Raw genomic sequence first — 144,179 nt, forward strand, 5'->3', positions numbered from 1 at the left:
GATTCATTGTGAATACGGTAACTGAATGAGTTCCGCGGGGCTTTTGTGGTTGCTGGGAACAATGATATGTTACCACGAAGACTAGTTTATTATTATTACCATTTGATAAATAATGTTTATAGGAATAATATTACAAACTTAAACTATTGTCTGAGGCAAGGACCAAAACAAAGACTATTGTAATTCAATATTGATTCTAATACCATATATTCCTTATACATTTTCAATTCTTTTAACAATTACAAAGAGCCCAATAAATATATTAAAATCATAACCTACTGCTATAAATGATTTTATTCGTTCTTCGTGTCCTGTTTTCACCTTTTGCACATTTTCAAGCAGCTATTGATTACCTAATTACACATCACATACTACATTGAGATATAAGGAAGCTTTACACTTTACGTTAACAAAGCTACTAATAATGACAAATCAATTTTCTACCACGACGGACTTTTTTTAAAATGAGTCTTTTATCTTTAGTTTATTCTTTTATGTTCTTTCTTTTCAGTTTTCTTTTCTTAATGCTGGCTTTTCTCTTTTTCTGTTGTTATTCCTTTCTCTTTTCCTTTTCTTCGATTCGTTCAGCCCAATTTATGTTACTTTATAATTTGATCTCGTTCATTAATTGATTTGGCAAGCAATTCCACAGTCTTTTTCCTATTGCAATACAGAAAGGTTAAAAGTTTTGAAGATCTTACAAATATTTTTGTCAAATTGAAGGTTTACCTGAAAACCTTCAGCTATTTGCAGAGCACCATTTCATTCCTGTTTCTCTTCAATGCTTCTTGCATTCTCAACTTCAGCTTGGCCTATCAAGATTTTCACTTTTGGTGTAAGCTTTATTTTCTTCATTTGAATCGTTGCCACTTCTGGATCTAAAGTGGTCTTTTTCAGAATGGGTGAAGAATTAGATAGTTATCCAAAATCAAATTTGCTGAATACTAGGCATTCTTCACTGTTGAAAATTGGTGTTAGCGGTGTACTTGTTGGTCTTGGTTCAGGAATACCTGTTTTGACAAACTCTGTGGGATCAGAGGTTGATGACACTGATGCTGCCTCGGTGGCTTGTGCAAGTTTGGCAATTCAGGACCACTTCTTGTTATTTTTCTTTTTTAATTTCTTCTTCTTCAATTTTTCTAACTCCTTTTAAGTTTGATTTTCATTGTCCTATCAGACAAATCCAGCCTTTTCCCTGAAAATAGATGGAATAAGCTGGCCCGTCTTCCTTAAACCTAAATGTTAGCACATACCTGTTAAGTGTGAGGTGTTAGCTGCTAGACATTCTTCCAGTTCAACACCAACCTAATTGCTATTGAGATCGCCAACTGTAGATACATTTTCAGTTGGAATGTTGGTCAATAAGCTAGAAATGAAAAAGTCTTGTTGCTGCTTTTTTTAGTTGCTTTTTAAGAGCGACGATGTCAATGGACCCTCGCGTTTAATAAGGCTCTTGATTTTTTGGGTCCTCATTTCCTAAAAATTTTTTTAGACGTCACTTTCAAGTTCTTGTTTTCTCTTTTTCCATTTACAAAAACTGCCTCTCTTATTATAACCTTTAAACTTTATTATTATTTACCTTGATCTCTCAACACTATCACTGATCACTCCATAGATCAAACTATACGAAACAAGTCTATTGTTATTTTCTTTAGGGAACGGCATTTTCGAGCCAAATCTAGCGTCAAGACGCCACAAACAATGGCGGACAGTGGAAAGCTGTTAGTAAAGCCCAAGTAGTGACCAAAACTTCCACTTGAGGGCAGTATCAGCAGAGTAAGTATCCCAAAAATCGTATGAATAGTAGTACAAAAAACAAACGTAGTAAAATAAACTGTTAAGATTTTCTATTGAAATTTTTAAAAAATTTTAATTCTTAAATAACAAATTCAACAAAATTTAGTTCCTTTGTTATTGTTTATGGTTTCCATCTATCGGTGTAGTATGCGAATTCCATTGATAGCTATCTGTTATTGTCTGCTAGCATCGTCATCATGGCTTTCCATAATTGCATCAATAAATGGGGAAATTATTGAAGTCTTACAATTTATTTTGCTTTCAATATGATTGAGAAGAAGATTTTTTCATGGGAATTCCCTAGGAAGCGTTAATCATAAGGTATGTGTCTCCTCACATCTATTCATATCAATACTGAAAAGAATTTATTTTGTTGAGTATCCTTTTTCGTATGGGCCTTTTTCGTCTGGGCCTTTTTCGCGGGCCTTTTTCGTCTGGGCCTTTTTCGTCTGGGCCTTTTTCTCCGACCTCCGGCATGAGGACAGTGCTACTCTCCGTCACAAGTACCTAGAGGTTTCGACAGACGTGCCTCAAAAAACGTTAAACCTACCCTAACATACGTAACCCTGCAGAAAATGGAAAAACATCTCCCGTCAAAGCTAGCACGGCATATGTACCCAATAAAAAATTAACCCCCCCCCCGTCACATCTACCCTATTAAAAATATACTACAATTACAACCGCCGTATGAACCCTTTTGTTTTGTTAAGAACAGACATACCTACCCGTTGGTTTAAAACTGATCGACACACCTACCTCTTCGATTAACACAGTGTAACATACCTACCTCTCCGGTGGAAATTGAACAACACACCAATCCCTTCAATTAATACAGACCGACATACCTACCGATCAGCTTGCAACCGAACACTTTGTTGCAAGCTGATCGACACACCTACCCCTTCGTTTAGTTGAGCCCGACAAACCTACCCCTTCGTTTTAAAAAATCTTACTTACCTACGTTGATGTCCAGGTTACCGTCTCCATACTATTATTCGTTACCTTGAAATTACGAACGAAACTACTGATGCCTTTTGGTTCTTTTGGGAATTGTGGGCAGGAGAAATGATAGCCGACTTATGGGAGAAATCCTGGATATGTTTTTCTGTCGCAGAACGATAATAATTGTGTTGCCGCGGCTACCCTACAAGGGAAACTACAAATAATAACTCAATTCTAACTTGTATAACCCTAAAAAAAACGAGTCGAAAGACCAGCCCTTTTTCTACAACTATAACTTTCTACCAACAATTCCGCTGTATTGTCTTTTGTTGTTTACTAGTTTGCATTTGTAACGAAGCCGGACATATTACTTTTACATATTAATTTTAACGACAAACCTTATGCCTACCGTAACGAAACCTGGTTACCAATTGAAGCAAACATTGTGTTACCGGAACAGACGCTTGTGCATTCTTTTCGGTATGAAAATGTCGAATTCTTCGACTACGAACATCGAAGCAACCCGGCATATACCGACAATATGCTAAATCATATGAACATTATGGCCGATGTAGCCGCCGCGATTAATGAACATCCTCCACCTGAATTTGCCTTACGCCACAAATACAGTGCATCGAATGTCTTACTGACATCGGCTAGTGTCGGAACTTATACATCTTGGTGGGACACCATCACAAATTACTTCTTCATCGGCATATTATGTCTCTTAGTGCTTCTCTTCTTACGCATATGTTACGCCTGCGGTCTTTTTACACTCATCTGGGCTGTATGCTGTCGCCCTTCCGATCATCCAAGACCTGTGGCTCCCGAATCGATTCCGATGCATCAACTCTGATTACGGGACGTAATCTCACGCCGCCGGGAGTGATGTAACGAAGCCGAACATATTACTTTAACTTTTTCTCGCTTTTGCTTCAGTAGTAAACGTAAGTCTGGACATGGCAATTGCAACACTATATACGCAGTGCAGCTGACCCAAATAAACACCTGCAGCTGACTCACGCAGACGATACGCCCTCAACATCACGCCACATCAAACGGCATCGTTTAATTGGCTGCCGCGTGAATGCACTCCGCACAATCACGCCACTTTTGCAGTATGCAAAGTTTCGTGATAAACCCAATCACAGCCGCCACTTCGTTTAAGCAATCTTCCCCGCCTTATTGAGTACTATTGTGCCTTGCTTAATGTTTCGTGATAATCGATTCGAATCTGAACATTATGGTGGCAGCGGTTTCTCGAACTCTACCACAATGACGGATGATGTTATTTATGGCGGACCTAAGATACCTCGCACGCCTGTAAGCACCCCCCTTGTTCCCCTAACGCCAGTGGTACAAATCTCCGACGAAACGGTTGCTAAGTTAATTGATTTTGAGAAACTATCCGATCGCCCTTCGTCCACGTTAGACAAAGTTCAGGGCTGTAAAGCGTCAGAAACAGAAACTGAAGCCGGTAAGAAGTCTGCTTCTCCCGTTTCGAAACCTAAATTGCAGATAGATAATACTCAGTTAAGTAAACTACGGTCGAATCCTGCTTATGAGGAAGTGGCTCCGTTCGTTAAACCCACCACTAAAACAACTGGTGCACGTGCTAAATCTACTGCTGCAGCCACTCAACGTCCACGATCGGTTGATGCTAAGTTCTTTTCTCGTCTTTCTCCTCCAAAATCACCTACGAAAAGCGAATCAAAGGCTAGTCTCCTCTCGAGTACTCTTTGAAGCTTCTTCCAAAAGAAAAGCCCAGTGAATGGACGATTACCTCAACTTGAGCCTCCATCACCTATACCACGAGATCCAGAGCAATCCATCCAAAGTATTTCCGACGCCGTCGAGTCCGATTCCGTCCCTGATATTAGCACTCAAGTGCCTGAAGGAGAGGGTGTTGGACTTCCAGTCACACGACCCGAAAATTTGGGACCAGCTGAACCGGCTACTGAACGATTTCGGGCTGAGAGACCGCCCCCTGGGCAAACCGCAGTTGCTGACGAACGTGGAGACGCCAACAATATTCCTGAAATACTTAGCTGCGATTCAAGAAGTGGGGGCCAGCGGGCAGATAAAGCGGACGACGTGGAAGGCGGATCAACAGGCGTCCGAGTTGACGACGTCCTTTACGACGTATGCGAGGCAGTTTACGACGTTCCTGTTAGGACAAACGTACAGCATAGAGGAATTGCAGACGCTCGTACCAGCGAAGGACACGACCCTCTTCGGCTTTGTGCCGAGAGCGACGACGCAAATCAGCGAGGAGGAGAGGCAATACGAGTTTCTGATCCTGGAAACGTTCGAATTCTCGATCCACCTGGAGAAAACCTTGTTGGAATTCCAGCTGACTCTTCTCACGGCCATACTAAACCTACTCTCGTTCATAAGAAAACTACAATCAATCACCAGCTTGGAATCACTGTTACTCGAACTGATACTCCTCGGGAACAGATTGTCCCACTTCCGGAGAGGGACAAGACCGTGCCACAAGCAGCTATCGGCCATCGTCAAAGACGTCCTCGCCCAGACTGCCAAACAATTGAAACAGTTGCTATCGTCCATTCGGGAAACCCAGGAAGAGCTGGAGATCACCCCAACTTGTCCGACATCATCACAGCAGATAGACAAACGCAAGACAGAACGACTACGATTCCGAAACCGTCGATACCACTGACCGACAACAATATTGGCGAATCCCGGCCAGTTTCGAACCGCATTCCAGGCGCCGCGCAATCTCACCATCACAGGGCTCCAAACTCTCCTATAACTTTTTTTACCAACAATATGGTTTACTCTTATTCCCCTACCAGGGCAGCTACAGTAAACGATTTAAATGATTTACAAAACAACCAGCATACCTTTCCACGATTACAATTACTTCCTCCCTTTTCCGGTAGTCCAATTACTCGCTTTGACTCTTGGCTAGAATCTTTTGAGAGTATAGTTGATGGGGCAGGATGGTCTGAAGGGAAAATTATTCAGATGATGCGAGCAAAATTAACAGATAAAGCTTTTTCACTCATACAAACCTTAATTAAAAAACATCCATACGACTATGGTTCCATTAAAACGGCTTTGCTCGATCACTTTCACGGGGATGAAAATGTTGATGTATACATTACGAAATTCAATAAAGCTAAACGTAAACCTGGGGAAAAAATTGTAGATTATGCTCATCGTCTACAAGAAATTTTTAAAAAGGCATATCCTGATGGTTATATGGAAAAATCTTTCGCAGTTATTCTCATGCAGAAATTTATCGAAGGATGGGATTCAAAATTGCAAGCTAAGGTCAGATATAAGGAATTCAAAGATTTCCACGAGCTCGTAGCAGCAACTCGCGTTTACGCCGTTCGGCTGGAAGCCTTGGAAACAGACAATGAGAAGCATGAATTTGTTAGGGCAATTGACGAGTCATTTAGCACAAAAAATTCGGAATTAAAAGAACTTAAGCAAATGTTAAGTGACCAGAAAGAAATTGTAAGCAGTGCCGTTGCCAATATTCGCCATAGCCATAAGCAAGGGGATAATCCAAAGTCGGATAAAGATGAGATTAAGGATGTTCTTCACGAACTCATACAGGCTGTTAAACGACTCCAGCATGATACGAAAGATTATTCTCCGGCTACACCAGGCCCTTCTTATAGGAAACAAGTTTCATTCCAATCGAATAACGCTAATCAAGACGGAAACTGGAGGCCTCCCCAGCATCGTCTCAGTAATAATTATAATAATAATTATTATAATCCCAGCCCTTACCAACACCAACCTTCTCGATTTCCAAACAGACCGACGCCAGTTGCGTCCTCTTTCTCGAGGCCACCTAGCAATAATAATAATAACAGGTCAGATCAGCAGATCATAACTTGTAATTTTTGTGGTTACTGCGGTCACACTCAGTCCAATTGTCGTCAATTTCAGCGTCACACTCTGGAACAAGCCCAGCCTCCAATCTGCTATTCCTGTCGAGAAATTGGGCATACGTCTAATAATTGTCCAAAATATAGGAATTCGCAAAGACCTAAAATTCCAGGGCCCCCTCGACACCAGGGAAACCAGTAGCTATCAACTGTAGCTTCAGGTTAGTTGATAACGAGCCTCATATTAAACCCCGACAAGTCGCAAAATTAACCACTATTACGAATGAATCGACCCCTAGAATTCCATTGAAAATTTTTCAGATCCCGTTACAAGCATTATTTGATACAGGCGCGGCTAAAAGTATTATCCATGAGAGATTACTTAATAAGTTACCCCCTAGAGTTCAGGTGATCTGCAGTCAGCTTGACTTCGATTTATGTGATGTAGGGGAGAAGAAATTACATACGCTGGGAAGAGTTATTTTACCCGTACGATACGGAGAAACAGTTTTTGAGCAAGAATTTATTGTTACTAATGGTGTTTCTGAGGACTGTATCCTTGGATGGGATGCAATCCAGAAGCACGGATTTCGGCTTGACGGAGAAGCCAGGAGCATTTACCTAGCGAGGGATGAGCAGGGATCAGCCATCTCTAAGGTACCCGACATGGCAGTTGCTACGGTCAAAAAGACGACGCTATTTCGTCAGACGTCGATAGTAGTTGCAGCGCAAATGAAAGATTCATTTCCGTATATCCCACAAAATACAGCGTTTATATTTACCCCAGCAAAAGATCTGCCAGCAGGCATTTATATCGAAGAATTTATCGGCAATGTATCGGGAGATGGAACTTATAAAGTTTTGGTCGAGAATCATTCACTACATCAAATCAAAATTCCTAGAAACACTAAATTAGGCGTAATTGAAATAGTTGGGAATATTATCGGAAAAATTTCTTTAGCGAAATTAGAAGATAATCCTAAACCAGTAACTGAGCCAGTTTTAATCACAGAAGTAGATTCCGAATTTCAAGAGCCGCTTTCAAAATTATTACATGACTTTCACGAATTGTTCGCGTCCAAAGATTCAGAATTAGGAAACACCAGCCTTATAAAACATACGATTGATACACAAGGACGAGGCCCCATTCGACAACGCCCATACAGAGTAACAAATAACCAAAGGAAATTATTAGATGATAAAATTCAAGAAATGCTTGATGCAGATGTAATCCAATATTCGCATTCTCCATGGGCTCCACCCGTGGTTTTAGTAGAAAAGAAGTGTGGAGAAGTAAGATTTTGTGTAGATTATAGAAAATTAAATAGTATTACGAAAAAAGATTTATTCCCTATGCCTAGAATAGACGAAACATTAGACAAATTATATGGGAAGAAATTTTTCACAACTCTTGATTTAGCTTCAGGCTTTTGGCAAATTCAGATTGATGATCCAGCTATTGAGTAAACAGCGTTTGTGGTAGAAAACAACCTCTACGAATTTAAACGTATGGCATTTGGATTGTGCAATGCACCTGCCACATTCCAACGGCTAATGAATTACGTACTGAAAGACGTTTTGGGAAGTAAAGCATTAGTTTATTTGGATGATGTTATAATCTTTTCCGACACTTTCGAAGATCATTTACGTGATATTCGAGAAATTTTTGAATTATTACGGGATGCCAATCTGAAATTGAAACTCAAGAAATGCCAGTTTATTAAACTCTCAGTAAATTATCTAGGTCACGTAATATCGACCGATGTTATTAAGCCTGATCCGAGCAAAATTGATAAAATAGTCAATTATAAAACACCGACTTCAGTCCTGAAGTCAGATCATTTCTCGGATTAGCTGGATACTACAGAAGATTTATTAAGGATTTTGGATCGATTGCCAAACCGTTAACTCGTTTGACTCATAAAGATCTTAGCAGGAAGCCTTTTAGTTGGGGACCCGAGGAACAAGTTGTTTTCGAGAAATTGCGCAATTCTTTAGTAACGCCACCAGTTCTTGCTTACCCCAATTTCAATGAAAAATTTATCCTTTTCACCGATGCCTGCGATTACGGCATTGGAGCAGTGCTATCCCAAATTCAAAATGGCCAGGAACACCCCATAGCCTACTCCAGTAGACAGTTAACAAAAGCAGAATCGAATTATAGTACGATAGAGAAGGAAGCCTTAGCAGTCGTAAATGCCATCAAGCATTTTAGGCATTATCTATTGGATAAACCTTTTGAAATTATCAGTGACCACCGTCCTTTGCAATGGCTTAAAGAACAAAAAGATAATAATGGTAGATTAGGAAGATGGGCTATACTATTGGCCGCAACGAATTATGAATTAAAATATAGGCCGGGACGTGTTCATCAAAACGCAGATTGCCTGTCACGCTTAAAAGTAGCTAGTATACAAGCAAGTAGGAATATTACCTTAATTTGTGAGAAACAATTGGAAGACAACCTTTGCATAGCCATTCGTAATTATTTGGATAACGGAGAACTTGAGGAATCTATTCTTCAATCTAAACCAGATTGGGTTAAAGAAATTGATTATTTTGAAGTTATTGATGGTACACTTTACTGGCATGTGCTGCCATCTGCCGGTAGCAAAAGAAACGAAACCAACCATCAGTTAGTCTTGCCTGCATCGTTACGCCATCTAGTGCTCAAAGAAATACATGACGCACCGATGGGCGGACATTTAGCTTTTTATAAAACCTATTTGAAAATAAAGAATCATTATTGGCCAAATATGAGAAAGGAAATTAAAGAATACTGCCAGGCTTGTGAGGTGTGCACCGCCAACACTTCTTCAACATATAGGGCGTTGTTGCATCCTCATGAAATAGCAAAAGCTCCTTTCCAAGTCATTGGGATGGACTTTTTGGGCCCAATTACGCCAATTTCACCTAATGGAAATAGTTATATTTTAGTCATTACCGATTATTTTAGCCGGTGGGTAGAAGCTGTTGCGTTAAGGGATCAAACAGAACAGACGACAGCAAAATGTGTATATAAGACAATTATAGTTAGACGTGGTATGCCTAAAGCTATTCCTTCTGATCGTGGAACCAATTTCACGTCGAAGCTATTCCGTTATTTCTGTAAAAAATTACAAATTGATCAAAAATTAACAACTGCTTACAATCCAGCTAGCAACGGAGAGACTGAAAGATTTAATCGAACATTAACAACAATGTTGAGAAAGGAATTAAAAGATGGTGAACATGAGAACTGGGAAGATATGCTGGATGATGTTTTATTTGCTTACCGTAGTTCTGTCCATTCTTCGACATGTGAAACCCCGTATTATTTACTGCACGGTAGAACTCCCAATATACCTATTAATGAATTCCTTAACGCTTCCCCAAAAACATTTACCTCCGCATCGGATTACGTAGGTAATTTGACTGAAGGCTTGCGTTACAGTTTCCAGCGCGTCCGTGAGGAGAGCAAAAAAGCAAGGAAACGTCAGAGGGAACAATATAATAAAAGAGCAAATGTAAAACAGTATATGGTAGGTGATAGAGTATTATTAGATATTAGGGTAGTTAAAGAGGGCGATAGTAGGAAATTTACCTCTAAATATAAAGGTCCTTATAGAGTTGTAAAAGTTTATTCCAATAATACAGTTGATATTGCTGATAATTCATACATCTGTCAACGAACTCACGTTAACCGTCTAGAACCCCTGTACGAAACAATGTTATGGAAAGACGAACATTGTCCCCCTATCGAGACGCCTCCGAAGTTCGAGAATCGATTTCGTAAGTCGATTTCCACCCAAACAATGGAAACTGTGGAAAATATGGAGCTAACAACAAGCGAATCGGAAAACGTGGATGTGGAAGTAAGTCCACTAGAAATTGTGGATGCGGAAAATGCGGAATTGGAATCCGCAGAATTGGAAATGGCAGAAGAGAAAATGGACGCCAACGCTAACAGTAAACAACCATTATGCCTCAACGACAAAATTCAAGATATACATGATTCGGTTGACGATAACTCAATCGAAGCTGACATATTGTTGAACCGTCATAATCCAACACCGATTCCCGAAAACAATGTAGTTACCATCAATTTGGAATCTGAGGGCCGACAGGTGGCGCCAGCCATCGATCAGCCGGAAGAATTGCCACCCCAAAATGCTACCGGACGCCCGCAAAGAAATCGAAGACTACCAATGCGTTATAGAAATTAGAAGCGTTTTTCCGAAACAAAGTCAACGATCACATAACGAACGACGTGTATTTAACAGCAAGAAATTTCAAAGGGACTTCACAACGTTTTTGACACTTGTTGAGTCGAGTTCACCAAAATCGCGCTCCAAATTTAAACTTCCGTGAAGATGGACCCGTGCGCCAACTCAACCAATCAGCAAACCCAGGCAGCTTCCGAGTGGCTAAGTGCCGAAGAGCAAGCCGGAAAAGCGATGGCACCATCCCAATCTACGACGATTGGACTCCCGTTCCGGAAAAACCTACCAACATCGTTAGCCAGACGCCTCAGTCCCCGGAGCTCGACGACATGGAGTCATGGGACATGGAACGTCAACGCTACGAGCGCCGCATCGAGGAACGTACGGCCGCGCTCACCCGTCAATTAAATGCCGATCTTTACGCCGAAGATTGGGGAGGAGCAGTCACCACCCTCAAGCAAATTCTGGACTTGGATCCAGGAAAGCGCCACCCCCCTCTTTTCAACTGGTCGCCGGACCAGTGGGGCACTGGTCGTAAAAGGCAGAGGTGCGACCCTATCACCATCCAAAACTAAGACAACGGAAAACGAAAAGATCAGGACCACCAACAAGACATTTTTTTTCTCTTTCCCCTTATTTACTCTCACCCCAGTAGAAACATGTGTTTATTCCCCATAGAATAGGACTCTCACAAATTTTGTTTCCCTCTTCTCATTATATTCTCTACTCAAACATAAATAGAATAAACACAATAGGATGCATAGAAACTCCGCCGACCTTTCATTATATTACTATTTAAGACGAAATTTGAGATATAGGGACGCTATGAAACAGGCGAATGAAAAAAAGGGGAAATATAAGATAGACACCTGCTGAACAATCAAGTGGCACCTCGAGGGACTTAGTGTTGAACTCGAATTTTTAACAAAAAACAAAAGAAAGGAAGCTGGAAACTACAAGTGGAAGGCTTGATTATATAAGTCAATACGTCTCGAACGTCGGGACCACACTCGCAACTCGTCAACGCTACAGACCAGGAGCTAAAGAGTGAAGCCGACCCACAATCGATCTAAAATGGCTGCGAACAACTTCCGTCGGCCACAGATACCCCAGATCGAACGCGTTCGCCGCAATCCTAAAACCGGGGACAACATAGTAGTACAAGAAGCTAACAGCACCACTTCGACAAAAGAAGACGTCGACCGGGCCGTAAGCGCAGCCTGCGGAAGAAACTCCATCGACAATCAACGACCGTTCCGAAGGCGGCTGATGGATATGGAACACCATCTCCAGAACCGCTGGAGAGTAGCCCGGCTCACAAAATCTCGGACGGAGAAACTCGTCCAGCTAATCGAACAACAGGTCTGGCAGAGGGCCACAGAAGTCTTCGAAGCAATTCTCGATTTGGACCCTGCAAATCGCCGCCCATCATCGCAAGAAGAAAATTGAGAAAAAAAAAGGAAACCTTTGCATTTATACTCGATTCATTCTCTCATGCCTGTTTGTATCCGTTCTTGCCCTCAATAAATAAATCAGACAAAAAAACTAGTTACTTGCCCATGTTCATATATATCTCTATATATGAACTAACCCACTAGCTAGAGTCAGGCAAAAGAAAGAGAAGGGATAAGAGTAACAGAAAGAGAGAAAACTCTTATAAGCCGATACAAAAAAAACAAACATATACTTAAACTTAGAATAGAAAAATAACAAAGTAACTTCCCGCGTTAGCGCTATGCCCTACTTTTCAGTAAATTGTCTAAGTCCAAGTTGTTTGTCCTTTCCCTTTTTGCCGCAATATTCCCTTCCTGACGTAGGTTTTCTTGAAATTCTTTAACACAGTCTTTTCCCTATTTTCCTTCTCTCTTGGGTCCCTCTAATATATATATACAAGAAAAACATTAGTCCATATACCCCATAAGCCTACGAATATTTCACTAAGAAATTTACGCCTATTTTACCCCAACCTCTTGTGTCTGCGACAAATGTCCCTTGTCTCGCACAAGCCGCTTTTTCTTTCTTCCCCAGATGTTCGTTCCCCTTTTTAGCGTTATTTTGTTTCTTTCCCCATACCATTTCTCATGTGTTGGACTTAGAAGATAAAAACCTAAATTTCACGTCGTTTATTTTTGATAATAGATAACGAATGTAACATTTTGCGTAATTTAGCACCCTTCTTGATGGGTGAGTTATCTAGTTCTACTGAGAATTCGAACCTCAGACCCCAAGCATCACAGATGAGCACTCTGTCATTGAGCTATTAGCACCTGTGTTACGCCTTGCGTTGAGCTTAGGAAAAATGCACCCTTCAAGCCCACCAAGCGCGCCCTTTCCCTTCACCTTGCTCGTGTTTCACTAGCCTTTTACCCTATCTGTATACGTCCTTTGTTTAACTAATTGAACGTGGTCCCTATGTGCCTTTCCGTCTTTAAATTGTAAACTGCATCTTTTATCCTCCTGTTTAAACGATTCATTATTTTCGAGAATTTTCTTCGGCATCATTGAGATTGTCTTTTCCTCTTCCTAATGACACCAGTTATGACATAAACATATTCCCCTGTATACCCGATAAAACGCGTTTTTCTATGCCTTATATGCGCATTTTTACTCGCTCGCGACCATCGGCAACTGTTTAAAGGCCGACGGGAGAGCGTTGACCTTTTTCGATTGCCGTCATATATACTTTCCGCTTTTGCTTTTTATTTTACCTTCTCTTTTATATTACTCCCCTAGTTTTAAGAAACCCACGTGATGATGTGTGATGCTTTTATCTATACCTTCCTCTGTTTGATATTGACTGTAATGTTTACTATATGTTGCCCTCTATAGAAAATGTCGCTGATTCCATTCATACTGTTGCTATGCCTTTACGGGTTACACCCACAGGCATTTCAAACAACCGTATACGACTGTTCCGAACCATTAAAGACGGGAATACTCCAATTCTCCGATGATAATTGTCAAGCAATTGCGCCCGATAATAAGGCCGTGAAGGTGAAATATGCGATTTATAGCGAAGAACGTGCCGCGGCTAAATTTCCCGGATATATTTGCGCAAGATGGAAGAATATACGGCGCATCACCATGAACTTTTTCGGTCAACTAGTGGTAGTGCCGGATAAAATTTCGATTGACACCCGCCGAGTGTAACGAAATGATTAACCATAAACGTTGTGACGAAAATCGGATGACTTTTTCTTACGATAAATTTGTATTTGATCGCGAACCTGACATTTTCGGATATTGGTTACAAACAATTGATTCTGAAATTATAAACTGCGTTCTGGAGAAAGTGCTACTTTTTCAGCAACACGAAGACGCCGATTTTACAACTCCGATCGGAACAGCTTCCGCCACGACTGGAAATTTATCACACAATCACTTAACACCGATTTGGGATAAAACCTATACACAGAAGACTAAACCGAAAACCCGACTAGTGGAAGATGGAATGGGTACACTGGTCCGTCTACCGGGTGACGAAATAATTTTCAGGCTCCAAGATGACGCCCAACAACTTGATTTTCATTTGACGCCTATACAACGCTGTGCCTCCCTAGAAAACGAATGCACCAATAAAACTTCGTCGTTTGAGATCATCGGCCAATCAAAACTCACCGTTTCGACGGCGGCCATCATGGAAAATTTAACAGCCACTTTGGAGACCCCAGCGCCATCTACCGACGAAAATCTAAACGTACCCGCGAATATACAATATATTCGAGACCAACTTACCGATCATTAAAATGAATTGGCAAGACAAATTCGACTAATGCAATGTGAGGCTCACCACGCTAAACACGAAAGGGCTGTTACAACTGCTCAATATAACGGATGGTTAGCAGCTTCGCAGTTAAATTTACCACAGTGCACAAAATTACAAGCCTTTGGAAAAACGGTTGTGCTGATTCAATGTAAGGCTTTAAATGTTACATTTGAGACTATACTGACATCTTGCGGACCGCAACCGAAATTTCAAAATTACACTATTAATCTTGACGGATGGGAACTTGTGAAATATTCCCCTTGTTACTGGACTAATGGTTTTGTTAATTTTAACGACAAACCTTATGCCTACCGTAACGAAACCTGGTTACCAATTGAAGCAAACATTGTGTTACCGAAACAGACGCTTGCGCATTCTTTTCGGTATGAAAATGTCGAATTCTTCGACTACGAACATCGAAGCAACCCGGCATATACCGACAATATGCTAAATCATATGAACATTATGGCCGATATAGCCGCCGCGATTAATGAACATCCTCCACCTGAATTTGCCTTACGCCACAAATACAGTGCATCGAATGTCTTACTGACATCGGCTAGTGTCGGAACTTATACATCTTGGTGGGACACCATCACAAATTACTTCTTCATCGGCATATTATGTCTCTTAGTGCTTCTCTTCTTACGCATATGTTACGCCTGCGGTCTTTTTACACTCATCTGGGCTGTATGCTGTCGCCCTTCCGATCATCCAAGACCTGTGGCTCGCGAATCGATTCCGATTCATCAACTCTGATTACGGGACGTAATCTCACGCCGCCGGGAGTGATGTAACGAAGCCGAACATATTACTTTAACTTTTTCTCGCTTTTGCTTCAGTAATAAACGCAAGTCTGGACATAGCAATTGCAACACTATATACGCAGTGCAGCTGACCCAAATGAACACCTGCAGCTGACTCACGCAGACGATACGCCCTCAACATCACGCCACATCAAACGGCATCGTTTAATTGGCTGCCGCGTGAATGCACAAGCTCCGCCCAATCACGCCACTTTTGCAGTATGCAAAGTTTCGTGATAAACCTAGCAGTTGACGGAAATCAGACAAGTAGTTGCAGCCGTGCCAAATAGTCGTCTTAAGTCAATCTTCCCCGCCTTATTGAGTAGTATTGTGCCTTGCTTAATGTTTCCTTGCCTAAACTTTGAGTTAGAATTCGTTCTTGTCCCGAGCTATCCCGGACATTGATTGTCAGATTCTTACGAATCTGAACTCTTGTTGTGTATCGCTCGTGTGGAAGCTGAAATCCAAGTCCGCCTTGTGTCGTTTTCTTACATTCTTTCACTCGTGAGTTCACGGTAAGACCCCCTGTCTATTTGTTCTTTCTTTTAACTGTTTTCCCGAATGTTTCTTATCTTTTGTTCTCTTACCTTTTTAATTCTTATGTCTTAGCTTACAATAAACACATACGTCATTGTGGGTAAAACGCCTCGAGTTCAATTTACATTTATTGTCTTAATCCGTAAAGTCCATCTTCCCATATGGGAAGATGCTATACACATTACATCTGAAACTTTTTACTCATAATTATCATTCCTTCACTTATTATCATATTATCTATGATGCTTATTACAACTCTAACATTTTTTCTTATGAAATATTGATACATTTTGGCTGTAAAATATTATTTTACTGGCGTTGATATTTACTTATTCATCTAACATATTCTTTCTGAAAATTATTTTATTCGTATGAGTCATTAATGAACATTTTTACTTATGAAACGTTGTTCTTATTTTAATATTCAGCACCAAGCACAAGTTGTTATCGTATCACCGTAAGAATTCATTGAACACAAATCCTTAAATTTTTTTGAATGGGCGCCCGGCAAAAGCAGCAAAAAGGGCCGACACGGTTGCGCATGTTGCACAGAGGGTGTGTCCACACGAAATAAAAGCAGTATCTATGGTGTTGATTAGGCACACACCACAAAGATTATGTGCAGCAGTGTAAGCAGCAGTGTCTGCGGGAGCATCAGCGTCAGCAAAAGCAGCATCGTCACCGGAAGCAGCAGCGTCAGCGAGAGCAGCGTCAGCGGGATCAACCACCTCTACGGGGACAGCAAATTCTATCGGAGCAGCAGGTACCATGATGATGTTTTGAGATTCCCCGTGGCGTCGTCTTTGACGTATAGGAAACGCTGGAGCGTCCTCACCAGGCCTAAGATGGCGTGGCATTTGGTGATTTCGGATATGTCTTGGCAAAAATGCAGATTGGTTATGCACGATGACAACTGGATCGTGAACGATAACTTGAAACCCATCGAAGATTCTTTCTTGTGACAACAAAGCTAGAGCGATCAGCATCTTAACTAGTCGATGGATAATCCCCCTAGCAACATAAGCAACAGCAAGTCCTTCTTGGCAGGCTCTTCGGTAGATGGCTTGAGCGAGAGAGACAGAAAAATTATTTCACAATTAATATTCAATCATAAAGTATGCAACATTAGGCACCATTATTCCGTCATGCAATTTAATAATGACTGTGCTACTTAGACAAGAATAGTAGAACCAACATCCATGACTTTTTCCTGTTGGAAGTGCACTTTCCATGGCTACGAGAATAGCCTCTTCGTAGTCGGAAGTCACCACTTTAACTGCAAATCCGCCTGCGGGAAACTCCGTCTCAACCACCTCTAAAACCCTCCGCATTATGCAATTGTAGAGCTGTACGGTGTTCTCTGTCATCAGAACATACGCAATCGGGAACGACTGTAAGATGGCAAATTTTCAAGTATTCGTAAATTTATATGTAATTGTTGAATACAATGTTTACTTTTTCTTTAAACATGATATGGGCCGTAAATAGAAATATCGCTGATAGAACAAGGGAGGCATGGAACATACATACGCTGAAGTCCATTACGTTGTTCACTAGCGAGATTGATACACTCGTTCGCGACTGCTATTCTTCTGATTTCGTCCGTTTCGTTTTCGTGGTTGTGCTCGCTTAGGGTAATGATAGCTTTTGAAGGGCAGGACAAGCAAGTCTTCTGTGGAATGTAGGCGGCCGATGACTAACAAAATCCGTTAAGCGCCAAGCGGCAGACGGAAACAAGGTGATTCCGTTTACTTGTAAGCGGCAAAGTTCATATCAGAATTTTAGTGACAGAGGTAGCAGCGTCTTGGTCTATAACACTGATTATGTTCAACATAGTTTTGCTGATCGGGCTCAAATTTTCATGGCACTTAAGACACAAGGATACCGAATCATTTCAGAAGTACGCTGATGTCTCTTTTAGCAAGCGCGGCGGTGATATTCCGCCGATGCGTTACGGTAAGGTCAGTTACGGTTTAGCCAAACAACAGGGTAATAGAAAAGATTTACCACTTTGTTAGATGAATGCACAATTATAAGACATGTACTCTTTTGGGCGAGTTACATAAAGGACTCCAGGGTTTCCGACTTTTGGTTGCAGGTTTCCGACACTTGGGCATCTGGAGCCCGACGTTTGAACTACTGGTCCCCGACGTTTGGGCTCACCAATAAATTGTTGCTGAACCCAATGAGCGCTACATTTTCCGACAAGAGGACTCCCGTGCCATCGACATTAGGACCTTTTTTTTACTTGATGGTTGGGACTGTAAACGTCAAACGGACTCGCATGTAAACCTCAAACGAATTCCCGATCTACCGACAATGGACTCTCGATACAGGTAAACATTTATTTCTTTTATTTCTTACACCTATAGTATTGTCAAGTAGGTAGGTATTTAATTAATGTAATTACTATAGTGATGTTTTTCTATGATATATCGTTTTATGAATTGTAATATTTGTATTATAGCAAAAAAGTATTAACATCGGGGGTGAAAACAATGACGATCTTGGTGTGGCCGGCAACGGTGGTCGGAACCAAACAGCCGTAACAGCGTCGCTGGGCAAAGAGGAGCTCCAATCGATCCTGATTTGTGAGGAGCATAAAGTCCTCACATTCGGAAATCTTTGTTTTGCATGGGGTTGCTCCCGAGACGTGCGACTTCAGGAAGCACATGATGTTTGCGGTGTCCAGCGGCACGATAAACGTGGGACGATCTGGGGTGGCAATCGACGTGGGTACCTGAGTGTCGGCCGCCTTTTCTCGATCCTTACGAAGTAGAGACCCGATGTACCCACTCATCAGGGTCTCTCGTTCGGTCTTGAAGTGGAAGTGCACGTTTACAAGGTCTTGCTACATTCTTTGTCGAGACGGAGGATTGCCCGTTGATACATGTATCTTGCCACCTTGTCGGTGGCTTCCTTTTTAGCTCGCACAATGTCCCCGATCATTTCCTTGATGCTGGCCGCACATTGCTCCTCACGCTCCCGACTCACTTTTAACTTTTCTTTACGGATGCTTGATGATTTCATGAGCGGATTTTCTGCCGTAGCCATAATACATAGTTTAGGCACAGGACGAATACATGGTCTTGGATGGTTACTGAGCTTCACTTTTACTACTCGAACAACATTGTCAGTAGGGCTGGGAATAACTTCAAGCGCATTGCCAAACGGCCACTGCCCACGCAAGGTATTTGGTTCAATTACAAGCACCAGATCTCGCACGGTGATGTTAGGCCCATTTTCTTGCCATTTTCTTCTTTCTGTTAAGTGGGGAATGTATTCACGTAGCCATCTATTCCAAAAATGTTGGAGGATGGCTTGGCTTTGCAGAACCTGCTTGGTAGTAACGTTCATATTTTCCACTTCGGCCAGCTGGAGAGGCAAGTACGGCTGAGCTCCACCGTATAGGAAGTGATTGGGCGTTAAGGAATCCGGGTCTTCTAGATCAATACTTGCGGTATATATATCAATAGGTGCGTTAACGGCCGGACATTTAACAGAGCAGCCACTTCGACAACGAAGGTTCGTAATGGTAGCCGGTGAAATAGGACTGAAACGAAATAGGACTGGAGAAATATGACTGAAAATTTCCAGTCCTATTTCTACCGGAGAAATAGGACTGGGAGAAATAGGACTGACTTTTAAAAACTTTTAGGACAGTCCTATTTCTCCATGGCATCAGTCCTATTTCTCCTCGGCATCAGTCCTATTTCTCCTTAGAAATAGTTCTATTTCATCTACCTTGTTCCAAGAGGAACGATGAGCCTCCAATCCGGTGGGCAATGTATTACGTAAGAGCGGCGGCTTATATCCGTTTCCCTTTTTAAAAAACCGATGGTGTTAACTCATTAGATAAATGGTTCACAAAACTTTTTTTTCTTATCCTATTTTAATTTAAATTACAGGGGAACATGAACTATATTGTATTTAATAGAGTTCATTTAACAAACTACTATTAGACATACTACAGAAATATTTATTACTTATATCGCACATTATGTGGTCATAACCAACTTTTCCAATTGAACTAATGTTTTACTATTTCATACATCTTTCGTTATATACAGCTCTTACATATTCTGATTTTGCTCTAATAATATTTTATTAAATGAACTCCATTAGATTCAAAATAATTCATGTTCCCTGTTGGAGGCTCATCGTTCCCCTTGGAACAAGGTAAATGAAATAGATTTATTTCTTAGGAGAAATAGGACTGATGCCGAGGAGAAATAGGACTGTCCTAAAAGTTTTTAAAAGTCAGTCCTATTTCTCCCAGTCCCATTTCTCCGGTATAAATAGGACTGGAAATTTTCAGTCCTATTTTTCCAGTCCTATTTCGTTTCAGTCCTATTTCACCGCCAATCTTCGTAATACTTGGTCCTTGACTAGGCAATTACCTAAGCTGGTTTTCATTGCCCGCTTGCAAAACTGTACGATTCTTTCCCAAACACCACCAAAGTAAGGTCCATGGGGTTGAGAAAACTGCCACGCCATTTGTTGGGAAGCCATTACCGTTTGAAGTTCTTCGTATTTAATGACAAGTTCTTCTAGGGCTTGTGGAAGCTTCTGCTCTGTGGCAACAAAGTTTGTTCCGTTGTCACTATAAACCACTTTCGGCTTCCCTAGCAGGCTGGTAAAGCGGGAGAAACAGAGCAGAAACTCCTCCAACTAAGTCCGTCGGCTACTTCCAGGTAAGCTAAGTCCAGGTAGCTAAGTCCGTTGTGCTGGTAGTTAAGCCATCAACGGAGGGCTAGTCTTCGCCGACTTGCGAATGCAAGGCGAGCAGTTGTGGATTACAGATTTTACCACCTTGCGACCAGAAAAGTATCCAATAACGTGAACGTAGGTCAGTCAACAATCTCTCGGTCTTGACGTGCAGATTTCTAATGTGATGATCCCAAATGATCCTTCGTGTTAAAAGTTGAGTAGCTGGCAGGAGTATGGGGTGTTTAGTTGCGTAATCTATTGGCGCGTAAAGTATACGTCCACCTACTCGCAAGTGCCCAACTTCATTCAGGAAGGGCTTGAAGATGCGAAGTTTGCATCTGAGTGGCAATTCCAGATTCTTGCGAAGGGCGAAGAGTTTTTCAGCAAAGGCCAATTCCTGTGCACGTTTGATGCATATTACCAGAGACGTCACCATTTCTTCTGCCTTTAGCTCTCCGACCATTAGCTTATCGCAACGTAATTTCGCCCGAGCGTTTGTAGTAAACCTTTTACTCCAAGCTAGAACTCGTTGGAGTTTCAACAGACTGGAATAACGGGTGACACATCGATCGATGACGTGGTTTTCATCTTCCGTTTTTACTGCCAAGATACGAATCAGGTTTACATACCGTTCTTCTGGCTCCGTAATTTCTTCCCGAGTGTACCATTACGAGGGGTCCAGATTCAGAAACGGAGGTCCTTTGTGAAAGTTAATCAACTCTTTGACATCCTTTCGGTCGATGCCCCAACTGCAGAAGCCCGCTGGGTTTGAGTCTCCAGTAACATGACGCCATTGTCGACGGCCCGTGTTCCGGTGTATCTTGCCGATACGATTGTTGACGAAGACTTCAAATCGGCAGGTTTTCGAATGGATACACCGCAGCACCGTTTGTGAGTCCGTGTAGAAGGTTACTTGACGCAAGTCAATTCCCAGTTCACGACAAATCGTGGCGATGTTGAAACCTTCTACTGCAGCTTGTAGCTCTAAACGTGGAATAGTGAGACTTTTTACCAGTGTAACGTGTGATTTTGACATAACAAACGACACGTTAATCGACTGATACGGTGCGGAATACGGTACGGAAGTAAGCTACTGCTCCGTTACCTTTGGAGCTTGCATCTGTAAAGACGTGGAGGTGCTGATGGGTCCAAATCCGCGTTGGAATGGGAAACATCTCGGAATCGAAAGAGATTCCAAGATGGTCGTACCAGTAATAAAAACGTTGACCCAATGCAACTGGTAACGCGTCGTCCCAACCAATCCGTTTCTCGTCTGTCCAGATGTCTTGGAGAAAACACTTCATGAGGAAGATAACAGGTGCTACGAGTCCGAGAGGGTCGTAGACACTAGAGATGATGCTTAGGAAGGCTCTCTTGATGAGGGTCTCGTCGTTCGATGGCTTTCGTATCTTAAAAGTCACCATATCTCTCTCGCTATCCCACATTACCCCGAGCGTTCTTTCAACGGTGAATATTTCCAAGTCTAGTTCCAAAGTTGGTGAAGCGATGCCGAATTCTTGTAGCGCTGCTATCACCGTCCTCGATGACGACGTTCATTTTGTTAAGTTGAACCCGCCTAACTGAAGAAGGGATTTCATTTGGCGGAACCGTTTGGCTGCTTCACCTTCAGAGTCGAGGTAATTGTCGACGTAGAAATTCAGTCGAACACTATCAGTTACTTCTGGAAACTGGTCGCGATGGTCGTCGGAGATGATATTGCACCAAATACAGTCATCTGGTACATTAACGGGGCTGAAATACTGCCAGGCGTTCGGTATATAAATCGGAAAACTGCCTGGTCTTCTTCGGGAAGTTTCACTTGATGAAAGATTTTTTTGGATATCCGCTGCGACTGGTACACGGTTGCAGTGAAAGCGGATGAGAACACCGAGCAAGCTAACAAGAAGGTTGGGTCCCCAAAGCAAGTTCTGGTTTATCGATGTGCCACCAAACTCAACAGCCCCATCGAAAATATCTCGAACTTTAGTTGATGAGCTGGATGTCACGACCCCGTGGTGCGGTAGGTTCCACGTCTTGTTCGTCCCCTTCGTGCTTCTTGAGTCGTGAGGAGTCAGGCATGTTTCAAACCGATGTACTCCTTGACCACTGCATCCTACTTTCGAGCAAACTCCGCGTCTCGATGAAAACGTCTTTCGAGAGCGTAGAGCCTCTTCAATGCAGACGACCGATTGTTCTTGGGCGATGGACCCAGTTGTTACAGCCGGTGGCTTAATGGAAGCTACATGATCATGGGCCTCTGCGACGTCGATTCCTATCAGCACGGTCACGTCCTCCTGTTGAACTATCGGGGCGTCAATACCACGTAGGTGTATTCATGACCCCAACTGTCGAGGGGTCGATCGGGGAATTAGGCGTCACGTCAAATTTCGACCAAGCATTCAAATTTTCGACGGCGTAAGCGTACTTGACTTCAAACTGGCTTTTACCATCACGAGTTGTTAGAGGTAAGTTTACTACGGAAACCGCAACACTAGACGTGGCTACTTCATACGAGACAACGTTGATGCGTTTAGATTTCCCAAAGAGTCCCAACTTCTTTACTACGTCGGTCCAATCAGCGTTATGTCGCTCCCGGTATCCAGGAAACCGAGTGTCGACCAACTGGTACGATCTTAAAACGTACACGTCGTTTTATGGTTTCCAAATGGGTCAAGGTCTCAAGGAATGCTGTCGATGTTGTCGCTAATGGAGCAGGTTGATCCGCTAGCTTCCTCAATGGGATGAATTCCCAGCAATAATACAGCTGATATCCCTGGGACATTTCTTGCGTTCGTGTTTTCCCGTAAGACATAACAAACATCTTCCGGACTTGAATACTTTCTCAACTCTTTTCGTGGGCGTGAGCGACCTGAAAACGGTACTGGTTGAAAGATTGTGGACCTGCCGTTACATACAAGGCATTTCCACCGCTCCGTCTTCTCGGCTTGTATCTTCCCCGATGTCGTTCGGCTCCTTGGAGCATGGTTGCTGAAGATGGCGACGCCCATAATCTGGAACCTTCCATCGTTGATACGTGTACAATGGTCGACGTGTGTGGGACGCTGGGGCTCTTAACATGCTTCCTTTCGTCGAACTTGACACCTTTGGACGTCGACGTGAGTAAAGACTCGAATACATTTTTCCCATGCTGTTTGCTTATGGATTTCAACGTTAACCAGTCGTCTACGTCTAGAACATTCAATTCTATGCCTGCTTCTTTTCGTTTTTCGTTCCACTTATCCTTGAGGTGAGGCGTCAATTTTGCTTCAGGGGCTATCAACGTGGTGCGGCTGTAAAGCTCGTTGGTGTATTTCGATTTGTATTTCATTTACTGCTCCGCGAAGACGGTTTGCACAAGTCTTGAGGCTGGCAGCATCTAGACTAGTATCTCTTGTTAGAATTCAAGAGTATTCAGTTAGCTAGAGGCTTCTGTGTTATCACAGGCTTCTGTGTTGTCACAGGCTTCTGCATTGACTACAGGTAATTCTATCGTTAAATAATAACTGTGCAAACATTTAATTATAATATATATATAGATATATGTTAATACCTTGAAAAGAAAAGGTTGTAGGGGATATCAATCAACATGGTTTATTTCAGCAGACGACAGAATAGAGAGAGAACAATATAGCAAAAGAAAGCCTGCCACCATGGAGTAGCAGATAGCACCCTCTAACGCGATTCTTGTATAAGTGTTCTAACACTAACATAGGAGTGTTAATCAACGCCATCTATTTGTCAATTATTTATGTTTGGTGAAACTCCAACATCTCTGCCAATTGTATGATTCTGTTCGAGCAGCCTATCCAACTTGGGATTTATAATTTAGCAACTCGTTCGAAAGTCCAAAGAGAAAGTTTGAAAGTTTTTCGTATATTATTATTAGCAGGAGTGTATTGTACAATATGCTAGTTCTGGTATAAATTATGTAAGAAGGTTGAAAAGAATGTTGAACCTCTCCTCGAGCGATTCGCCGCTCAACAACCAAAAGTGATAAAAACCCCCCATTATCTGCCTTGTGAATTTCGCTTTGTTTTAATATAAATGCCGTTTATGATGTTAAAATCTGTAGCTGATATTGTTTTAGTTTTCTGAGAGCTGCTTCGACTGTACCTTTACTGTAATACACGGATTACAAGGAACTTTACAATTCATGGTTCCATCAAGACTAACATTTGTTACAAACAGACAGTTTATTATTCACGTCTTACTTTAGTTTAAATTCTCTACATTCTCAGAACGAATCTTCAAAACCACTGACATGGCAACACCAACGAAGTAAGTGAATGTCGTTTGCTCTTCCTGTAAAGGAAACAACTCTAAAAAAGAATACCTTATATCCAAGTATTGTTGACGAACAAGTATTACCCTTACATCACGCAGTACAAGAACCTGACGCAACCAACTCAGACCCTAACCTAAATTGTCTCCGACAAAATTTTTTCGACCACTCGAAAACTCTTGTGGGACTTTAAATGTAAATGAGCCAAGACAGAAAGAAAATAAAACAATACCGAACGGCTTCAACAACAGCAGATATCCAAGATTTGTTAGTCCAGAAACGAGTAAGTAAACGGAAAATGCATTAGGCCTTCACTTGAAGCACTTGACATAAGATTAATAAGAATATCTATACTAGAACTAACGGTTCAACTAACAAATGGCATAAGATCAAAAACTGCTGTAAATACCACAGGGATACTCAAAGATAATGGGGAAGCTCTTGCTGGGGACATTAAAAATCTCAAAAACCCAATCCAACAAGTAAAACATACTGCATGGAAAAGAAAAGAATGTTCATTCGGCCCCATAAATATATTGCTAAAAGAAACAGTACTTGCATAGATTGAACGGGAAAACAGTCATCTAAGTTAAATTTTGAGAAACGAAACTTACGAAAGCAACTAGACAACAAAAAAACTATTCCAAATATTCACTAGCTAGCTCATAGGAACCACTTCAAGAAACTAACAAATTTCTCAAGAAATTTTCACGAAAAAGCCAACATTCTAAGCAGCAACGGAAAACCCGATCCAGAACCTCCTAAGTAGAGAGGACAAAAAACAATGAACAAACTTGAAATTGAAAGAAGGGAGCTCATCTACACAACAATAAGAGAAAATGATGAACTCACAGATGAGCTCACTTTCTACATTTTAAAATATTGAGCCAACCTGTCATTGAATTATCTTATTCCTCGTATGCTTACCTATCTTCATCGTATGTAACTCTTTCCCAAGGATTATACAAAATTTTTCCAAACGGCGAAGTTCCAGGAGGCACACAGACAACATGGAACATGATCAGGAATTAACTTCAATAATCAGAGGACAAGCATATAGCCCAGAAGTAGCTACTGAACAACAATTTACGAAAACCATCGCCCCGCACCATAACAGAAAGGCATGGCCAGATAGGCCGAGTGCACAATGAGAATCAAGCATAACCCTACTGTGGAAGGCAGTTGGGAATGAGGAAAACCAAACAATTGCACCGGAAAATACACGACGTGCACTTTGTTGTTGGATACGACATGGTATAGAAAGATTTATGCACATGGGATTCAGACTAAACGAAACAAGCAATAAAAAGCCCAAAACAATGTAAAAAAACGGCAGTCACGTCACTCCAAACCTTAATGCTGAAGAAACGAAACAACGGTCAAGGGCTTCAACAAAACAAAAATGCTGTGCACCTGTAATTTATATGGGAAAGGAAATGTCCATCATCATCAACAACAAGCCTATTGTGAATCATCAAGACAGTATTACAGAAATCGCCAATATCGAGGAAGAGACTGAAAACAACATTACCTATGAGCCAGAATATGATGAAGAGGATAGTCTTGCAGCGTTTATTAAAAGATACGAACTGAGAATTAGGGAACCAAAATACAACTGCAAGATGAAGACGATTCTAGCGTTTTTTGCCGCTAGAGCAGACACAACCAGACGTCAACCTTCTTGTCTTCATGTGAGATCTCTTGGTTAGTTGTTTGTAAATGTAATCATTTTGACTCGGATTCCCTTTTTTTTTTTTTTGCATTTTCGGATATTCATTACTGCTGGGTCTGAATGTCGGGTTTTCGACGGCACAGAACCATTTTCGGGCTTCGAACCACAATATTACCTTCGGGGCCAAAGGGGCAAGGTTCAACATCCAACCGCAAGGTACCGCATCCGTCTGCGACGAAGACGAGCTGTCCCAAGTTGGAATTTATCCTTGCGGGAGAGGAATCCGCACCAGCAGACATGACCGAGCAAATTGTGCCGTTAAATAGATTCCCTAAGGTCGCAGCGGCTGACGGTGCGGCGGGGTAAATCAGGTGGTCCAAATCGCCGGAATTGTTAACGCACAACAACAACAAAAAACAACGAGGCTATTCAAGCACTTGCTGCCCCTTTACCAGCTGCACAGACGGTCCGTCCATCGACGATCGCTGTCAGCTCCATACAATGCTCTCGGGGGCTGTGGATGAGGATGCACAAGGCTTTGTTGACACGTAGAACGGCTTGCTGGTTAGAGGGGTGGATGGAGGAAAACCACATCATAGTAGCTTTGTCACGTCTCGAGGACACTGCCTCCCAATGGCGCGTGAAAACAGGACATCATCACGCTACCTGTACGCTTTGATCAGACGCTTTGGTAGCTAACGTCGTTTGTAAGCATCCGTTTTTGAAATGGAGTTCCCTCGTAGATGCAAGAATGTAGAAGCCGGAAAAATCTTGGCTGTAATATGCCTTGGACACGCGTCGACGGGGTCGTCGTTAACCCGTCCCACTGCCGGAGGCATACGTTATCAAGGTATTGCTAAGGAGTCTCGCAAAGCAGATTCACGTTGCACGTTGCAGGCCTAACTTCTGCCTTACCGGTAGACTTTATGGCCTTCTTAACTCGACTCCGAGTTGGGTTGACGCCTCCCGTGCCAAGTGTATCCGCCTCAAGACTTACACCGATTTTGAAAACAATAATTCCTGTTTTCACAACCCTTCACCAAATGGCGCTGTTCCAGCAACCCAGAACTTGGCCGTGCTCTTTCGAAACCTGGGAGAAAGCTTAGTCAACCAAATGTCGTCGTCGCTGTCACGACTGACAGTTAATCCAGGTTCTAGCGGTCGGTGTGTGGGTGGTAGTAAATTTATACCGAGAGGTCTGAGGACGATAACTTTTGTGTAGCGTCCATCTGATACCTGAGTGACTGAAAATGATGTGGACGTGATAATCGCGCACGGTGGTGACTGCAGCTTCCTCCCCGGCGGAAAGGATGCTTGATTGTTCTGGATTATTGTTGCAATAAAGAATCCTCGGACATCATCCATTTCCTCTGCCACCTAAAGTTGGCTTCAGGAGAGGCAGACCGCGTTATCATGTTTTTTTCCACTACGATATACGATAGTTCTATCGTATTCCTGGAAGAAGAGGCTCCAGCGTGCCTAACGTTGTAAGACGTCTTTGCTGGTCACTAACCAACACAATGCTTGATAATCGATAACCACTTTCACTTGACACCCCCACACAAAACATTGAAACTTGGTAAGGCACCACACTAATGCAAGACACTCTTTTTCCATAATTTAATAATTTTATTCAATTAAGATATTTCGATTCCCTCGATGCGCTGCGCTAGCACACCTCCAATGCCGTAAACGTACGTGTTTGATAAAATTTACATTTGAAAATCGTAGTTTAAATGAGTTAGCACTGGAGCTGACGCAATCGCCTCATTCAGATATTGAAGCATTTAACACAATCCGTTTCTCAAAGAAAGGAGTTTCTTTCTTAGTTAACGAAGTGAGTGGAAGTGCTATGGCCGCAAACTGCTGGATGTGACGCCGATAATGGGAGGTTAATCCCAGGAAACTTTGCACTTGTTTAACGTTGTTTGTCGTCGAATGACCTACCGCTTTAGATAGAAAATTCTGATGGCCTCCAACTTTTCAGGATCTGGACCTACACCTTCCTTAGTAACAACGTGCTCTAAAAATTTTTAAATATACTCATCAACAATACGCTTTGGCCACTTACGTTTTGGTCCAATTCCAAGGTAATGCAACACTAAATACAATCGTTTCAGATGTTGTTCAAACAAACAAAAAACTTTCACTAGGGCCACGAGAGAAGACCAACGGCTGTCAGATTGCTCGATTATTCCCATGCGCGCCGAGTTCGACATTTCCAAAGAAGTAAATTTAACCCTTACTGACACAAGTTCAAATTTTATTGAAGGCATTTAATAATGTCACTAGAAGCAAACAAAGAATCTCAAAGGTGATAATGACCTTTTCAATGGGGAAGATGAGGAGGATGTTGTGTACATCGAAATCGGAGAGACCTTGGAGCGTCATGTGGCGATAAATTTAAAGAACCAGCTAACATTGAAGGAAGAAACTTTTTATCATTTTCTAATGGAGCAGAGGAAGGTAGAGATAACAGTAATGAATTGGACACAGGCCAATTGACGATATTGGATCTGACCAAGCAATTTACGAAGACAAGGACCTTTTCAGCTTTCCCTTCGTATGCGAAGCACTTGCCACGTACTGAACTTCATCGCCACCACGGAATATGGAAAAAATGCCTAACCATCAATTCGTAAAAATAGCAAAAATAACTTTATTTCAAGTTGCAAAGCATTTGGAACAAAAATCAGCGTAGCTCGCTGACATCGGATCTTTTCAAGTCTAAATTAGACGAACTTCTTGTAATCAACAATGCTACCAGATGGATTTGCTACTATTATGGGTTGGTCACAGCAGAACATTTTTTCGACAAAAAAGATAATGCGCTGATTTTCGACCATTTAAAAATTCCTAAACTGACTGCTGTTGAAAAAAAAGCTCTTAAAAGAATTTGTTCGGGTGATGAAACTCCTTGCACAAGCCCTAGATATATTCCAAAACAAAATGTCAATTGGATGTGTGCTGAAATTGTAACGTTACTGAAAGAAAAGCTGATTGGCATGGAGGAAGACAGAAGCACCGATCATTGTATTCCTCATTTTGCCTGCTTACTGACTAGTATTAGTGCAAGCTTTAATCATCTTTTGTGCAACAACCATTTAAGATTGGCATGTCTATCTAATCCTAATTTCAAACTTTCTTGGGTCCGAGACGAAGAAATCAAGGTAATTTATCAAGCCCTTCTCAAGAACGAGGTTAACGTACGAACTGCTGCCATAGTAGAACAGTCAGTTTTTAATTATTTCTCATTCCTTCTCTAGCCTCTTTGAATAACCATTTTTTCGTACAGGAACGATAATGGATGATAGTTCACCGAGTAAAAAACGATCAAGCCGTAAAACTTTTTTCAGTGCAGTAAAGAAGAGAGCATCGATCGTTAGTTAACGAGGCAGATCATTTTTTAAATGATGGATGTGGATCCGTTAAATCCTCTCATAAGGACTTAGATCGTTTCCAAATCATTACGACAGTTTTTGTGTAAATTTCTACCTAAGAAGTTCTAACCTTGTAGCGTATTGTTATCTATTAGCCTGTTATGTTTTAGATAATTTTTTTCGTATAAAGTAGCGAATTCAACAGCGCATTACCATCCTCCATTGCTTGTGAGCGCCTCTTTAGTACTGCAGGATGCGTCTGTGTACCGAAGCGAATCCATTTGTCCAGTGCCGTCTTTACCCTTAGGCCGGTAAGGCCGGTGCTGGGGGGCCAGGGCAAACGAGGGGCCAAACGTCCAGGGTATTAAAAAAATCAGGCTACGGTTTTAAATCTCAACGCCGCCGCTTCCTATCTGTGGCACGATGGGTAGGGTGGCAAACTGGCTAGGGTGGCATTGGTAGGGTGGCAATGGCTCAAGGCTCAACATTTGACCTTCAACCAGTAACAACGTTTCACAACGTTTGAAGTCTTGGTTCGTGCTTGCCAGTTGCCTCGTTGGTTCTGGCGTGGTTTTACCAACGTAATAATAATGAGTGGGTTAAATTTAAATAAACGAAAATCTGGTGGTGCGCGTCGTAAGGATGCAGTTGAAAAACAAAAAAAAAATGAATATTTGCTAGCTGCTACTCCTAAGTTGATGACTTATTTTAAACCAAGAGAGATTGCTGCTAATGCTGCGGGTGAAAATGCTGGTGAATGTGGTGATGAAGACACGACGAAGTTGAATGAGGCTGAGGGGAAAGATAATAGTGGTGAATGTGCTTCTGATTTGGATTTGGGTGAGGAAGAAATCACGTCGGGGCCGGAAGAACAAAAAGAAAAAAAACCAAAAAGGTTTTCTACTGACCCGTCTGATTGGGATCGTCATAACCACGAACTGGTCGCATTTGTTATTGATACATCAAACCCTCGAAATTTGGATCCTTCTAAATTTGACTTTACAAGTTCCGATAAGCGGGAACCGTCGGGAAAAGTGAGACGAGCCTGTTGAAATATATGATATATATTCCTTCAAACCTATTATAACCCATCTGGCGATGCTGTATTCGTATCCCCTTTTCTTTGCTCTGCTCTCCCCTTATAATTCAGACGAACTGTATGTGTGTTTTACTACTTGGCTTGTCGACCGCATGTGCGGAGTAAAATCTCAAATAAAGAAGTACCAACGAAGTGTCAGCAGTTAAGTAATTTGTTAATTAAACCCAACAGGTTATGGGCCCAGGTTTGACTAAGGTATATCTGATTAAAATAACAAAGCTGCGTATTCAAATCTATTAACCAACACTGAACATCATATTCTTTAACAGAATCAAAGATGGCTTCCGGAAATTTTTCTGCGAAAGATATTTCTCATTGTACTAAGTTTGATGGGAAGAGCTTCAGCTTCTGGAAATCAAGAGTTAGTTTTGTTCTTGAAAGCTACGAACTACTTGATGTTGTAGATGGGTCAGAACTTGAACCTTCACCTATCGCAGCCCTAGCTGACAACTCAAATGCAGCTAGTGTTATACAGCTCGAGTCACAATCATCAAACAATGGAAGAAGCGTGATGTGACTGCTCGCAATCTCATGTTGTCCTCCCTTGATGACAAATGTCAACTGACTGTGATATGTTGTCAGACTGCAAGCCAGATGTGGAATCGATTGAAATCCCAATTTGAACTTACTTCTCGAGAAAACAGCCACATTCTGCTGGAGAGTTTCATGAGCTACAAGTATGAAGCAGGACACAACATGATGAGTCACATCTCTACTATTGAATCACTGGCAAGAAAGTTAAATGACATTACGAAGATCCTCATGTCCCTACCAACAAGCTACAGGTCATTCTTGACCGCATGGAACAACATCTGTGATGAAGATAAGAAAACTCTTAGAATTCTCGAAGTTCGTCTTCTGGCAGAAGAGAACATGGACAAGATGGCCAGCCTAACTGTCAAAGAACAAGACGATGCGGCACTCTGGGCAGCTCACAAGAAGACTAAATGGCAATCTCCATCTGAATCCAAAGGACAACAATCCAACTCAAAGACTGAATCGGGAATTGACAAGAGGCCTCAATGTGACTTCTGCAAAAGGGGGAAATACAGGTCAAATCACCGGGAAGAAAACTGCTGGAGAAAAGAGATGTATGAAAAAGGGAAACGCGATGCAGCAGGAGAAACAGCTCTCGCCGCCAATTCTGTTCGTGCCAAAGAGACTACTCCTAATGTGAATGATGCCAAGCAAGTAAAGATATCTGACGTCGATTATGCTTTTTACTCAACCATTTTTGATCGGAACAACAAGCACTGGTATGCTGATTCCGGCGCCACTCAGCATATGACGGATCAGAGATCAGCCTTTGTAACGTTTGAACCAATTCAACCTGGAACACGTGCCATCAGAGGCATTGGGAAGGATAACTTACCAGTGTTCGCGCTTGGTGTTGGAGATATAAAAATCAGAACAAGAGTCGGCGGTGTCTGGAACGAAGGCGTAATCCATGCTGCACTATTTGCTCCAAACCTAGGAGGAAGTCTTTTCTCCCTTTCAGCAGCCCCCGAACGTGGAATTAAAGCTATTTTTGAAAAAGAGCACGTGATCTTTATGAAAAAGGAAAAGATTGTTGCAACTGCATCCCGCGTTAGTCAGAGGCTGTACCTCATGGACATGGAGACGGTTACACAAAAACTCGAAGACGGTGCCCTTCTTGCACGAGAAGCCTCGCTTCAAGTATGGCATGAGCGCCTGGGACATGTCAGTCACAAAACGATCAAGAAAATGTTTAAATCGAATCTAGCGGACGGCCTACTCATCGACAAGAGTTCTAATGTTCCATCACCATGTGAGGGTTGCATCATGGGAAAACAACATCGCCTTCCCTTCCCAACTGTTGGAAGAACCAGAGCCTCCAGAATTGGAGAGTTGGTTCACAGCGACGTGTGTGGGCCAATGAAAACATCATCGCTTGCTGGATCTTTCTATTTTGTTACGTTCCGCGATGACTTCACTGGATATGGTGTGGTCAACTTCATGAAAAAGAAATCAGAAACCTTCTGTCATCTGAAGACCTATGCAGCCAAATTAGAAAACGAGACGGGACATTCCATTACCACGCTTCGATCGGATAATGGCGGCGAGTATCTAAGTAATGAATCTAAAGCATGGTTGAAAACAAAAGGTATCCGCCATGAGAGCAGCGCTCCAAAGACTCCCGAGCAAAACGGAGTAGCTGAACGGTACAACCGTACTATCCTTGAATCATTCAGAAGTATGCTCCACTCGTCTAAACTTGGACTTCAGTTTTGGGCCGAAGCAACAGCGTGCGCCGTATACCTTCTCAACCGAGTTCTGTGTTCTGCAATGGAATCCAAGACTCCATCCGAGGGATGGCATGGAAGAAAATCGAATCTCTCTCATCTCCAAATATTTGGAAGTGTAGCCTACATGCACGTCCCGAAGGATGAGCGCACTAAACTCGACTCTAAAAGTCTAAAATGTGTATTCGTGGGCTATTGTGAAACTCAGAAGGCTTTCCGTCTCTTTGATCCATCAACAAAGAAAGTTAAGATTTCTAGAGACGTTATCTTTGGTGAAGAGCCTGATCAAGATCAGGCCGGTGGAATTATGCCACTTATCTCTGACCTGCTGTCAGACACTGATTGGGAAAACGGAGAGGGCGGGGGTGCAATAGCACCCACTGGACGTGCCGCCGAGCCCGTTCCTGATGTAAGTGAATCGGCAGCAGACGGTGATCGGCAGTCTGAAACTATTGACGATCAATTCCATCGTCGTGATGACGAAGAACCTTTTTATGGTTTCGAATCACCGGCCAGAACTCAACCTCAGTGTCAAGGTATGGAACAAATCAATCAGTTCCCACCTCCAATCAGATCTCCAAGGATTCGTAAACCGGTGAGGCGTCTAATTGAAGACCAAAATTTCCTGAGTGTCTATGATGGTGCCCTTCTTAGTCTTGAGTTAGACGAGCCCAAGTCATTCAAAGAGGCCATTTCGTCTCCACAGTCAGAAGAATGGAAAGCTGCAATGCAGGAAGAAATTGACTCCCTTAATATTCATGGAACATGGCGTTTGGAAGAACTTCCACCAGGTCGGCGCACAGTGAAGAACAAATGGCTGTTCAAAATCAAGCGTGATGCTGACGGAAGGGCAACTCGCTTTAAAGCTCGATTAGTCGCAAAAGGATTCTCACAGAGAGAAGGGATTGACTACGATCAAACTTATGCCCCAGTTGTTCGACACGAGTCAGTGCGCACAGTTTTGGCAGTAGCAGCAGCGCGTAACCTCGAAATAATGCAGCTGGATGTAAAAACTGCGTTTTTGCACGGTGATCACATTGAAGAAATTTATATGGACCAGCCTCAAGGTTTCCGTTCACCCATTCACCCGACTAAAGTTTGCAGGCTACAGAAGAGCCTTTATGGATTGAAGCAGGCGTCGCGTTCATGGAACGAGAAATTCAACAGTTTCCTGGTCTTGTTTGGATTTAGTCGAAGCACTGCAGACTCCTGCATTTATTTCCGTGAAGATCAAGATGGAGTGCTCATCCTAGCCATCTGGGTGGATGATGGTCTGCTCTGTGGAACTCATCAAAACGGACTCGCAAAAGTCATAAACTATCTGCGCGACCAACTTGAAATCACTTGTGATGTTGCAAATTTCTTTATCGGGATTAAGATTGCAAGAGACCGTCCAACTCTAACTATCACTCTATCCCAAGAGCAGTACATTCGACGGATGCTGGATCGATTCGGGCTAATGAACTGTAATTCAAAAATTGTTCCTGCTGATCCGTTCACAGATCTCTCGGCTGCAACCTTTGGAGAAGGGGAAAATATACAAGAATTCGACCAGTCAACTTACCAAGAAGCAGTGGGGACTTTAATGTATCTTATGGTCTGCACTCGCCCAGATATTGCCTACGCCGTTGGCAAAGTAGCGCAACATTGCTGCAAGCCATTGACCGCACATTGGACTGCTGTCAGAAGAATCATGATGTATTTGAAGGGCACTGCAAGCTATGGAATCTCTTACCATGCCACTGGATCACCTGATCTGTTGCTGTCATACTCAGACTCTGACTACGCTGGAGACGTACAATCGCGCCGTTCAACCACTGGCTATCTTTTATTGTTTCATGGAGGACCAATAACATGGGCTAGTCGTCGACAATCCTGCGTGTCGCTCTCAACCACTGAGGCGGAGTACGTCGCGATGTGTGAGGCCACTAAAGAAGTCACCTGGATGCGGAGACTCCACAGTATTGGTGTTTCTCAAATCAAGCCAACAACACTACTATGTGATAACCAAGGAGCCATCAAGCTGGTGTCGAACGCAGAATTTCATCGCAGAACCAAACACATTGATGTCAAGTTCCACTACATTCGAGAGCAGTACCAGAGAGAAATCGTTGCAGTCAACTACGTGGGAACGAAGGACCAACTGGCCGACATCCTAACTAAGGCGCTGGGCGGACCGTTTTTTCAAGACATGCGGAAGAGGATTGGTGTGATTGATATTTCGGTTTGAGTGGGGATGTTGAAATATATGATATATATTCCTTCAAACCTATTATAACCCATCTGGCGATGCTGTATTCGTATCCCCTTTTCTTTGCTCTGCTCTCCCCTTATAATTCAGACGAACTGTATGTGTGTTTTACTACTTGGCTTGTCGACCGCATGTGCGGAGTAAAATCTCAAATAAAGAAGTACCAACGAAGTGTCAGCAGTTAAGTAATTTGTCAATTAAACTCAACAGAGCCAACGTGGATCTTTTTCTACCGTAAGCTAGTAAACGGAGAGAAGAAACCACGTGATTGGTTGGAGTTTTCAAAGCGAAATGGAAGTCTGTACTGTGTGCCATGTTTTTTCTTTGGTGAAGAACGCAAGTCTTCTTTAGCTGGAAAAGAAGGATTTCGTGATTGGAAGAACGCCAGCAAGGCCATTAGTGATCACGAACGGTCATCGGACCATAGTCATGCCATTTCTACCTTTGTCAACCGTCGCGAACCTCAAGGCAAGATTGATGCAGACTTTATCAGACAAGCGCGAATTCATCAAGATTATTGGAGGGAATTCCTACACCGGTCAGTGGACGTCATAAAATTTCTTTCTTCCCGTGGATTGGCTTTTCGCGGATCTAACCAGCAACTCGGATCGGTTCACAACGGAAACTATCTCGGTCTATTGGAACTATTAGCTCTACACGATGCCTTTTTGGCAAAGCACTTGGCGAGTTACGGCAACAAGGGCAAAGGTAACACCTCATACCTCTCCGCCAACATCTGCGAAGAGTTCATTCAACTTCTTGCTGAAAAGGTGGAAGCTTATATAGTTGAGGAGTTGAAAGAAGCTAAGTACTATTCAGTCATCGTTGATTCCACCCCAGATGTGTCGCACACCGACCAACTGTGTTTTGTTCTGCGCTACGTGCTGCCGGATGGAGCGCCAGTCGAACGTTTCCTCGGATTCCTACCAATGCATGGCCACACCGCTCTACAGATGTTCGATATGGTGACGGATAAGTTGAACAGGCTCGGAATTCCGATAGAAGACCTTCGCGGGCAATCGTACGATAATGCTAGCAACATGTCGGGCATCTACACTGGACTGCAAGCTAGGATTAAGGCCGTCAATCCTCAGGCAGAGTATGTGCCATGCAGTGGTCATTCTCTGAACCTAGCCGGAACCAGCGCGGCCGAATCATGTGCTACAGCCGTTAACTTCTTCAGTTTTTTGCAAGAACTCTTCAATTTCTTGTCAGGATCGACGCATCGTTGGGCTGTTCTACTAGACATCCTACGAGCAAGTAAGAAGAAGGGGTTTAAAGTTCCTAAGAGTCTCTCCCAGACCCGCTGGTCTGCTCGTGCTGACGCTGTCATTGCCTTGAAAGAGGGCTATCCAGAATTTAAATCCGCATTAATAGGGATTGCAGCTGATTCAACTCAAACTCCAAGAACCAGAGCGGAAGCCAATGGACTTATCCAAAAGTTCAACAAACTCGAAACAGCCGTGCTGACAGTAATTTGGGCCACGGTATTGGAACGCGTAAACAAAGTCAACAAGCAGCTGCAATCCGTAGCAATTGACCTTGGCATTGTAGTAGAGCTCTATTCTTCGCTTGTTGCATTTACTAAAGAGGTCCGAGACAACTATGACAATTACGAAAAACAGGCTGTGGAACTGGTTGGAATGGAGATGGGGTCACTTGTCTACTCTGCTGATGAATGCCGACAGCGGACCCGCAAGCGACACCATGATGAAATGGACAGTGCTTCTGACACCACTTTTACGGGCCGTACTAAGATGATCGCTGAAGTCAACATCATGCTGGATCAACTAACAGCAGAGCTCCGACGAAGGCAACAAGCCTATTCGCAACTACACGCCCGTTTTGGATTTCTTACGATGCTCCCCGACTTGGACGCAAGAGCCATCACTTCTCAAGCACAAAATCTTGTTAACCATTATCCTAATGACATTGAGCAGTGTTTCCCGAATGAATGCCTTCAGTTCAAGAGTTTCGTTCCTCCACACATCGGTGAAGGGCTAAAGAAGCGGAAGCCAAGCGGGCTGGACCTAATCCGGATCATGCGAGAAAAGAAACTGCAAGCGATTTCTCCAAATGTAGATATAGTCCTTCGAATATTCCTCTCCACAGCTGTTACGAATTGCTCCGGCGAGCGATCCTTCTCCACTTTAAAACTGATCAAAAACTATCTACGGTCTACCATGGTCCAACAACGATTATCAGCACTTGCGCTTCTTCAAATTGAAAACGTTATTTTGAATTTCATTGACGTGGAGGGTGTTATTAATTTATTTTCTGCTTCAAAATGCCGCCGAAAGTGCTAAACTGTTAACTGATAACTCAACTGATAAATGATCATTGCTTTTGTTTCTTAACGATAATCTTATAAAATTATATTAACTGCTAATACACCAAGAATCGTGTGTTTTTTACTCACCAAAAAAGGCCAAAAATCCATGGATGGCCTAGGGTCCACTAAAAGTAAAAGACGGCACTGCATTTGTCGGATTCCAATTTCGATAAACTGGTCTTCATGAAACACAACGGCGTGTACTCTAGAAATTGGAGAAGTTCGGCATCGAAAACTCACCAAAAATGATTTGTGTAAGTGAGTTAGTAAAAAAATATACTGTTGGCACACCAGTTTTAATGTGTTCGAATTGCTTTAAATGAGCTTAGGCGAAGCTCAACTTTTTTTTTACGAAAAGTGTGCTCTGGTCGGCCAGATTTGATGTTAACAGCCAGCTGCTATAAAGGTAAACGACAACACTAAGATGGAATTTATTACACGTATTCCATATGGGACGTTAGTTATTTTCTTCTTGGGTTGGTAACTCCTTTCTATTGCCACCTTCTGGATAAGGCCAGACTTGCCGCGACAGCGATCGAAAATTGATCGCTATCCCAGTCACGATCTAAAAATTCTTTGCCGATTCGATCATTGGAGATTTATTGGCGATTGGATCGACAATCTCAAAAATTGATCGCGATCATTTTTAGCGAGCAAATGTTTTGCCATCTAGCGGTAAATTGATTAGCCGCATGGGAGGGTTTTATTAGTATTGCTATGGAATGCCAATTTGCAGATACAGTTTAGTATTCCCTCGTATTTGTAAAATATACTAAATACATTAAACTCAACAAGGTTTTAACACGAGATGTCGAAAAATGATCGCTGATCAAAACAAAACAATTTATCTGAGCAGAGAGTCTGGATAAGATTGACAGCGCCTGGCTAAACATCTGGGTACAAGGCAATGGGAACCCAGTTGGAAATCAGGTAATCGAACTGGTTTTGAATTTTCTGTATCCACTTGAAACTCGAATAGGTCCTGGGCACAAAAACAGAAGAACTGCTACCCACCGATACAATTTTGAAGCCAAAAAGACCTATCCAGGAAGCGCAGGGTGAAAAAAGACAGCCCGCATACCGGCCTACCTGGTCTCAAAACCAAAATTACCCGCCTGATCAGCAAAAACCCAACATGGTCTCACTATATATGTACTAAGTAGTACATAGTTGCAGATGCACTTTTTCTTATGGGGTAAGTCATAAACGCGCAGGGCGTTAGTCAATTGTTTTTTTTAATATTGTCTGCTTGGAGTTTTTCCACGCGGGAATCGTGATAGAACGTAGTTTTCCACGTGGAAATGTGGAAAAAGACACCTAAAATTGTAAATTAAATGAGAACCCATCAAATAATTTTTTTTTTTTATTTTTCTTAGTTAATTTATAAGATTTTCTATCTAAGACGGAATATTGAAATTCTCTAGACACAAACAAAATGTAAATATGTACTTATAATTACAATTTTTTACACTTATTTACACTTTTTAAAATTTGAACTTGGCGCGGTAAAAAAATGTCCGCCATAAGGGTTTATCAAAAGACACTTTTTCAAACGTAATTTTTGGGGTTAAATATAGCATCTTAAAAGTAAACGTTTATAACAACTTGTTCCTGGAATCACCAGCAACAAAAAACTTATAATGATTATCCTGTTTTGACGAAGATTAAGCATCAAACAATCAATGCAAAGTTTTGTCTTTTTCACACACCCCCTCCCCTTTCTAAAATCATGAAATCCTTTAATAATTATTTATGAGAAAAATAAACAGTCAAAATTGACAAATTTTGCATCAATCGATAGCTCTTATCAACAGCTATCTAATTCTCTGAAATTTATGCTAAATTTTCGGAAAAGGAAAAAGTTTAAGCGTAACATCTATTTTTTTGTTTTTATCAGTTGCGTCCATTAGAACCTTAGATCGAAAAACAACAATAACACATTTTGCCTTTAAGTTTTTTTCCCTTTGAAAATGTTGATAACAATTACACAAAAATAGATAGCCCTTATCAAAGGCCATTTACTATAATTAATGAACTAATTATTGTAATTAATTTAGCTGACAAATAATTAATGAATTGTTTCTTTTATATTCTTTTATTTCAATTACCTCACCAATTGTACATATTCATTACATAAGCAGAATATATATATAATGTATATTGTAACGCGCACTTATGCACAAACTCGCAATGCGCTGGGGATATTATCCGTTTTGTAACAGGATTGAAACGTGCTTTAGGCCACCGGTTAGTCTCAATTGTTATTCTTCGGTCTGGTATTAGTCTAATACAGATCCGAAGTCTAACATGTCAGGCCCCGGCCCTCTACACTACACAAAAAAGGAAGAACAGTCGCACAGATACACTTAAACTTTCGAACCAACACCGCCCGAACAAACACGGATCGTCACCAAACTAACTTAATCCCGATAGACAAACTAAAACCGAATCTCTCTCTCTCTGAATCTCTCTTTCTTCTTCTTTTTAAAACCAACACTGCCCGCACAAACCAACGACCATCACCAAACTAGCTTGCACCGACCGACCAACTAAAGACCAGAGTTCCCCCTTCTTTTACTTCTCGTCCTACCATTTTATAAACTCACCTCCACCAACGCCATAATTACGAACTACTAATGTAAGATTGACGACAATCATGTATCACTCCCGGGATCCATTTCCATTTCCGGATATTCGTCTATAACCCGACTACTCCCGAGGGTTTAGGGCGACATTCAAACGACTTCTTATTTCTATCTTAGTTCTTATTTCTTGGTCATAGGACTACCATTTTTTAATTTCGTTACAATATTATAGTATTGTATATATATAATAGTATAGTACATATATAATAGTAATATATGTAAATATCTATATATAATTGTAACATAGATATCAGTATTTATATTGTACATATTACCTCATTGGAAAAATTTACATCAACCGCATTCATATTATTTTAATTAATTTCATTAATTTAAAAGACATGCGCTACACGCATTATTGTTTAACTGGTTTAACTTTAGTGGTTTAACCACTAAGCAACCAAATCAAGGACCTAGTGGCGACAACGCACACTTTCTCCATATAGAAAACTGTAGGCGCGATTATGTACTAAGTAGTATACATATTGCCTCGCGACCAGCCTGCAAAAACCCCACCATAAGAAAACGAAGCTGTGTCTTGTATGGCTGTGACTCCGCCCATTCCATGGTTGTTTCCACGGCATACCATTCCATCTTCCAACGACGTGGTATTACCTCATCCGACATTACTTCTATTTTTTCTTGGGATCAAGTCAATCTTTTTATTATCCTGTGTGGAAAATCATATCTCTAGAAAAAGAAAAATTGCGTGCTTTAAAAAGAAAAAAAAAACGAAAACAGAAAAACAGAGAAATGTCTGATACTAAACCTACAAGTTTCAACCCTCTAGAACAATTCGTTTTGTTAGCGAAATCAGCCAAAGGAGCCGCAGCTGTCGAATTAATAAAACAGGCTTTAGAATCTCCTGGTGTCTATGTTTTTGGCGAACTACTTGATATGCCCAACATTAGCGAGGTTTACTTATTTAAAAAAATTTTATTTACAATTCCCAAAGGAACCTCTCAAATCTAACTTTCTCTTTTCCTAGCTTGAGATTGGCCAGTTCCAGCCATACTACAATTTGCTTAAGCTTTTTGCCTTCGGAACATACCAGGAGTATCTTAAAAACATTAAATCATTGCCCGAGCTGACTGCATTTCAACAGCAAAAGCTGAGACATCTGACTATTGTCACATTGTCTGAAACTAACAAAGTTAGTGGTTTTATTGTATCACAAAACTAGCTGGGGTTTTATAAAAAGCTAATAGTACTCTATTTTATCAAATAATTGTTTGTTCTAACGTTTATTTTTAAATTTATGTTTAATGACCACCCTTTCCAGTGTATACCATATGACATGTTGGTCCAAGAACTTGAGATGAAAAATCTCAGAGAGCTTGAAGATCTCGTGATAGAAGCTATATATGGAGGTTTCACATCTTTTATTGTGATCTGAGAATCAAAATTTTACATGAATTTGATCCTAGATGTAATACGTGGCAAATTAGATCAACGCAACGGTCGCCTAGAAATTGACTTCGCAATTGGCCGAGATGCTCAAGTTAATGACATAGGCCGGATCATCCGAACCTTAAACGACTGGTGCGAAGCATGTGATGCGATTCTTGGAGCGGTAGAAACACAGGTCATGAACGCGAACTGTGAAAAGGAAAGGCACATAAAACATCGGGCCACTATCGACGAAGAAGTTCTGAACATTAAAAAGACTTTAAAATCTCAGGTATAACTAAAGTAGTATAAAGCATGTGGTATCGATAATTTCAATTTGGTGATAGATTCAGGAAACGGATGACATATCTCTTGCTAATGAAACCCGTAATGAAACGTTGGGAGACAAGGGCAAAAAATTGGTTAAAGGAAAAGGCTTAAAAACAAACGCCCCCAATAAATTTTGGAATAAATCTTGAAACAGTGAAAAACTTAAAACATTTGTAAATACTTTTCTACTACCATTTACTCTTTTGCTCCACAAAATATTGGTGCTGCTGTTAAAGAGTATCATAACAAAATAAATTCATTAAACATACCGTCATTTACCACTTCTTTTTTTTCAGATTTTGTATATACGTATATCATCCTCAGTAACTATGGAGATTGTAGCAAATGGATTTCTTTGAAGCCTAGGAGTGTATTTACCCCTTTCCGTACCAAATCATTTGCAGGACTAAATGAAATTGAAAAGTAGCAACAAAAAATATATTTTTAAATAATAATCTTTCACACCAACATGTTTTCCCAAGTTTCTGGGCACCGTGTATGCACATCTTTGCGTTTTCTCTTAAAACGTTTTTACCGCCTTGGCCGACCGAAAACAGCTTTAGAATTTAACGAAAAGTTTCGTCTTGATACTGAAACAAAAAACTCAAAACTACAAATATTTTGAATTGAGCCGAATTTCGTTAAGAAACAGCCTGAGGTTTTCCAAGTCGCAGTTTAAGATGTTGAAGGTAAAATGTGTTTTGGTCACCTGTGGATATATAAGTGAATCTTCGAGTATCTCCTCATGTTTTCCTCCAGAATAGAGGGCCTTTTCCATCTATAACTAAGATAACCATCCTACGATAATGGCGTAAGAAACACGGCCAGCCGTTCCTAAGAGACTTCTGTTTTCGGTATAAGAGCACCATCCCCCCGTTATGAACTTCTGGTATTCGCATTCAGCAAATCTCATCCGTTGAATGTACTGTACTTTTGAACGATAATGTTCATTAGCCACGGTATGTCCGTCGATTGTACAAATCAGCAATCGAATGGATGTTCTGATCAGATATCGGCATAGTTTCCTTAACATGTCTAGGTCAAATTTTATAATTTTTAATATTTTCTCCAGAAATTTTTTTAAGCCCAACTTATGCAATTTACGAAATGTACAGGGATGTATCGATAAACTTTTTCGAACGCAAATTTTGAATGAGAGTAAAAAATCATGGATTTCTTCATTCGCGAATAAGTTAAGTCTTATTCTATTCGTTATCCTTATTCTTTTCGTGTAACATTTCTTAACAATTATCCGACCTCAGTTTCGAACAATATCCTTTATTGTTTCCCGCTGCCACTCTTGTAAATGTCGGAAGCACCCAAAATTTCAATATTTGACTTCGACACATGTTTAAAAATTGTATTCACTATTCTTAAAATTCCTTATTTAGCTATCATATTTTAAACGACTAATGTTCTTCCTTATCATCACGACCTTCGAAATCTAGAAGAAAATTGCATGTTTACTGAAGTTTGTAAAGATGAAGGACGGGAAACAAATTTCAAAATATTATTCGACGTGTACGTATTCTTATCCCACAAAAAAGTCCACATTAATCGAAGGCGAAAAAACGAAAAGAACTTCACACAAAAATAGAAGTTGTTAAATTTTAATAACATTTGTTCAATTGAGAAGAAGGTTTTGTTGGTGTACCTGTTGAATTTTTTTAAAACTCGTTGGTTAGTTAACTCGCACCAGAATCATGGATTGAAGATCTCTGAGGTAGATAAAATTTTTGACTTTGCCAGCACTCTGGTCCGTTCATGGCCAATGTCAGCTTTAGGCACGGATTTAATTTTTTTTCCTGTTGTAGTTTATGCTATTGTTTTGGTGTTTGCACGTTTCACCCTTCAAATTTCTTCCATGAACCCTTGTTCTCGGAAAAAAAAACTGTTAATAGTTTTGAAGTAAATGGTTCCAAACGAAACTAAATATCGGGTTTGCGCATCCCTGTAACTGTTTGAAGATTCAAAAACTGCTACAATCTTGATAAGATTTGCGTTGCAGTTTGCAAGCGTACAGTTAACCATAACAACCCCAAATAACCTAGTGATAAATAATTTACTGAGACAGTTAGGTGGCTGCAGTTAATTTAAGTTTATGAAACGGCGTTTTCTATCTCACATTTTTTATTTGTATGAACACAGCTCATCAAAATGAAAATTTAATATCTGTAGATCAAATGAGAAACGAGAATGCAATAATAGAAAAAAGTTACGTAAGCCTATGGAACATCTAGTTTCGTCTCTTTTATAATCAGCATTGATTGGTGCATGGCCTACTATAATAAACGGCTAGTAAGCGCGCAAATAACCCCTGCGCCTAAAACTAAATTGCTAGAGGGCCTAATACCCCAAATCGAAGTCCACTTTCTACAGCTTTATCCCACCCATTCCAATTTTTTTACTTTTTCCACTGATTGGCAATGGTGGAGAGGTACTGCTGTCGTAGTACCTCAAACAGAATTCCACTTTCCACTAGTTTTTCCACTCATTTCAATTCTGTATTAGTTACCAAACAGTCGAAAGTGGAGTTCGGTTTGGGGTATTACGCCCCTCTGGCAATTTAGGTTTAGGCGCAGGGGGTATTGCGCGCTTACTGGCCGTTTATTATAGTAGGCCATGGATTGGTGTAACGCCTTCATTGTGTAAGTATGCGTACTGCATATTGGTAATCCGCACTTTAGTCATTTCCAACCAGTTTCCGGCAGGTTTTAGACGAACGCCAACAAAACATCAATTCCCGCTTAAACAGACAACGGCGTCAATCGGCATCAGCGAAATATTCTGCTCTAGTAGTTTAGGGTTCTGTTATTTTTATTGTTATTCTACGAAAGTAGTGTTTCAAATCGTATCATAGGAGACTTCCTGATTTATTAAGCGAAACAAGTAAGTCGCACTTTAGTCACTTTAGTAGTAGCTTAACTATTATTTTATTTCAGTATTCGTTACCTTGTTTATGTAAATTTAACCACGATCGATGAATAAGAAAAACTGTGGAACAATCTGTCGACATTTGTTAGTTCGTTAATTTTTAGTCTGACTAATTTTTGTTGAAAGGTGTCTTTGAAGCACCAAAGATGCTTCGAAGAGGAGGGAAAAGAATCAGGATGGATGATCCTCCTGAAGATTATGAACCACCTTTTACACCATACTCGATACAACCACAGACCCCCATGGATCAGCAAAGGTTTGTTTTCATGCATTCCCAAATTACTTAATTTCCCAACTTGTTTAAATGCAGCAGCACATTTGGTGGGCAATATGGACAGTACAATGATAATGGTTCCATGCATTATGATTCTGGACCTAATTCCAACTTGGACTATGACCAAAATGTTGGTCAAGTGCAACAGAATATGAATGCATTTCATTCCAGTCATCTGGAAGAAACAACCACAGCAAGTTTACCTGGTGGGCGTGGGCGCTTGACTCGCAGTTCTAGAGGCCGCAGTGAGTTCTATTTTCAATGTTTATCTTGTTTATGTTTGCATTTTGTTGAAGTGATAACCTCTCTTTATTGCAATAAAGGACATACAGTTGTTACAAACCCTCAGAGAGTAATATCTAGTCCAGAAGACACTCCTGTACCAACACCAAGTCCTGCCCCTCGACGAAGAGGACGCCCTAGGAAAAATCCTGTTTTGGAGCACTCCTCAGTTGATGATGAAAGTACCCTGTTTTCCATCATCAGATCTGGCAAAAGTTCTTTACAGGTGTTAAAAATTAAGGATTTCCTAATATGTGACAAAATTAATGTAGAAGTTCCATAATTGTTGCCGGCAGCAAATTGTAGATGAATGGATCGAGCAGTACAAAGCTGACCGCGATTCAGGCTTGCGTGCCATAATGCAGTTTTTTATCAGCGCTTCAGGTTGTAAAGGAAAAATAACATCTCAAATGCAGAGTAGTATGGAACACGCAGCTATTATCCGCCGAATGACTGAAGAATTTGACGAGGTGTAACGAGCAATTTTAACAAATTATCTAACCCTGCATAATTTGATATTTATGTAGGAAAGTGGAGAATATCCAATGATTATGTCTGGTCCTCAGTGGAAGAAGTTTCGAAGCAATTTTTGCGATTTTGTGCAGACTCTTGTGAAGCAGTGTCAATACTCTATCATTTACGATCAATACCTGATGGACAATGTAATCTCCCTTTTAACCGGCTTATCTGATTCGCAAGTTCGAGCATTTCGCCATACTGCAACTTTAGCGGGTAATTTTTACAATATCCGTTTTCCCGACAACGTAAATCTTTAATATATATATTTTTAATTTTTTTACATAAAATATATATATATTATAGCGATGAAATTAATGACTGCGTTAGTTGATGTGGCTTTAACGGTGTCGATCCATCTTGATAATACTTCTCGTCAGTATGAAGCTGAAAGGCAAAAAACTCGAGATAAACGAGCCAGTGATCGTCTCGAAGCTTTACTTGCCAAGCATCAAGAACTGGAAGAAAATATGGATGAAATTAAGAATATGCTAACCTACACGTTCAAGTCGGTCTTTGTTCATCGCTACCGAGATATTGTTCCAGAGATTCGAGCCATTTGCATGGCAGAAATCGGGATTTGGATGAAAAGGTTTCCACAAAATTTCCTTGATGATTCGTATCTGAAATATATCGGGTGGACACTTCATGACAAAGTCGGCGATGTTCGCCTGAAATGTCTGCAGGCACTTCAACCACTCTATGCATCAGAAGAACTTAAAGGCAAGTTGGAACTGTTTACCAGCAAATTTAAGGTACGTTTTGCGCTAGTATATAATTTTCCCCTGGCTTGTTATTTTCGTACCGCAAGGCTAAACAACCTTACTTCATTTATAAATACAGGATCGTGTCGTTTCAATGACATTGGACAAAGAATATGACGTAGCAGTTCAAGCAGTTCGTTTAATTATCAGCATTCACAAGTATCATCGAGAAATATTGTCCGACAAGGACTGTGAAGCTGTTTACGAGCTAGTTTTCTCCTCTCATCGTGCTGTTGCTCAAGCTGCTGGCGAGTTTCTGAATGAACGGCTTTTTACACTTGACGATACCACTCCTCCGGCTCTTCGCACTCATCGTGGAAAAAAGAGATTACCTAACACGCCTCTTATTCGCGATTTGGTTCAGTTTTTCATCGAATCAGAGGTAAAATATATAATATGGTTATTAACCAAGGAAAAGAAATATTAAAGTGTTTTTCTCAGTTACATGAGCACGGAGCATATTTAGTTGATTCTTTGATTGATTCTAATGAAATGATGAAAGACTGGGAGTGCATGACAGATTTGTTGATGGAGGACCCTGGACCAGGAGAAGAATCACTAGATGACCGACAAGAAACTAGTTTGATTGAATTGATGACATGTTGTATTAAACAAGCGGCAACGGGAGAACCCCCTGTCGGACGAGGGCCCACCAGAAAAGTAATTGTTTTTTTTTTCTTTTTCAATGGCTTCTTACATCACTGGTTTCACGACAGATTACCACCGCAAAAGAAACAAAACAAGCTCAAGATGATCGTGTACGGCTCACCGAACATTACATACAAACCCTTCCTCTGTTACTCGGTAAATACATTGCGGATCCAGAAAAGGTGGCAAACCTTCTCTTAATCCCTCAATATTTCGATATGGAAATCTATACTACCTCACGGCAAGAAAAGGTTGGTTTTATCTCGCTATCTATCTCAACTGAAGCTCGTTCCCAATGAAAATGTTTTTTACGCTTCACTTTCAGAACTTAGAAACACTATTACGATTAATGCAAAATGTGGTTGAAAGGCACACTGAAACTGAAGTACTTGAAAACTGTGCCAAAACACTGGAAATTTTATGTACTGAAGACCATGCAATCTATTCCCGTTGTGACGTAATACGGAGCACTTTAGTCGATCGATTGGTTAACAAACTACGTGAAGTTTTTGACGAACACGAAACGCTGATTGCCGGTGTAAGTTTCCTTATTTTTTCATGGCTAATTTCCCCAATATGAATATCAATGGCGCTTTGATTGTGTTTTTCAGGATGAGGAACCCAACGAAGATGAGATATTCGCCCTGGTATCAAGTTTGAAAAAAGTTGCGATTTTCTGGTCGTGCCACAATCTTGGTCCATGGAACCTATGGGATCCTCTCTTCAACGCTGTTCGAGATGCCAAAGACGGAAACCGATCAATGCCACCTGAGGTTGCCTAAAACATGTTTTTTTTTTGTCTTGACCACGTAAATTTTTATTTTTTGTTTTGTTTTTAGGCTATCAAATATTGCATTTCAGCTTGTTATTCCGCTATTTTATGGGAACTTCTACAACTCGAAAACGGTTCTGGACGAGGAACTTCTGCCGCGCAGCAACAAAAGCAGCTAAGAGATCATCTAGATGCCTACATCCCGTTGATGACTGAGCTTGTAATCACTTCAAACGTTGCTCTTTTTAGGGAAGAGGTTTGTTAAATACTTTTAACTCCATCGCAAATCATCATTGTAAAGATAATGTTTTCCTTTCTAGGCATATATATCTGTATGTGATTTACTCATTTCATTTTGCAAGCAACTAGAAGACAATCCTCTTCTAAGACCGCTTGTTTATGAGCCTGATCGTGGTCTTCAGCAAACTCTGAATGATTTTATTCAAACCTATGTTTTTGTTGAAGAAGAAGACGAAGAACAAGATGAACATACTAAAATTGAAGAATTGCACAAACGCCGTAGCTACTTGTCCAGTTTTTGCAAGTTGGTCGTTTATAATGTACTACCTATCAAAACGGCAGCAGAGGTTTTTCGCCACTATGTCAAATACTATAATGACTACGGCGACATAATCAAAACAACACTCGGAAAAGCCAGAGAAATCAACAAAGTAAGCTGTGCCAGAACTATGGTCCTTAGTTTGTCCATGCTGTTTCGCGATCTTCATCGGGATGCTGGCAGCCGTATCGATCGTCAATCGGAGGAGTTTATGAGTGTCAAAGTAGGAAGTGAAACTAAAGTAGTCGGGCAGTATCTGACGAGCGTTCATTATTCGTAAGTTTATCATACGCTTCGACTTTTTACGCGTCTGGCTTTTCGTGTTCTGCGAATACTTTAACAAGAAGTTGTGTTTTTTAATTAGGAATTAGCGAAACGATTCGCCCTCTCATTCGGTCTCGATGCGCTGAAAAACCGCGAAGCTATCACTGCCCTGCACAGAGATGCCATTCTCTTTGCCACCAATCCACTTGAAAATCCAAATGACCCAACTGGTCCTCCACCTAATTTGGCGTTTCTTGAAATCGGTGCCGAGTTCACAAACAAACTTTTGAAGCAAGATAAGCGGATGGTTCTCCAGTTTTTGGACAGAATTCTTACGATGGGCATGCCTTCATCCCGGGGTGAGGAGTGGCAGCCTCTCTTGCTGTATCGCAACTCCTTGGTCCACGGTGAAACCGATCTACCCCCACAGACTGCCAGACGCGCATACGGAAGACGTCGCCGGGACGCAGGTATGAAGCAAATTCATTAATATGCACTGCTTACAGCCACTTCCCAGCTTTGAGTTCTTTACAAAATTCGCTTGCATGCAAAAACACTACTAAAACAACGTCATTACCTACTTTTGGGATCAAACGTAATTTACTTGAAATCGGACAGGTGTAGGCTTAAAATAACTGGGTTTTTTTTTTTGCTGGAACTGTAAGCTCTTTTTGTCTATAGGTCTTATCGATCTAACGGCAACTAACCTCGGCATTCAATCAATCATGCACGACCAGCACTCGGTCTTGCCTGAATTGCCGATAGAATTGGCGTTATTTGACACAATTAGTTATACAACCGCAATATGCGCACTCATGTTCTTTTCTGGAGTTCAATTATCCCTCTGTACGTCAATGTGGGACACCTCTGCATTCGTGTTTGCCAGTTGATTGCTATCCTTGTAAACTTCATAACGGCACCTACTTTTGAAATGTAGCGGGAACTGGGGATCAAATACGATGCATCTCCGTGTTGCATGGCTGACCGTTAGCAACTTCATTCAAGTATACAAGAATGCTTTTTGATGCGAATTTCATATCTTGCTTATAGGTGGAGACGATGGCGAAAACGTCGATGACAACGACGACGCTGGCTCAGATCAGGATTTTACTGGGTAGTCTTTCGCTCAAATGCGTCCCCTCTATAAACTTTAACTCTTCTTTCTATTTTACAGTTATTAATGTGAACAATTGGAAAAACAACTCAGATGTGTTGCTAGACTTCATGCTGTAAACAAGGACACAATTTCACTTATTTTCTATTCTCCACTTGATCGGATGTTCTTGTAAAATCCGCTTCGTTTAAACGATTATTTTTCGTCTTCATTAAACGTTTTCTCATAAATACATAAACTTCTTTCTTTTGAGGCAGTTATTCATTTACAGACAACGGCGAACAACTGATGGAGTTACGTTTGCCCTGTTAATAGCCCTTCGTTTTTCTTTTATTTAAAGAAAGAGAATGTGACACTACTCGACACTAGAAAATCATATTCCGTCTTTCATGTATAAATAGCATCTTTCCAGAGTAAAAGTAGTAACAACGATAACAAAAAAAGAAAAAAAAGTTTTCAGAACTTAGTTTTTACCTGGAACAAAACACGGAAAAGGATAGACAGTGTCGCATTCGGCCAGCGTGTGCGAGTATCTGACGGGGCACAGTGCCCTCAATAAGTGTCAGCCGTATTTTACAGTTCTGTAGTACTGCCTTTAATGTCGACAAGCGGAAGAAAGCAAATAAAGGCATTCGCGAAAGATGAATAACTGCTATCACCAGATCAATAGATTTATCAAAGTAAAAGTTTGAAAAAAAAAAAATTTATCGCCCGTAGGTATGACTGATTGGGCTAGTCATGAAACATCCGTACACCGACTTTACGGTTTCCAATGGCAACGTGTCTTAGTTTAGTGTTTTCATTCAGAAGGAATGCCGGATGTTTATGTAATCTCCAAATCTAAAAGCGGTTTGTTGCGCTACCACCAGAGGAGCCCTGCGTTGGCAATGGCGCATAAACAAATTGATGGAAGGAACAAAAACTTGAACCCCTCCCCTCACATTTTAATTTGAATGCAACATCAGACAAGCCCTCTATTTAAAACAGAAATAATAAAAAAATAAAAGCAAAAGAGAGTAATTCGTTTAGACATTTTCCTATTAAAAACACAAGAAAAAACCGATGAACAAACGTCTTTTTAAGGCGTATTTAATGAGTAGTCTACGAGAACGACAGAACACAAAAAATAAACAAATGAATAAAAGAATAAAATACAATAAATGAAACCAATTTAAAATTTAAATCAGTATAGCTGATTGCTTCTTCAGTAATAAGTTGAACTTCAGAAGGATATCTGCCATGTTTCATCAACATCTAAACGCTATAATCTATATGCTAGTGTCCAGTCCCTTTTTAAGACTATTATATCAAATCACAAGTGGGCTCAAAGCTGTAGAAAATGATGTCTTCCTAGAAATAGGCCGCTCCATTCTGAAGACCAAAATATGTGTCAGTCTTGGCTTGACCGACTTCCTTTCTTCGACTGGGGAGCCATCCACGGCGAAACAGGTGGATAGCTTGGGTAATTTACTTTATTTTCTCGCCTATTCGATGTTTTCTTGTTTTCTTCTACGTACCCGAATATGATCGTTTGTTATTCCGTAAGTCTACGACATACCGTGTTAGGTTTAAATGTGTTGTTTGAAATATCTAAGAAAGATATATTCCCAAAAGAGAGAATTTTCGCTTACCGCAACTACCGCTCGTTATGTAGGTCGAGGAAGAATTCTAGCGGGTTGAGGAAGAGCAGCAATGCGGCACGGGTAAATAATAAACTAAGTAGGTCATTCATTTCCGAAAGAGTCAAGGAACTTGAAGTTTTATTCAGTAGATTGAATTAAATGTTTACTTTGAATTGGTTATTAGCCACCAGCCATCTTTCTTTTTTGAAACCGAAAGTGATTATCAAATAACTTAAATGTTTTAGCTGTAATGCTCTGCCTGTTAGATAGCAAGTAACGCCGTACACGTTGGCCGTAGTTTATGGAAAATTATGTTCGAAAAGTGGTCAAAATGTGCCAAATAAAAGAGTGCATAAGGTCTAAACTGGCATAACGTACAATAGGGTAGCTTTAATTCGGTGAGTGCGCTTTGGTTGGTCAAATGTTGATACAAAATTAGATGCTCGTTTTGCAAGAGATACGTCATTACCGGAATTGTTTCGTACTTTGACCTTCGTCATTGAACTCGATCATGTGCAAACGTACGACAGACTCTTAATGCAACTCCGTTCATTGCATGGGATTACACATTATAGTATTATTGCATAATTATGTGACAGGTAACTGTTGGCACCACCCATTTCCTCAAAAGCCATCAAACGGCAAAGCAACTCTGGAGATCAAATGAACCGGAATTTAAAATTTTTTAATTTATAAAAAAACGAGAAATATTTTTTGGATGGAGGATCAAGCAACTGCAACTGGTAAAACGTAAAGGAGAATAAATTTGTATATAATTTTTACCCATAGATATTACACTTTTATTGGCAAGTGGTAGAAATGCACACGAAGGACTTTTCAGGTTAACAAATGGACAGAGTGCATTTTATATTGCCCAAACCATCCCTAGCTGAATTTTTTTTCTTTTCTTTTTTCATTTTTCCTTTTTCCTTTTTCCTCTATTTTTCTTTCCGAACGCATAGTCCGCGTTGGAACACAATTTAGCCTGTGGGGCCGTGCACGGCACTGTACAGAACCAAAGATAAAGTAGGAAGGGCAGGTAGCGTGGATAGCTTTAGGCACTGAATACTAGGCGATGGCCTATATAAAAAGAAAAGGATCGTATCACTTGTATTTCAGTCGGTATCAAGGATCACACTCTGTTTGAGGGCTTCAGAGCGTGCGCGTGCATCTTCACCATTGAAGAAAATATCGTACATTGATATTTTGGATTTAAGTTTTCTTTCGTCCGTTTTCGCCCTAAGGGATACAGAGGTAATGAGAAAAAGTGTTTTAGCCACTGTGTGCTTTTCTTGACAGGTTGCTGTCGTTAATGTCTTCATAGAAATAGTTACAGGAATTTAACTCAGTCGATTGTGAACGATAGTTCTATTTGTTTTTAACTGACTGCATATCTAGAAAAAAAATGAGTGCCTTCCTGAAAAACTTCGTCGACGGCTACCATGATCTGATGATCAACAAACGAGGTAAGATGAATTTAATGTTAAACGGGAAAAGAATAGTGTAATATTTCATTTGATCGTGTTCCGATAAACGTAGAAATTTTCGGTGTATGCAAAAGCGATGTTCGAAAGAAGCTTACCATATTTTGACTCTCCCACCTCCTTTCCTGATGAATTGTTACGACGGATGCCCCTATACCGTAGTGTAGTTCTTAACAGTGGCGATGCTCCTGGTCCATTGACCTCATTCGACGACGCTCTGCGGTTGAGCCTCTCAGAGTAGTGACCCCATTTGTGTGACCACTGCTTAACGGAACTCAGCCAAATCTTGGAAGAGAAAACGTTAGTTGGACATTTCGTAACTTCAGTAGAAATAAAAAATTCCGCAGTGGCTTTCTTTGCAACTCTCTACTACTTAGCTTTACGATCACCTTCATGTGGCTATTGCGTCCGATTTCATAAGCCATTTACAATACCAAACGAAACACTTTATCCAAAGGCAACTCGTATTCTTCTTTCCAAATTTCTTCCTTTCGATTTGCAGACACAAGAGTGGATGGGTGGCTGTTAATGAGTTCGCCATTCCCAACTTTACTGATTTGCGCGTGCTACATCTACTTCGTGAAATATTTGGGACCGAGACTGATGCGTGATCGGAAACCCTTTGAGCTCCGGTCAGCAATCATTGTTTACAACGTCATTCAAGTAGTCTCCAGCATTTACTTAGTATACAAGGTAATAGACTAATTGGCTCTTCGCTGTTTTCTTCTGCTTCCGTGTGTTAGTGCTGTGGGAAGAAACGGTAGATGCAAACATCAGCCTTTCTCTATGCATTGTATCCATTATTAAATTTCCTTTACTTTGTTTCCTCTTATCACTGTGGTACGTTCACTTTTAGGGATTGGTTCACGCATGGCTGTTCCGCTATAGCCTTCGTTGCCAGCCAGTCGACTATTCTGATGACCCAGATGAGCTGATCGTCGCCCAGATGTGTTGGTGGTATTACTTCTGTAAATTCACCGAATTTTTGGATACGATTTTCTTCGTCCTACGGAAGAAGTTTGACCAAATCACCAATTTGCACGTAATCCACCACAGCATCATGCCAGCCGCCGTTTGGTGGGGAGTGAAATTCACTCCCGGTGGCCATGCCACCTTCTTTGGAATGCTGAACACCTTTGTTCACATCATCATGTATACTTACTACTTGTTAGCAGCAATGGGGCCGAAATATCAAAAATATCTGTGGTGGAAAAAACATTTGACAACAATGCAAATGGTACAATTTGTTACTGTCTTTTTCCACACGGCTCAGCTTTTCTTCATTGAATGCAACTTCCCCAAAATCATCGCGTACATCATGTGCTTTAATTCAGTGATGTTTTTAAGCCTTTTCTCGAATTTCTACATACAGGTATTTTCTTTTTAATATGTTCTAGAACTTACATTGACAATGGTTATGATAATTTGCCTGCGTTTGCTTGAGATGCTTTTTTGCTAATGTTATTTTGCAACTGTTGTATAGGCTTATATAAAACGCCGCCGACTGCCCGCCATTAAAAAGGACGACGATCATCATGATGGCTTGCATAACGGATTAGCTAATCACAGCGGCACATCTTCCGACAAAGCTACTAGCAGCAAAAATAGTGGCAAAGAAGAAAAAGAACGACGTGGAGTCGGAAAGATGATTACTACCATAATGACCAATGCGTCAGCTGCTTGTTACATTGGTCAGAATGGTCTCTATCAGTCAAAAGACAAAACGAAAGGAGCTGACTCCTGCAAAAGTAAAGCCAACTTCAACGGCAAATCTAATAGCCATTTACATAACCACACGAATGGCCAATTTGCAACCCAGAAGAAAAATTTGTAAAAGCTCCGCAGCTCAGTTCCGACTTGCCAAATTGAAATTGTCAAGTTCCACTCTCTTCCAATGTTTCCTTCGTTGTTTTAAAACTTTACCCTTTTCATATTGATCTTGCGGCCGTTTTATTGATAATCAGATATTAAACACTCTTGCATCTGGATGCAAAAGTAAGGGAAAACAGGCAAAACACACACGCTAAAGAAATGTAACAGGAGTGTATATATGCCGGAAAATTTTACTCAATGCATATGCAGTGACGCATTTTTGACGTCGGCCCAATACAAGCAGATTCGATATTTCAAACTATCATCATGTACCGTACTTTTCTTTGAGTCTGCTGAATCATCGTTTAACGGAATATTGGATGTAGACGAAACTTTCTACACTTGACACTAAAGGAGGTCAGTATGATTCTAGGCCACAAGATGTGCATTCCACAAGTGTCTTGTCTCGAAGTTTTCATGCCTTGAATCATATTTACCGCTAGAGCCACGGACTCGATGCACACGCAAACTGCAATAATATAGCTACAACCCTACCAATGACAAACTGACATTTTTTCTGCACGTCATCCTGGAAAAGTAGTCTAAGCAAAAAACTTATTTGCGACTTCTTTTCTGTCATGCTCTTTGCGGAAGAGGCTCTTTACCAAAGAAAGAAAATGCTGGTTTTGCGTTTTAACCCTAAGATAGGAGCACCAGGAAAGAGGTAGGAATCATGGATACTGTCGGAACTGACGTTTGGTTATTTAAAGTATTCCTGACAAACCTTATAATTCCATGGCGGAAAAGACAGAATGCAATCACAATAGGCTTTAAAAGGTCAAAAGCAAGAAAGAACAGCTTACAGTAACTTCTTAAAATAACATCGTCTATCCCCGCAATGCAATTGCAACGCATAATTATACATAAAAATGTGCACTATTGAAGACCATTTTAAAAACTGAATGTAATTTCAATTGAAAAAAAAAATGCACCAGTTTGCATGCATCTTGATGGAACAAATCACTCGTCATTTTAGGGTGTATACCAGCATTAGTGATTTAAATATTGGACACTCCTAAATTTGGAAGTACCATACCCCTGTATGTCCTGAGGAGCTGTTTCCAGGTAACGCTTAAGAACTAGAAGTTGCGTTGCATTCCTTTCTCAAACTTTCACAATTTTCTTCAATACGATACTCTCCCTTTGGTTTTCCATTCAAATATTATGTTTCCCGCTTTCTATACTGAAATGCCATAGCTTTCTAAAGCGCAAAAATATAGTTCAAAGCTTGTAACTAAAAATTTTAGTAGATTAAAACTCAAACCTACATGAGTTGTTATAGTTTTTAAATTTCTAGTGGTAATTTTGTGCTTCGCTAAAGGTGGAAACAATACGGTTGAATTGATGTATGGGCTACGCAATATACAGGATTTGGCCATCAGGGAAGGCGATTGATCGACGAAACTACCAACTGTCGATGCACCTGAGGCATTTGTTCGACAATTCATCCATGTACGTACCTACCGTACTACATTCCCGTCATCAGTTGACCTGTTCATTGAGCAGCCTGTTTCGGTTGTCTAACGATCCACCTTCTGGGGTTACTTGGCATCTACGTTCCTGCAGAACATTGTAGCTTTAAAGGAGGAAGTGGCACTAAACTTTTACAGAGGAAATACCAGAGGAGTACTTACAGATACCTCAACTGGATTCTTGTCAACTTCGTTTCATTGCGCAGTCGGAGTAAATCGAATAAACCTTTAAATGATTTCTTGCATACATTTTTTTCTATTCAGGTAACTACGAACCACCGGCTTTTTTTTCAATCTGCAATTTTTTCGCCTCTACAATCATAAAGTTGTTCAGAATTGTTTGCAGTGCCTCTTAACCAGGAATTCCTAGCTAATATTCTTTTTTCGCAGCTTACAACTCAAGAAGCAGTGTCAACGATGGGATTAGCAACCCACGAGCTGAGGTCGTCAGAAGCGAGCATCGAGAAACTAGAAGAACGGTATAGTGTTGAAAAAAGTCATCCTTGGCGACAACAAAAAGAAGTTGAATAAACTGCCTACTGGCTAAGTGATCTCTGTGATTTATCGTTTAAATGAGAATTTGAATAAAACTGTCGATTGCGAAAACACGCGATCTAGGCCTTTTTATTTCTGGCGTAGCTGACAATGAATTTCACGACTGGCTTTTGGAGTTGGGCATGGGTGCAATCCCCGATGAAACACCGAAGACGCTGCGTTTAACTTTCGATGGAAAAAATGCGAGTTCGCCACAAACTAAAATAGTTCCGAATAATACAATAAGCTAATTTTAGTAAGATTAGTTGTAGAAGGAAGTGTTGAAAACTGCCCTTGTAAGAATTGTGCACGGTAGTAAATTTGGGTTACGGCTTTCATCGATTAAAGATAAACTAAACATTTGATGGTATTCACAAGGGCTAGTCAAAACAAGAACTTTTCGTAATTCGAAGTAAGGACAAATGAATTCACATAAAGAGTGTTCAACACAAGAATATTTTAGAATCCAACAGAAGAAACTGAAGTTTAAAAATCCTTTTTGCCTTCCTTTCTCAAATAAACTAGCACCTTATACCTTTAGCCCATTTTAACTTAAAGCCTTCATTAACTGGCCTAGTTATAAGCTTTCTTAAGAATAAAGCAAGTAACGAGAACGTGCCTCGGCACGTTCACTATAAATAGGAACTTTCACTGTTGGTCAAAAGCCGCCCAAAACGGTCCTCACTTGCCGGCGCTAAAAGTAAATTTATTTCGGTTTGTCGGTAATCGCCCGAAACGGCCTAAATCCGAACGGCCGATTTTTAGTGATCGTCCAAATTTCGTTCGATACATCTCGAATTTGCCCACATATCTCCCCATTACGCCCAAAGTCGCCCAATACTGTCCGCCTTACCCCACGCATACTTTAACATGGTCCCGTATGGCCCCCACGGTTGATGGATAATATATAAAAAGCCATCTGTAACTCCCAAGGGTCAGTCGGTTGGTCAGAGGGCTTATCTTGTCTTAGTTGGTCACGTTCTGCTAAGTTCCGTGTGCCAGTGTTTACGTCTGTTAGTTTCATGGGTCACCTTAGACCTTTTTCACCATTCCCTTTGAGCCCGCTACCTCATTCTCGCAAGGTGAAGAGTAAGTTTAGTCCTTGGGTAATATCGCCGTACATGTCTGAGTTACCTCATATTCATGTTTGCTCTAAGTAATGGATTAGCAATTTGTAAGCTCTATTCTCTTCCGTTCTTATTTTGAGCCGCCATTCACTTGTTCATGGCACCCGCTGCTTACTGGATTTTAATGAGCAATTATCCCATTTAAATATATGTTTTCTTACGCTCCCATATACACGGCGTTGTTAGTAAAAGCGCCGCATTTAAATTTACCTTTCGTTATTGGAGGTAACATGACAACGTTGTGCCCTCGTTTGCATAGAGGAGTAGCAATGTTTGTTTGTTAAGGCACGTTCAGTCCCGTGTTTTTCTGCGTATTACGAATAACGTACTTAACGTTAATTGTAACCTTCGTAGCGTTCAAATTTACGTGCGTAAGAAAAAGAAACGTTACGTAACCAAAAGGCAATGAAAACGAAGGAAAAAGTAGTTCTTGCGTAGAGCTTGTAAAATGAAGTGGTTTTCATTTCCATAAGCTTTTGTAACGTTGCAGGTTCGTAGAAAATACATCAGCCAATTACATCACATCATTGCCCATTGCCGAACCTTGGTTGTAACGTATTCTATTTTTTTCCGCTACTGATCAGCTGTGGTCGCCAAATGTTTTTTGATAAATTCATTAATTGAATTTCACTCGATAAATAATATATTAAATGATGAAATTTAGTTTTAGAATTTTCTTCTCTGTATTTGATTTTTATCCTCACACGTGATTGGTGGTGAAATAGGACTGAAACGAAATAGGACTGGGAAAATAGGACTGAAAACGTTCAGTCCTATTTTTCCTGTATAAATAGAACTTAAAATTTCCAGTCCTATTTTTGCTGTAGAAATAGGACTGGCTTTGAAAACCTGTTACGGCAGTCCTATTTTTCTATGGCACTGGAGCTATTTCTCCTATAGATAGTCCAATTCCTTAAACATTATTTTTATATGGATAATGAGCCTCTAATTCGGTAGGTGATCCATTGCGTAAGAGCATCGGCTTATATCCTTTTTCCATTTGAAAGACCGATGGTGTTAACTCATTACTTAAATGGTGTACAAAACAATTTAATAATTTATTTCTTATCCTATTTCAATTTAAATTGGGGGGAGGATATGAACTATGTTGTATGTAATAGAATTCATTTAATAAAATTGTGTTATAGAAAAGGTTGGTGATAATTTTTTGAGTTGGTTACAAACAAGCATTTTCATCGCAAATAACGGTTTTTCCCGTTGCCGACAGAGGCATTAGTTTCTCCATTGTTATTTACCCGCTTCATTCGACTTGGGCAGGGGAATCGAACACGCACAGCGCTTTTTCTTCCCTTTGCTTGTTGGGACAGTTGATGTGCCCGGTATGGGGCAGCAAGAATGTGTAATTTGTGTGGGAGTTATGGCCCAAAACCAAAATGTGTCCCAACTTTTTTCCACTTTCCCCTACTTGGATGGTACCGCTTGAACTTAGTTTCTGTGCACAAGAATGCCGAAAAACTGGCAAGACACTACGGCACAACTTGCTACCGGAGGAAATCAGGCCTTACTAGCAGTACTCGATATACGTTCGATGTTTAAAAAATAGTTTCAGGTGGATATCTACAGTGTTTTGGGGGATAAGACATTAAGAATTAGAATACAGCGAGTGAATAAGAACTACCATGGAATTCCTAAAATTTGCAAATTGGTCGACTCAAACATGTCGGAAGAACATTGACTGAAGTATCTTTTCGAGGTCTCCGACTTTTAGAAAAATTTATCCACCGAAGTCAAAAATATGAACGCGTGAATTAATTCAGGACATCTGTGAGAAGTTAATGCAAAAGTGAGAAACGAACAAAGAAAATTAAAATGACCATTGAAGCCAAAAAAGAATCACTACTAATCGCAAACCATACGGCTTCTACTGCAAGAAGTTCGGGCACGTCTTCCTAAACTTTTTTAAAAATCCAGAATATTCATATTCTAAGGCTTCGTCCCGAGATGTTGCACCAGGTCGACTTCAACGGGGAACAAAGCAGTTAATCTGGCGACAAAAGCTCCTAGTAAACAGCAACAATTATACCTTATTAATAATCGATAGAACAAGGTAATTCAAATCAGTTCTTTGTGGTCAAGCGGGGCCACTGCATTGATTGACACCGGTGTAGCAATTACAGTGAGACATCCGTAACTAATGAATAAAAGTCAGTTTGTTCAGCAGCCATAGGATTGCTTCGGGAATATTCTTGCAAAAGGTTCACGAATGATCAAGGATCTCCTCAAGGAGTAGCAGAGAACCTGGTACCTCACAAAAATAGATCTGCGAAAAGAAAAGTGATAGTTATGGAAATGTCAAGGATGGAACTTCTGACGAAAAAGGTTTTCTCGAGAAAATTGGATACCTACATAGTAATAATCAAACGAAGTCACTACTTCCCACTATCAGCTTACCGCTTGCGGCAATCTCTCTTCCCACAATAGAAAAATTGGAAGATACCGTGTTGATGTACAGCGATCGTCAAGAAATACCACCGTATTCGATTAATCCAGTCCCAGTTAAAGTTTATTACAAAATAGAAGGTGCTTGTATTCTAAAACTTTCGGATTCACTTATGACCACCAAATGCCCGTCTACGGACACACCGTCATGCAGGCCGATCTAGAAAATACTCCTGTAGCCAATCTGTATGTCATACCAATGTAAGGTTCGAAATGAATCTATTCCTTACTTTTAATTATTGGATAGCGATGATGAACTGTATTGTTGCACTGTTTTCGAGTATTTTTACTAAGACCAAATTGATAATTGACGAAAGGAGACTTACGGAGACAGTCTGACAGAGATGGCACTTAAAAGAAGACTCGCTGTGATGACAACTGAAAGTAGACTGCTTGGCAGTAAAAAGTAGACTGCACGGTAGAATTACTAAAAGTGGAATGCTTCAAAACTTAAAACACACTGACTGAAAGTTAAAAGTACACTGACTGACAATCTGGAAACAGGGCAACATTTATACGGAGGGGCAAGGTCGTTTAGGATTTGGTGTCCCAACGGGAATAAATATTCTGCGTGTAAATGTAACACCTTGAAGAATTGGCAAGTTTGAAGGCCAGAGCCATCGGTAGATGACCTGTTGGCGGAAGAGGGAGAAAAGGGTTGCAAGCGTGGGAACGAGAGGGGAATGTAAGGAATGCGGTTGGCCGTTCCTTACATAGCATCCCGGGCCGAAAGATTGCGTCCCGCAATCTATAAAGAGAGATATTTGGTCAATGTTGGATCGGGCAAACAAAGGTGCGACATTTTTTAAATTTTTTTTTTTTTAAGAGAACGTGGGTTCCGCAGCAGGCGAGAATCCAGAGGTCCCTGAATGCGAACATCTACCCGGTAGCCGTAATGCCAGAAACATCTGTAACATAACCAGGTCCAGGGCTGAGAAGTCCGTAGTTGCTTGAGCGTTGAACTCGACGTGGTCTCTGTGGATTCAGACGTCTTCTTTAGTTCGTTAGCTCTTGTGTCTGATAGGGGGGTGTCTAAACCTAGAACACCTTGCCTATCAGAAAGGGGGAGAAGTGTGACTGGGACAGCGTCTATTTCTTAGCACGCTGTCGCGGCAGTCGATACGAGGGATGCACTCCGGCTGGCGGAGGATAATATAATTTTTTAAGTTCAAGTTTTTTTTGCGCGCACCGATGATAGCCAAATGCGATATTAGACCTGTAAAGTTGGCTTGGTGGAAGGGTTAGGAAAATTAGGGAAAAGAATGTGTAGATATCAGCAGAATCTTCTAAAACAGTATGTGCAATGTTTAACCGGCCATGGATAAATCTTCTTTCGTTGATGGGTCGTCAGTTACTTGTGCAGATGGAGCGTGTTGGCGATGGTAAATTATGTTGAGTTGTGCGATGAGGATGTCGAATAATTGGTCAGGAATCGGCTGTAGGAGAGGGCTGGTGAAGTCGTACGAGTATTTAGTGTAGAAAAAAGGTATAATAAAGATGATCTGTTAGTTTCATCTTCGCATTGGGCCTCGGGCGGGTTAGTGGATCATTGAGTTGCGGAGTGCTGTAGCAGTTTTTTGTTTCTGCGAACCTTGTTCCTGGTTTCTTGAATTCAGAGCAATATTTTTGTATGATAGAATGCATGGAGGCATTGGCAGGAATATCGTTGGCTTGGTGAGCAATGAAGTTGGTTGAAAGAACGTGAGGTGGTTCAAAATCCTCGGCAGATGGCGTGGTTGCTGCAGTAGAACGAACAGCCGAAGGTTCGGATGAAGAGGTTCTCTGTGAAGAGGTAGTTTCTTTGATATTGCTAGATTGTCGATTGCACTGTGTTTGAAAATCTTCGGTTGAATAAATGGCGATATTACTCTTGATATGCTTGGGGCAGGCTTGATCTTCGTTTTGGTAGTAGGATATGGCTGTTAAATCTTTTTGATTACGTGACACGGTAGCGCATTTAATGAATGAATCGTCTTCTTGCGGTGCTGCGGCGTCATTTGAGGGTTGACCTCCTATCGTTTTTGGAAGTTCAGGTGTAATTGTTGGAATGGAAAGAGGTTCAGTGGTAGTGATGATTGTATCTTCTGGAGTTCGTTTCTCACTGAGCATGGGATTTACTTGAATTTTTACTGGTACTTCAATGTCAGTCTGCCGTGTAGAGATGTCTCTCAAAATTTTTCCAAATTTCTTCAATTGACGTGTAATTTTTTCGTTCCATACTGTTTTAATCAACGTCGTATTTATCTTGATGGCTTTCTGCATTCTGTGAATAAGTTAGCAATTGCCGACTAGATGGCGCTATAGAATTGCTAAACGTTAAGGATGGCACTGGAAAAAGTCTCTTCAGGCGTTCGGGGTGCGAGGTTCACTGTCACCAAATGTAAGGTTCGAAATGAATCTATTCCTTACTTTTAATTATTGGATAGCGATGATGAACTGTATTGTTGCACTGTTTTCGAGTATTTTTACTAGGACCAAATTGACGAAAGGAGACTTACTGAGACAGACTGAAGCTGGTAACACACTGACTCAAAGCTTAAAACACACTGACTGACCATCCGGAAAAAGGGCAACATTTATACGAAAAAGCAAGGTCGTTTAGGATTAAGTGTCCCAACGGGAATAAATATTCTGCGTGTAAATGTAGCACCTATATGTGAAGAAGTGATAAGTTTGAAGGCCAGAACAATCGGCAAATGACCTGTTGGCGGAAGAGGGGGGAAAAGGGTTGCAAGCGTGGGAAATGTAAAGAGTACGATTGGCCGTTCCTTACACCAATATTGTTGGAAAAGGAGGGAATTTACATTGGGAGCTTTAGAAGAACTGCACAAAAAAAAAAAATGAAAACGCAGCATAATTTGGCAAAGCCCCACTGGCGGACTGAGTATTGACTTCCTAGGGCCGTTCCCGTTATCTCAGGGATAAACAAAGGATAGTAGTTGCAGTGGCTTTCCTTTCTAATAGAGAAGGGCTGAAAGCTATACCAACCGGCAAAGCAAAACGATAAGAAATTCATCATTAATAAACCGTTTCTACGCCATGGAGCTCCAAAACAGATAATTTCCGATAGAAAAAAATGTTCGTCGCAGACTGTATTCAAGCAGTGGTCAAGAAACAAAACACCAAAAAAAAACGACCTTCAGCTATCATTGTCAGCCAAAAGAGCCAAAAGAGTCTAGGAGATAAAAAGGTGGTGTATAAGCTACCCAAAAAAGTGGGAAAATTTTAAAAGCTCATTCATCGTTGGTTGGGACATTTTAAATTTTGACGAACACCACTTTGATGAATGATTGACATGGGTAACAGGGCGAGGAAACGTGGATATTGTATGCAAATTGGTCTACCATACAACTGTGCTGACCTTCCTTATTTTAGCTTTTTCAATGGAGGGGTTAAACACACAAACCAAGCGACAGGCCGACCCTTTCATCCTCAGATTTTCTTTAGCTATTGTCAAATATAGACATGTCTGGAGAACTTGGAAGTGATAGCAAAATTGTTTCTTCTTTGTCACGTAGTGGACGCCGTTGTATCCTCGATCACCAGGCTAGCAGGCTAGCTAGCAGGATGTCGAAGATAATCTATTTTAGGCGGGAAAGTGGGATTGGCGATTATTTCCAGAATGAGATTCATATTCCGGGCGGCTCTTTGATTTGAATGGATCCATATGGTTGGTCCAAACGCAAAGCTTCGGGAAATGTAGAATAAGACAGACGTAAGAGGACAACTAGACAGACGTAAAAGGACGCTAGCCGAACGGACAGAAGTAAATTCACGCTGTCGAAACGAAAGACGAAGAAGTTGAGAAAATGGGTGGTGAACGCAGTGGGTACAGCCGACGCTAAAGCTCGAAAAGGGAAGTGTACGCAGTCCTTTGAGAAGAGATCATTTTTCCTACAGTGCCCTGATCTGGATGCACCTATGCTCAAGCGGCTGAAAACCATCAGAAAATCACCATTGACAAAGAGTGTCACCGATCTACGAGAGAAAGAGCTTTTGTCGACGCTGTATAAAATCCTTGACGTTGCTCGACCCTTGGGACACGAAATAGCCAGACGTAAAGATCCAAGAAGCTGTGGATGACTCGATGCAATTATGGGCCTGCTCTTTTAATGTTGTGACGCATCGGCGTTGTTTTAACATCTTACCCCAAATGGATACTTTTATTTCTCCTTTGGCTGGCGAGTGCAATGTTTCAGGGTGAGCATCCCAATGGCTCTATGGAAGAAATTTTATCCAAGAGATTGTTCAAACGGCCACAGCGAAGCCGCGCTTAATGCCGTCGGTCGAGCTAGTGAACAAATGCAACGCACTTCTGCCAAGGGCAAGCGTTATCGAAGCGGCTACAGCGGTAGCCATAGGCCCTCACACCAGCCGTACAGCGAATCGGTCAGGCAGCGTTCCAGCCCAAACTTCCCGCCGGCGGTTGGCCCTAGTAACCATGGCAAGTACGTCCCTAAATTTATTTCCCCTGCTTCTCCACAATCTATTGGAAAGTACCAACTAAACCTAATACATTCTATTTACTTCATATAGATGGCGCTAGCTACAACCAGAGTCATAGAAACCTGGTTGCTCCGCGCTGTGCTGTAAATGCCATAAGGGTATGATGGGACTTGTGCTTAAAATTTCATCGATTTTGTGGGCGGTGCTGGCAGTGGTAAAGAGCAATCTATTGAATAGATCTAGAGATATTCTGACATATCCCTATAAATATCATAAGGAGACGATTAACTACACACTTGTTAAGGTGTAGTGTATAACAGTCATGAATGCAATGCGGGAGACCCGAGTTCGAATCCGATTTCAGTCTTTTTTTCCCTTTCGTAATGTAAGCTGGTCACGCGCTAGGTTCCACTTTCCACGGTTTTTTCCACTCATTTCAATTCTAGATTCATTATCAAACAATGGAAAGTGGAGCGCGGTTTGCGATATTAGGCCTGTCTGGCAGTTTAGATTTCGGCGCAGGAGGTATATATAGGTAGGGCGAGCTGACAGGCCGTTATTATAGCAGGCCATGCTTAAAAGATACGCTTACCTTGGCCATCCAACTACTCCTCTAAGTACAAACCGCTGGAAGGGTGTTCTACAGCTGCTGATTCTATTTCAACCTCCCCTCGTTTTTTCGGGGCTGCTATGATTGGTTGTCGAAATTTCGGCAGGACACAGCACATTGGTTGGTATTATGTAGTGCTCTACCAGGACCAGTGTTTTTCAACTTTTTTTTTTTCGTTATCTAGATAAGATACGATAATTTGACAAGTTGGAAGATTAAGATAAGTTAAGTTAACGAAAAATCGTGAAATAATGATAAAGATACCGATAACAAAAAGATAAATCGATTTTGAATCGATTGATATATCGAATTTTGAATCGATTATATATAGAACTTCTTATCGATTTCTATATAGAATTATTAATTGATTACGATATTGCAATTTAAATCGGTATTGTATTGATGGGTAAAATAGGTTAATACATCATTTTTTAACGGAATAATGTTTTGATACTGAATCTTTTGGTGTTGTGAATCAAGCTGAATTCAATTGCTTAATTGGTTTTTACAACAATTGAATCTTACTAAATGGGAATTATTAATGTAATATGTAAACCTGTATCAGAACTTCAGAGTTTTTTTAGAGAAAAACATAGACAGATCAAATGCTTTTTTCAATCTATTTGGTCCACTTGTTTTTTTTTTAACAAACAAAAGCGACGAAAATAAATCAGATTTAAGGCGGTTACGTTTAGTCGATAGAATATCGGTGGCCGTACTGAAAGCTCTCTCAATACTTCCAGATGACGCAGGAATGCCAAAAATGTCTCTCGCAATAGGAGAAAGAATAGGAAAACGATGGCTGTTGATCCTCCAGAATTGTAGCGGCCGTACTGGTTTCTTTCCCTTTGTTGGATCTTTAGCTTCAATGTTCTCCTCCATAGGCAAAGTCGGCTCGTTCAGGTATGTTTCCAGTTCCTCAATCGCTCTAGTACAACCAACTGAACTCGATCGTCGTGGCTCGATAACCGTGCTGTATAGAGACCGCGGCTTCCTTTTAGAGGGTGTAGGGCCATTCGCATCCTTTTCTCGTTCCTGCAATGGTTGACACTGCGTGTCGATGACAGGTGATTCGATGGCTAATATGATTTTTAAAAAATTAGATGTGTAAGAGGTACTTCATTTAACATTTTCTTACCATGTTTGCGATAAAGCTTCTCCAGCTCAGATTTTACGGCACCCAAAACCATAGACTCAGAGAGGTTTCCGGTTGGTCTTATAGAAGTAGTTGTACAGTGAGCACGCAGTGTTCGCTACAATTCGCCCGTTCACATCAAGAATTGTTAGTGACACCTTTGTAAACATATCAAAATATGCTGGAATCACAATCCCAACCGTTTCATGATCTGCTTGAAGTTCATCGGTGGCTTCTTTGAAAGTCTCCAAAATGATGACTAACTCTTTCAAAGTTTTCAATTCAATCGCTGTAAATTTTCCGTGCTTTTTCATTGCGTTTAATTTTCCTTGAAGAGACGGATCCTTCTCTAATGCTTCAACCAACTTGCTGAACATTGAGTACTGCGAACTCCAACGCGTCAAATTCTTTGCGGGTATGCGAAAATTTACCGAGTTTACTAATGTTTTAGTATCAATCACGGTGTGACGATTGAAATTGACAATTTTGCTAGAGCGAGTGATAGCTATGCGTGCCACGCCCTGTAAATGAAATATCAAATATTAATCCAAGATTGAAATAAGATTATATCAATAACAATTACCATCAGTGATGACAAAGCGTCTTTAATCACCAACTGGAGAGTATGAGCGATGCAAGTGGATCGTAGTGACGACGTCAAAACGTAATGCTGGTCGTCTGCATTAACCATCAATGTGGGTCCTTGAAAGAGATAGGTGTCTTCTAAACTTGACTCGACGTCCTCCATTTCACTAGCGTCTTCGCTGTCTTCTAGAAGTTCCGTCATCTCACTGTCAAACTCCGACAAATTTAAAATCCCGTCAGGATCTTCCAGATCAAGCTCCAGTTCCACCATTTCTGTTTCATCAGCCAATTGGACAATTGGCGTAAAGAAATGAATTCCTTCACTTTCAGCTTCCCGAGCTTGCTGCTGCTCTTCGTGAGTTGGCTCATCAGGATGTCCTCCTTCATCTTCCTCCCAACTAGGAAAACCACAGAACTGAGCCGCAATCATATTACTGCCACCATCCGTCATTACTTTAAGCACCTAAAAATAGACAAGAAAATTATATAATTTAAAATCAAGTACAATATAAGAGGCATTAGCTCACCTTTGTAAAGGGAATTCTCCATTTCAGCAACATTTCTTCGTATTCTGCAATGATAGCATCTGCTGTATGACGACCACTCATTTCTTTGAGACCCAAGAAGCAATTGAACAACTGGAAATCAGCGGTCACGGCTTGGCACGTAAATCCAATGTATCCATTCATGTTCTTTGATGACCAGATGTCAAGTATAATGGTAAAGCTAACAGCTGTAGTTAGTTTTTCCATGACGTGTCTTCGGACGGTTGCCATCAATTTTGGTAAAAGACACTGGCGCATTCTTAGGGGAGAGGGTAGTTGGTACCCAGGAGCTGCCACCTGATGTTGGAAAAAGAACATCATACTTCGATCAAATGAAATTAGCAGTAAACATACCTTAAGTAATTCACGAAATCCAGGACGTTTCAATAGGTTTAGAGGAAGATTTTCTTCGCACAGAAACCTGATGACACTATCATCCAGTGATTCCTTGCATGCCTTACACATTGGCTTGTTAGGGTAGGTGAAGTCCAGCATAGAAGTGGAACTTGGCCTGCTTTGGTGTAGAGCCGCAGAAGTTGAAAAACGGTCCAGCTCCTCTTTGTGTAGCAATGTACAGTGGATCTTGAAGTTGCTGAAGGAAGTTTTATCCCCCGCAAAATATTTATGACACAGCTTACAACAGGCAAAAATTTTTCCTTTAAGGGTCTTACGCCAATCTTCAAAAAACTGTGAGCGCCAGTTTGGCCAAGAATTAACAGTAAATGATGGCACTGGCTCGCTTCCTGGTGGCAATGAAGGCTGCTGATTTGAAGACGTACTGCTGTTTTCTGTTGCATCATCCTCAACCAGATCAGAAATATTTTCTGCATTCGGAGTGATGCTTGATTCTAAACTGTCGATATCTTGTTGTTCTTGTTGTCCCTCTTCTTCGATTTGGGGTTTTTGGTGGTCGTGGCATTGTTCACACACTAAACATTAAGAATTAGAATGAGAACAGTGAAAAAGTTAGAAATTTACAATTCATACCTCCGTTCTTCGACGAATCAGATCGATCTTGGATGAAACTTCCAAAACCCAGATTGTTTACATACGTATGGTCACTGGAAATACCCATGGAAAATTAGGTAATTAATTTCCATTTGATTTCTTACACTAACACGATTATAAGTGTAGAAAAATTATAAAAATAAAACTTACACTTTAGTTAACACTGAATTTTTCACTCGTAAAAGCGTGGTTCTCATCAAGCAAACGCGTACTTCTCAGTTCTCACCCAAAGCGTGGTTTGCATACTAAACTGCAACATGAGAGCAAAAGGCAAAGTCACTTTATTTGCAGTCACGTGGGGTCACGTGATAAGGTCGTGTGAGGTCACGTGATGATGTCATGTGGAAAGGTCATGTGATAAGGTCACGTGATGAGGTCACGTGGGGTCACGTGACTTTTAATATCTTTTCGGTATCTCGAAAAATTCAGATAAGATACGTTAAAGATAGCAGGAAAAATCAGAAGATGAAAGATGCCAAAAGATATCAAATTATCGTATCTTATCTCATCTTATCTGATCTTTTTGAAAAACACTGTCCAAAAGCTGATGGATCCAATTTTCAATTTTTAATTAAATTTAAAATTTAATTTCAATTTCTTTTTTTTTAAATCAAAATTCAGTCCTATTTCTCCATGGTATCAGTCCTATTTCTCCTTAGAAATAGTCCTACTCCATTTACCTTGTTCCAAGGGGAACGACGAGCCTCCAATCCGGTAGGCAATGTACAACACATTGTCACGAATGCTTTAAAAACTCTTATCTTATTTTTATTTTAATTGCTGGGGAACATGAATTATTTTGAATCTATGTTCAATTAACAAAATACTATTAACTGAGGTAACGTTTGAACTAATGTTTTACTATAAAGCTCTTATCTTATTTTTCTCTTATCTTATTTTTATTTTAATTGCTGGGGAAAATCTATTCATACTACAGATATATACTTATATTGCACATTAGAAATTTTACTATTTCAGGTTAAATAGAATTTTATTAAATGAACAGTTAAAATTAAAATAGACTTAAAAAGAGCGGTAAATAGACTGTGAAATGGGTTCCCTATTTCTCCCAGTCCTATTTCTCCGGTAGAAATAGGACTGGAAATTTTCAGTCCTAAAACTCAACGAAATAAAACTGTTGCTCCTAGTTTTTGCAATATTTGTTGATGTTTCGTTTCCTTTATACGTATTCAGTTTACTTAAGCTGAAGCCAACAATGCAAGGCTATGATCTTACTGTTTGACAAGCTTAATCTGGTTATTTATAGGTAAACTGAAAGCAGACAATGTAAGCTACTGTACACTGTTTTTCAATGAGTTCTATATGCAGTTTAATTACTTGCAAACTGAAGGCGACCATGTAAACTATTCTACACTGTTTATTGTCGACGAATTTCCATACGGCTTAATCACGTTACTTCATCACTTAACTTACATCTAGTTTGGTTTTTTCTCGTTAATATCAACTGAAGCCAATAACGCGAAATTTAACCTTTCACTCATGTGTTGATGATACATGTAATTGCGGTTTACTAACTTAACCGATTTCTATCTATTCAAACTCTAGCATCAACAAGACAGGTTAGCAAGCAACTATACCTATGCTACAGCCACAGAAATAAATGAGGGAATACCTTATCAACTGCGAGACATCAGCAGCCCTGTAGACGAGATAATCAACGAGAAGGTCAACTATGGTTTCAATTTTACGAACCAACATTTAATCAAGCCCAAGACATGTTTGCTACTTTAACTTTAATTGAAAGTCTAGCCAGACAGTAGAAAGATCTAAAAGAAAATGTAACGACTCGCCAAGCGAAGCCCCTTCTTGCCCATTTTGTTCAAATAGACTAGAATCCTATACCTGAAACCTCCTATACCTTTAACTAAAAACCTTTATTGACTGATCTACTTTTAAATTTTCTAATGAATATAGCAAGTAATGAGGACATGCCTCGACACGCCTGCTATAAATAGAAACATTAACAGTTTGTCAGAAGCCGCCTAAAACGTTCTGAACTGGCCGGCACTAAAAGTGCATTTATTTCAGTTCGATGAGAATTGCCCGAAACGGTATGACCAAGTAATTGACTAGCAATTTATAAGCTCCTTTACCTTCTGATCTATTTCGTTCAACTAGCTACTTGTGGTGTTTTAATACACGATTATTCCATTAAAATACGTATTGCCTTACGCCAACTTATACACGGTATTGTAAGTAACAGCGCCGCATTTAATCTTATGTTTCCGCATTGGAGGCAACATGACAATATCGTGCCCTTTACATCTGGTGGTAGCAGTTTTTGAACTCACTTACAATGTCGCGGTATACTAGTGCTAAGCCTAAGACAAAACGTATCATTTTCCGAAAAGGTAGTAAATTTAATGACGATTTTTCCATGAAAATTTTTAATGTTCCAACTTCCACAACTGAACTGACTCTACTTACTAGCCTAACACTCATATGACTTTCGATCCTTCACCTTTCCCAGGCAACAAAAAATTCTCCAGCAACATTGCGCCAAAGTCCTGCTGATGTCGTATTGTAATACTGCCTGAATGTTTTTTAATAATGTGGCAATGTTGTTTTGCACCCACTTTTATGTTGCACTTCAATATTGCTTTTTCAATACTGAAGCAATATTGTTGTGCAACATTGAATGCTTGTATTGTAAATAGCCACACTATATTGATTTTTCTCAAATTGTATTTGCATATTATTAAACTAATGAATTAACTATAGTAGTTGAATTTATAATAAATTAATCAATATGAAGACGAACTGATAGACAAAACTTCTGTATTTACATATATAAACATATCTTGGTTACGAATGGACACGATGAAAGCTCAGTGTAAATTGACATATAAATAACATTAATCAGGATCTGACTCTATTGCAAGCGTAATTTGTACTGCCTCTTCTTCCTCTTCATCTGATGTCGGTGACGCGGATTGTAATTTTTGGGGACTTCGCGAAATAGGGACTATAATTTTCTTTTGACGGATTGGCGCACGCACCAGAAAAAGGGATAGCTGTGTATCCATGTCGCTCGGACTGGTAAGTGGGTATCGCTTGAATACCGCATCTATATAATTTCATAAAAGAAGCATGAGTAGCAGAAATAACTGAAAAAGTAAATAAATTACTTACCTTTTACACATTTGTAATTCTGGAGTGATCCATAAAAACTTTTTTGGGGCTCTCCTTATTTGCGTTGGTTTTTTGAGTACGTATTGGGTTGCTACTTCCTTTGTAAGCAGCTTGTTCATGATTCCGTAAGCCATTTTAGGACCATCCACTCCACACGTACGATAGAGTTCCTCTGTCTGCATTTAGAAACATTCAAGAAGTAAATTATTTTTAATTTTATCCTAGAAATTTAAAAACACTTACAATTTTTTTTAAAACTTTGTTTCTCAAATTCTGATTCAGTTTTTCAATATCTTGAATATTCTGAATTGGCAACACCAGATCATCAGCTTCGTCTTCGTCGTCTGCTATGTCAACATTCGTCTTTGTCAATGTTGACATTGTATTTTCAATTGCGTCTATTCGAGATTCAATTCTATATAGATAATAGATATAGATATATATAATGTGATATATATATCTATATATATCTATATAGATATATAGATTCGATATCGAATCTCGCGTCGAAATTTTTCATGTGTTTTTCCAGCAGGTGTTTTATTTGCATCATGGTTAAGGTGAGGGCATGCCTATTGATAAGTTTGAAGCAAAATGTTAGCTAACAAGCAAACGTATTGCAATTTAGAAGACGTTACATAGTATAGGCAAAGGTAATAAATGGTGAAATTTTACAATTACATAACTTAACAAAACAAAGCAAATTTGGCTTACGTTTTTGTCCTTTCAGCAGTAATTATAAGAGGTGGCGAATTAGGAAGTTCCCCTGTTCCAGTGACATCTATGTTATCAACATTCATGAATGCCGATAAACTTTGGTCAACGTCTGCTGAAAGTAAACTAAATGGTTTTAAAAAGGTATCTAACCCAAGGCTTATGTTTTTTACCGTCTTGCATACTATATAAAGTTGAAGATGAAGAGCTACGAAAACTTGAAAATGTTGGTGAGGAATGATGAGATGATGAAACGAAGTGGATGCAAAAATTTCTGCAATGTGTAAAAACATAGGTAATGTACGAAATGTATGTTGCATAATCTATAAACAACTAATGAAATTATTGTAAAGTTCTTAGTTTAGGTGGACTGCACAAATATACTTACCTGCTCTGAAGGCTGGTGGAGGCAACTTGTTTATCGGGCCATTAATGGTGGAGCAACCCAAATTTTGCATCCTCGAATCTCCTGTTGAAGACAACAATAATTAATAGGTTTTGAAAAACATACCTAGCCGTAACTCTAAATTATTAAAATATTACCTTTATTTTCAGGTTATTGAAATGTAACTTGAAAATGAAATAAAAATTTCCGTACCTGTTGTTTCCCTCGATGTTTTCAGAAGCTTATTCTTCGGCATAGCTGATGTGTCATCATCATAGTTGTTGAAGTACTTCGGGTTGGCTGTTCTTTTCCGTGGATTTTCCATTTCACTCTCCACCAAAAAATCGCGATTGGTGGCTCGAAGGGATCTTCTAATCGCTTGTTCAAAATGGTCTGAAAATAAATTATGCAAGGCATTTAAAACCAAACATTGAAAGTGTATTGTAATCATATATAACAAAATACATTATGATAGTAAGAGAAGTATTTAAATTAATGCTTAGCAATGGTAATCTTACTTGTAGTAGAAACTACTCTACATTGGTAGTTTATCAAGCCAGCACTCGGATTTTTCAGTTTTCGGACAAGATTTTTTAGTTTTTCTTGCTCGGATGCCGATGCACTCCACAAACACGTTATTTTAACCGGATCAATCCAGAATGTAGGAACAATTGGGAATATTTCACAATTTCGAAAATTGGCGTGTTTGATTCGCACCACACTGAATTTCGAAGGTGAGAAAGCCATTTAAAATGGAACTACGTTCACCACGGAAAAATAATACCAACTGAGATGAATATAACAATGCGGTATTCGAATGGGGTATAAACGATGAGCTCATCTGGCCAATGCCGCGGGTGAGTGGCTTAACGGTTTGTATAAGAATTTTTGAAATGTTACCCCCGGCCAGTCAGCGCTGCAGAGCGATAGCTTTTTGTTGTTTCTAGGAAAAATTAGGGAGGAAATTGGCTCAAGGTTAGCGCCGGGAATATACGAAAAAGACATTTTATCAGCAAATCTACAGACAGATACTAGAAGAGTTCATATGAACTAGCATTACTTTATAGTTTCTAAACGTCCATATCTAAGGCACGCATTACAGTGAACATTTGTTAGCTATACCAAAACTTTGTGTGAAGTGCTAATTGTGGAGAGCGAGACCGACACATAGTAAGTTAGATTAGTTTTGTTACGGACATCCTAGCTGATATTAAATTGTGCTCAGAATTCATGATGCAGAATTAAAGATCATTATGGTCAATGGATTTATTGCATATTGCTACCGGTTTTTAGTGTCCAATCATTAATTATTTCTAAATGTAAAAGGTAAACAAGTGACCGGTAGTAAATTTTGAAAGCTGAATTGAAATGACTTCGAGGTGGACTGCGCGTCACAAGGCATTGAAAGCAGCAAAGGAGCTCTATGCATCTATTTTGCAGCCCTATTCACGCGGTGCACCGGAGGATTCTTCAACTGCCGCAACAGAGGATGAAAATATGTCAGCACCTACAAGTAGTAAGAGAGCGAAACCTATGCTATCTTCATTGTCAGGAAGTGACTTCATAGAACCCGCCAGCGAAAATGTAAATAATAGATCCAAATTTTATGACAAGTCCACGTCTTGCGATGTTGTTGACAATCAAGTTCCTGATGATGTCCATGTCAATGACGGTTTAGCTTTAAATTGGTAGCGCAATTATAGCGTTCACCCAGACAGATCCCCGTCAGATATTTTTTTCAGCTCAAGCTCTGAGATTTTTAAGAATAGCTCTTCCGAGGAGTCTCACGATGTCGAATATGTAGAAGAACGAGGACGTCGCCTTTCTGAAATAGATTACGTCGATGACATCGGAGCAAGGTCTAATGATTATAACTATCATTCAAGTGGTAAACATCTGGAAATAGGCACTCTTGATGTGTCGAAAAAAGCAGAAAGATTTTGCATTACAAGTGATGGCCTAGCGTTTGAGATATTATCGGTATCGGAAAGGTATGTTTTAGCATCTCAGCTGCAATTTTGCGTATGTCGTCGAGGAAACAAGATCAAAGTTTTCAATACACCAGTAAAGGCTTCCCAAATAAATATTTTCTTAACAGAAGGAATATCTCCATCTCGTCGTTTCCCAATTGAAAAATTTGATAAATGTGTTAAGTGTGTCGTGTTTCCATATAATAAGCGACAAAATGTTGTTTATCCTCTTTTGCATAAGCCGTTAATGAATGTATTCCCACACAGGTGAACCAATGTTTGCTTTTCTGCGCATCTTAAAACCTATGGATATGTCATGCTAATATACTGTCTGTACTTTAAAACGTGTGTTCAAACAAATTTTTATCAGAATCACATTTTAAGATCATTTTTGGTCACCATGAAATAATTCTTTGTATCACATATCCAAATTTGCATGTTGATTAAGGTGATGAAGTTTTTTTATTAATATTTCAACGGAAACCATCAAACAATGCTTAGAATGCAATATCCCGTTAACATTGCAAAAGCAATGTACATGAAATAGTAACTTACTATGGCTTATTCAATCCTTCGATTCAAACACTCACCCAATATCGCCTGAAGGTTACGCAAAAAATACAAAATAAAAAACAACCCTCCGGCAACATCGCTGCACTATTTTTTGCTACCTGGGTTCTGTCCTGCACTCAATTACGTACTTTGAATCAAGTAGATAACCCCGAGGGTATTTTACGATCCAAGCGGATACGCGTCCAAGAAACGGATAGGGCAATCCTGTCATTTGTAGATAAAAATTGCTAAGTTCTTTACACTAACAAAATCGACGAAACAGTCCAGTTTATCAATAAGTTGCGAAATTCCCCACAAAGAGTAGCCTATACTAAAACAGAAGCCATAGCTACCGAACTAAGCCCTATTGTCTCGGTAACACAGACTGCCCTTACCCATGAATAACGTAGCTTAAGCGAAACGCCAAAAATCGGTCTAGTAATTTAGGAAGCAGACCAAACACAAAGCAACGTCTCGATAACTAATTAGGTTCTCGAAGAAGCCATCACCGACCGACTGTTCAAGAAAATCACCGTAGAAAACAACGTAACCATCATACCCAACCACAATTTAGTAGGCAATCACACCACAGAACAAACGAACACAACAATCAGTGGAAGCCTAACAAGAAATTAAATTCCTAGCACTCTACATCCTTCTCCACCCGCTTCCGATTCATTCTTCGAGTTAGACGATCGCCTCTCAGGGCATTTTCACATTGCACCACCAAATAACAGCACGTCACCGGCAAATATTCAATCACGCACGTTCAACTCCACAGAAGCCATTAAAAATCCTATACCTTTTATATATATTCCCTAGAAACGAAACCAACGCATGGGAAAGTGGACAATTACGATAAGGTTCGTGACGTTGTACAAATAATACGCCCACCTACTCCGGCAGAAATTAAAATGTATACGCCCGGCATATCTGCAAGCCAGTGCAATAATTATCTATGAAACAACGGCACTAGAGAAAATCCCGTCCGAACAACAAATCTACTCCCTTCGACGGGCTTTTCAGCGTGCATACCTAGAGACTTGCGACCAACCACCTAGACCATTCCCACTTTCCACTTTCCCCGCACTTTTCCGACTTTTTACGCAAACTAGCTGAACTCGTACGGAAGACGAAGCTTGCGAAAGTCCAGCAAACCGCACAGCAGGAAGTGAGGGATTTGACAGCCCTTTTGTGTGCATTTGTGATCGCTGCCATAAGCGAGATCAAATCAACCTATTTCATCAGAATACCGGGCCAATTCGTGCAAACAGCGCAGACATAGTCTAAAGGGGTTCGGAAGCAAGCAAATCCCAAGCATGCGATACGCCAGGGAACCCATTCTCTTATACAGCCACTCGAAACCCTTGCAACGACAGTGGACGCAAAGAATCGGATAGCAATCAGGGTATTCTGTACCCAAATCAGCCAATTGATCAAACCCCTGTTATTTTATATCAAATCCGCGTTACAGTTCTCTCGTCGCCTTTGAAGGCCAAAATTCAATTTCTCATAACCCAAACCCTAACGGACCAGATTATTATCTTCCACAAGAAATAACAAGTCCTTACACTCCCGGGATTGATCCCAACCGAGCTCAGCCTCTAATCCAAGTCGACACATACAATTCGTATCTGAGGGGAGCGGGCTATCAGGCAACCAAAAGAAATACCAACGCCTGGGGATATTATTGGAATAAAAGGAATACTGGGTTAATTGGTAACACTGTTTAATGTTAGATATACACTTATGTAATATACAAAGTAATGTATAAAGGACATATGACTGTAGGAGAAGCGAGTGTGATAGATTGAAACCAGCAGATGATGAAACTGGCTTCATAAATGTGGCAGACCGATTACACAATACAAGCCATTCGTACTTCCTACAGCTAAGGTCCAGTAGCTAGTGCACCTATGTGTAGCAAATAGAGTATATTAGGTTTGGTAATAGATATCACAGCAATTACCCACAATTACCTCACCCACCAAAAAAATCAAAGACCAAGAGCATTTATTCAAGGAAAAATGGGTCCACAGTCTCAATATCAAGAACAATCATGGTTTCGAAGACATCGATTTTTGCCAAAGCCAGTTCAACGAAATACAACGGGAATCAAAAGACAATATTTTAAATTACGCCTATAGACAAAACACTTTCTCTAAGCGCGCTTAGCCTTCCAATTACCAAGATACGCCAGAAGAACAAATCACTAAACTAAGACTACGTCAGGAAAATATTTTGCAAGGACTCGAACCTGAACTACAAAACATTGTAAAACACAAAATGGTGTCCAGCTTCGAAGAATTGTGTCTATCACACAAAAGTACACAAAGCACGTCCAGTCGGACGCAATAGAAAAGGAGAAACGAATACTTATCAATGCAGTGACTGCAATTGAAAAGCAGAGTGACTGCATTAACTCAATCGCATCCTGCTTGAAAATTGCCACAACAGAGGCTACTCGACAAGAAACAGATACATCACCCGACTTGAACAACAACCATTCACAAACGCTTTCGGCAAAAGTGCCGAAAACATTTCGGATCAGCAACCTTTCCGATTAGACAGGTCGGCGCAAAATGACGTTGGGTGTTTCAATTGCAGTCTCAATAACCATTGCATTGAATCTTCCTTTGGATTTCTAAAGCAGCAGACAACACCAGAAACGCCACCTACCTGTTACGTTTGCCAACAGTTAGCCATATATCGAAGTTTTGTCCCAATAAGAGAAACTTCATAAGGCCTAACGAAATTAATGATTCTACGAATAAGAGAAATGAATAAGAGCTGATCGCAGAGTGGGGTTCACAGAGAATAGGCCAGTAAGCCCCGAAACTTTACGACCAGTCGCAAAAAATACAGCATTCAGTAAATCAGCAACCCCACGACTTTCTGTGAAAATTCACGATACTCCGTTTAAAGCATTATCCGTTACAGGCGCAGCCTGTAGCCTGTACACATAGATCTTTGTAATCGAGTAACGTCTAAACATCAACTAAGTTGCTCTGGGTCTGACGTGTAATTATACAACGTGCACAATAGTACAATGCTCACGTTAGGGATGGTTTCCCTACCTGTTGTTTACGGGACCAATATAATAGACCAAGAATTTATCGTAATCAACAGTATATCTGAAGCCTGTATTTTGGGTTTAGACGCCGCAAACAAGCACGAGCTTATTTTAGATAGCCGCTCTAAAACTATATTTCTTGCCTGTGACAGACCGGAAGGTAATCGAGAAGATAAGCAGGAGAGTTTATTATCGAAGAGCCAAGAGCCGGCGGTTAAAGCAGCCATGACTTTAGTTAAAAGGGTTTTAATTGCCCCCAGATCTTCTGTTGTAGAGGCCACATTTCAGGAAAATGGTGATAACATGGACACTAACTCTCTCTTTTTATTTTCCCAGAGTATTGATTACCTGAGAGAATATATATAGGGCAGTTTTGTAAATGCTTGAAACGAAAACGGAAAAGGTCAGGTCGGTGTGAAAAAAACTTATTAATTTATCTTATTAACTTCAACTTATTAATTAGGCACATACTCTACAGAGGGATAGTTTCCTGAGGGATAAGAATTCTCTAGTCAACTGATAGGCAGAGTTCATCAGGTCAGAGTCTGTTTCTCAAGCGAATTCTCCTGACAAAGAGTGCATATCCGAATCAGACGACGACCCCCAATATAAAAAAGCCTTTAGCGGCACTTCTAAAGGAGGAATTAGAAAACAGATAAAAGAAATGTTGCCAGCGAACGTATTAAGGCATTGAACGTCCCCATGCTTAACACCAGTCATTTTTTTAGTTAAGAAAGCAAGAGAAATGTGTTTTTGCATCGAATATAGAAAATTAAATAATTTAACGAAAAAAGATTGTTATATACTTACTAGAATGGATAGCACTCTAGATAGACTGTACGGAAAAAAATTATTTACAACTTTGGATAGGGCCTCAGGCTGTTGGCAGATTGAGCTAGGGGAATCATCTAAAGAGAAAACTACCGTTATCGTAGAAAACAATCTTTACGAATTCATTAAAAAACCTTTTGGATTATGTAATGCACCTTTCAGCGGCTAATGAAGCATATACTTAGAAATGTTGCAGGACAGAAAGCTCTAGTTTATTTATATGACGTAATAATTTTTTTTTCGATTCCTTCGAAAGCCATCTGAGTGACATTCGCGAATTCTTTTCCCTGATTAAAAACGCCGTACTAAAATGATAACTAAAGAAATGTCAAATTATGAAGCAATCAGTAAATAACCTTGTTCATATAATTTCTATAGATGGTATCGGTCCTGATCTAGATTTAGGGAGCAAAATCGCTAATTATAAAGTTCCAACCTCAGTAGAAAAAGTGCAATCGTTTTTAGTCTTAGTTGGGTATTTAATTGAAAACTTCGGAGCTGTTGCCCAACCACTAGCCGCAAAAGCCCATAAAAATGCATTAAACAAGCCCATCGTTTGGATTGATAACGATCAACAAGCTTTTAAAAAACTCCGTACATGTTTAATCACTCCCTCTCTATTTGCATATCCTAACTTTGGTCTAAAACTTTTATTGTTCACCTACTCCTGTTATTACGGCTCTGTTCTTTCACAGTGCAATGAGTCAATAGTTGCTTTCAATCGCACTTGGTGGTAGCCTATGCTACCCCTGAAGTGGGTGCGACGCGTAGTGTTCATACTGCGTCATCAACTGCTGAATGGGAGCCGCTCTAAGTGTGCTTAGAACTACGCCTCTGCGGCACGGAGCTAGGGATGGCGAGTGGTGTACAACCATCGCAACTTGACCTTGTCACGCTCCCGCTGCCTAAGCATGTTTCCCTTTGTCCCCCTAGCGTGCGCCACTGTTGTTCTATTAGTAGTATATAAACCCATGCGTTTTAATCATCAAGTCGTAGTTGCCTTTGCTATCTATTCTAGTGTACTTGTTCCGGGATAATAAACGACAATAAAACCTTACAACAGATACAGATATATGTAGAGAAGCCTACAGTACACGCGAGCCGGCAATTAAAACCGGCTGAACAAAAATACGCCACTGTAAAAAAGGAGGCATTAGCCGTTGTTTTCTCTATTAAGCATTTTCGGCACTATTTATTAGATAATCCATTAACGATGGTTAGCCATCACTGTCCCCTACAGTGGTTGGAGGAAAAGACGGAAAAATATGCCAATTTGGGCAAAGGAAATTTGTTTTTATCAAGTTACAAATGGTGTGCTTCGCCGATTAGAAACACCAACGGCAAAAAGAATATGAAATATATAAAATCCACAAGGGATACTCCCCCTAACCTTATGACAGTTAGTATTAAAACAAATGCACTTCGAACTTATTTCAGACCGAAAGGCATTTTTAAGTATTCGAAAAGGCCAAAAGGCGTAATGACTGCAGGCTTTTTAACGTCACTAGGTTCGACTGGGATATGGTGAAATGCGCGCGCTTGGTCCACTTTTGAAAAAATAGTTTTCCTATCGAGCTGGGCGTTGACATCTATGATATGCGGAATGGGAAACTTGTCGGGTACCGTGATCGCTTTAATGCGTGTTAATCTCCGCATGGCAACCAGGAGTCTCCGCTTGGTTTCTTCGCCATATGTAGCGGATATTTACTTAAAAGGATGGCGTATTTGTTCGTAGGATCGATTGTGAAGAGAGAGAGGTGTGGACAGAGACCTCCCAGTATCAAGAAGACGTTTGTTTTAAGTACGGAGAAATCCAAAATGTTGTCGAAAAGTTGGCATCGATGATGGGACAGGAGACTTCAGCCAAAATTAAAATCCATTTAAAAGAGAGGCATAATTCTAGATTCGGTTCAATGAGTTGTTTTCGTAAGTGTTATTTCGCGACCCATTTGCGGCGAATAATATACGTTCCAATAAATTGAAGCGCGTTCTGGGTGGGATTACTGAAATGTCCGATTCAGAGTCAACTAGATAGTTTTGGTCGATTAGTCTGGAATCAAGAGGCGGCTGGATCTAGGGGTGCCAACGCTAATCGCGTCTTGAGCTGGCTCTACTCGTTTTTTGGAATTCTGAAAGTACATGGCTCCAGATACTTACGGGCGTCTTTCCCATTCGCGGTGTGGTACCAGCACATGTCGCCATTTGGAGCGTGCGATCTTGTCCTCGCCTGCCTCGAGTGGGAAGGGCCTTGGGATCGTGATCGCGAACGAGATGATTGTTGTAGTTTGCCAATGCAATGAACGAGAAATGAGCATAGATCCTCGATTTTTTTCATCGTCTCGTCTGGTTGTGATGTAAGAACCAGTGCTGCAACATAGGGCTGCGATGGCGCGTCGGATGCCTCCAAGATCTTATCTGACATCGTGGGTAGAGCGTCCAGGGTGCCGCTGTGCGCCGCTAAGATATTCTTTACTTGGAACGGCATGAGTTACATCAACAAGGACTGTTAAAGAAAGTCTGCAACAGAATGCCCGGCAAGTGCTGGCATTTTGCGTAACAATGTGGTTGGAAAGCGACCATCCACTTGCATCTTCGTCAACAACTTCTTAATCTTGCTGCTTTCGGAACTCAATGTGAACATAGTGAGATACATATAGTTTCATGAACTGCATACAATCAGGATCAAATACACGTGTATTCAATGTCAATATAGTGAGAAAATGAGTTTCATTAGCTACATTCAAAGAGGACCAAATATACATGTATTCAATTTGAATATAGTTATATAGAATGAGTTTCATGATCTACACTAGTATATGGCGGCCCGTCCCAGGACGGTAATAGTGTTGTGTTTTGTTATGCAAACTGAAAGCCTATATCTCTCGTTGCCTAGTTTTTTGTAATGGCAACTCTGCGGATTATTCCATTGTGAAAGACCCGGGAATATGTTTCCTTTCCCCTTTTGATTATTGTATGCTGTCAGTCTTACTTGTGCTCTTCACACAGTTGTGCCATTGTCAATAGAAAGAAAAGTTTCTATTTAAAACAGGTTATGGGCCCAGTTTTCGCAGCCAAAAAAAAATAAAATAAAAAAAAAAAAATAAATAAATAAATAAATAAATAGAAAGCAAACACTAAGTTTCTGAAACAGAGCCAAAATGGCCGCTGGAATTTTTTCTGCAAAAGATGTTTCCCACATTTCAAAATTCAAAGGAGATCAATTTAACTTCTACAAATTCCAACTGAGGCTCGTTCTCATGAATCATGGGCTTCTCAACATCGTAGAAGGGACTAACAAGAGACCCACTGCTATCGATCCAATTGCAAGCCCTTCGAATGCTGCTGAGGTAAAAATCAATACTGAAAAAATTGATGAATGGATCAAGATGGATATAGCAGCACAAAATTTCATTGTGTCTACCCTTGAGGAGAAAGTCATGCGAACCATCATGAACTGTAAAACATCATACTCAATGTGGTCTCGGCTTGTAAGCCAATATGAGCTAGCCTCCATGGAAAACAAGCACTTACTGATGGGTAAGTTCATGTCCTATCAGTTTGATCGTAGCTACGATGTCATGACGCATGTAGCTGCTGTCGAAACTCTGGCGTCCCAATTGCGCGATGTGAATTCACCGGTTTCCGACGACCAGATTATTGCCAAAATTACTTCAACCCTGCCATTACATGGAAAAAGAAATTACAAATCTTTCATGTCAGCATGGAACAGCACTGATGACAGAATCAAGACAATTTCTCTACTGGCCTCCAGACTCCAAGTCGAAGAAAATATGCTGAAGCTTGCTGAGGTATGCATGGAGCCATCTGATGCTGGAGCTTTCTTTGTTAATAAGAAGAAAGAGAAAGCTGCGTTCCCTGAAACAAAGAGGGATTTCAGATGTGATAATCGTCCCAAATCTCTCTGCGCTTATTGTAAAAACTTGAATCGCAGAGCCAACCATCGTGAAGAAGATTGCTGGCTAAAACAATCCTATTTACAAGGTAAACGTGACGGTAGTGCTGGAGATGCCATGCTTACTCACCTGACAAAACGGGAACCACCCTTCTTCGATGATTCCTATGCCTTCAGGTCTGCGGAAATTCAGTTTAATTCTGAATGTTGGTATGCCGATTCTGGAGCAAGCGAACACATGACTGACAACAGGGCCCTATTCACAGACATGAAATCAACCCAAAGTGGAAAGCGTCTCATAAAAGGAGTCGGAAGGACAACAAAGCCCTTCATGTAACAGGAATTGGGAACATTTCCATCCGCAGTAACGTGGATGGAGAGTGGCATGATGGAATCCTTCGGGGTGTTCTATTCGTTCCAAATCTAGGCGTAAACCTATTCTCAATTGGAGCTGCCACAGAACGCGGAGCAATAGCATCGTTCGACAAGGACGGTGTAAAGCTTGAAAAAAACGGAAAAGTTGTTGCCGTTGGTTCAAAAATCGAGAAGAGACTTTACCAGATGCATTTTTCAAACCACCTATCACCCGCGTTATCTGCAGCTCTCGCCACCAAGGCCACACAAAACTCTGCTCAGACTTGGCACGAACGCTTGGGCCACGTTAATTTTTTAACGCTGCAAAAGATGCATTCAGCTGACTTCGTCGATGGACTCACCATTCATAATCCATCAGGCCAACCACCATTTTGTGAAGGATGTGTCTTCGGTAAACAACACCGGCTTCCGTTTCCTACGTGTGGCCGCACCCGAGCAACAAAACGAGGCGGCCTCATTCATAGTGATCTGTGTGGACCAATGTCAACCCCCTCGCTAAACGGAGCGTTTTACTTTATCACATTCCGAGATGACTTCACTGGCTATGGCTTCATTCGGTTCCTGAAGAAAAAGTCTGATGCAAGCATTCATATTCAAGATTTAATCAGCCGCTGCGAAACGGAAATTGGTGACAGTGTTGCAATTCTTCGTACTGACAATGGGGGGGAATACACGAGTAAGGAGCTCACCTAGTGGATGGCCAACAAAGGAATTGTTCACCAAACAAGCACGGTAAAAACGCCCGAGCAGAATGGAGTCGCTGAGCGCTACAACCGAACGATTCTTGAATCAGCAAAAAGCATGCTCTATTCGTCCACACTTGGAAAGGCTTTCTGGGCAGAGGCCTCCGCAACAGCTGTCTACCTACACAACAGGGTTTCCTGCAAAGCCATGTCAACAATGACTCCCTACGAAGGATGGTACGGGAGAAAGCCTAACGTCTCCCATCTTCGCATCTTCGGCTGTGACGCATACGTCCACATCCCAAAAGACGAACGTTCGAAACTGGATCCAAAAGGTTTTAAGTGCCAGTTCATTGGATATTCGGAAACACAAAAAGGTTTTCGGCTGTACGACTCGGTGTCGGGGAAAGTAAAAATTTCTAGAGACGTAATTTTCAACGAAAAACCCACTGACGTCCGAATTTTACCTGTACCTTGCAGTGACGGCACTGATCTCGTTGAAATTGGAGTAGGTGGGGATGTTCCCGCATCCAACGATCCTGCTACAGTGTCTAATTCAGTCAGTAGTACCAGCGCAGAATCAACCATGGACGAAGATAATGTATTGGAACCTTTTCATGGATTCGGCCCCCCGGAGACAAACACTGACTCTTCCCGAAAATCGTCACGTATGCGAAAGAAACCAGATCGCCTTGTTGAAGATCCTAACTTTCTAGGCATCATGAAGGAAAATCTCTCTCATCAAGATTTCGTCGAACCACAGTCATATAAGGAGGCACTTTCATCCCCTGAAGCGACTAAGTGGCTTAATGCGATGGAGGAAGAAATGCAGTCGCTAGTGAAAAACGAAACCTGGCGCTTGGAAGCACTTCCCTGTGGTCGCAAAACAGTTAAAAACAGATGGGTCTTCAAAGTGAAATGTGACTCATCCGGCCACCCCATCCGCTTCAAAGCCCGCTTAGTGGCCAAAGGCTTCTCACAGAAGGAAGGTGTGGACTATGACGAAACCTTTTCTCCGGTTGTGCGACATGAGTCAGTGAGAGCAGTTCTAGCAATAGCAGCAACACGTGATTTTGAGATTCTTCAACTTGATGTGAAAACCGCTTTCTTAAACGGTGAACTGGCCGAAGAAATTTTTATGGAGCAACCGGAAGGCTTCGTATCAAGCTTATGTCCCACAAATGCTTGTCGCCTACAGAAAAGTTTGTACGGATTGAACCAGGCGTCTCGACAGTGGAACATCAAGTTCGATGGAGTACTTGTAAATCTCGGATTCATTCGGAGTACAGCCGATTCGTGTGTGTATCATCGCCATGATAAAGATGGCATGATAATTTTAGCAGTCTGGGTCGATGATGGTCTGCTCTGTGGTGAGAATAAAAGGCGGCTGATAGACCTAATTGATCAGCTGTCAGATCATCTGGAAGTTTCCACACAAGAGGCCGACCTTTTCATTGGTATAAAAATTGATAGGGATCGCCCGAACCGAACGATCTATCTCTCCCAGGAACAATACATCATTCGGATACTCCAGCGATTTAAAGTAGCAGAGTGCAATCCAAAAGCGCAGCCAGCAGACCCTTACTCCAAACTAACCATCACAGGAGTCGAAAGTGGACCGTGTTCGCCACCTGCTGATGTTTCCATTTACCGAGAAGCAGTCGGGAGCCTAATGTTTTTGATGGTCTGCACTCGTCCAGACATTTGTTTTGCAGTTGGACAAGTGGCGCAATTCTGTCATAATCCAAAACAAGTTCATTGGGCAGCTGTGACGAGGATCTTAGCCTACCTAAAGGGCACATCGAAGTTTGGAGTGGTTTACAAAGCAGGCGATGAGTTACAAGTACTCTCTGCTTTTACAGATTCTGATTACGCTGGCGATACTGACACACGTAAATCAACTTCGGGCTTCCTGCTCATCTTTAATGGAGGGCCAATAGCATGGAGCAGTCGACGTCAAGCATGCGTATCCCTGTCAACTACTGAAGCTGAATATGTGGCCATGTGTGAAGCGAGCAAAGATGTTGTTTGGGCTCGGCGGTTGCTAAATAGTGTTGGCTGCGAACAAACACGGCCAACAGCTCTATTCTGCGATAACCAAGGGGCAATCAAGCTCACGCTGAATCCTGAATTCCATCGTCGCACTAAACACATAGACGTACGGTATCACTATGTTCGGGAGCAGCAGACGAACGGAAGCATCACAGTCAGTCATGTCGGAACAAAAGACCAGCTGGCTGATTTATTCACGAAAGCGCTGCCCGGTCCGGTATTTCAGGAATTGAGGAAAAGGGTTGGAGTGGTTCCAGTTTGAGTGGGGATGTTGTGTTTTGTTATGCAAATTGAAAGCCTATATCTCTCGTTGCCTAGTTTTTTGTAATGGCAACTCTGCGGATTATTCCATTGTGAAAGACCCGGGAATATGTTTCCTTTCCCCTTTTGATTATTGTATGCTGTCAGTCTTACTTGTGCTCCTGCCGTGACAAGTCACACAGTATTAATAAAAGTGGAAGAAACCATTGTCAGTATAGAAAGAAAAGTATTGCTCATATTTATTACAACAAATAGGTGACTTCTAGTATTTAGTGTCTGCACTTCGTTTTCTCTCGTCCTGTAGGCAATCCCCCCCCCCAATTTCCGGCCTCGATTCGCGATTTTCCGTCTATCTGCGTTTTCATCCTGCATGCAGTTTTACTCCAGTTCGTTTAACTTCGAAAGAAAAAATGTTTAAGCACTTGCCGGTGGCAGTTGGAAATGTGTTTCAGGTTGTCGAACCCTACTCCAGGTATTTCAATGTCACGCTATTCCTGTTCGATCAATGGTAGGAGGGACGAAAAAGGGGTAGGCAAAATGTTAAGCCTATCGCTAGTGCCAGTTGTAGTTTTTGCTATTTTTGTGTTATCAATCCTTACACAACCTTTCCATTGCTATCTGGTGATGGGTCACGCATGAATCGGCAAACAAACGTTCATTCGTCAGTTGTATAACAGCGTTGATTTAGCATTACGCTAATGAAATCGCAAACGTTTCGGGTTTAAGTCGTACTAATTGAATGAATTCTCCTTCTCATATATGACCAATTTCCGGAATCCACTGTCAATTGCCAATTTTAGTCAGGAGCGTAAACGTTATCTGAAACATTACTGCAATAATCAAAAATTAAATGAGAATACTGGATGGTGTTACTTGCTCGATTGTGAACCTTGTTGAAAGATACGACATTCAAGAGCTTGCAGCTGCATGTTAAACTCGTTGACTGCTCATATGCACATCAGACTTAAGATATCGTTTCTCTAGAATGCATAATAGTTCCAGAAGATTTAATGTTTCTGTCGTGTAATCGAAAACAAAGTGTGATTGTAAAATTTTCAGCGAGCACATGAACATAATGTGAGACTTGTTGATATGAAGTTGTAACTGAATTTGCATATTTCAGAAATTGGCCATTAATTCCCAAATACAGGCATTGACCTGTTATTGAACTATAACATCATTGTTAAAATGGAGCGGAACTGGAGATGCAGCTCGTTAAGTTAAAAAAAAAATTTATAAATTTTTTTTAAGAATTATCATTCAATAAGGAACCTGTTCAATAATAAATATTGCAAGCTTTAAGTCAAGTGTGATTTGTTGTGTGCTTCGAACCTGTGACATTTCTTTTGGTTGATCAGCAGTCGATCCTCGCGCAGCTTTTCACTTTCAAAGTTGCGAATGAAACTATGCTTCTGAAATTTGCACAATGCAACTCAAATATATGCTACACCAGTTCACCATTCAGTGTTTCACCATTCAGCGTTCAGATTAAGCCACCGTCTTCTTTTAATTTTAACAACAGCCAAGGAGTGAAAGAAATATAGTAACGCATGTTAAATTAGAACTGAAATGATCAACGCAGAGCCCTTTCATCCGGCAGACGTTAAAAAAACTGAATGTTGTTGGTTGAAAGTAGTACTTGGTGAATGGTATGATTTGCATATTTCAATGAGCTACTTGTTGACAAATAAGCACTGAAAGCTTCATGACATATGAGACTGGTTGAGTGCTTTGCGCGTGTGAGCTTCACATTTGTTGTATTTTAGTTGTGGTTTAAATTAGCTTAGCTTTAGGCATCATTTTGGGCGAGCACGACGTCAAAGAAAACTGTAGTCACCTGGTTGAAAACGCAGCTCTTAACTTCGAAAATTGCAAATGGAGTGTGCCTGTGAAAATTGCAGCATGCAAGTCAACGAATTCTTCATCTGTAAACATGAGAAAATGTGTGATCTTCAAATTAAGAAACGGTATGTTTTTTTAAACGCAAACAACAGCCAAAACGGTAAACCAAAACCACAAGTTATGTTGAAAAAGAACTGAAGCAAAAGTGTATATCCCCTTAACCTGGATGGGTTGAAAACGTTAAACGCCGTTGTTTGAGAGTGGTGGAACTCGCTGTATGCCAACATCTGCACGCTTCAGTGTGGCACCTGTTAACAAATAACTACTGAAAGCTTTGAATAAACCGTGACTTGTTGAATGCTTGTCACCTGTGAGTTTGGTATTTCTTGTAGTCCATCAGCAGTCCATTCTCGAGTAGCTCTTCAGTTTCAAAGTTGCAAATGAAGTCGGCCTGTAAAATTTGCAGAATACAAACCAATGAATGCTTCATCTGTAAACGTGAGAAAATTTGTGATCTTCAAATAAGGAAGCCACAATGTCTTTATGTAAACGCATACTAACAGCCAAAATTGGTAAACAAAAGAACCAACACATTTTAAAATACAATTGATGTGGAAATGAAGAGCCCATCACCTGAAATGTGTGGGAAAAGTTACACACCATAGGTTAAGAGTGGTAGGACTTGTTGAACCTCAACATCTGCCCGTATCGATGAGGTATCTAATTACAAATAAACATTGAAAGATTTACTTCAAACGTTACTTATCGAGTGCTGTCTACTTAAAAGGATGATATTTCTTTTAGTGTACCAGCAGTCCATCCTAACCTAGCTTTTCCCTCTCGGAGTTGCAAATGAAGCGTGTCTGCTAAATTTGCAGATTGCAATTCAATGGAATGCTTGTAAACGGGAAAATGTGAGGTTTTTCGATAAAGCCACAGTCTGTTTGTAAATTAAGACAGCAAAGCAGTGCAAAAAAACATAAATGCACGTTAAAATAGAACTGAAGCAAAAAATGCTAAGCCCTTTCACCCGGAAGGTGTTGAAAAAAACTGGATTCTGATAGTATTACTTGTTGAGTACTTTAAACGTGAATGTTTGAATGAGCTACCTGTTGACAAATAAACCCCGAGAGCTTTAAGTCGTATGCGACTGGTTTAGTGCTTTGAACCGGTGAATCTCACATACGTTGTAGTTCAGTAGGAGTTTAGTTTGCTCAGACGGAAAGAAAAACCATTATCACTTGGTTAAAAGTGTTATTATATCAGGTTGAACACGCGTTCTAAAGAAATGTGCTAACAGAAATTGGTCACCCTAGTCAGTTATTAACAGCTGAATATGCAGAGCCCTTTCGTCTGGAAGATGTTGAAAAAGTTAAACGCCGTTGGTTTAGAGTGGTGGAATTTGTCGAATGCCCGCTTCAATGGGGCCCTTGTTGACAAATAACCACTGAAAGCTTTAAATAAAACTTGACTTGTTGAATGCTTCATACCTGTGCGTTTGGTATTTCTTTTGATTGATAGCAGCCCATCCTCGCGTAGTAGTTCACTTTCAAAGTGGCAAATGAAATGTGCCTGAGAAATTTGCAGAATGAAAGTAAGAGAATACTTCCTGTAAATATTGAAAAATTTGGGTAATTCAGTTGAAGCCAAACTGTCTTTTTGTAAACGTAAACAACGGTCAATTTGTTTACCAAAACATAAACACGTGTTGAATAAGAACTGAAGTGGTGGTGCAGAGCCAGTTCAACTGGAACAGGGTGACAAAGTTAAATACTGCATGTTGTGGGTGGTGGTTCTTGTTGAATGCTAATATCTGCAGGTTTGATGAGGTACCTGTTGAGAAATAAAAATTGAATTCTTTAAATCAAACATGTCATGCTATGCTTATTACATAAAATATAACTTACCGAGTGCTGTTCACCTATGAGGTTCACATTGCTTTTAGTTGACCAGATGTAAGCGGGAAGAAATTTGTGATCTTCAGATGAAGCCATTGTCTTTCTGTGAATGTAAGCAATAGCCAATTAGTCAAAGACAAATTTTAAAATAACTTTGAGGTAGAAATGCAGAGCCCTTTCAACTGTATGAGGTTGAAAAAATTAAACACAGTTAATTTGGGGGTGATGAATATAGTTGAACGCTACCATCTGCAAGTGAGTCATGCTGATTTGAATGTAAGATGTTACCTATTTAAATGTGGAGGAAGAGGATAAAATTTTTCACAGCAATATATATATCCAGAGGCTTTCTTTTCGGCGAGCTGGGAGACATTCAACCATACTATTGTCCAATAAATTATCACCTGTTCAAATGAAAACCACGTTAAAAAATAAGAAATGTAGAATGTTGAAAGAAATGTGTTACAAGAAATAGCTTATTCCAGTTAAAATATGACAGCAGGACGTTTTTGTGTACAATGAGTTGGCTGAATGTCGGCTCAATTTCGTCTGACGACAATGTGTCAACGATGGTGGAAACGGATAGAAAAATGCGGTGGTTTGGAATGACTAATTAAAGGGAAAACGGGAAAAGGCAAAAGGGAAAACGGGAAAAGGCAAAAGGGTAAGCCGAGCCGGCGGCAGGTCGAACTTTTCTCAGGTATTCGGAACCTTTTCGAAGGTAGTCGAACCTAAATAAAATAAAACTAATGCGGCTCAAGGAATGCTTCAAATTTGATAAAATTCGTGTAATTATGAAGAAGCCACACTGCCTTTTAGTAAACAGAAACAATACTCTATTTGCTTACCTAACCATCAACACATGTTGAACAAGAACTGAAATGGAAGTGCAGAGCCTGTTCACTTGGAATGTTAACAAAGTTCAACACTGGTGGTTATGGATGGTTGTTGTTGTTGTATGCTAATACCTGCAGGTTTCCTGAAGTACCTGTTGACAAATAAATATTGAAAGGTTAAAGTCATACATGTCTTGCTAAGCTTTATGTTAAACATTAGTTATCGAGTGTTGTATACCAATGAGGTGACATTGCTTTCAGGTGCTCAGATGTAAGCGAAAAAAATCTGTGATCTTCAGCTGTAGCCACTATCTTTCTGTAAATGTAAAAGGCAGCCAATTAGTCAACTGAAGCATCGATACATTTTAAAATAGAATTAAAATAGGGAGGCAGAGCACTTTCACTTGGACGTTGTTGGAAAAGTTGAACAAAATAACTTGAGGGTGATGAACTACTTACTTCTGCAAATGAGTCATAAATATTTGAATGTATCATGTTACCTATTAAAATGTGCAGGAAAGGAATACATTTCTTCACTGCAATACATCAAATGGCTTTATTTTTGAGCGAGCTGAGATTAACCAGCTCACACTAAACCGCACTACTACTGTCCAATAAATTATCACCTGTTCATCGGAAAGTAAAAATTAGGTTGCAAATCAGATATGCAGATTTTTTAAATGTGTTCTATTAAATCGCTTACCCCAATTAAGATATCACAGCAGAAAGTTTTATGTTGTTTGTTGTTTAAATCACGGTTGCTGTTTTTCGTCTGACGCCAATGTGTCAATGATAGTGGAAACGAATTGCTAAAATGCGGAATGCGAAGGTTGGGAATGACTAATTAAAGGGAAAAGTGGAAACGAAATAAAAGGTTAAGCTTACCCCGCGGCAGGTCGAACCTTTTCCCAGGTAGTCGAACCTTTTCTCAGGTAGTCGAACCCTTTTTCAGGTAGTCGAACCTTTTTCCAGGTAGAAAAAAGCACGTGATGTCAACACCACCAATGGCAAAAGGGATACCAAAAGGAAAAGAAAATGTTAAGCCTTGCCAAAGGCAGTTTAAACCTTTTTTCAGGTAGTCGAACCTTTTTTCAGGTAGTCGAACCTCTTTCCAGGTAGAAAAAAGCACGTGATGTCACAACGACCAATGAAAAAACGGATGGCGAAATGAAAGGAAAATGTTAAGCCGATTGGCGGAGAAAAAGGCCCAGACGAAAAAGGCCCAGACGAAAAAGGCCCGCGAAAAAGGCCCAGACGAAAAAGGCCCATACGAAAAAGGCCCACTTTTTTCCAAATTCAAAAGTGGGCCTTTTTCTCCATTGGACTGGGCCTTTTTCTCCGTTTAATTTCCATGTTCCCACAAACTCTATATTTATTTTCAAAATATATTTCCAACCTCCTATTCCGTGGAAAGTGGAATGTACATAGGTTGCTGAAACCGTTACCTTCTATTAGGTTTGCCGAGATCAAACAATGTTAGCGTATGTACATTAGTTAATCTTTGATTATTTATTCGTTAGCAATCTGATTTCGGATTATGTTAGTATTGATATATTGCTAATATCCCGTTAAATAAAGTTCATTTTTCACAATTTTTGTTTATTGAACTACTATCGGCGTTTTTTAATATAATACAAGAAATTAATGTTTTTCGCACTTAGCCTTGTTCTGTCCACCCTCTTTGATTATTCCCCCAACCCCCAGTCCATTTCCCTTATAACTTCCCTTTGTCGATACTTATGCCATAGGTAAAGACCACTGATTCGTTGTGAATAAGGAAACTGAATGAGTTCCGCGGGGCTTTTGTGGTTGCTGGGAACAAAAATATGTTACCACGAAGACTAGTTTATTATTATTAACATTTGATAAATAATGTTTATAGGAATAATAGTACAAACTTGAACTATCGTCTGAGGCAAGGACCAAAATAAAGACTATTGTAATTCAATATTGATTCTAATACTATTTATTCTTTATACATTTTCAATTCTTTTAACAATTACAAAGAGCCCAATAAATATATTAAAATCATAACCTACTGCTATAAATGATTTTGTTCGTTCTTCGTGTCCTGTTTTCACCTTTTGTACATTTTCAAGCAGCTATTGATTACCTAATTACACATCACATACTACATTGAGATATAAGGAAGCTTTACACTTTACGTTAGCAAAGCTACTAATAATGGCAAATCAATTTTCTACTACGACGGATTTTTTTTATGAGAGTCTCTTATTAGTGAAGACACTAAACCTTTTAAATTGAATCTAAGATTTTTTTTCTTCAAATTTTCCACGATCATGGAAGGCATATCAGTGTAATTTTCTAAAAAACTATCACGACATGGCTGCACATGAAAGAACACAAGTTTAGCTGATCCATCAGTCAGTATCAGTCTTTCATGCGATAAATTTGCCTTTTTTCTTTAGTTTATTCACTTTATGTTCTTTCTTTTCAGTTTTCTTTTTCTTAATGTTGGCCTTTCTCCTTTTCTGTTGTTATTCCCTTCTCTTTTCCTTTTCTTCGATTCGTTCAGCGCAATTTTTGTTACTCTCTGATTTGATTTGATCTCGTTCATTAATTGGTTTGGCAAGCAATTCCACATAGTCTTTTACCTATTGCAATACAGAAAGGTTAAAAGTTTTCAAGATCTTACAAATATTTTTGTCAAATTGAAAGTTTACCTGAAAACCTTCAGCTATTTGCAGAGCACCATTTCGTGCCTGTTTCTCTTCAATACTTCTTGCATTTTCAACTTCAGCTTAGCCTACCAAGATTTTCATTTTTGGTTTAAGTTTTATTTTCTTTCATTTTAATCGTTGCCACTTCTGGATCTAAAGTGGTCTTATTCAGAATGGGTGAGGAATTAGATAGTTCTCCAAAGTCAAATTTGCCGGAAACTAGGCAGCCTCCACTGTTAAAAATCGGTGTTGGCAGTGTACTTGCTAGTCTTGCTTCAGGAATTTCTGTTTTAACAAACTCTGAAAGACCAGAGGTTGATGACACAGATGCTGCCTTGGTGGCTCGAGCATGTTTGGCAATTCAGGACCTCTTCTTCTTACTTTTCCTTTTTAATTTCTTCTTCATTCCCTCTAACTTCCGTTTAAGTTTGATTTTCGTTGTCTTATCAGACAATTCCAGCTTTTCTCTGAAAATCAATGGAATAAACTGGCCGGTCTTCCTTAAATGTAAATGTTAGACATACCTGTTAAGTGTGAGGTGTTCATTCGGTTTATGTTCTTTCTTTTCAGTTTTCTTTTTCTTAATGTTGGCTTTTCTCGTTTTCTGTTGTTATTCCTTTCTCTTTTCCTATTCTTCGATGCGTTCAGCCAACTTCTTTTACAATTTGATTTGATTTCATCTTGTTTCTTAATAGATTTAGCAAGCAATTCCACATTGTTTTTCACCTATTGCAATACAGAAAGGTTAAATTATTTAAAATCATAAAAATATGTATGTCAAATTGAAAGTTTACCTGAAAACCTTCTGCTCTTTGCAGAGCACCTTTTCATGCCTGTTTCTCTTCAATACTTCTCGCATTCAACTTCAGTTTGGCCATCCAAGATTTTCACTTTGGCTTTGAGTTTTTTTTTTTATCGTTGCCACTTTTGAATCTAAAGTGGTCTTGTTCAGAATGGGTGAGGGATAAGATAGTTCTCCTAAATCAAATTAGCTGAATACTAGGCAGCCTTCACTGTTGAAAATTTGTGTTAGCAGTGTACTTGTTGGTCTTGGTTCAGGAATACCTGTTTTGACAAACTCTGTCGGATCAGAGGTTGATGACACTGATGCTGCCTCGGTGGCTTGTGCAAGTTTAGCAATTCAGGACCACTTCTTGTTATTTTTCTTTTTTAATTTCTTCTTCTTCTATTTTTCTAATTTTTTTAAAGTTTGGTTTTCATTGTCCTATTAGACAAATCCAGCCTTTTCCCTGAAAATAGATGGAATAAGCTGGCCAGTCTTCCTTAAACGTAAAGATTAACACATACCTGTTAAGTGTGAGGTGTTAGCTGCTAGACATTCTTCTTGTTCAACACCAACCTTATTGCTATTGAGATCGTCAACTGTAGATACACTTTCAGTTGGAATGTTGGTCAATAAGCTAGCAATGAAAAACTCTTCAGGAGAGAGTTGCTTTTTAAGAGCGACGGTGTCAATGGACCCTCGCGTTTTATAAGGCTCTTGATTTTTAGGGTCCTCATTTCCTACAAATTTTGTTTAGACGTCACTTTCAAGTTCTTGTTTTCTCTTTTTCTATTTACAAAAACTGCCTCTCATATTATAACCTTTAAACTTTATTATTATTTACCTTGATCTCTCAACATTATCACTGATCACTCCATAGATCAAACTATACGAAACAATAAGTCTATTGTTATTTTCTTTAGGGAACGGCATTTTGAAGCCAAATCTAGCGTCAGGACGCCACAAACAATGGCGGACGGTGGAAAGCTGTTATTAAAACTTTTAGCTAAAGCTTTATTAAAATTTAACAAAATTTAGTTCCTTTGTTATTGTTCTATTATTATAATTCATTATTATTGTTATACAAAGGAACTAAATTTTGTTGAATTTGTAATAAAAGAATTAAAAATTTTTAAAATTTTATGTTAAAAACCGTCCGCCATTGTTTGTGGCGTCCTGACGCTAGATTTGACTTGAAAATGCCGTTCCCTGAAGAAAATAACAATAGACTTGTTTCGTATAGTTTGATCTATGGAGTGATCAGTGATAATGTTGAGAAATCAAGGTATATAATAATAAAGTTTAAAGGTTATAATATGAGAGGCAGTTTTTGTAAATGGAAAAAGAGAAAACAAGAACTTGAAAGTGTCGTCTAAACAAAATTTATAGGAAATGAGGACCCAAAAAATCATGATTTCTAGCTTATTGACCAACATTCCAATTGAAAGTGTATCTACAGGTGACGATCTCAATAGCAATAAGGTTGGTGTTGAACAGGAAGAATGTCTAGCAGCTAACACCTCACACTTAACAGGTATGTGTTAATCTTTACGTTTAAGGAAGACGGGCCAGCTTATTCCATCTATTTTCAGGGAAAAGGCTGGATTTGTCTGATAGAACAATGAAAACCAAACTTAAAAGGAGTTAGAAAAATTGAAGAAGAAGAAATTAAAAAAGAAAAATAACAAGAAGTGGTCCTGAATTGCCCAACTTGCACAAGCCACCGAGGCAGCATCAGTGTCATCAACCTCTGATCCCACAGAGTTTGTCAAAACAGGTATTCGTGAACCAAGACCAACAAGTACACCGCTAACACCAATTTTCAACAGCGAAGGCTGCCTAGTATTCAGCAAATTTGATTTAGGAGAACTATCTAATCCCTCACCCATTCTGAACAAGAACACTTTAGATTGAAAAGTAGCAACAATAAAAAAAAACTCAAAGCCAAAGTGAAAATCTTGGATGGCCAAGCTGAAGTTGGAATGTGAGAAGTATTGAAGAGAAACAGGCATGAAAAGGTGCTTTGCAAAGAGCTGAAGGTTTTCAGGTAACCTTTCAATTTGACATACATATTTGTAAGATCTTAAATAATTTTAACCTTTCTGTATTGCAATAGGTAAAAAACAATGTGGAATGGCTTGCTAAATCTATTATGAAACAAGATGAAATCAAATCAGATAGTAAAAAGAAGTTGGCTGAACGCATCGAAGAATAGGAAAAGAGAAAGGAATAACAACAGAAAACGAGAAAAGCCAACATTAAGAAAAAGAAAACTGAGAAGAAAGAACATAAACTGAATGAACGCCTCACACTTAACAGGTATGTGTTAACATTTACATTTAAGGAAGACCGGCCAGTTTATTCCATTGATTTTCAGGGGAAAAGCTGGAATTGTCTGATAAGACAACGAAAATCCAATTTAAACGGAAGTTAGAGGGAATGAAGAAGAAACTAAAAAGAAAAAGTAAGAAGAAGAGGTCCTGAATTGCCAAACATGCTCGAGCCACCAAGGCAGTATCTGTGTCATCAACCTCTGGTCTTTCAGAGTTTGTTAAAACAGAAATTCCTCAACCAAGACTAGCAAGTACACTGGCAACACCAATTTTTAACAGTGAAGGCTGCCTAGTTTCCAGCAAATGTGATTTTGGAGAACTATCTAATTCCTCACCCATTCTGAAAAAGACCACTTTATATCCAGAAGTGGCAACGATTAAAATGAAAGAAAATAAAACTTAAACCAAAAATGAATATCTTGGTAGGCCAAGCTGAAGCTGAGAATGCAAGAAGCATTGAAGAAAAACAGGCATGAAATGGTGCTCTGCAAATAGCTGAAGGTTTTCAGGTAAACTTTCAATTTGACAAAAATATTTGTAAGATCTTCAAAACTTTTAACCTTTCTGTATTGCAATAGGTAAAAGACTATGTGGAATTGCTTGCCAAATCAATTAATGAACGAGATCAAATCAGAAAGTAACATAAATTGCGCTGAACGAATCGAAGAAAAGGAAAAGAGAAAGGAATAACAACAGAAAAAGAGAAAAGCCAACATTAAGAAAAATAAAACTGAAAAGAAAGAACATAAAGTGAATAAACTAAAGAAAAAAGGCAAATTTACCGTATGAAAGACTGATACTGACTCATGGATGAGCTAAACTCTTGTTCTTTCATGTGCAGCCATGTCGTGATAGTTTTATAGAAAAATACACTGGCATGCCTTCCATGATCGTGGAAAATTTGAAGAAAAAATATCTTAGATTCATTTAAAAAGGTTTAGTGTCTTCACTGATAACAGACTCATTTTAAAAAAAAGTCCGTCATGGTAGAAAATTGATTTGTCATTATTAGTAGCTTTGTTAACGTAAAGTGTAAAGCTTCCTTATATCTCAATGTATTATGTGATGTGTAATTAGGTAATCAATAGCTGCTTGAAAATGTGCAAAAGGTGAAAACAGGACACGAAGAACGAACAGAATTACTTATAGCAGTAGGTTATGATTTTAATATATTTATTGGGCTCTTTGTAATTGTTAAAAGAATTGAAAATGTATAAGGAATAAATGGTATTAGAATCAATATTGAATTACATAATCTTTGTTTTGGTCCTTGCCTCAGACGATAATTTAAGTTTGTAATATTATTCCTATAAACATTATTTATCAAATGTTAATGATAATAAACTAGTCTTCGTGGTAACATATATTTTTGTTCCCAGCAACCACAAAAGCCCCGCGGAACTCATTCAGTTTCCGTATTCCCAACGAATCAGTGGTCTTTACCTATGGCATAAGTATCGACAAAAAGAAGCTATATGGAAGATGGACTGGGGGTTGGGGGAATAATGAAAGAGGGTGGACAGAACAAGGCTAAGTGCGAAAAACATTTATTTTTTGTATTATATTTAAAAAAGCGATGGTAGTTCAATAAACAAAAATTGTGAAAAATGAACTTTATTAAACGGGATATTAGCAATATATAAATACTAATATAATCCGAAATTAGATTGCAACCGAATAAATAATAAAAGATTAACTAGCGTACAAACGCTAACATTGTTTGATCTCTGCAAACCTTAAAGAAAATCACGGTTTCAGCAACCTTTGTACATTCCAAATTCCACGGAATAGGAGGTGGGAAATACAATTTTCGAAACAAACATAAAGTTTGTAAGAAAATGGAAATTGAGCGGAGAAAAAGGCCCAGTCCAATGGAGAAAAAGGCCCACTTTTGAATTTGGAAAAAAGTGGGCCTTTTTCGTATGGGCCTTTTTCGTCTGGGCCTTTTTCGCGGGCCTTTTTCGTCTGGGCCTTTTTCGTCTGGGCCTTTTTCTCCGACCTCCGTTAAGCCTTGCCAAAGGCAGTTTAAACCTTTTTTCAGGTAGTCGAACCTTTTAGCAGGTAGAAAAACGACACGTGACTGCTCGCGAACCAATGACGGCGTGCGCACGCCGTTAGGTTATTCTGACAAACACACAGACAGATACACAAACAAACTCCTCCCACAAATAGACCTTTGGCTTTTATAAAGATAGTAGATTCAAACAGTATCGTTGATGCCATATATTGTGTGATACAATGAATTTCTCATAATATATTTCATGAACTACATTCAAATAGGAACAAATATAAATGTATTCTACGTGAATATAGTGTGATACATTTAGTATCATTAACTACATTCAAATAGGATCAAATATACGTATTCAATGTGAATATAGTGTAATGCAACGAGTTTCATGAAGTAAATCTAGGCAGGATCAAATATACGTGTATTCAATGTGGTGCTATAGAATGTGTTTCATCAACTACAAGGAAACAGGATCAAATATACGGGTATTGAACGTGAATATCGTGTGATGCAATGAATTTCATACAGCAAATGTGAACAGGATCAAATATACTTGTATTCTATGTGACTATAGTGTGATACAATGAGTTTCATGACCTACATTTAAATAGTATCGAATATACGTGTATTCAATGTGAGTATAGTGTAATACAATGATTTTCATGATCCACATTCAAACAGGATCAAATACTCGTATTCAACCTGAACATCGTGTGATGCAGTGAGTTTCATGAACTACATTAAAAAAGGATTAAATAGATGTGTATTAAATGTGAATATAGTATGATACAATAAGTTTCATGAAGAAACCCTAAACAGGATCAAACATATGTGTATTTTCGGTGAATCTAGTGTGATACAATGAGTTTCATGAAGTAAACCTGAACCTGATCAAATAAACGTGTATTCAAGGTGAATCTAGTTTCGTACAATGAGTTTCATAAGCTACATTCAAACAACATCAAATATACGTGTATGCAATTAGGAAATAATGTGATACAATGAGTTTTATGAAGTAAATCTGAACAGGATCAATTATACCTGTATTCAATGTGAATATAGAGTGATACAATGTGCTTTATGAACTACATTCAAATAGCATCAAATATACCTGTATTCAATGTGGATATAGTTTATACCATCTTTTTCGTAGGGAAGTCACTTTGCGAATTAAGACAATAAAAATAAGATCCAGCTTAGAGGTGTATTTTCCACAATGATAATTGTATTATTCTAAATCAAGTGTAACCACAAGAAGCAAGAGAACATAGGAAGAAATAAGGACACAGTAGGGAAACTCAAGTAAGAGAGACAGTCTTAACCAAGTCTTATTGTGATAAGACGAGTGGATCGTGGAAAGGAAACTTATACTGAAGCGAATGTGACAACTTCAGGCTCACGAAGGCACCACGCAAACAGGTTGATCGAATAATTATTACAAGAGTACAAGCGCACTGTTCGGGAATTATTGAAGTCCGAAGACATGAAATTAAGTCAATTTAGTTAATAAAACTTCAAAATGAAGATTACAGTTTACTACACAATATTACTAACCAAAAGCAAGTGCAACAGGTGTTCATTCAGGCTACTACTTACAGAATACTACTACATTCAGATGCAAGTTCTTGTCTGATCATTCCCCTTTTTTTGGGTTCACCATAGAACTTTGCATATTTGTAAATTGTGTGATTGGGAGGTGCTTGTAGACCTCCTACGTGCAGCCAATTACGCGATGTGTCTAACGTGGCGTGATGTTGGTACGTACCGTCTGCATGAGTCAGTTAGCAGGTGTTCATCTGAGTCTCCCGTGCTGCGTACATGGGGTTGCAATTAACATGTTTCCTCTCACTAATTAATAAAGACACGACAGAAAGTGAATATAACTTGAAGGCGTATATTGACTCCATTACATCTCTCCCGGCGGCGTGAGATTACGTCCCGTAATCAGACTGCATGCACAGGAATGGATTCTGAAGCTGTTGGTCGTGATTTGTTGGTGTGAAGGCAGCATACGACTCAAATGACGGTAAAGAGGCCGTCACTATAGCAAATGCGTAAGAAGAAAAGTACTATAAGACATAATATGCCGATGATGAAGTTCGGCTTGATCGGCGGTTCTTCTGGTCTCCCACCAAGAGGTATAGGTTTCTACCCCTGTTGCTGTCATTAAAATATTAGTTGCACTTGGTTTACTGCGTAATGCAAATTCCGGTGGTAGGTGTTCATTTATCGAGGTGGCTATATCTAAGATAATGTTCATGTGATTAAGCATATTGTCAGTATATGCCGTGTTACTTTGGTGGTCGTAGTGGAAAAATTCGACATTTGCATATTGAAAAGAGTGTGCAAGCGTTTGATCCGGGAACACAATGTTGGCTTCAATTTGTTTCCAGGTGTTAATACGAAATGCATAGGGTTTGTTATTGAAGTTTACAAATCCATTCTCCAATAACAAGATGAGCACATAATTTATAATTTTGAAATCGATAGTTCGTAACCAATATCCGAAAGTTTCGAACATATATTTATCGTCGGAACTAATCATTCGGTTGTCATTGCAACGCTTATGATTGATCATTCTGAGGCACTCAGCAGGTGAAGTATTGATAGAAATTTTGTCCGGCACTATCACTAATTGACGGAAAAAGTTCATGGTGATGTGTCCAATATTTTTCCATCTTGCGCAAATGTATCCGGAAAACTTCGCTGATGTGCGTTCTTCAATGTATACCGCATTCACTTCACTTCACTCTGACGGCTTTGTCATCGGGAATTATTGGTTGGCGATTATTGTCAGAGAATTGAAAAATTTCCATCTTTAATGGGTCTGAGCAATTGCATACAGTTGTTTCAAATGCCTGCGAGTGTAACCCGTAAAAGCGTAGCAACAGGATAAATGGGAGCGGCGACATTTCCATAGACGGAAACATATAATGTATATAGCGAACATTATATTCAAATAAGCAACTAGTATCATCGATAAGAAGCATTTCATGTCAGCATGTGGATTTCTTAACCTATAGAATAATATTGGAAGAAGTAGGTAAAAACAAGCATAATTGTAAATTGGTCACGGCATTCGAAAAGGTCAACGATCTTCCGTCGTCTTTTTCAATAGTCGCGCTGACAAAAGGCGAATAAAATGCGTAGGGCATCGTGAAATAACTGGGATTTTCGGTTTAGGGTTTAGGAGATAAAATGTCGTTTGGCAAGCGGAACCAGAAAATAAACGCTTAAAATTTGACGGCATAAAATTTAGCCGTGGACGGTCATACGGAAGTTTTCATTTTCTCTAGGTTCTAACAAGAGCAGTAGGGATAGGGAATAATGGGAAAAGAATGTAAAATAAGAACAAGGGAAAAAAGGGCGTTTGTCGGAAAATAATGGTATCTTTTTTCCTAATTCCTACGCCATGCATAATACAGTTGCTACTAGCTCTATGGTAGCGTGCTCAGCTGTGATGTTAAAGACCTGAGGCTCGAATCCCAGTATGAAGAGATAACTCATCCATTAGCAAGGAAGCTAATATAGTAAACGAAAAAAGGTGTTTAATGAAAATTCGGTAAATATATGTATGTATGTAATAAATATAAAATTATAAACATATAAATAAAAGGACCCAATAGTTAGTTTTTTTCTTCTAGTCTAACGTAGAGGGAAAAAAGAATAGAGAGAAGAGACGGAGGGATAGGAATGTGGTATATGAAAAGAGATGGGAAGCCAGCCCGCTTGACGTAGAACAAGGTCATTTGTCTAAGACATGGTGTGTTGAAAATGAGGCGTGTTACTTGCCCCTTGGCAAAATCTAACGGCAAACATTTAAGGGTAGATATTGGGAGAATAGCTTCTACGAATGGAGAACAGATGAGGAAAAGTAAGAACTCTGTTGCGAGAGGCGGTAGCGAGAGGAAAAAACAATAAGCAGTGACAGATTATTTATTTATGCTAAAGAAGTCTTATCGCGATTAGCGCGCGGCGATTGGCGAACAAAAAAACTTACGTTTCTTACAAAGGGCAAGAGTTGGGTTGTTTTATTAGATGATAGGCTGGAAAGCTATGCGTGTAGCATATACATTTTCGCTATCTTACCAACAAGCACCCCCGTCTTTTGATGGTATTGAGGTTTAAAACCTTTATTTCTTGTCCCTATCGAACTTCTCTCATTGATTTCTATGCTTTCTGTGTTGAGTAAAGGGAACTATTTCCTACGTCTTGCATTTATTAAATGTAACATGAACGGTTATATAGTTACGTAAACAACAGGCAATACTGCAAACATAAAATTCGGTTTCAATAGGTTGAAAATCGCGCGGTTTTTTGCAATGAATGCATTGATATTCCTCCTCCTAACTTTCAGCGGCCCAACCATAGAGTGGCTGGTGACGGTTCACCAGGTCCAAATCCAGGATGGCTTTGAATTTATCAGTGGTTCTTATCCACTTTCCCTGTTTAATCAGAGCCACCATTTCGTCGGTCCGTCTTTTCGTGAGGAAATCCACCCTCGAGGGGTAAGCTCGGAGACGTTCCCGGAAATATTTCAGCGAGCCAGGATGTCTCTTTGTTGTCATATTCGGCGTCGAGCGCGGCTTCGCTGCATTCCTCTGGGCCGGGTTTAAACGTTGCGGTTTGCGTGTTTAGCTGTTCGCCAGTTACAGCGGCACTGGTGGATGCCTGTTGGTTTGGGTTATTTAGTAACCCGTCGTGGCAGCAGCAGAGCCGTTTGGCGGTAGGTAACCAAAAAGAGCTGATATTGTCGTCTGCCATGTTGTTTACACAGATTTTCTTATCTGTTGAACACTTAGTTGCTCCAAAGACTAGCGAGTGGTGTGGCGGCTTGCGCGGCTTGCGCGTAGATTTGTCCTGGCTTAATATAACCAAATATTTCGCGCTGGTTGTTCACACCCTTTTTTAAGTTTTTCTTTTCCAATTCTTCACTATTTCTTGAGGTGTCAGTTTAATTGTTCCACCATGTCTCCAATTTCGCTTAGTTGTCTCCTAGAATAACACAGTGATTGGTTTTTCACTATTCGCACTGCAACTCGTTCCTTTGCGCCATTTTGGTTGCGTATTTGGTTTATTTAATTTCGTTAGGGATGACTCAGAAATCAGAAAAAAGTCAATGAAGACAACAAAGCAAGTGAAGTTAGTTATATATGGCTTGTTATATATAGTTGTTATAGCGTAATAAGTATCTAGAGACTTGTCGGTATTATCTTTTTAGGGCGTTGGCTGAACGGCTCATACTTATACTATATTATACTTATACCTAATTACTATATTATACTTATACGCTCGCGATCGCGACTCGGGAATACCGCGTTCGATACCTCGTTACCACGTTAATTATCAATATCATACGGTAGGTTTTTCTCCCTTCAATAATGTAGTTGATTGATTTCGAGGTAATAAACAGTGGCTTAATGTCCACTTAATATTCGTTTAGTTTCATTTTTTATATACTATTTCTTTAAATCGGATTTTTAATGTGGCATTGACAGTCGGTTATGTGGATAGTAAGTAACTCCATGTGTGACTGCAACTCGGGAGTTCAGAGTTCAAGACTCACCAGAACAGTTTGTGAAATACCTTACTTATGTCATGTTTTTACGGTTTCTTTTCAGGTGAGCTTTATAGGTCAATTTTATTTATGATTTGAACATCGCGCATATGCTGTTGTAAAGTTTCCAATACCTCGTGTATTTTCAGTGAGTTGCCGAAACAACTCCGAATTGCATGTTACAATCATGCAGTATTTATACTACTAAAGGATACAAATTATGAAGGTAAAGTGGGAGGAGATACGTTCACTTTCACTTGTGAAACGCTTGAGGGATGTATGAGGTGTGACTTCCTTTGGATAGCCTTTGGGCTCGTTACACTGTGTTCTGCATTTTTCGATGTGTCTTTTGACTATTATTAATATGACTATTTATTTCTAATGAATCGGTGGGTTTGCTTCTGCTTTTTTTTATTTTGCCTGGTTTTTTGTATTGCTGTAGAATATTTTTCGCAAATTTTTCTAATATGTTTATTCGATGAGTCGACTATTATGAGGAGAAGAAAAACAAGAGAGTGTTTTACACTACCGGAAACAAACATATTTGACTATGGTGGTTATAATTAAAGTTTTTCCGTTTTCTTTTTGTTTTTTTTTCTCCCATTGACCTTACTGCTGGTCGTCCCACTAGCGCCTCGGACGTTTTCAAGCTGTGTCCCACAGCTCCGAGGACCAGTTGTAGAGAGGTGGATGACGTTTTGCTGGTTCAAAATCCAGTATCCGTTTCAATGTGTTAACCGCACCATCTCAATCCCCGGAGAATAGGTCCGCGTTGAGTCTTGTAGTTAGCGTGGTCGTTTTCTCTTGGAGGCGCCGCTTGTAGTTGCCGCGAGTCGTCCGGTGGCGTCTTGGGGTGTCGTTATTGCTGACTGAACGACATCAAACGCTATCTGCTGCGTCTCACACTGATCATTCTGAACAATGGAATCCATTTCGGGAATCGGCGTCAGATTGAGGTGACTGTCTATTCCCAGTCCCGCTGTTTCCAACTCCACGGTTTCCCGTTCCACGGTGTCCGATTCCTCCGTTGCCGGTGGATTCGTTGTCGTTGATTCGTAGTTTCAATCTCGGTTTCGTCTTCTGTAACGGACGACGTTTTAGTCGAAATTGGTTTTCGAAATCGATTCTCGAATTCAAGAGGCGTTTCAATAGGGGGACGTTGCTTAGTTTTCTAAAGCATTGTTTCGTATAAGGGTTTTAACCAGTTAACGTGTGTACGTTAACATATATCAGAATTGTCGGCTATGCCGACCATATTATTTATTATTTATTATTAGTATATTATTAATTTTCTACTATCGCCCTCCTTAACTACTGTAAGATATAATAGCACCCTATCTTCTACCATATACCGTTTTTCTTTCGCACGCCTATAGTGTTGTTCCCTTTGACGATTCCGTGCCGTATCGCTTTCCTCGCGAACTCTTTGTAAGCTATAACGCAAACACTCGGCTAAGTTACCGACATAATCTGATGCGGATGTTAATGTTTGTGGGGAAGCTTCGAAGGATTCGTTAATGGGTAGAATAGGATCTCTACCGTGCAATAGATAATATGGGGTATCCAGTGTCGAAGTGTGTAGAGAACTACGATACGCAAATAAGACATCATCCAACATTTCTTCTTAATTGGCGTGCTCGCCATCTTTTAATTCTTTTCTTGACATTGTCGTTAATGTTTTATTGAACCTTTCATTCTCGCAGTTACAAGTACTATTGTGAGTAGTGGTTAATCTTTGATTCAACTTTTAATTTTTTGCAAAAATAGCGAAATAGTTTTGCCGTGATATTGTTTCCACGGTCAGAAAGAATAGCCCTAGGCATACCATGTCTAACTATGATTGTTTGACGTACACATTCTGCTGCCGTGTACGCAGTATGGTCTTTTAATGCAACAGCTTCTACCCAGCGGCAAAAATAATCTGTAATAACGAGAATACAACTATTTCCGTTGTGCGATATTGGCGTAATAGGACCAAGAAGTCATTCCAATAATATGAAAAAGGGACGTTGCAATTTTGTGCGGATGTATCAGTGCTGTTAAAGTTGATGAAGTGTTAGCAATGCATACTTCACAAGCCTAGCAATATTCTTTAATTTCGCCTCTCATGTATGGCCAATAATAATTGTTTTTGACTTTCAAATAAGTTTTGTAAAAAGCTAAATGTCCACCATTTGGTGCATCTTGTAATACTTTAAGGCACTAGATGACGAAACGTTACAGGCAAAACTAACTGGTGATTAACTTCGTTTCTTTTGATATTGGCGGCTCATGTCGATAAAGCGTACCTTCGATGATCTCAAAATAATCAATGTCTTTTACCGAATCCGGCTTTGATTGGAGAATATTTTCCTCAAGTTCCCTATTATTTAAATAATTTTCAATGGCTATGTTACTAACTCCCCGGGATGGGAGAGTAACAGAGAAAGAAATAAGAGTGTGATGAGGTGGATGAAAAGATAAATGGAAAAGATGTCTCGGGTGAGATGAGACTGCTGTGACTTTATTTGTCTGTTAAAGTGTAAAAAGGACGGGAATGGAACAACAGAAAATCATAAATAATGGTTTACAGCAAACTGAGATGACTGATCTGGGGGTATACTTAAAGGCGGCTGTTTTCTGGGTGTATAAAATTGCTATTACCCTCCCAAAACTCAATCAAACAAAAAGAAAACAACAAAAAAATCTTTACTAAAACAAGTGGGTCTGCAGCCCCCCACTACGACCCTGCCCGCGAGGGCAGCACCGTAGGTGATAGCGGAAACCGCCGTGACAACAGGTGTAACAAAAAGACAAGCTTCAAAGGCAAAATTACAACTCAAAACGAACAAAAGACGAAACATAAGTTAGCTTCCGTTTTCCGTGGCTAGGTGCCGTATTCAATGATTCGTGAGTTCTTTCTACGCCTTCTTCGGTCCACACATAATTGATGGTGAACTTGCGTGTTACACAACGTTCAACGTCGGGGGTGAGGGCAGTTGGCAATTTTTGTATGTCCTGCGACCACAGTCGGTAAAAAGTAAAAGTATCCAAAACAATGGCGCTGCTGAAAAAGGAGCTCCAAACGGTCCTGGTAGGTGAGGAGCATGAAGTCCTCACAGTCGGAAATTTTCTTCTTGCATGAGGCTGCTTCTGTGACGTGCGACTTCAGAAAGTAGTGATCACGGGGGGTATGAATGGGGACTATACATGGGCGATCCGGGGTGGCGACCGACGTTTGCACTTTACCCTATATTTCAACTTGAATATAGGTTGCGCTGAGCTTAGTGAATCCTCCACCAGGGTTTAAAAATGACAATTTTCTACGTTGTTTACATTGATGTTTGACATTACAGGATTGCACCTGTTGCATTTACAATTTTGATTTTACGATTTGAGCCTTTTGATTGTAGCTCTAGTACAAGCAGTATTTACAAATTTTCAATACCAAGTTAAAAAGCTTACGCAATTGAAGGTTCCGTTATTTCTTCCTTTGCATAAACTTCTGGATCATTTGCAGTAACCAAAATACACATAGTTTATCCACCGGACGAATGCATGGTCGTGGGTGGTTACTGAGCTTGACTTTCACTACGCGAAAAACATTGTCAGTAGGGCTAGGAATAACTTCGAGCACTTTGTCCAACGGCCACTGTTCCCGTACGGTGTTAGGTTTTATTTAAGCACCAAGTATTCCGCGTAACGTTAGGTCTATTTTCTTCCTATTTCCTTCTTTCAGTCAGGTGGGTAGTCACGTAGCCATATATTCTAGAAGTGTTGGAGGATGGCTTGACTTTGCAAAAACTATTTAGTAGTAACTTTCGTATTTCCCACGTCAGCCAGCTCAAGAGGCAAGTACGGCCAAGCTCCACCGTATAGGAAGTGATTTGGCGTCAGGGGATCCGGGTCTTCTGGATTCATACTTAGGTGTGTTATTGGCGGGGCGTTTAACAAAGCTGCGACTTAAACCACGACAGTCCGTATACTTGGTCTGTGACGAGGCAATCGCCTATACTTGTCTTCATTGCCCGTTTACAAGACTGCACAATTCTTTCTTGAAGTCCGTTGGCTACTTCAAGGTGGACAGCTCGTGTCGTCAGGCACGTGAACAGATTCACCCAGCGTTTTCCATGTCGTCTTCCATGTCCTCTTCCACGAACTCGTACCGTTAAAGCCTCGAAGTAGTCGATTCCAGTGTACGTGGACGCAGGTAGATGAGGTATTAAAGGTTGTACTGGTAGGGAAGCCATCAGCGGAGGGCCAGGCCTCGACGACATACGCTTGCAAGGCCAGCAGTTATTGATGACAGATTTTACCACTTTGCGTCCAGAAAGTATCCAATAGTGCGAATGTAGATCAGTCAGCAATTTCTCGGTCCTTACGTGGAAATGGCTAGTGTGATTATCCCAGACCATCCTTCGTGTTAAAAGCTGAGCCGCTGGCAAGGGTATGGGGTGTTAAGTCGCGTAGTCGATTGGCGTATGAAGTACGCCCACTCGCACCAACTCGCAACTGACCAACGTCGTCTAAGAAGGGCTTGAAGATTGGATCTGAATAGCAATACTAGATTCTTGCGAAGGGCGTTGATTTCTTCAGCAAAGGCCAATTCCTGTGCACGTTTGATGCATATTATCAGCGACGCTAACATTTCTTCCGGAATTAGCTCGCTGACCATGGGTTTTTCGCAACGTTATTTTGCCCGAGCGTTTTTAGCAAATCTTTGACTCCAGGCTAACACTCGTTGAAGTTTCAACAGACTGGAAAAACGGGTGACGCATCGATCAGTGACGTGGTTTTCATCCTCCGTTTCGACCCCAGAATACGAATCACGTTTATATCCCATTGTCCAGGTTCCGTAATTTCTTCCCAAGTGTACCATTCTGATGGATTGACATCCCTTGGGTCGATGCCCGACTGCAGAGGTCTGCGGGATTTGACTCTCTAGCAACATGACACCATTGTCATCGACCCGTGTTCCGGGGTATTTTACCGAGTGCGATTGTTGAGGAAAACTTCAAATCGGCAGTTCTTCGAATGGATCCAACGCAGCACCGTTTGTGAGTCTGTATGGCAGGTTACTTGACGCAGGTCGATTCCCAGCTCGCGATAATTCGTGAGGGCGATATTGAGACCCTCCACTGCGGCTTGCAGCTCTAAACGTGGTACCGTGATATCTTTCACCGTTGTAACGTGTGTTTTTGACATAACAGAAGACACGTTGACCGAATGGTCCTCGAATACAGTACGGCAGTAGGCTACATCTCCGAAGCCTTTGGAGCTTGCATCCCAATTACATGGAGGTGTTGTTGTGTCCAATGTCTCCGTTGGAATCGGAAGCATCTTGGAACCGAAAGAGACTTCAAATTTTCAAGGTGGCCATAGCAACAATAGAAACGTTGGCCCAATGCTTCAGGTAACGCATCGTCCCAGCCAATCCGTTTCTCATTTGTCCAGATCTTTTAAAGTAAAGACTTCATGAGGAAGATAACGGGTGCTACGAGGCCCAGCGGATCGTAGACACTAGAGATAATGCTCAAAAAGACTCTTTTGGTGAAGATCTCGTTGTTCGACGGCTTTCGAGTCTGGAATGTCAACATATCTCTCTCGCTGTCCCACATCACACCCAGCGTTCTTTCAACGGGGAGTCTTTCCAAGTCTAGGTCCAGAATTGGTGAAGTGAGGCCCAATTCCCGTCACGCTGCTTTCACCGTCTTCGCACCTAAATAATGCAACTGTTTTCTTGTTGGTTTCAACATTGTTCCATGCAGAATGAAAGTGCCTATAACTTGGTGGCAAAGTCATGATAATCTTTCCAATTACTTGTTCTGGTGGCAATGAGATTCCAAGATCGCTTAAATCTGTTGCCATTGTTTCAATTGCAGTTATATGACTTGTAACGTTACCACCTTCTTTATATTCATATGCATAGAACTTCTGTAACAAGTAGTGCTTATTTTCTTCAGAATTTTGCTCGTGTTGAGATTTCAATCTGGTCCACATTTCATGAGCAGTTTTGCAATTAATCAGTGATCTTTGTGCCTGTTCTTCAATGGTGGAGACAATGAAGCAACGAGCTGAATTGTCCTTCTTGTTCCACAACATTATTTCTTTGTCTCGTGCAGCAAGCAGAGATGCATCACTGCCAGCAGGCAAAGGTGCTGGTTTTGTTGACTTACCAAGCACAATATCACACAACTCATGTTGCTCTAGAATGAGGGTTATTTGAAACTTCCAAAATGAAAAATTTGTACCGTCAAATTTTGAAACATGAGACACATCTTTTGAAGAAAACACTCCAGTTGCCATTTTTCTGTGAATAATATTTCTTAGTAGCTCTGTAGGTTAATTGACAGTACTCAAATGGCACTGGGCCCATAACCTGTTGCAGTATTAAATTGAATACTATAATACTTCACTTTGCAACAACTGAGTTTTGTATTTCCACGTGATGTTCCCTTTAGGTCACTCACTCATCAAAAAAAAAAATACAGCCACACACGCTTAAAGGAAAAAGGGATAAAGAGAACACAGTAACATCACTCTAGGTGTTGCTAAACGGCAACCTTGAGGTTTGCATAAAACATCGCAATATTGCAATATGGATTTCCATTTAAATTTACTAAAGGTGTTTTCCAAAAACAATCGGAGTATAAATGAATTGACCATCCATCTGTTCCGACCGTACAGTTCTTTCCTTCGTAAGTAAAGAAGGGTTGAAATCCACATTTAGTTTCATTTGCCGATATAAAAATTCTTTTTGCTTCGCATTGTTGAAGTGCCTTCGCTTGACCGAAGCCTTGTAGTCTCGTGCAGATTGGTAAACCTACTGCTGCTGCAGCTAAAATTCCGTTGGTTTGGGCTAAGATAACAGCTTGTGTTCTTTTGATTGCTGATAATTGACAATAAACGTCCCGAATTTCTTTTGCAAGTTTGTTCTCGTGTTCTGTTTCGATGCTGATTTTATATTTGTCGTGCATTTTACTTATTTCGTATATAATCTTGCCGTTGAATTCTTCGATGTTTTTAGGTAGACCGTTCTACAAGTTAATGAATCTTCAGTTTTCTGATCCATTGAAATTATCAGGGACTCTGCTGATGGTAAATTTTGAATGTTGTTTTCCTCGATGGCCTGAATTTGACTTTCTTCTGGTGTAGACGTTTTTTCTGTTGTAGCTAATGGGATCATTCTTGCTGTCTGTGTTGAAGACTCCGGGGTCGTCGAACTTTCTTTCAATGTAGTCGTACTCGGCGTCGTTCATATTGGTTGTCGCGTTGTCGTTGTCGCTGTTTTTATGGATCTTGTCGTAGTTGGCGTTGTTGTCGTTGACGTAGACTTAGTAGTTGTAGTGGTTGTTGAAGTTGAAGCTACTTTAACAGTTGTCGTAGATCTAGTAGTAATGGTTGGTTTACTGCTTGTAGACGTGATTATGGGCTTTGTAATTGAGGGGGTTTTGTTGATGTTAATGTCATACTAGGATTGGTTGTAGTTTTATGTTGTCGTGGGCTTGTTGGCTGCTGTGTTTGTAACTGGCCTAATTGTAGTCGTAGTTTTTACCGTTGTTTTTGTTGTTGTTCCCAATGTTCTTTTTATGGTGGGCTTCGTAGTTGTTGTGGATTTTTCCGTTGTGGGCGGGACAGGGGGCGTGGCCAATATTTCGTTCTTTTCTGATTGGTTGTTGATTTCTCTTTTCATTAGTGGCGGTAGAGATGGGAGTGTTTTCCCGTCCAAGAACTGTTGAGCCGCTGAAAGCGTCCGTAGTTGGTGTGGGTTGCGGTATTCGAAGCTAAAATGTGGTTTCCGGCTGGAGCCGTGACAATGCCCCAGGCTCACTCGACCTACTCTTTGTGTTAAACATTTTCTGTCTGATGAAGGTGAATGTAACCCAGTTCTATCTGTTGCCATGAGCTGTCCTGTGTGCTCGAATGTGCCCCAGATTGAACTAGTGTTAGCGAATTCCTGAAGGACTAGCATTGTCGTGTTGGCTTTGGTACAGGTGTTGGTGTTGAAAGGTCTGAAGGTAAAGTGAGATGTATATTCAAAAGTTTGTCCTTTTTCTGTTGCTTTGCTACAGTTGGCTACCGTAGTTTGTGATTGCACTAATGGATCGTTGCTGCTTACCAGTTTTCTTAGTTCTTCTTGACATCTCGGCCACTCGTCACATTCTTCCAATGTCATTTGTTTGTTTACTCCGTGGTGTGTTAGACACTTTTCATTCGGTGCTTTCCCATTTTTCAATAATCTCCAGGCAATCATGTCCCAGATTATATTTCCGCTGTCGTGATTAGTTTTTAAAATTCCTCCGAATAGTGGCGACTTAATCGTGATTGTGATGTGTTGCCTTTCGTTGTTCTTGCTGAATTTCCTGCATTTCTGCTAATGTTGTATCCGGGAAATTTTCTAGGATATCAGGATTGGTGTGTACAGTTTCGAAGATCCATTGTTGTTTTGCGTATTCACTTCCTTGTTCTCTGCATTCTGCCAGTTTGATTATTTGGCCCATGCCTAAGGTGATGCATAGATACGATTCTTGTGAAATTAATTGATAATTTTGTTCATCGAGAATCCAGCGTGTTGAAAAGTCTGAACAGGTAGCTGCAACTAGACGATCTGCTTCTGCTTCGCTGATGCAAATATTAGTTTTCTGAAGTCTTATTGTTTGATCTACGATGTATTCGAATTCTGATCTTGATGGCAGTGGGTCACTGTCGTTTAGACGATAGTGTGCCATTATCGGTTATTTTCTCCAGGTTTGTAGGTTACGTATATCGTGGCGTTGTGTACTATTAACTGGTCTTTTTCCTTGATTCCAATTGCTTGTTGATATCCCATTCTTATTGATCCCCAGGCGTACGAAATGCTGTATAAACGTTTACCAGTGTCTGAAGCCTCGAGAGGAGTGCTCAGCAAAAATGTGACTTCTTGCTGAATGGATTGTTTTCGCTTGGATAATTGGAGCTCTCTGTAATCCTTGCACGCTGATGTATCCAGGTGAGTATTCTGTAGACATGTACAGTACCCACCAAACGATTAGGTACACCCCTCTTTTTTCAGTGTATTCTTATGGCGCTACGTGTCTCGGGAAAACTTAAATATCTTTTTAACAGTTAGAGCTAGATTTTTTTTCTTTTTTCCTCTATCAGGAGAAATAACACTCTACAAGTTTTACACACACGAAAAAAATATAGGAGTTACACTTAGGGCGGTAAAGTATCGTTCACTTCATTAGGTACACTCAACTAACCCCCATAAACGCCATGTTAAAACCGGCGTTTTCTACAATCGAAATAAAATACTTGGGAACAAGTTAAAATTAAGTTTTTTTTTCAAACGACGCGCCGTTTATTACTCTACTTGAAGAAATTTTTTTTTTAAATTATACCAACTGAAAAAAATACATCCCTATATCCCAAAGTTGAGGTACTCAGAGTTTTTTTTAACAAAATCATGATTTGCGCCGGCGTCATTAGAGGCGCTGGTTATAAGATTTCAAGTACTCCTTGTAGTTTCCGTTGGAAAAATTAGGTATGTGAGTGGTATACCCACAACTTTGTAACGTTGGTGTGATGTCTCGATCTGGTTTGTTTAGGAACGAAATCTCGATCTGTTGATTCGTGTCCGCTGCTGGTGTTTTCGTGTTCCGTCATTCTTGGAAGTTCTAAGTATCCGTTTCCTTTAAACAACGTTTATGTCTACGAATTGTTTGTTGTTCTATCTCCTCACACAATTGTATTCTGATTCTGGGTGAAGTGTCCTTCTTGCTGGGTGGTATTCAAAAGGTCCGAAAGGGCTTTCAATTGGATCGTCTGGTTTTTCCTGTCGTAGCGTGATTTGTTCTGCTACACAGTTGAGGATGGTATTCTTTTATGGCATACCATTTCCCTTCGCCTGTAGGTTTGGCTGTGAAACTCAGTCCCGATGGTCCAGTCTGCATGTTGTTATCGCCACACTTTTTGACATTCACCATTTTCCAGCATTCCAGTGGGGTTATTAGTTTAGTTTCTTGTGAATATATTGTGTCAAAGGATCCGATCCAAAATAATCCTGTTATTTTCTTCGTTTTTATCCATTGTTTACATGTCCAACCTTTCCAAGAAGCTGCTGAATTCTGCGTTGTTTTTAAAGTGTACAAAGTGGGTATTCTCGGTAAGTGTGCTGTATCTGTTTCCTTGTTGTTGCAGTAATATGGTACCTCTATATCTAAAATTCCTCTGATCTTTACGTTGTTACAGTCACATACGGTCGAATAGATGGGATACGTGGATGGAATGATGGTCAGTAAGTTGATGAATAATAGTATCAGTTGCATCTGTGAAAAAGAAAATTTGAAGGTTTTTTAGAATCTCGATACTCCTTGGCGTTAAGTTGTATCGTGGATTCGTCATTCTAGTGTATGCAGGTTTGTTTAGTGTGGGAAAGTCTTTTGTCGTTACTGAATTGTTTTCTTGGTCTTCCTGGTCCTCGTCGTACTGTTTCTTTTTTCGGTTGGTTTGTCGCGTCTGATGTTCCTTCTGCTCATATGTTTCCTGGGACGTAAAGTTTTAGGTGGTTGCCGTGTACTACCGAATTTAGTTTTTCATTGTTGGCGTGTTTAATCTCGTAAGTGAGGTCTGAGAAACTTCTGGTGATTTTGAATGGTCCATTCCATCTGTTGATGAATTTTCCGGCAGTTGGTGGGGCTTTTAGTAGCACAAAGTCACCGATGTTGTATTTGACTGCTTTTGCTCCTTCGTCGTAATAATTTTTTTGTTTTGTCTGAGCCCGAAATAGGTGTTCCTTTGCTAGTTGCTTGGCCTTCTTCCATTGATGTGGGTACATTACACTGGTGTCTTCTTATGTTTCGTACCGTCTATCTATTTTGATGTCATTGGGGAGTATTGCTTGTCTCCCGAAGAATAGGAAGAATGGGCTTTGTTGCAGTGTCGATTGCTTCGCTGTGTTGTAAGCAAATGTGACGAATGGAAGATATTTGTCCCAATTTTCGGATTCGTCTGTCACATAACAAGCTAACATGTCAAATAGGGTCCTGTTGAATCGTTCTACTAATCCGTCCGTTTGGGGATGGTATGCTGTTGTTCTGATTTGTTTGATTTTGAATAATTTGCAGATTTCTTGGATTAGGCTCGACAGAAAGTTAGTTCCTTGATCTGTGAAGACAACTTCGACGGATCCATATTTGGTAAGAATATCATTAACTAAGACTCTAGCAATTGTTTGGGCAGTTTGATCTCTCATTGGTACTGTAAAAACGAAACGACTGGCGTAATCTGATAGGACTAAAATATACCGATGTCCGTTTGCGCTTTCTTGAACTGGACCAACAATATCCATCGCAAGTCTTTCCCACACCCTTTCGGTTGGGGGCATAGGCTGCCATGGTGCTTTACTTCCTCCCACAGCTTTGCGTTTTCCACATTTTTAGGCAATTTTTGATGTGTTCTGTTATAATTTGTCGCATGTGTAGAAAGAAGTATTGGTTTTGAAGTCTGGCCACTGTTTTTTCGATTTCTAAATATCCTGTGTGATCATGGTTTGCACGTAAAATCCCTGTGATTAACGGTGTAGGGACTACTAATTTTCCTTGCCTATTTGTTAATAGACCTTTTTCGTTGATTATAAATTTGCTCTGGAATCTGCTATTTTTACTTTTCTGGTTTCTTCATTAATTTTTGGCAATATTTATCTGCTTGCTGTAGTTCTATCTATCTCTTTTCTCTTCAAGACCTTTTACTTTCACTTTGAATTTCCCTCTCGAAACTTTCGCTTTCTTTTTGAAGACTTTCTCTTTCTCTCTCAAGGGGTTCTTGTTTCTCTAATATTTTGATCTTTACTTGTTCCTTTAATCTTTCCTTTTCGAAGACTTTCTAGCTCTCTCATGATCATTTCTTTTTGCCTTGCTAGTGGTTTGGCTATGGTTTCTACTCTTGCTAGTGCTGCCCATCTAGCTAATCTTCCTGCGGGTTCTGTCTTGTTCAAGCCATTCTAAAGGTCTGTACGATCGGTAAATACGGTGAATCTGCGTCCGTATAAATATGCCCTAAACACGTCGATTGCGTGGATGATTGCGTAAGCCTCTTTTTCTGTGGTTGACCACTTGGCCTCGCGGTCGTTCAGATGTTTAGAGCTATACGCTATGACGACTTCCGCGTCGTCTGATTCACGGGGTTCCTGTACGTCGGACACCGCTGAATCCGCTGATTGAGATGTATTTGAGCCAAGACTGTTCCTATTCCGAATCCTGAAGCATCCGTGTACATGATAAATTCGCGCGTGAAATCTGGATATCCTAAGATAGGCTTAGTTCTGAGACAGTTCTTGATACAGTCAAAGGCGCCCCTTTGTTCCTCTCCCCATTTCCACTCGACTGATTTTCTCGTTAGCGCTGTCAGTGGGTGGGCTTTATCAGCAAAAGCCCGGATGAATTTTCTGTAATAGCTAGCCAGACCTAAAAATGAGCTCACTTTATTCACGTTTTTGGGAGCTGGGTATTTAATGATTGCTTCTAGCGTTTTCGTACTCGGTGTTATTCCTTTTTTCGAAATAATATATCCTAGTAATCTAACTCTTCTTTGAAAAATTCGCATTTCTTTCTTTTTAACATGAGTCCTGCGTCTTTAAGAAGCTTGAACACTGTTTCCAGATGTGTCACATGTTCTGTTATATTATTACTGAACACTATGATGTCATTCAGATAAACCAATGCGATTTGAACAATACTGATTTCAAGATGTTATTCATTGCTCGTTGAAAAGTGCTTGGTGCATCTGTTAATCCAAATGGCATTCTATTAAATTCGTATTGTCCAAATTCACAGATGAAGGCGGTTTTTTGTTTGTCGCTTTCTTCTATCTCGATTTGCCAGTAGCCGCTTAGTAAGTCCAATGTTGAGAAGTAAACTGATCCGCTCAATGCATCAATGGTGTCGTCAATTCTTGGTAATGGCTATTTGTCTTTTACGGTTATTTTGTTTAGTGGCCTATAATCAATACACATACGCATTTCTCCATCTTTTTTGGGTACCATTACAATTGCTACTGCAAATGGGCTGTGACTTTCTCTAATAATCTTGTTACTCAACATCACTTCAATTTTTGTTTTGACAATAAGTTTTAATGCTCCTGGTATCCTACGCAATCGTTGAGTAATTGGGGCGTTGTATCCTATGTTAATGGAATGTTTATATCAGTTGCTAAGCCCAAATCTGATTCCTTTTCTGCGAATAGGGCCTCGTGTTTTTTCAATAAAATTTCGACTTTAACCCGTATCTCGTCAGAGATGTTGATCGCTTCACTTTCTTGGGTTTGTCTAATTCGTTTGGATTTCTTGTTATTGTCTGATTCGGAGAAAGATTCTAGGCTGTGGTAATCCGCTTCTGTAAGGTCATTGTTATCGTTATTTTCTGTTGAACGGTCTGGGAAGAGGGGAATGTGGATGCCTCCTATGCCAAATGTTAGGCTGTAAATTGGGTGTATGTTTTTAACAAGGCTGTGTTCTATCCCAAAATCGTCGTAGTTGATCTGCCTGTTTCTGGTATTAATTTTTACATTGTTACTCGATAAAAAGTCTAATCCCAAGATGCAGGTTTCGCTTAAGTTTTCCTTGATATAGAAATGATGATTAATAACGTGATTGTGTTAATGATATTTGAAAATTCAAATTTCCAAATTGATTTTTGTGTTTCCCCTGATTGGTCGTGACTTTAGATATTGATGAGAATAGGTTGGGTTTTGATGATACACCTGTTGATTGTGGTATGGTTGAAAATTCTGTCGATTGTAGTGTATCGGTCTGTTGCTGAACGAAGGTTTCTGTGGTGTTTGTTGGAAAGATGGGTAATTGAATTGTCTATACCCCGTGGAGATACCTTCTCTTCGTGGTGAAGTCTAGTTGTTCCGGTACGGGCTGTTTTCTCTGCTACAATTGAAGTTTTGGTCACTACTGAAACCTCTGCTTTTCGGTCTTTCGTGAAATCGAACTCGCGGATTTTGTGGTCTGGAGTATCGATCACTTGTTCGATGAGATCTTGGTTCCTATCGATCAGCTGCTGCTACGGTTATATCGGTATCCTGCGAAAATTCACGATTTTTATTAGTATTTTCCAGTTCCCGTATTCCCTAGTCTTTTTTGTTTTAGGAATATGATTTCTGTTTTTTGTTGTGAAAGTTCGTTGTTTTGTTGTTTCTCGTCATGCGTTATCCCTGCGATTACCGCGTTTATTTCTTTGTCTTCTGCAGTCTCCTTGCTATATAGGATGCCTTCTAATATGACTAGTTGTTTACATAACTGATCGAAATCTTCAGGTTCTTCGGGCATCCTGAAGTAGAGTCCGTTTTTTCTTCTTTGCCTTCAATGGAATCATATAGGCTGTTGATTCTTGAGATAAAGGCTTTGCATTTTTCTTCAGGTTTCTGTTTCAGCGTTAACAACTTTTTTCTTAATGCTGCTAAGTCGTATGCGTCCTGGAACCTTGCATTGATGGTTGTTTTCCATTCGTCGTAGTTTAACTTGTCATCCTGCTCTTCTACATAGTTTTCATGCCATTCTAAGGCATCGCCTTTTAGTCTGTCTGAAAAGAATCCTATTTTTTGGTTGTCATCCCAGCCGTTGCTACGTGCTATAGTTTCTGCATCCTTCAGTCATTCTGTTATTAGTTTGTCAGTGCTTTTTCCTTTGAAAATTGGAATTGACTTTTTGTCTTCTCTTGAAAACAATTCTCCTAGCGCTTTTACGATGGGTTGGATTGTGGTCGTACCGATGTCGATGTCATCGGCATCTGCTGTGTCGCGGTCAATTCTCGAAGTTTCTTTGTGTGAAAGTCCCATTTTGATTTTTTGTTTGAGAGTCTGATACTTCTGTTCTAGTTGCAGGAGATTATCGTTCTTGATCTCGATTTGGTTTTTTGATCGTTTCTTAGTTGCTGGAGTTCGGCAATTTGTTCTGATTCTAATTCGTAGTGGAGGGATTTATCTCCTCTTTCTGTTAGTGAAGTAAGGTTGTTTATCTCACTCACTAGATTCGTTATCTCCCCTGGTTCGTTGGAGACGTCTAAATCTTCAGTTTCGGCGAATGTTACCTGTTGCTTCCTATATTCTTTTATTCTGTTCTCAAGATTTTTAATTATCTCGTCTTGGTCTTTGGCCTGTATGTTTATCTCCTGTAATTCCTTTTCAAGATTTTTATTCTGTTTAGTAATATCTATCAAGCTTCTCTGTAACCCGGCTTTTCCGGTAAAGGTTTTCTCAAGGATTTCTTTTGTCTCCTTTGTTTCGGTCTGAACTTGTTTGTTTGTTTCCAAGGCTGCTTTTACCTGTTGTTCGGCGGTTTCTAACCTCGTAACCAATTGTTTTCTTTCACCTTCAAGCTTGCTAATGATTTCTTGCCCTTCTCTGTCAACAGCTATGTTGTTTTCGTCCCTTTTTTGTAAAAGGTTTTGCAATTGGCTTTCTGTTACTGTGGTAGTTTCAAGGCTGTTTTCTAATTCGCTGATTCCATTGGCAGCTTTTTCAAGGAAGTTTTTGAGTGCTTCGTTACTTTCTTGGTGTTGCTCAAGGGAACTACTTAAGGTGTATTTGGAACTCTTTGCCTTTTTCTTGTTGCTATCTAGCTGTTTTCGCAAGCTCTGTAATTCGAAGTTTAGGTCAGACGATTATTTTTTCTCTGCAATTTGCAAGTACTACATCCTTTTGTAAAACTCTGATTTTACCGAATAGGAATTCTTTTTCTTTATCATGTAGGATGTTAATTTGCTGTAAGAGACTGTCAAGGTTTTCGGTGTTGCCACCGAGGGATACTACGTAGTCTTTAAGTGTCTTTGTGGTGTTTGTAATAGTTTGTGCTGTTATACCACTTGGTACTTGCAACGTTTGTTCTAACAATGAATATGAATACAATTGCAATGCGTTGTGTGTCTCTTTGCTAATTTCTTGCTTCTTTGATTCTATTTGTTGCAGTGCCGTCTTTACCGCCGCTTCCTATCTGTGGCACGATGGGTAGGGTGGCAAACTGGCTAGGGTGGCATTGGTAGGGTGGCAATGGCTCAAGGCTCAACATTTGACCTTCAACCAGTAACAACGTTTCACAACGTTTGAAGTCTTGGTTCGTGCTTGCCAGTTGCCTCGTTGGTTCTGGCGTGGTTTTACCAACGTAATAATAATGAGTGGGTTAAATTTAAATAAACGAAAATCTGGTGGTGCGCGTCGTAAGGATGCAGTTGAAAAACAAAAAAAAAATGAATATTTGCTAGCTGCTACTCCTAAGTTGATGACTTATTTTAAACCAAGAGAGATTGCTGCTAATGCTGCGGGTGAAAATGCTGGTGAATGTGGTGATGAAGACACGACGAAGTTGAATGAGGCTGAGGGGAAAGATAATAGTGGTGAATGTGCTTCTGATTTGGATTTGGGTGAGGAAGAAATCACGTCGGGGCCGGAAGAACAAAAAGAAAAAAAACCAAAAAGGTTTTCTACTGACCCGTCTGATTGGGATCGTCATGACCACGAACTGGTCGCATTTGTTATTGATACATCAAACCCTCGAAATTTTGATCCTTCTAAATTTGACTTTACAAGTTCCGATAAGCGGGAACCGTCGGGAAAAGTGAGACGAGCCAACGTGGATCTTTTCTACCGTAAGCTAGTAAACGGAGAGAAGAAACCACGTGATTGGTTGGAGTTTTCAAAGCGAAATGGAAGTCTGTACTGTGTGCCATGTTTTTTCTTTGGTGAAGAACGCAAGTCTTCTTTAGCTGGAAAAGAAGGATTTCGTGATTGGATGAACGCCAGCAAGGCCATTAGTGATCACGAACGGTCATCGGACCATAGTCATGCCATTTCTACCTTTGTCAACCGTCGCGAACCTCAAGGCAAGATTGATGCAGACTTTATCAGACAAGCGCGAATTCATCAAGAGTATTGGAGGGAATTCCTACACCGGTCAGTGGACGTCATAAAATTTCTTTCTTCCCGTGGATTGGCTTTTCGCGGATCTAACCAGCAACTCGGATCGGTTCACAACGGAAACTATCTCGGTCTATTGGAACTATTAGCTCTACACGATGCCTTTTTGGCAAAGCACTTGGCGAGTTACGGCAACAAGGGCAAAGGTAACACCTCATACCTCTCCGCCAACATCTGCGAAGAGTTCATTCAACTTCTTGCTGAAAAGGTGGAAGCTTATATAGTTGAGGAGTTGAAAGAAGCTAAGTACTATTCAGTCATCGTTGATTCCACCCCAGATGTGTCGCACACCGACCAACTGTGTTTTGTTCTGCGCTACGTGCTGCCGGATGGAGCGCCAGTCGAACGTTTCCTCGGATTCCTACCAATGCATGGCCACACCGCTCTACAGATGTTCGATATGGTGACGGATAAGTTGAACAGGCTCGGAATTCCGATAGAAGACCTTCGCGGGCAATCGTACGATAATGCTAGCAACATGTCGGGCATCTACACTGGACTGCAAGCTAGGATTAAGGCCGTCAATCCTCAGGCAGAGTATGTGCCATGCAGTGGTCATTCTCTGAACCTAGCCGGAACCAGCGCGGCCGAATCATGTGCTACAACCGTTAACTTCTTCAGTTTTTTGCAAGAACTCTTCAATTTCTTGTCAGGATCGACGCATCGTTGGGCTGTTCTACTAGACATCCTACGAGCAAGTAAGAAGAAGGGGTTTAAAGTTCCTAAGAGTCTCTCCCAGACCCGCTGGTCTGCTCGTGCTGACGCTGTCATTGCCTTGAAAGAGGGCTATCCAGAATTTAAATCCGCATTAATAGGGATTGCAGCTGATTCAACTCAAACTCCAAGAACCAGAGCGGAAGCCAATGGACTTATCCAAAAGTTCAACAAACTCGAAACAGCCGTGCTGACAGTAATTTGGGCCACGGTATTGGAACGCGTAAACAAAGTCAACAAGCAGCTGCAATCCGTAGCAATTGACCTTGGCATTGTAGTAGAGCTCTATTCTTCGCTTGTTGCATTTATTAAAGAGGTCCGAGACAACTATGACAATTACGAAAAACAGACTGTGGAACTGGTTGGAATGGAGATGGGGTCACTTGTCTACTCTGCTGATGAATGCCGACAGCGGACCCGCAAGCGACACCATGATGAAATGGACAGTGCTTCTGACACCACTTTTACGGGCCGTACTAAGATGATCGCTGAAGTCAACATCATGCTGGATCAACTAACAGCAGAGCTCCGACGAAGGCAACAAGCCTATTCGCAACTACACGCCCGTTTTGGATTTCTTACGATGCTCCCCGACTTGGACGCAAGAGCCATCACTTCTCAAGCACAAAATCTTGTTAACCATTATCCTAATGACATTGAGCAGTGTTTCCCGAATGAATGCCTTCAGTTCAAGAGTTTCGTTCCTCCACACATCGGTGAAGGGCTAAAGAAGCGGAAGCCAAGCGGGCTGGACCTAATCCGGATCATGCGAGAAAAGAAACTGCAAGCGATTTTTCCAAATGTAGATATAGTCCTTCGAATATTCCTCTCCACAGCTGTTACGAATTGCTCCGGCGAGCGATCCTTCTCCACTTTAAAACTGATCAAAAACTATCTACGGTCTACCATGGTCCAACAACGATTATCAGCACTTGCGCTTCTTCAAATTGAAAACGTTATTTTGAATTTCATTGACGTGGAGGGTGTTATTAATTTATTTTCTGCTTCAAAATGCCGCCGAAAGTGCTAAACTGTTAACTGATAACTCAACTGATAAATGATCATTGCTTTTGTTTCTTAACGATAATCTTATAAAATTATATTAACTGCTAATACACCAAGAATCATGTGTTTTTTACTCACCAAAAAAGGCCAAAAATCCATGGATGGCCTAGGGTCCACTAAAAGTAAAAGACGGCACTGATTTGTTGGATATTCGTTTTTGTCGAAATGGTCTGATAGGGTTTGTTTTGTTCTGACTCTTGTTCAAATTCTAAGTGCACGAGAGTATTCCAGTGGTCCAAAAAATTTTCTCGGAGACAGTTGGGGGTTTTGGCTGGTTGTGTCTGATTCGGGGAGTACAGGGTACAGAAATGGGGATAGTTCGTCGACAACGTTTGGATACAAGGTATTGTCTTTACTAGTAGTCTCTGGTGCAATATGATCAAGCGGCATTCGCTTACCTTTGATGGTGTTTCTTTGGTCTGGTAGAGTTGTTGGAGATTCGTCGGGGAAATGTAGAGCACAATCACTGAAATAAGGTACGGGTAAGAAACTTTGTACTGGACAACAAGTGTTTGTCTCGTTGGGACCTCCAATTGTAAAGTTTCCAAACCTCGTGTATGTTCAGTGAGTTGCCGAAACAACTCGGAATTACAAGTTACAAACATGTGGTTTTTATACTACTACAGAACTCAAATTATCACGGTAAAATGGGAGGGGATACGTTCACTTTCACTTGTGGAAGGCTTGAGGGATGTAAGAGGTGTGGCTTCCTTTGGTTAGCCTTTGGGCTCGTTACAGTATCGAAGGTTTCTGAACCGTAGTCGTCTTGTATGTCGTCTGTATTCCGGCAGTGGCGATGTCTGTTGGGGTGGTGTAATCCGCTGCTCTTTCGGGTTTTTTTCTGAAAGGATGACAGCAACGGTTTCAATTGGTTGGTAGTCTGGATGATGGCTTCCCTGATAGAAGTTGTTAGCTGACTGCGGCCTGGGCTCACCATTTCAAGGAAGTTCCTCAATTTGGTCCATAGCAATTGTAATTCCGGCAGTAGTGGCTCCAAACTGGTTATGGGCTGCAGTTCTCGTAGGTATTACACTAGGTTCAGTGTGTCCGTGAGAAATTTCAACTGGTATTCGAACAGAGTGCCCTTCAGATGGGTTGAAAATTCTGATATTTCGAGAAGGCAATACCTTCCGTCCTCGTTGCTTTCGAGTACGTCCTCGCTGGGGACAAAATCAGAGATCCTTGTCCTTTGCTGGTGTGACCGTCAGCAATTCGTGTTCCTGTAAGTTTGTCCCAGCAGGAGAATCATCAACTGCCTCGCATACGTCGTGAAGAACGCTGCCTGATATTTTGCATCAACCAGATTAATTTGTCTCAGATTTTTTGATCCGTCTACTAAAAAACCGGCTCCCTCCCCGTAAGGCTCTTGAGTGCTAATATCAGAAACGGTAATGGGCTCGTCGGCGTCGGGAAGGCCCTTGATTGGTTGGTCTGGGTCTCTTGGTATAGGTGATGGAGACTCAAGTTAAGGTGATCTTCCATCTAACGGACTCCTCTTTTGGGAAAAACATAAAATCGTACTCGAGAGAAACCTAGTCCTTGACGCGGTTTTTATAGGTGAATTTACGGCGAAAGAACGTGAAGCTAATCTTGCATGAACAGAAGGTGCGTGTAGCGGAAGCCTTACTACGGAACCCAATTTTCCTAGTGGTAGTCTTAACAAATGGGGCTACTGCCTCATAAGTGGTGTTAGATTTCAATTCCTTAACTGGGTGTTATCGGTCTGTATTTTTAGAGTTTCTTTCTCACGTATGCGGGACGGTCATGGTAGGGGCTGACAATTTTTTCGAAACTAATTAACTTAGCGACTGTTTCGTTATTTATTTGCACTACGTGTGTCACAGGAATTAACGATGTGTTCACAGGTGCACCGGAAAGTTTATGCCCGCCTGGAATAACATTTTTCATCATTGTAGTAGAGCTCTGAAAATCGCTGCCACCATTATGTAAAGCATCTTCCCATTTGGGAAGACTGACTTTATGAAATTAAGACAATAAAAATATTGATGAACTCAGAAACTTTTATAACCACAATGATGATTATATTTGTCTAAGTTAAGAATAAAAGTACAAGGGAGTTTGAATAAAAGACATACGAAAGTTTTACTACATAAAAGGAAAACTGAAAGTGTAATAGAACAATCGTAATATAAGCTTACCGCAGTAGCAGGAGCGGAATATGAGAGTAGACAAGACGAAGACGAGGTGTAACACAACTCGCCGGCACGTCGATAAAACGAGATACAGGTAACTGAATACTCACTACAATATGAAGACCCAGACCATTTCTTTAACACAATTTTAATTACTGGAGAAGGCACCAGATGAATTTGAGACTGATTGCTAGAGTCAGATACGCGTCGACAACTGATTTTCTTCAGATCTTGAATTCACCAAGAAACCTCGCATATTGACCAATTATTTAATTGCTGCGCAGTTACTTGCCACTAATCAAAGAGGTTTACTATGTCGTGATAATGGTGCGATGATGAGCGTCGCACGAGCCACCAATCAGAAATATTTTTACAAGTGTTATGCCGATGACAAATGAAGCTAGCAGGAGTTCATTTAGGTCAACGTACTGCGTACGTTATGGTGCAATAATGCAATTCATATGTTTATATAAGAAAATAATAATTATACAAGAAAAGGAATATCTGGTAAAAACGCATATTGGCTTTGTTACACTAGATTACAACAGCATCAAATATTCAATGTGAATATAGTGTGATACAATGAGTTTCATGAAGTAGATCTGCACCGGATTAAATATTCCATTTTCCTTTTGTGCATTCCAGAATAGAACAGCAGCAGTTATATGGTCCCTGCGGTTTAAGTATACTAGTAAAGGCAATTCTATTTGTAATTGTTGTTTACATTAAGTATATGCTTACGTGCTTTTCCCATGTTTCGTGACGCTGCCATATCTTAACATCTTAGAGAACACTTGTTCCTGCTCTTCTCCAAGTGTCAGCGCAGCATTAACATGTAATGTTCAACCCAGAGAATCTGAAATTGAAAATCTTCTTGTACGTTGTTCATTGAACCAAATTTAATTATTTATCTTGCAGTACCATACGTGCACCTATGCATGCATTCTTCCAAGAAATGGCTTCATGTTTTCAATCGTCGACTTAAATTCAGGGAAGAGTAGCGCAACTTCTTGAGCCCACATCCAATAACGACATATAACATCGGAACAACGGAAAGAGCTTTTTTCTGGAAGGTCAGCGTTCATAAAATGAGTCTGACGAAAGATTTCTTCTTGCTGCATATTAACAGCCTAAAAATTAATTCCGTGTCGGCATGTTCGCATCATAATTCCAGTCTCATCCAATTTCGTATGTTTTTCTGTGTCAGGTCATGCTGCCTTGAAAATTGAATCACCGCAAGTTTCACTTGATTTGGTCTGTAAAAAAACACAAGAATTAGTACCTTGGTAAAAAAATAAATCCTACTAGTTGTACCTTAAATAAGTTTAGCGATATCCACATTTACGTACAAAGATGTCAGGTTTATTCTGCGGGTTGAAAACATAAATGCATATTTCCAGTAAGTTTTTTTTTCAAAATAACAATTATGCTGTAACCCGAAGCAGAAAAGCAGACGATAAAGTTGAAAATTTCCATCCGGATGAGAAGCAAGCATACTACCTTTACAACTAAAACAGAGTGTTTTATACAGTAGTTTTAAAGTTTGTTGTCGATAAGGTGCATAACATATTCCTAATGACGACTGGAATTCTGGAAATGAATTTTGTTGATTGGATTGAATTACAAGTCCAAATTTTGATTTATTTTAATTAGATAAATATTTAAACATCATAATAACCGGTTTAAACCCTCCAAACAGCATCTCGAGGGTTTCTAAGAATTTGTTTTGGTGTTAAGATACCAAAAACGCAGCAGAATTCCCAGACGGCACAAATGTTCCCTTGAAATTCCAATAACCTTTCCTTTGTTCAAAAACAAGAGGATTGTGTTAGTACATCCATGGGAAGGTTATTCGGTGGCCTAGACGAAACAACTCCTCGTATTTTCTTCCCAAAAACCTCCAGCTTATTATGGTCTGCTACAAAGCGGACGAAATTTAAAAAATGGCAACTACGCGAATTTTGAAAATTGCCAACGTTAAAGCAAAGCTTCACCCAAGCGTCCCTTTGTTCTCAGCCTTGCTTGTCTTTTAGTTAAGTAAAGAACGCCCTTTTTGTGCTCTTGTTTTCGGAATATTTTTTGGGAATGTCTGTGTCGTTCTTAATTTTGTAAAATTAAGCTCGAGGTAAGTTAGTACAACATAAATAAAAAACTCCGTTATAGTTCCTATTTCGAAAAGTGCACAACGATTGTCCAGCGCCATCCAACGGAAACATTAAGGTACAGCTTTTTCTTAAAGTTTATTTGACGCTTGTAAGCAACTTCAGCTAAATGGGCAAACACAGGAAAAAGGCTTTGAGGATCAGAGAGGCAAAAATCGGTGGCAGTATACGCAGCATTTTTCGCCAAGATTGACGCGCGATTGAAAACCTAAATATTCTGGCCATTGACAATGAAATTTTAAAACATAGTGTGTGTCAAAACAACGAGTTTCTAAACACGAAAGAATCGAGTAAAACGTTAAATGTTCGAAGTGAAGCGTTAAGCGATATTGAAAAGCCAGATTTTGATCCTCATCATGAAATTATTGTTGATGGTTCATTAACTTCAGCAAACGATTTTGTAAATGACGATTTCGAGGGAGAAGAAGTCAACGGGGTTTTTTAAACAATGGCGATTTATCGGGGACTCACGGGCCGTTGTACCTGCAGCAAAACGTGTTCACGTTAACAAACTACTTGCTATACTGAGAACTCATTCATGCCACTCTGATTTACCAACTGATGTGCGTTCATTGATGACACGCCTCGTATTGTGAAAATCCACGAAGTCCATCCAGGCAATTATTATCACTTTGGAGTTGTAAACGGAATGAGCGTTGTCTTAAATCAGTTGGTACGTTAAAAAACAAGTATGGAGTTCGTTGATATTTTTGGCAAAATTTACTTTTGACTTCCAATATCCAACAGCACGGTTGGTCAGTTTTGGGTCATTCTTGGAAACCCGTTCGCGGGTTTTATTTGTTGGAGAAAAACGTTTTGGTTATTGGCATTTATTACGACCAAGAAAAACCTTCGGTTCCAATCACATTTTAAAAAGATTTCATAAAGGAATTGAAGAGCATTATGACAAAAGGGCTTACGGAAGACGAGAATTTAGTTAAGATTCAGTTTTTGATTGTGTTGGTTCAACTGTTCATTTATTTGCGACGTAACCGCCCGAGCATTCATGACAGGAACAAGATACCATTCAGGAAAAAGCTCTATTTCTAAATGTAAAACTGTCGGAAAGAACGTTTTTGAGCCAAGTGAGATGCGATTTCAAACTAGAACAAAGATGAGAATTATTTCGCACGGATCAATCTTTTCGAGAGCGTTTCCATCCTGATTTTCATAATTATTGCAGTTGTCTGGAGGAATTAGATGTAGATATGGCTCTAGATTTTTCCCTTGATCTCCCCATGCATTTGCTTGATGAAGGTGCTTACCGTAAAATATTTTTTAACTTGCTTTCTCATGGGGATTATAAAGTGTGCCCCAACACAGCCAAACGAATTGACGAAATCATGACAATGCTATCGCGCTATACACCTGGAGAATTTGCAAGAAAACCAAGGCTATTCAGAACAAAGCTGTAGGCAAATGAATGATGGCAATCAAGGCTTTACACTGGTTCTAAACCGAATTTCACCAGAGGGCATGCTCATTTTTTTACTTTCGGATTTATTAAGAAATCTTGTCCTTAATGGTTCTGATAGGGACCTGCTTTTATTTCTTATAATAACCATAATTTAATTCACATTGCCGATGACTGTAGTCGTCTTGGAGGTCTAGATAGTTTTTCCGCGTAGGATTTCGAAAACCATCTAGGTGTAATAAAGCTTCTTCTAAGGAAAAGTGAGCAACCATTGAAGCAGATAGTAAAACGGTTAGCTGAACTTGATAAACTACAACAAATGATTGGAGCTATTGATAAAATAGAAGCATAGTACAAGTTAAAGTTTAAGCATAACGATGGGCCATTGTTGCAAAACTTCACGGATTACAATCAATTTAAACAATTTAATTTTAGAACTTATCGTGCAAAAAACAAGACAGAAGATAATTGCGTTTTTCTTAATAGCAAAGAAGTAGTAAGAATGTAGAATGTTCTTGAAACAGGTGGAGAAGTTTTTGTGATTGGGAAGCATTTTCTTTCGTTAACAAATCTCTTTCCTGATCCGTTCGATTCCATTGATTTCGATATTTTCAAATGTCAAAATGGTAGCCGGTAAATTAGGACTGAAACGAAATAGGACTGAAAATTTCCCGTCCTATTTCTACCGGAAAAATAGGAATGGGAGAAATAGGACTGACTTATAAAAACTTTTAGGACAGTCCTATTTCTCCATGGCATCAGTCCTATTTCTCCTCGGCATTAGTCGTCTTTCTTCTTAGAAATAGTCCTATTGCATTTACTTTTTTCCAGTAAGAACGATGAGCCTCCAATCCGGTCGGCAATGTATTGCGTAAGAGCGTCGGCTTATGTCCATTTCCCTTTTTAAAAACCGATGGCGTTAACTCATTACTTAAATGGTTCACAAAACATTTATCTATCCTATTTTAATTAAAATTGTTGGGGAACATGAATTCTGTTGAATCCAATACAGTTAATTTAATAAAATACTATTAGAGCAAAATCAGAATATGTGAGAGCTGTATATAATGTAACGATAGTTGTATGAAATAGTAAAATATTAGTGCAATTAGAAAAGTTTGCTATGGCCACATAAAGTGAAATATAAGTAATAAATATTTCTGTAGTATGTCTAATATTATTTTGTTAAATTAACTCTATTAATACAATATAATTCATGTTCTCCTGCAATTTAAATTAAAATAGGACAAAAAAAAAGTTTTTTAAACCATTTAACTAATGAGTTAACACCATCGGTTTTTTTAAAAGGGAAATGGATACAAGCCGACGCTCTAACGTAATAAGTTGCCTACTGGATTGGAGGCTCATCGTTCCTACTGGAACAAAGTAAATGAAATAGGACTATCTCTAAGGAGAAATAGGACTGATGCCATGGGGAAAAAGGACTGTCCTACAAGTTTTTAAAAGTCAGTCTTATTTTTCCCAGTCCTATTTCTCCGGTAGAAATAGGACGGGAAATTTTCAGTCCTATTTCTCTAGTCCGATTTCGTTTCAGTCCTATTTCACCGCCAATCGTCAAAATTTATCGCATTTTATGCATTGCTGGCCTATCAACCAAATAGCATTTAAAGTGTATCTGATGTCCATTCCGGCAAGTAATAATTTTGTAGAATTTCCCCTTGAAAACTTGTAAATAGATATCAAATATATAACTTTTTCACCAGCTGCTTTTCTTATCTACTTTATTTTGCATCTTGTGTTTCTTTTCCTAACTAATCTAAATACCCCACGGCATCTAATGAAGATCTGTAATTTTTATTTCTTTTAATTCAGGGTTGCAAAATTTTGTATTTGCAAAATGATTGAAAAGGAAAGAGGTGCAGGAGGCCCAATAAGGTAGAAATAAAGAAGTAACCGCAATCGTCAAGCAAAACAATTCGATGACTACGTCGATGCTAGCTTAAGTGAGACTGAAATTCCAACATTATTTAGCATTCCGAAAAACCAAGAGAATGTGATATTCAGATTAGAAAAGAAAGAGTGCAAAATGGAAGTAAGATTCTTCTAGGGGTAAAGAGAGAATTATACGAGAAACATATTTGGAGACAAATTAGGAAAATGATGGAAGAGAAGGTGATTATCGAAATAGTTTAATTAAATATAATACTAATAGCGGCTACTTAGATCAAAGTATAGTTGAACGTGTAAATCGAGGACGGGGCTGAATTGGAAGTAAAGGTGTAGGCGGAAGTTGTGGACGTGGTGGAAGAAGAAATCGAGGACGTAAAGGTAGGGAAGTCGTGGAAGGGCTGATATGGAAAATCGAAAAAGACTAGATAGCGGTTATCAAGGACGAATTGGAGACGGGCATAGTGTTGCAGGTGGAAGTAGGTATCATGGAGGGAAAAGAAGTGGAAATGTGCTTTATAGAAACGAGAATGTTTAGCAGGAAGGTAATTTTTTTGGCGTCCTTTATTGCAGTAATAACCCTACATCCATTTCTTTTTCAGATATTATTAGTGAGACAATAGATGTAGATTTTCAGACTATTTCATTCGAACAGCTAGACAAAAGAATTACTGCCACCTACGCAACAGCAGAAAACGCGTCAATAGGAAAAAAAAGTTTGGAAATCGGAGAAAGTATGGATGCAGAAGTTTTCCACGTTGAACTAGTTTATGAAGGTATTCACCTGCTTAAAAGCTTATAATTAAGGGTTTATTTTACTTTTTTTTTGGTTCCAGACTATGAATTTCAAACTGCAAAAGTGGATTGTGATCGCAAAAAACGATGCAACAATATGAACACGCCGGATACGCTCTCCTCAAACGCACTGCAAACTCCTCAACAGGCTGCAAAAGAAACACCAGAAGTATCGTCACAACAGAGTATAAGGAAATATTAGTATTATTTTTAAGTTTAATAGTAACATATAAAATTTTTTATAATTGCAGTCCAACACGAAGAGGTCCCTTGGATTTCTGAAAATTTGATGAAGCAATTAATGAAAAAAATCTACGGCCTAGAGGCTTAAAAAAGAATTGGTTGTGTTTGCAACGTGGAAGAAGCAGATTGTCCGGAAAAATTTTTCGCTTTTCCGTTGGAAAGTATTGGAGAAGTGAAAGAACTAGAAAAAGCATTGGAAGCACATTCTATGCTGCAAAAACTTTTTTTTTTTATAAATTTGAAAATATTTTTTAGAAGCTGGTGTTATTAAGAAGAGGGGGAAGATCCCTCAGTGGTATAGTTTATCGGATCATGGGGAAACTTTTCAGAGACCAAATCTGCGCTTCATTCAGGTGGAATTGAAAAAAATAAAAAAGAAAAAAAGAATTGTTTCAACGAGCTACAAAAGATAACTACTGCCATATTTAGTAATGAGTTTTATATGAATGCATTACTATCTTGAACTGAAAATTTTGTATAAAAATTTGTGCCGTTCGTGCAAACAGCCTTCAGCCTTCAGATTGAAGAAAAATTGAATGACGATATTCAATTTTATATTCGCGAATGGTTACGACATTCTCAGGAGAAACGTGACCGAAAAATTTCTCTGTTGTAAATTTTAAAGATAAATAAAGGTGAGGTAAAGTCAAAATTTAAAAGTCTAATTTAACTATGTTAATTTTGAATAGGTTTGTAACGGCATACCAATCCTGGCAAGATAAGAATATACAATTCAAAGAAAATTCAACCTGCAGTATTTATTGTTTAAAAGATTTATTTACAAATTTGGCAATAAGAAAACAGTTGAAAATTTTTGTTTTATGGTTATTTCTAATTGCGGGTAGCAATATTCATAAAAAAAAATTTTCGAAATAGAAGGGGTGGAGACAATTTCATATAGGAGGGCTTCTGGAAGGTTTTCGAAGGCGGGAGGGAATAGAGTCTTTTGGGCTACTTGGCAAAAGGACTCTAGGGTTTCCGACACAAGGACTTCTGTACTGCGACACTTGGACAACAGGTCCACGACGAAAGGACATCTGCCAATCGACGTTCGGACTACTGGTCCCCGACGTTTGGGTGCAACAGTAAATTGTTGCTGAACCCAACGAGCGCTACACTTTCCGACAAGAGGACTCCCGTGCCATCGAAATTAGGACTTCTGATTTTTCAAATATTGATTTTTTTTCTTGTCAATATTAGCAGTCAAAGTTATATTTGTTTTCCATTTTTCTTTTTTTTTTCTATATTAGCAGACGAATTTTTTATTTGTTTTTCTTTAAAAGAAGTAGCTTAATTATAATTTTAACAAAAGATGCTTAAACAGTGCTGAGGAAACTGAAATTGATGTTGCACGGAAAATTTCGACTGAAAATATTTTAGGAGACCCAATTCAGTTACGCTTCGATGCTTTTCGAAAATGGCAAGAAACAGTTGTAAAAGTTCCAATGTCACAATCTACTAGAAAGACATAGGTTAAGTCAATGAAAGTTTTGGTAAGAGGATTCAGTATGTTTTTGTTCTTTATTAATTATTCTGTTTGTTTTAAACCTTCTCCTTGAAGTTCTTTTCTACTTAGGCACAGGAGCTGAATATGAAGGTAAAATTGAAAACAATCTTACGCTTAGTATTGCCCAAACAAATACATTCCTTCTAGATTTTGGAATCATACAATTACACAGATAGCTTTCTTTACATGACAGAATCTGGGAAAAAGCTCAGTCAATTTTAAGAATATGAACTCCAACATGTATTTGTTTGTATTGTCAGCACTTACATATTCAACTTGTTATAATATTGCTTTGTCACAGGAAATAACACTGTAAAACTACCAGGATATTAATTAATTAATTAATTATAATTTTGAATTGGTTTTGAACTTGAACTTCCAACAATGGGTTTGAAATTAAAGAAACATTGACAAAATGAAACACAATAAATAATCTACCGTATTAAAGCTTACTTTTTGGTATTTTTTATAACATTCTAAAGGTTTTGCAAATTTTAACTAACGTAACGAAATTTAGCTCTTATTAAGCGATTAACTAATGAGCAATATGTGGTAAGTTATTCGTGAACCATGTATGTCTTTCTGGTTAAGTTATGCAAGGCTGTGAAAACCAACTTAAGCTCTCTTGATGTAGAATTACCTTCTAAAATAATTAAGCCCTAGCCTTAAACTATATTTTAACTAACCGTCAAGCAGTTTCTCTCAACATCTCTGAAACCAGGTTAGATAAGGATGTAAGTAAAAGCCTTTCTGACTGGCCAGCAACAACAATGGCTACTAGTCACATAGAAATAATATGAGGTAAAAGGCACCAAAGCCCTTTTGACGCCCCCATCAGCTCGTTTGAAAAAATACAGCACAATTCCAATTGTGTCCGTTTAATCAACTACATCCGGTACAACTATTTCACATATCACCAAACATTTAAATTTCCCGCCATAAAAAATGGCCGCCAGCTCCTAGCAGCTGATGAGTAATTTATTATTTGAGATTTTTTCGATAAATACGCTAAATAAAATTGAAAATAATGCATCACTAGATGCACTAGTTCACTAGGATTAAAAAAACCACAACTTTATGCTGAATATCTAAGGATAAACATTCAAACGATGAAGCCAAAGTTTTGTCGTTTTTGACTTATTCCCCTTCCCCCAACATTTAGTGTAAATTGATAAAAATTAATTGTGATTTTTTTGTTGATCAAATCGAAAAATGTTTTATGGGAAAAGGTACCTATTGACAAGATCTATCGATTTCTGAAAAATTTTAAAAAGAAAAATGTAAAAAAATTATTTTAAACAAGAGTTTCTACTTTTTTTGTTTTTCGGTTCAGCTCAGTACTCGACCTAGGTGGGAAATAGAAAAACTAGAAATTGTTATCGAAGTTTTTTATTTATTATTTTTGTTGTTCAAATATTAAAGATATATATAGATCTGTTTAAGAGCTACCAACTTCTGTAAGATTTTTCAAGTTCTGCCCAAAAACGAATTAACAATAAATTTTTGCCTAAATTTGGCGGAAGGGGAATAAGTCAAAATCAACGAAACTTTGGCTTCATCGTTTGGGTTTTTATCTCTAGAATTTCGGCATAAAATAATGGTTTTTAGAAACCTCGTAAACCAGAGCATCTAGTGATGCAATATTTTTAATTATATTCAGCGTATTTATTGGAAAAAGCTCAAAATAATAATGCCTAATCAGCTGCTAATAGCTGGCGGCCATTTTTTAATGCGGCAAATTCAAATATCTAGCCATAAGTTGAAATAATAGCACTGAATGTAGTTGATAAAACGGAGAAATTGGAATTGTTGTATACCTATTCAAGTTGGCAAAAACTGAATCCCCGGCTAATTTAAGGATAGCTTAAGGCTATCTTTTGTTAAAATTACAATTAAGCCACTTCTTTTAAAGAAAAACTAAAAATTTTAATAAAAACAAATAAAAACTTCGTCTGCTAATATAGAAAAAGAAAAAATGGAAAACAAATATAACTTCGTCTGCTAATATTAATAAGAAAAAAATTATTTGAAAAATCAAAAGTCCTAATGTCGATGGCACGGGAGTCCTTTTGTCGGAAAATGTACCGCTCGTTGGGTACAGCAACAACTTACTGTTGCGCCCAAACGTCGGGGACTAGTAGTCCAAACGTCGCTGGACAGATGTCCTAACGTCGGGTTCCAGATGTCCAAGTGTCGGAAACCTGCAACCAAAAGTCGGAAACCCTGGAGTCCTTTTTGTAACTCGCCCAAAAGAGTACATGCCAGGCGGGAGCTCCAACGGAGTTTGTCAGGAGTGACACAGGGCTCGCAGGGATCCGTTTAGGAATGATTGTAGACATTCCTAAGTCCCGTTCCTCCCACGGAATACTCCACAGGAGCTCCCAAGGTATGTTTAATGCCGTTTTGGTTTTGTTGATTTTAAATAAAATCGACCTATATTTCAAGAAGATTAATAAGTAAACTGAATTGAACTACCTCTTAAAACCCTATCTTTAGTTATAGCTGCTATGTATTCATTGCCTGGTAGTATTTCCAACTGTTTTTGGCATTCACAGTTGGAGCGTTTTTGAGGTCTAAAGCAAAGAACTGAAATGTCTATAACAAAAAAGATAAAATGCCTGGCTTGCAAAGAAGTCATTACCTGTAAGAAAATTTCCACGGTTGTTGCCAGCCACAACCAATCCGTTACCAGTGCGCAACGATTTTCGCACAGGGATCTAAATTCTACTTAGATATCAGTACGCTGCCAGTATGATAAAGGAAATACAATTATTAACATACTACTAGTCAGCTAATAAACGCCTTCTTTAAGTTGTAACTATTTAACCTGTGGAATGTAGACTGCCGTTGCTAGTTTACTATCCAGATTTACAACCGGAGCATAACGCTTCCTTATAATACACTATTAATGGTTGTAATTATAAATCCCTATATCAGCAAGTCATATTTCACCAAGTAACAGACCAGGAAATTGCAGGCATTTGTGTAACTACTAGCAACGTATCAGTAATTGGTACGGTGTAAGAAACGGACTTAATTTGTGTTATAAATATGCTACGCGTGCTCAAAATGAAAGTCTTTATGAATACAATTTACACACATATACTAAAATTAAAAAATTCCTAATCATATTAGCTTACTTAATTTACATTATTTAACATATGCTTCGCTTACTTTAGAAATCTGGCATAATTTTATCAAGGCAGACGATGATTTTGTTTGTTTATTTTTATGTAAATTCACAAGGGAATTTCAAAAGATTGCCCACTATTAGTTTGCCATTTGTTAGTGTCTTCTATTTACCCTATAGCTTCTTCTAAGGCATTGTCTCCAGTGTCAGGTGAAAATGTCTAGTGTTCGTGGTAACTCAAAATCGTCGGCCCGTAGAATGCGATTGAATTTGGCCGACGCCAATTACAATGAAATGATGGAATGGAATACTGCAGATACCGTACAAGTAAACTCAACGGAAGAAAGCCGAAACCAGACTGGAGAAAATGAAACCGCTTCAGTGATATTGTCGCGAGGGGAAGTTAGCATTGTGATTGCCATTTCTGGAAAGAGGCGTCAGCCAACATTCAATTGTTTGCAGCACAGTTTTCCTTGAAAAGAGGCGCTACAACACGCCAATAATTAGTAAAATGTGGCATTCCCTAGAATGTTCAACCCTAGGGATGGGGCGTATATCCTTCACGAGGGTATAAAAGCCCATACATTTTTTACCCTAAGTTAGTTCTTGTTAGTTCCTGATAGATCTTAAGTCCTACTCAAGTTCTCAAGTAAGTTCTCTTCACGTTCCTGTATTTCAGTTAAGTAAAGTGTAGTCGTTCCTCCTTTCTGTTATGCATTGTATTTTCCCCTTTTAATTCAATACAATTCATTAAATAAAGTCCAGTATATCAGAGTAATACGAGTGTTCATAATGTGAGTTGAGGTAACTGAATATATTTCTTATACCTTACTCCTACTTTCTTAAAAAATACCATTGTGTGTATTTTATAGGATAATAACCACAGCACCTCTCAACAAAATGAATCTCGAGAAAGCATTATAGACCCATGTTTGGATCATGCACTCACAGACCAACAGAATGGTATTAATTCAAAGCTTTTTAATGCAAAATTATCTATTCCCTTATAGTAATAGGTGATTATTTTCCTACCAACAGAAGGCATACAAGTCCCTTATGAATTACAAATGATGTTGGAAAGTGACTTGTGCGCGCGAGAGCAGTTCCCCAATAATTTTGATACCGATTGGCGTGAGTGTAGCACAAATGATACTGATGAATCAGAAGTTGATGACGACAACTCTATCACAGTAAGTGTTGTGATTTATACTAGGTTGTACATTTAAGAGTTACTGTTTTTTTATTCCATTTCCAGAATGAATTGGTAGATGCGGAACTGAAAAAAGAATATCTTGCTTTATTAAGCTCTGCTTTTTATGCGAAACATGGCCTATCTAATAGTGCGCTGAAAGACCACTTGGCCTTACTCAGAATTGCTCTACCTGAAAACGACGCAAAAGATGCATTTACAAGTGTTTATCTTTTCCAAAAAAAATTTGCCCATTTGAAGAAAAGCTTAAAAAAAATATTTCTGTGCAATAAATGTTCGGCTACTTTAAAAACCGGAGAGAATGGAAATCCTATTAACGAACAGCCGTGTGGTCATTACTACATGAGAAATTCCACAGAGAATCACGATGGCTGTTACACAATCATGCTACCCGTGGAAGAGCAAGTGCGATACTACTTACAGCAATATGGATCCTGCTCAAGAAAGGACGAGTTATCAGACGGCATGGCTGGTGATAGTGTTTATGGAAAACTATATGAAGAAAATCGTCACAGACGATACATCTGCGATAAAACAATCACGGTCCTTATCTGTGCAGACGGGGCAAATCCTTATAAACGGAGTAAATATGGCTTTTGGCCATTTAAGGGAGTGATTAACGAGGCGCCATATACTGTTCGCCGTTCCAACGTTATCGTGTTTGCTCTTTTTTACGGGAATAAGAAACCTTCCATCGATATTTTTATCAAGCCGTGTGTTGCCGAACTCATTCGTCTTGGAACAACTGGAATTGTAGTTGGTGGAGTGACATACTACGTAAAGCCTTTAATTGTTAGCGTTGACACTGTTGCTCGCCCTGTGCTCAGAAATACGACACAATTTAATGGATTATACGGATGTGATTTCTGCCTACACCCTGGTAAGCTAACTCTTTTTAGCTGTTTTTGAGTTACAACTTATTATTAGTGATACATTTCAATATTACCAATGCAAAACAATTACAATGATTCCTAAATATTGATTAAACTACCCAGGTCAAGTAAATAGGAAAGGAATGGGATATTGTCGCGTATATCCGAATCCTCAAGATCGGTCAATATGCTTCCCTTTGCGGACTACAAAGCAACACGATGATGATTTATTAGAGGTACCTACATTGAAACTAACACAATAGACAATCACATTTCACTCCTTTCTGCTATGAACTACAGGTACTTATTGGAGAGAGTGATGCTGTTCACGGCATACTTGGTGATACACCATTCTTCAAGATTAAAGGGTTTGATTTTATTGCCGCTTTCGTTCCAGAATATATGCACAGCGTCTGTCTTGGAGTTGTTCGCTACTTTCTGTTGCTGTGGACTCTTTCACCGTATAACAAAGAGCCATGGTATATTGGAAAGCGGATTATCCTTGACGAACTTAATAAGCGACTATTGGAAATTAAGCCACCCTCTGAAATCACAAGAACCCCTCAGATCTTTGATAATATTCCGTACTGGAAGGCTTCAGAGTTCCGATCATTTGTTTTATTTTATTATCCGATCCTGACGGGAATTTTGCCTGAGCCATTTTTTTCCCATTTTTCAACATTGGCTTATTCGTTGTTTGGTCTACTGCTGGATGAAATTAAGGTAGAATCTGTAAGAAAAATCGAGATCGTTTTGCGACATTTCGTGTCAGAGGCTGAAAATCTCTACGGATCGCAACACATTACTTACAATGTGCACCTTCTTACTCATCTGGCTAAAAGTGTGATTGTTGGGGTTGCCTTTGGTCAACTTCCGCTTTCATTCCAGAGTGGATCAATGGAGATCTACAGAACCTATTCAATGGCACTCAAAACGTAATTGAGCAAATGGCTGAAACTTATCTTATGCGCATAGCCATTCGAAGAGAAGCTATTGATCTTTTAGCATCCAACAGTATACCATACGAAGTAACTCGCCTTCTCGATCGCTTACTTTGTTTATCCAAAGCTGTCCTTTCCTCTCGTTCTTTCCAAAGTGACCGAATAATTGACGGATACACTGTTAGGGGAAAAGTAACCAAAAGACGATTAGTGGCGGAAGAAGTTGTAGATTTAAAAAATTTCTTACGCACGTCAAATACTATGTCACAGCGGAACAGAATTGAGTTAAATGGTCAGGAAGATTACGTATTTTATTCGAAAGTTAAATTGAAGACAGGAGGCTTTTTCACCACAAGTAGGTATGCTAAGTCCCCAAAGCGATCGAATTTTTATGCTTTATTGCATAATTGGGAATTTTTCCTAATAGAAAACATATGTGTGGTCGAAAATCTCGCTTCGTTTGTTGGACCACCAATTTTTCTGTTTGGACACGAACTCGGAACGGTCCGAAAGGACATATTTTTTCCCCATCGGGTGGGTTCCATAGTGTTAGATAAATTAGCCGGGCAAACCACAATGCTGGTGGGTAAGGGGAAAGAACTTGTTGCAGTTTGTGTCGATAGCGCAAGGAAGAAGTGCGTCGCATTGATTGAAACATATGATACTATAGTGCTTACTGCCATCGCTAATCCTTTTGAAACAGACTGATTTTAATTATTTCCGATACATAAATAACTAGTTACTGTAATTTTTTCCTGTCGTTTTCGTGTGTGCATAGCAATAAAAGTTGAATGACATTCACATCTGCTACCGCTTTTCAAAGATCATATTTACAATACAGGTAAGAGCCAAGTATACTTAATTATAGGAGTTGTATCGAAATTTCCAAAAAAGACGTTGCAACGATGGATTACTTAAAAAACTTGAAAAATCGATATGTTGTCTGCTAGGAGCATCATTAGGTCACTCATATGAACTCGTGAGAGGTAAGGTCATTGTTCAATGTATTCTGCTAGTGTAGCTGTTTAGTTAATTCGTTTTTTTTTTTACAACGACTGCAGGTAAGATGGCAAAAGGACAGTCTAGCGAAAGTATTCATGCAGGGGCTGTTCTTCACGTGCTCTTCAGATTGCCTTGCAAAACTATGATAAGTACAAGTGACAGCATTCGAGAACTGAAGAAATGCAAGCGAAGAACAATGACCACTCTGATAAGTAGGTTAACCAGTTGGAGGGACGAAAAGACAGCTGTGTCAGTAGAGTAAGTAATTAATTGTAGAAATGTAATTACATGCAGGTATTCTAATTCCCTTTCATGTACTTCCAGGTTGACAGAGAATGAACATCCGAGGACATCAACTCAATTTCACCCAGTTTTTGAATCTGCGACCATATTATTTTTTGCTGGGAAGAACTTTTGTATTATTTTTGAGTTTCATTCTAAAATTCTTGTGATTTTTGTCATTTGTAGAATCTGTAGCTGACCTTTTGATTCACAAAGCAGAAATTGATGCCGGTCATGTTGCAAGGAAAACAGTACCAGCAGCAAAAGCCACTGACGATAGCAGTGATGAAGAACCACCAGTGTCACCAATCAAGCGTACTAGAAGGTCGTTACAGGGAACAAGTGATATCGACAGGTCGTTCCAAGGTAAAAGTCCCAGTTCAACTATGCTATTGTGCATCGGTTAATGTATAGGTGCTAGTAGGCGTTTGCTAATTGTTTTTCTATTGCAGATATGTTTGAACAACTATCCAGTTCAGATTCTGAGGAAGATACCAATGGGCAAAGAGTGCTGTCGCCAACTGAAGGAATTGAAGAAAGAGGTTGCAATTCGCATCGCACTGGAAGCTTTCCGAAGATTGGTGAAAAACAAGCAAAATAATTCTTTAATTAATGTGTTACAATATTCTAATTCCATGTTTATGAAACTATAGAACCGTGATGGGCAAAGCCTTGATATTGATGAACTTCTACAGCTCAGAAGACAGGTGCAAGAATACAAACTAAAGTTCCAGCAAGTAGAAAAGGCTATGCATAAACAGAAGATGGATGAAGCACGTCTAATAGAAGAAATTAAGAGGATAAATGATTTACTTCATATAAATCCTGGTCAACAGCTAGCTGCACTAGTTTTTCGTAAGTATTTATTTACTTTATATGTCCTAGGTCTGTGTTGTTATTGTAAATCTAATAATTCATCTTGTAAATTTAGACATTAATGGATGTCTTGAGGAGTTGAAGACAACTTTAGACGACTCCCGTCAACACAGTCGAGACCTTCAACAGCTTTTGGAAACACAGAAAAAATCGGATTCGTTGCCTGGTAATTCAGGATCGCGAAAAGTGCAAGATGCTAAGCAGGTATAAAACCAATTTGTATAAGCCCTGACATTTATTAATGTAAACGTATTCGTTTGGCAGTACCTAGTTAATGGTATGTCGTTGAAGATAAATGAAGCTGACTTAAAGTTAGCTGTATCATATGGCAGTGTCGGAAATGGTGATTCTAACATGAGGTCCATGATCAACAAAATAATGGAGTCGGTGTACACACGAGAATTCATGGCAACCCATTCCTACACAGGGAAGAAAGCTCCGGCAAATAGACAGAACAGTGAACACCAACCAAAACCAGCTCTGCCAATTGACGACGTCAAAGCAATTCGTTGTAAGAATGTTTATTTTATTTCAAAATTTATAAATGTCTATAATTCGCTACTTATTTACAGTATTTGTCACTTCGTATTGGGCAAGAAAACACAAAGTGACGTTAAACCCAAAACTAATTACAATGGCAATGCAAGACAAACTTGGAACGGAGCATAGGGAGTACAAAAGGCTTGCACGAAGGGTGCAAGATCAAAGAAGCAGCGATGACGCCCTTGAACTAGCCAATACGACGGACGATAGTAATTAAATAAAATATTTGTGGCTCCCCAACTAAGAAGTGTTACATCTCTGAGAGGAAAGATTTTATATGGGTAAATGCCCTCTTTATGTTTTCGTTTCCAGTCAGTTTTAATGGCTTGTTTCGGCCTTGTTTCCCTCACTTACTTTTCTCAGCCGTTACTGTTATCGGGGATTGTAAATGTCCAATATGTTTTGCATTTTATTGCCATATCGTTTATCGCAAAGACAATTTTATGTTGTTCGTATTCAGTCAAAACGGCACATGTAAGGCTCTCAGCCGATTCTGAATTTCATTTTTTTTAACACAACAGTGATTTATTGTTTCCCTGGCCGACTACCATGAAAAATGTTCACAAAGAAATTACACAGAATAACATTTGAAATTTTCTGTTAATACTAACTATAAATATAATACAACGAGGAGTAAGCAACCTGATAACTACTCCTAAATTACGACTGGAAACTTGTTTGTTCTCTCCACGGTGTGCTGGGATTGTAAATTATCGTTATAGAAATCAGTGATGTAAACTGCTTGGGCACACGATGTTAAAATTCATGTTGACAGGCCGTTGAATATCTCCGTATAGTAACCAGTAAAAAATAATACCGTATCGGTTCAAATATAGGTTTCATTTTCACAACCGGCAACGGGTTGTATGACCCACAAAAAATCTGCCGCTTACTCACTAACTGCCGGTTATTTTTTTCCTAAGGGTAAGAAGGCTTTTAAAGAAGTTCTTTCAAGCATTTTCCGTGGATTCCACTCGTTCTTTTCAATTTTTTTGTTGGTCTTTCAACTTTTACGTCATTTTCTTCTACGGTGATGCCGTCAAACACATTTTGAAGACAACCTTTTTCTACAACTTTTTCAACTCTTTTGAAGAGCAAAACACAGAAAAAGATAAGCTTTGTAATTCACTCGTTCCAGCGGTAGTTTCCATATACTCCTTAAAAGATAAAGAAGAGGCAAAAGCATTTTCCTCTGTGTCTTCAATATTGGAATTTTTATTTTTTCC

General features: G+C 39.8%; 4 protein-coding genes and 3 long non-coding RNA genes across 14 annotated transcripts; 5 read left to right on the top strand and 2 right to left on the bottom strand.

Moving 5' to 3' along the window:
* The first annotated feature begins 8,571 nt into the window (after positions 1-8,571).
* LOC130691313 (cohesin subunit SA-1-like) lies at positions 8,572-50,650 on the top strand. Of its 5 annotated transcripts, none has more exons than XM_057514237.1 (17): positions 8,572-8,575; positions 45,334-45,463; positions 45,518-45,726; positions 45,805-45,989; positions 46,060-46,233; positions 46,291-46,495; positions 46,586-47,034; positions 47,123-47,425; positions 47,485-47,703; positions 47,760-47,942; positions 48,017-48,229; positions 48,303-48,464; positions 48,531-48,719; positions 48,784-49,245; positions 49,387-49,756; positions 50,337-50,400; positions 50,461-50,650. In XM_057514237.1, the coding sequence occupies exons 2-17, from the start codon at positions 45,354-45,356 to the stop codon at positions 50,465-50,467; spliced, it is 3,504 nt and encodes a 1,167-aa protein (XP_057370220.1). In that variant the 5' UTR covers positions 8,572-8,575; positions 45,334-45,353; the 3' UTR covers positions 50,468-50,650. The 5 variants fall into 5 exon arrangements, with proteins under 5 accessions (XP_057370220.1, XP_057370219.1, XP_057370222.1 ...); XM_057514236.2 differs by lacking the exon at positions 8,572-8,575 and adding an exon at positions 45,025-45,162; XM_057514239.2 differs by lacking the exon at positions 8,572-8,575 and adding an exon at positions 45,025-45,162 and having other exon boundaries at positions 45,521-45,726.
* LOC130691315 (COP9 signalosome complex subunit 7b-like) lies at positions 41,190-42,541 on the top strand. The gene is made up of 5 exons (XM_057514241.2): positions 41,190-41,469; positions 41,543-41,707; positions 41,837-41,924; positions 41,982-42,235; positions 42,291-42,541. The coding sequence occupies exons 1-5, from the start codon at positions 41,308-41,310 to the stop codon at positions 42,420-42,422; spliced, it is 801 nt and encodes a 266-aa protein (XP_057370224.1). The 5' UTR covers positions 41,190-41,307; the 3' UTR covers positions 42,423-42,541.
* Positions 50,651-51,681: 1,031 nt separating the features above from the next.
* Positions 51,682-53,693, bottom strand: LOC130691428 (uncharacterized). Its single transcript, XR_009421312.1, has 3 exons — positions 53,605-53,693; positions 52,032-52,151; positions 51,682-51,947 (listed from the first exon to the last, which is right to left on the bottom strand). It is a non-coding gene; the product is annotated as an uncharacterized LOC130691428 (long non-coding RNA).
* Positions 53,121-55,640, top strand: LOC130691427 (elongation of very long chain fatty acids protein 7-like). 2 transcript variants are annotated; one of them, XM_057514372.2, is made up of 5 exons: positions 53,121-53,276; positions 53,405-53,488; positions 54,009-54,199; positions 54,363-54,878; positions 54,990-55,640. In XM_057514372.2, the coding sequence occupies exons 2-5, from the start codon at positions 53,428-53,430 to the stop codon at positions 55,338-55,340; spliced, it is 1,119 nt and encodes a 372-aa protein (XP_057370355.1). In that variant the 5' UTR covers positions 53,121-53,276; positions 53,405-53,427; the 3' UTR covers positions 55,341-55,640. The 2 variants fall into 2 exon arrangements, with proteins under 2 accessions (XP_057370355.1, XP_057370353.1); XM_057514370.2 differs by having other exon boundaries at positions 53,122-53,276; positions 53,421-53,488.
* A 34,497-nt stretch (positions 55,641-90,137) lies between these two features.
* LOC130690811 (uncharacterized) lies at positions 90,138-90,910 on the bottom strand. The gene is made up of 3 exons (XR_009001109.2): positions 90,796-90,910; positions 90,595-90,713; positions 90,138-90,533 (listed from the first exon to the last, which is right to left on the bottom strand). It is a non-coding gene; the product is annotated as an uncharacterized LOC130690811 (long non-coding RNA).
* A 5,457-nt stretch (positions 90,911-96,367) lies between these two features.
* Positions 96,368-98,563, top strand: LOC130691343 (uncharacterized). Of its 3 annotated transcripts, none has more exons than XR_009421605.1 (7): positions 96,368-96,588; positions 96,693-96,837; positions 96,896-97,080; positions 97,138-97,350; positions 97,420-97,622; positions 97,681-98,145; positions 98,215-98,563. It is a non-coding gene; the product is annotated as an uncharacterized LOC130691343 (long non-coding RNA). The 3 variants fall into 3 exon arrangements; XR_009001205.2 differs by having other exon boundaries at positions 96,370-96,588; positions 97,133-97,350; XR_009001206.2 differs by having other exon boundaries at positions 96,370-96,588; positions 96,752-96,837; positions 97,133-97,350.
* Positions 98,564-121,441: 22,878 nt separating this feature from the next.
* Positions 121,442-123,880, top strand: LOC130691033 (zinc finger MYM-type protein 1-like). The gene has a single exon (XM_057513939.1). The coding sequence runs from the start codon at positions 121,442-121,444 to the stop codon at positions 123,878-123,880; it is 2,439 nt and encodes an 812-aa protein (XP_057369922.1).
* Positions 123,881-144,179: the final 20,299 nt, after the last annotated feature.

The sequence above is a fragment of the Daphnia carinata genome, chromosome 1 (genome assembly GCF_022539665.2).
Source record: "Daphnia carinata strain CSIRO-1 chromosome 1, CSIRO_AGI_Dcar_HiC_V3, whole genome shotgun sequence".
Lineage (NCBI taxonomy): Eukaryota > Metazoa > Arthropoda > Branchiopoda > Diplostraca > Daphniidae > Daphnia > Daphnia carinata.

Excerpts from the sequence above, each read along its gene's own strand:
- LOC130691315 (XM_057514241.2), top strand. The coding sequence starts at position 41,308 with ATGTCTGATACTAAACCTACAAGTTTCAACCCTCTAGAACAATTCGTT. Across the intron at positions 41,925-41,981 it reads GATAGAAGCTATATATGGAG|ATGTAATACGTGGCAAATTA; the intron begins GTTTCACATCTT and ends ATTTGATCCTAG. Across the intron at positions 42,236-42,290 it reads AAAAGACTTTAAAATCTCAG|ATTCAGGAAACGGATGACAT; the intron begins GTATAACTAAAG and ends ATTTGGTGATAG.
- LOC130691427 (XM_057514372.2), top strand. The coding sequence starts at position 53,428 with ATGAGTGCCTTCCTGAAAAACTTCGTCGACGGCTACCATGATCTGATG. Across the intron at positions 54,200-54,362 it reads GCATTTACTTAGTATACAAG|GGATTGGTTCACGCATGGCT; the intron begins GTAATAGACTAA and ends GTTCACTTTTAG. Across the intron at positions 54,879-54,989 it reads TCTCGAATTTCTACATACAG|GCTTATATAAAACGCCGCCG; the intron begins GTATTTTCTTTT and ends ACTGTTGTATAG.
- LOC130691033 (XM_057513939.1), top strand. The coding sequence starts at position 121,442 with ATGACTTATTTTAAACCAAGAGAGATTGCTGCTAATGCTGCGGGTGAA.
- LOC130691313 (XM_057514237.1), top strand. The coding sequence starts at position 45,354 with ATGCTTCGAAGAGGAGGGAAAAGAATCAGGATGGATGATCCTCCTGAA. Across the intron at positions 47,943-48,016 it reads CTACCTCACGGCAAGAAAAG|AACTTAGAAACACTATTACG; the intron begins GTTGGTTTTATC and ends CTTCACTTTCAG. Across the intron at positions 48,720-48,783 it reads TTGCTCTTTTTAGGGAAGAG|GCATATATATCTGTATGTGA; the intron begins GTTTGTTAAATA and ends TTTCCTTTCTAG.